General features: G+C 41.6%; 3 protein-coding genes and 1 long non-coding RNA gene across 6 annotated transcripts in view; all 4 read left to right on the top strand.

The window, feature by feature from the left end:
- Positions 1-30,412: 30,412 nt before the first annotated feature.
- Positions 30,413-52,549, top strand: LOC128439844 (uncharacterized). Of its 2 annotated transcripts, none has more exons than XR_008338453.1 (3): positions 30,413-30,553; positions 39,027-39,102; positions 51,252-52,549. It is a non-coding gene; the product is annotated as an uncharacterized LOC128439844 (long non-coding RNA). The 2 variants fall into 2 exon arrangements; XR_008338454.1 differs by lacking the exon at positions 30,413-30,553 and adding an exon at positions 34,655-34,782.
- foxl2a (forkhead box L2a) lies at positions 40,601-42,744 on the top strand. Its single transcript, XM_053422309.1, has one exon. The coding sequence runs from the start codon at positions 40,990-40,992 to the stop codon at positions 41,908-41,910; it is 921 nt and encodes a 306-aa protein (XP_053278284.1). The 5' UTR covers positions 40,601-40,989; the 3' UTR covers positions 41,911-42,744.
- A 1,687-nt stretch (positions 52,550-54,236) lies between the features above and the next one.
- On the top strand, positions 54,237-106,227 carry pik3cb (phosphatidylinositol-4,5-bisphosphate 3-kinase, catalytic subunit beta). Of its 2 annotated transcripts, XM_053422310.1 has the most exons (24): positions 54,237-54,510; positions 64,949-65,028; positions 79,487-79,682; positions 82,677-82,905; positions 84,969-85,198; positions 87,866-88,045; positions 88,564-88,731; positions 92,320-92,409; positions 93,196-93,450; positions 93,572-93,668; positions 93,806-93,936; positions 94,321-94,371; positions 95,277-95,465; positions 96,039-96,160; positions 96,428-96,571; positions 96,721-96,820; positions 98,227-98,423; positions 98,842-98,951; positions 99,133-99,211; positions 100,720-100,887; positions 100,985-101,108; positions 101,196-101,341; positions 103,090-103,222; positions 104,540-106,227. In XM_053422310.1, the coding sequence occupies exons 3-24, from the start codon at positions 79,524-79,526 to the stop codon at positions 104,675-104,677; spliced, it is 3,240 nt and encodes a 1,079-aa protein (XP_053278285.1). In that variant the 5' UTR covers positions 54,237-54,510; positions 64,949-65,028; positions 79,487-79,523; the 3' UTR covers positions 104,678-106,227. The 2 variants fall into 2 exon arrangements, with proteins under 2 accessions (XP_053278285.1, XP_053278286.1); XM_053422311.1 differs by lacking the exons at positions 54,237-54,510; positions 64,949-65,028 and adding an exon at positions 69,177-69,270.
- A 7,793-nt stretch (positions 106,228-114,020) lies between these two features.
- Positions 114,021-122,733, top strand: part of LOC128439741 (period circadian protein homolog 2-like) — a 15,883-nt gene continuing 7,170 nt past the window's right edge. The window contains 10 exon segments of the mRNA XM_053422130.1: positions 114,021-114,136; positions 117,305-117,875; positions 118,918-119,010; positions 119,173-119,327; positions 119,613-119,734; positions 119,892-120,093; positions 120,988-121,039; positions 121,432-121,574; positions 122,300-122,378; positions 122,478-122,608. Coding sequence (XP_053278105.1) covers positions 117,421-117,875; positions 118,918-119,010; positions 119,173-119,327; positions 119,613-119,734; positions 119,892-120,093; positions 120,988-121,039; positions 121,432-121,574; positions 122,300-122,378; positions 122,478-122,608 — 1,432 coding nt within the window. The 5' untranslated portion in view covers positions 114,021-114,136; positions 117,305-117,420.

The following is a 122,733-nucleotide window of genomic DNA, read 5'->3' on the forward strand; positions in this document are numbered from 1 at the left end:
AGCAATAGCCTCTGTGCCCACACTGTTGAGACAGCCCCGACAAGCCCACACTCACTGAGAAAGATAAACCTCTACAGATGAGAGTCAAAACAAACACATAGACAATAACGGGTAGGCGCTGACTCATGAAAAGTGCTCAGTTTGAAGTATTTGACTGCATAAAAAATCTCATATACCCTGGCTGTACCAAAATGTACAATATATACATGTTTAATTGTATCAAGATGAGTATCAATGTATTCTATTGTGGTGGTACTGAACTTCTGCTTGATAATCGAATCAGGACGAATACTTATGGACTTGCAAACCTGCCATATGGGTTTGTTTGCTCTCAGGTAGACAGTGAAGTCATTTCTAATTGTGTTGCACTGTTTGTCACCAGTCTGCCTCATTTCTGTCTGGAGAGATAAAGAACAGGATTTGGGCATTTTCCCTGCCACAGCTCCTCACCACCACCCAACCGCCTCCCTCCTCCATATCCCACCCTGGTATTTGGGAGCCTCTCACGAATACCAGCATGGACGAGCATGTCCTACCACTGAACCCCGACCCACCTCCCTGGTAACGCACAAGCACACACACATTCATGCACCCGCCCTTATCGCCAGCATTGTGCTGCCGAGTTGTTCGCTTCCTGCTTAGCTCTCACACACACACACACACACACACACACACACACACACACATATTTACTTGCAAACCATCGCACACACACTGCCTCAACGCATTCTTCGACTTTCACACAAACAGCAGCATCATCGCAGTACCAACCTTATTTCACCTGCTGAGATTCAATCTCACATAACTTCAAGTGCAGCCACACACTGTGACACACAAACTTCAGACATAGGCATACACTGCAGTAAGTAATGGTGTGTGTGTGTGTGTGTGTGTGTGTGTGTGTGTGTGTGTGTGTGTGTGTGTGTGTGTGTGCGTGTGTGCGTGCGTGTGTGCGTGCGTGTGTCCTGTCTGAGATTTGCTGGAGATGCCTATCTGGACCCTACAGGATGATTTAAGCAGACAGCAGATGGGAAGAGAGGACAGGGAGATAGAAAGATAGAGTAGTGAGTCAGAGAGGGAGGTGGGCTGAGGGGGTCTGCTTCCAAATATACCTGTAATGTTGATGTCCTCACACTGTCACACACACACACACACACACACACAAGCACACACACAAACTGCCTGGATTGACACATTTGTGTACTATTATGTCTTTGTCTGTCCTGAGGAGTAACTGCTGTTAATGTTGATGATTCCCTGCCACTGCTGTTAAAGAGCAATGGTTGCCTGTTTATTTTGAAGTTTGTTATTATTGAACGTAGCACGTCTCCAAACTGTGCCACACTCGACACTGCACTCACGTTGACCGTGGAGCCAATAAGATGAATGGCTCTCGAGATATGAGTGCCACATATAGACGGACAGAGATTCCTGGAATTATTAGAAGATAGTAATACCTGCCTAAATAGACATGAAGATGGATTGTCTCCTAATTAAGAGACTAATCACAACCATGGTCAAGCTTCTGCTGCAACAACATTTTTTCTATTGGATTTGGAAACACAATAAATCAATCTCTGCCATACGCTTTAGATTATGCACTTATCACTAAAATGAATAATGCCTAGTATGTCTAGTTTGTTTAATTTCAAGTTTAATTAAAAACTTTAAAAGTGACAAGTTGTGATTTTATGCAGGGCTCTTCTTCGATTGGATCAGTGGCAGCCATCATTTCATCCAAGTCTTGGCCAGAAAGTTGGTTCTCAATCTGTTAACTTAAATGATGATGTGATATGAGGTGTCACAGTAATATGCAGTTAACCACAGAATGTAGGCTTATCTCAATGCCCCAGTTAGTCACACAACAAGGAGTCAAACATTTCTACATAATCTGATCTGTTTCCACATGTCACTTGTCTTCCCAAAGTAACCAGACATATCACTGCTCTCCAGATAATGACATCTCCAGTTTATTGTGGTTTGGTTTTTGCTCTTTTTTCTAAATTTTTTGTTTTTTTACACACTCAACATTTTTACTGGTGTATTTTCTACAAATAGGTTATGAAATCCTAATGCACTGCAGAGTGTCTGTTCTGCCAAGTGGCCGACAGCAGCGTTGGGTGAACACCAGAGTTGAGTACGGCCTAAAAGAAACAAGTAGCCAAAAGAAACAAGTCACTCTGCCCTGTCTCAAATTGTGTATATAGACAGTCTGACACACCGTTGCTTCAGCATTTCACAAAAAGAATTGAAATATTGAATTACGGTTTCCTACCTCCACTAACAAGACTATATTTGGTCAAGGTGACTCTGTCCACTGAAATCGAAACAATTCATCTTTGAGTCCAAGTGACAACTGGTCAAAAGTGTTAAAGGCCCCATATCTTACACCTTTCTGGGATTTAATTTCAGGTATGAAGATGATATATCAGGGGTTTAAAGACAAAAAAACTGCTGCAATGTATATCTCCATGTCCTCTCTTCTGCCTCTCTGGAGCTGCAGACAGTTTTCGCCTGCCTCTTGAGCCCCGTCTCTGATTGGCTGACTGCACTTTGAGTGACACATGACCAGGCCTATCACCGGTCTCATTCTGGGGCATCGACTATCTTTGGAAAACACAGTTGAAAGTCCCGTTATGTTTGCAGCTATAGAAAAGACCAGCCACATATATATTCACAGTCGGTTACAGCAGGATGTTTCTGAACAGTAAGTTACACCGCTCAGTATAGAGTAACGTAGACCTTACTCTATACTGAGCACAGCGACACGGCACGTCAGAAGAAATAAAGTGTAGACGCTGGGCTCGAACAGTAACGTTCTCAGGAGGAATGAGCACGGACACATTCTCTCCCTTGCATCCCTCCACGCTGAAGTGTTTCTTCAGTGTTTTTGTTGTGGTTAGCCTGTGGTAGCGAACAAGCTGCTAGCTCAGTAACAAGTCTGCTTGGTGTCACGTTCAGTGTGGTGGGGTGATGGTGGTGGTGGAGGTGACAGGGAGAGGGGGTGGTGGGTCCGGAGGCTGGACTGGTAACGGCTTGGTGGGGCTGAGAGACGAGTGCGAACCCATATGACTCATACGGTGGAGGAAGTACGAAATGAGACGTTTCGATAACATATTTCTTATAAAGCAGTGGTTCTCAAAGTGGGGGGCGCGGACACTCTCCAGGGGGGGAGCAATGTCACAGACAGAAAAAAAAAAAGACCAACGACCTGTCGCTGGTTAGTGAAGGCTCCCTCAGTGGTGAAATGCTAGGGGCTTGACTGACACAAACAAATCAAATACTGTTTCGTTCCTGATCCACCTATCAAAAGAGGGGTGTTATCATTTGAACGCGGGTTGCACGTACGCTTCCGAGTATAAAAGTAACTGCAGGCATGGTCAGCGCTCACCCTCACTGAGATGAACCCTGCAGAGTTTGTGCGATTGCTCTTGTTTCCTCTATCATTCAGATAGTCATTGCTTTATAAACAGTCTTTTGAAAGACTCAGTCCTTCCTTAGTAATACCTTCCTGCACTTGCAGCAGGCCTATTCGTAGCCTAATCTAAGGAGGGATTTGCTCCACAGTCTTTTTAGAAAGCTCATAGCCCCAAGAGCTAGCCTTCTAGCTAGGTAACTTCTTCCAACTGCAGCTAGCCCTTTTCTCCTTATCACCTACCTTTACATCTTCAATCCTCCACCGTGTTGCAACAAATAAAACACCAGCACTTGAATACTATTCTGTGCAGTCCCTGTCTACATTGTGTACTGTTCGTTTTGTTTGAAACCATTGCCTAGCACAGCCTTATTCATTATTCGTGTGCAAGTCGCTCCCAGCCACACATACAAACACACTCATACGACCACGACGTTGCAATTAGAACTTTATTAACATGACACACACTGTATCAGCAAACAAACACAACTATGGACAAGTTTCCGATTCGTAAAAGTCAGGCAACCGATGCGCCAGTTGCGAAGCAGCCAAAGCTTTGCAAATATGACGAGAGCTATTTGCAGTTTGGTTTCACCGTCACTGGCACGACTGAGCAACGTCCTCAGTGTGTTTTGTGTGCCGAGGGGCTGGCAAATGACAGCATGACGCCATGCAAATTAAAAAGGCACCTCGACAACGAACACCCTGTGGACTTCTTTAAAAGGTAAACGTGATGGCCTCCAGCAACAACAATTCACCATCTCCAAGCATAGCACTGTCTCCAAACTATCTTTCTATCTATATTGAGTTTGAGAACCCCTGTTATAAACTGTTTTCATACTTTTAGGGTGTTCACAAATGACCCAACATATTTTTGAGGCCACCTTGACCTTTGACCTTTTACCACTGTAATCTAATCAGTTGAACTGTGAAAACAAGTAAACAATTGTGGAAAGGATTCCACATGGCATAAGATAAAGCATTCACGCAACGTTTTGTTTTCTGAGGTCACAGTGACCTTGACCTTGGACCTGAAAATTATAATCAGGTCAGCCCCCAAATGAATATTTATGTCCGATGTAATGAAATAACATAAGGTCACCATGACCTTGACCTTTGATCACCAAAATCGAATCATTTCATCTTTAATATAAATTGAACAATTGTATTTAATACAACCAAATTCCCTACATGTGATCTGGAGAGTGGACATACTTAGGTTTGGACAACCTGAAAACATAACGCCTGTGGCCACTGACTGTCACCGGAGTGGAGGCGTAGAAAGTGAGATGCCTCAGGGTCTAATAGAATGATGCACTGACTCATTGATGTTTAGAGACCAGTCCAACAGAAAGTTTATAAGCATACTCAGTTAGAAACATTTCCCCCTTGCTTTCAGTCATTGTGCTAAGCTAAGCTAATTTGTCGCCCTGCTGGAGCTAGTGAGAGTATTTTCCAAAAAGTCAATCTATTCCTTTAATACTGTCAAACTGTGTAATACCATTTCAGGGGTATTTAGATCGACAAAGCTTATCTCAGTGTGTTAATTAATCACACACAAATAAAAAATGATTTAATTTGTTCATCCTCTCTATGCATTGATGTGTGATGGTAGCTTTTCACTGTTTAATGATTAAATAAACTGTTAAAAGTGAAATACTTTGTGATGCAAAATTTAGAAGAACAAACAGCGAATTTTCTCCAGAGAATCCTCCCTCCTCCCTCTCTCTCTTACACACACACACACACACACACACACACTACAATTAGCCGAGGCCTTGCCCGGAGGCGGTGAGTCTTGGTAATAAGTGCTTGTTGATGTTTTCCAAATCTCGCTAATAGAAAGAATAAACATGGCCTAACCTTTTAATTGAGTGATGACATGACAATGATGGAGAGATTGTTAAGCACTCGGTGTGGAGCCAGAGAGGAGTGTCCTTGTGTTCCCTTCTTTAATTTCACCCCTCCATCCCCCACCATCCATCTGCCCAGTTCCTGTTTGTCTTAATTAGCACTGCTCACAGCGTCACGATGACTCAGGAGACTGGATTGTTTTATTCCTCCACTCCGTCAGCATGTCTCCCTGTCACTGCAGGGTTCAAGTACTGGAAATGCATCAAGTGACCTTTGGGTAAGGTGTTAGGCTTTGCTGTTAGCATGGAGCAGTGGTTACCGTTTATATATCAACAGCACATGAGTAACAGATAAGCCTCTCTGTCACACACTCCTGTCCCTATTTCTTCTGTAGCAACCTTAACTTTGACTGCTTTATTTTCCTTCTAGAAGAGGGATTGAAGTACCACTACCTGACATTAATGTGGTTTCACTAAAACTATGGTCTCATTACTGGAAACTATACCCGGAAATGTGCTAAATATACTTCGGCCTGAGCCAATTTCTCAATGAAACACATGACAAAGACCTAGTTTGATGATGTCATGAAGCAACAAGGGATCATGGGAGAAAATCTACCTGACCCTCACGGATGAGGTAAAGTATTAAACTTGTATTCATGTTGTGCAGTAAAGAGCAATGAATAATCATGAACCATTAGGATTGACTGATACAAACAGTCGTACATCGATTGCCCCTGAAATTAAAGCAGAGACGGCCAAAGCCAGGGGTAAAGTGGATCTGGGGCAATTAAAAGGCGACCAAAGGGAAACGTCCTGTTAACTTGACAAAAATTTGGATTGCTCAAAATATGTAGCAAAGGTCTATATTATACTTTTTGATACATCTTGTGAATATACAGATGAAGTTAGCTTCAGGATAGCTGTATACTGTTGCTCCATCTAGAACCTACTTCCAGGTGATTCTGCAACAAACGGCAAAAATAATCGTTTATGAACAATGAGTTCATAGTGAAACTTTTACCCGTATCAGGCTCCTGTTGACAGTCTGGGGTTCAGTCAGGGGCTGAAACAGGAACTTCGGCTGATCCACAGATGTTTAACAGTTTCAGGTCCTCCTCTTTTTCTGAGCCTTCAGCCAAAACAAGCAATTAGAGGAACAATTTGTCACTTAACATTAAGAACTTTCTCAGTTAAAAACCTGAAGGTATTATATGCACAGAATTTGTACAGAGACTCCCAAGAATGTTAAGTTAATGTTGGTGATGTGGAGCCACTTATATCTACGTAGGCATTTAATGACTTGTCTGCGTATTCATAAATCTATTCACACAAATAAGATGATAGAAGGAGCTGTAACAGAAGCTGAGGACCTTTTCCCTGACTAATCCTGCCCCCTGTTACACCACCATGGACTCTGCTGGTCACGGCGTCACTTCCAGGAGCTGTGGAACTGGACTGAGGTTCACACTCTGCACCTCTGGGATTGTCAAGCTTTATCATTCCAGTGCAGATAGGTCCTAAACCCAATAAGACATACAGGTGCCCTGAGAGTTGTCACTATCTGTACTGGTCAATTGGGAGAGGCGGAATACAAGGGTGGTCTTTTTTTAAGCGAGTGAGGTATAAACAAATCAATAGACTTTTATTTTTGAAATATCGATTTACCCTATCAAACACAGATGACAGGACCCTAGAATGATCAGCGCTGGTTCTCTCAGGCAGTGAGTCCAGAGGCATTACTGTTAACTAATTACTATTATTAGTTATAGTCGTACTGTTCTGCTACTGCAAGCTAAACAGAAAGTGCAAGTGTGAAAGGCCCATTCAGTCTGTTTACATGAAGACAATCAGGAAAAAAATGAGGTGTTTACAATTCTAATGAAAATTATTTTGTGATAAGATGCCATTTATATGCAGCCATACATACTCTAATTAAGATAAAATGTCCCTATGATGTATTTCCCTTTCTAGACTCTTTCTAACTGAATGCTCAATGGAAAAATATATGATTTAATTTTAAGCATGACTCTCTGTACCCCAGCCTTGCAAACTGTCTAGTTGGTTTCTGTACGATGCACATGGCTGACCGTAAACAGGCAGAGACCATGTGTTGCCACCGGCCGTAAAATACAACAACTAAGAGGATTAACTGTGATATAACACAGAAGAGGTGTTATGAGTTTACTTGGTTGGTGGTCATGGAAAATGTACAGCATAGTGATCATTTTTGGTCAAAACTTAAAAAGAATACAAACTAAAAACATTGTACAGAGTAACTGATACTGCCTGTCAAGCCTGAGGATCATTTTCTGAACTCCTTGTTACAGTGTAAATGCAGGCCTCTTACCAAACAGTGTTATAGCTTTATGCCTATGAGGACTTATTGTGTAACACTTGCAAACACATCTGTTTGCATTTTGTTATGTATGACTTGAAGAACGACTTTCAGCTCTTTATTTTTCAAAGCTTTCATTCTAATGCCCTCTCACTTGAATCTAGTATTTGATATACATAGATTTAGATATTTATTTTTGGTTCACACCTGTCTGCACACTGGCAAGACATGTGCCCATGCTCTGCACACATTTCAGGTTCTTACAGACATTCATTGACATTCATTGCAGTTATACTGGTGAGAGCCTGTTCCCAACATGAAGTGATAATAGTTCACTGACATAAAAAAGCTGCCTAAGAAGATCAATTGTTAATTATTAATGTTTGCATTGTTGCTCCCCTGCACATTGCTGTATTCAGGTGGCTGATCAGAGCTCTGCTCAGGTTGAAGATGGAAAGGGCTGTCCTGGCAGTAACAACAGGTCGCCAGTGGAAGGGTGTAAGTCTTCCCGTTCTGTTAACCACAAAGTACACATGCCCCCTCAGTCCTGAGGAGGGGAAAACATCTCTGTGGTGGTACCAGGAGCTAGAAGTGTAACAGAGTCATTCTTTCAGTTTATACATTTTGTCAACACAACACTATTTGCAGATGAACCTTTTCATATCTGTCAATATTCCATGTGTAGCAAAGTAACCAAGCAATGTTTTTATCATCCCTTTTTTTCTGTATCACAGTGGACTGGCAGGACACAGTGACATTACAGTGTTTGGCATTCAAGGTCAACAGAACACTTCAATTATACAGCATTGTGCTGAAATGATGTTATTAGCACAGGACTGGGCCGAAGCTTTAAACTGGACAGATTCTAAATACAGAGCCCTGGAAGCTCTTTCATCTCGTCCCTTTTGCCTGTTTCTTCCTCTTTTGTGCTTCAGAATTTCCGCCTCACCTTCACACAAGTGACAAATGGCTGGCTGCTAGAACAAGAGATTCCTTTTATGCACACATTTTTTTAACATGACTGGCATGACAACGGACAGGTGTACACCGGCTCTGTCACCCACGCACATCCAGACACTCACTCTAAGGAGCAGGGGTCTCTATCTGTCTGAGTGTGTGGGGGAGGTCCATGGCCCCCAGGGAACCAATGGCAGGTCAGCGTTGTGAGGCCAGACATGGGGTGTGGGTAGCGATGGGGGGGGGGGGGGGGGGGGGTTGTCAACCTATTAGAGAGCCACAGAGGAATTCTCTGTGAAACAGAGACTAGCTGACTGACAGAGACACCACACAGCTGCACGGCTGCAGCGCTGCAGACACCAAGCTGCACTCGCCATCTTTTTGAACTCCCTTTCTTTGTCTTCAGACCCATTTGAATGTCCTGCACTTGAATCTGAATCCAACTGAATCTATTTGTTCGAGCGGTAACTCAAGACAACAACAAACAGATGCTACTGATTTGATGCAGTACCTGCAAACAAGCAGTCTGTCCTTCAAAATTATGATGATATGAAGATTTTATTCTTGTTAGAGCCAAAGACGTGAGAGGTGTGATATAGGGGCGATTTGCACCACTCCCAATTTACACACACATACACACAAACACACACACACACACACACACCGTACACACATGCAAATCACTTGCCTTTAAGTTTTCAGGGGAAGATCTGTGTGTCTGCGTATTTATGAGAATATCATACACACCTAGTGTTTGCATTGGCCTAAGAGGTGTAGACAAATACACAAAAGAGAAGTAAAGAATCATGCACTGCGGTGTGTATGTGTGTGCGTGTGTGTGTGCGTGCGTGCGTGTGTGTGTGTGTGTGTGTGTGTGTGTGTGTGTCTATGTGAGCATGTGGATTCTCTTCCCACCAGCTAAATGATTTTCATTCTTTCAGCGTGTGAACTGAGACAAGACATTATCACACATGCCAGTCAGCGATCCAACAAGGAGAAATGCCACTGAAGAGCTGTGAGCAGCAGGCTCCTGTGGCTGCAGTGTTTTGTTTCCTCTTTATCTGATGAGTGTTGCATATGTTTCGCTCGCAATTCATTTCACTCACTCAAATGGCATGACACCAGAGTGAAGCCAAAACTCCTGCTATACTTATGCTATCTTTATTTTCATGACCATATAAACCACACACACACTCACACACACACATGCAGACATACACAAAACACAACCCCAAGCATACATGTGTGGTTTTGCAGTGCGGTGGCTTGATTGGCAGGAGGTAGAAAGGAGAGGAAGTGAAGCTGACAGGACTCTCAGGTGGTGTTAACTCCTGAGTGACAGGGAGGCCGCGCCCTCACCGACAGGCGGTGAGAGCAGGTTAACTCTACCGTGACTGGTCTGGAGCAGTTAATTCTAATATTTAAAACTTTGATGAAGATCAAGTTTTGCTTCACCTTTAAAATCAAGCCAATTTGCGGATGACATGCAACACGGGATAACATGCAACACGGGTTGTGACAATGACCTTGACCATGAGTTTGAAGATACATTTTTGGGGCTAGAGTGTCCTAATGTGACTTCAGGATTTTATGACACATTTCATAGTTTGTCACTCTGAACTTTCCATCGTTTCCCCTTGCTTTTGTTTCAGTCTCACTTTTTTCTGTCCCCTCCCCACCCTTTACCCCTTTCTCTCCTGTTGAGTACTATCTTGCATCTGGTCCCTTCTGTCTTCTCCTGTTTCTCTAGAGTGTTTCTGCTGATCCCTGACTTTCCCTGAAGTTCCCCAGGGTGTGTGTCTGTGTGTGTGCATGTAAAGCCAGGTGTCTGCTCTTTGGGCTGTGTCTGTCAATGGTGTCGGGTTTGGGGGGGAGGGCAGAAGCGAGTGTGTGTGGGTTGGTGTGTGTCTATCTATGTGTGTGAGTAGGAGCTGCCGGGGCACTGTGACCAGGAGCATCTGGGAGAAATTCCCAACATTCTCAGGGATCTGCCTGGGATAAAAGCTCTGCAGCACCGCCGTGCACCTGGCTGAGAGAGACACAGAGATATACAGGCATGGCCCAAACCTTGACACACACACACACACACATGCATCATCCTTGCACCAATTAACCTGAAAAGCAAAACTATATCCTCAAGTACAAAGGTCAAATACAAAAGTTGAACCCGAGGACCACCCTTTCTCTTCTCTCCTGAAAAATACAATGGATCTTTCACCCTTAAACTACCAGACATGCAGCAATCTGCCGATAATCTCCTGAAATTGGGCTGGATGTGTGTATGCAAATGTTTCGCTCCGTTTCTCCTGCCAGTGCCCTAGTAAAAACTCAATAATATGGTCAATATCAATAATATCCAAGTGAGCTAATGTGAGAAAATAGAAGGAGATATCATGAGGATTCACCACGGGGTGTGATGATACGTTTCTTACACGTGACAGATAAAAACTGAAATAACAAAATGAATGTATCTCATGATGAAAAGTAAGAGGAGCCACACATGTAGAAGACATCGACGAAGATGTTTTGAGCTTTTGGTGATGAGGGCTGATCTGCTTTGACCAAAAACGTGGAAAGGCAAACTCCCATTGTGGGTCAAACCCTAATGATTCAATCCCTCGTCTTGACACATTTGAGTATTTATAATCTTCATCTTCTTCCGCTCTGCAGGACTGCCAGTCAAGATGAGAGCATGAAATGAGTGTGAGAGCGAGTGAAAGTGTGCTGCTGGAGCTGTTTGTTGGATCAGAGGCCCTTGACAGTCTGTCATCTGTCAGCACCGGCAATCAAGAGCAGTGAGAAAACAAGCACAGACACAGAGGGACTGGATGTGAGGAAGAGGGATTTGTTATAGGAGACAAAACTCTGGTTAAACATTAACATGGGGATGTAAGATATGGGTACTTACAGTGCAAACACACAGCTAATCTGCACTGTAAACCGGACTTCTTTAAACTGTATGTATATGTATGGATTATTTGACTGTTTTGCTTTTAAATTGTTTTGGTAAAATTGTAATATTAGTGGCTGAATGTATCTAGGTGCATTTACTTGCATATTGTACTAATCTTGTGTGTAGTTTTTCGGACTTTTTTACCTTTTAACTCTATTTTTCTAAGTTTTAACTGAGTATACTGTTTATTTATTTATTGTCAGCTGCTCTTAATAATTAATATATTAGTAATAATGTAAAATGTGTTACAATAATGTACTCTTCTCTGCATAATGTGTGCTTTTATGTGTGTGTCCTTTAACTTAAGTATGCGCAGGGTCTACGAGTAATGTGTATTTTTACAGTAGTGTTACTCCTTTACTTTCAGGCTCCCTTCACACCTACCTTGTTTGGTATGGACCTTCGGACTTGTCAGTTTATTCCAGACCAAACTCGGTGTGTTAGGTGCCTCGGAACACAGTCTAGAAGAGGTGTTCTATGTCCGGATCAAACCAAACATGGTTTGGATCATTTGCAATGTGAAGACATTTCTTTGGATAGTTCAGACGCTCTGCAGAGTTGAGACCACATTGAAAAGTGGAAGAAAAGCAGAAGCAGCTCGCAACATTGGTTGGTGATGCTGGTAATATTATCATAATGAAATTACTGCGACAAAGAAAATAATGAACCAATGAACATCGCTCACATCTACAAAGCAATCAATGTCAAATGTAGGTGGACGTACAGTAGCACATGCGGGTGATGAGGACAGGACGTGCATATATCACAGGAAAGTTTTGTGCACAACCAAATAACCAGATCCAAGTAAACAAAGTAGTGAACCTTAGTTTGGACAACAGCTCAACATTTTGTACAATAAACATTTCAGAGCAAACTTTTTTATCAAGAATTAAATGAGTGGAATAATATCGGGCTTGTATGTGTCCGATGAATATGAAGCTAGCCGGTGCCCTTTAGTTTTTCAGTACTCCTGCCACCTGTCAGAAATTCTAATTCAGTTGTTTTTTTAATATTCTGTGCTAGGTGCTGCTAATTTCATAATGGTAATTTTAGCATCACTGTTAATTCCATAATTGATTTACAGATGGACAAAAGACACAACAGATGCTGTAGTTTGTCCTCTTTATGACAATCTAATGTGCGTAACATTCCTCCAAGTTGTAATGGATAAAATGATACATATGGATTTTACTCTAAAAGGCTTCCTCTTTATACCAGACTGTGTTTCCCAGCTCAGTTTGTTCTTTGATACAGAGCAAGTGTTTACATGTACTTCCCTCCCCTCCTCTTCTTTTGTTATTCCGCCCTTCCCCACTCCCTTTGCACTCCCCACCCTGTCTTCCATGTGTATGTATGTCTCAACACATGCTTCTTTATGTATGTGTGTGTACAGGCAGGTGTGTTCTCTTGCATGTGTGTGCGTGTGTGTGTGTGTGTGTGGCTGCTGGAATGTTGACCCACACAGAAAGAGGGTGAAAGACTTCCCAGACATCAAAGGGCAGGTAGCTGACAAGGAGAAGAGGGGGCGATAAGTCCAGTTAGATGACAATAGACCCCGACGCACACCTGGACTGTATGGAAAGGCAGCGACGTGGAGAGAACTGCACACATGTATACACACACACAGACACACACACACACACACATGTGGCACACTTGCCGCTCAACACTTCCTCATTCATTTCCCTCTCCAGTTATGCTTCAAACACACACACATCCTCTTAAACGCCTTCAAGCACTTAGCTTGGTTACCATGCATGTCTCCGTAACGTTTATACGCTCCTCTCAGCCTCCTTGCAATCCACCCACACAGCCCCCCCCCCCCCCGCCCAATCCTCATCCCTGACCTCTGTACCCGCAGGTGTTGTGGTCTTTGTCCTTGGACATGTGTGAGCAGCTTGGTGTTGTGACGAGCCCTCAGACCCTCAACCACCCCAACGTCTCTTCTCTCAGGTGCAGCAGGCTCTCAGGTGAGCTTGTGCGGGGGGGAGGGGGGGGTGAAGATCAAGTATGAACTTCACACCTCACAAGTCAAAGCATTTAACTCGAACTCACTTTGTATCTAGTTTCTTTTGTTTTTCAGTTGGGTAATTGAATTAAGATGAAACACTTTGTCTCTACATCCACAGTGATATTTTGAATTCTATGTATAAATTCAAAGACCTTTACACATGACATAGGAAAATCCACTTATTATTTACTTCATCTAACCATCATATAACACATCAGTTTAATATGGTACCAGCTATTTTCCCAAAAAAAGAAAAAAGCCTCTATTTGAATATTTATAATAGATCATATAATTGATTTATAATAATTGTACATGAAAGGAATCACCCATTGGCAGGAGGCTCAGAGATGTTTCACGAGTGCAGCTCCCTTGTTCCCTAGACAACACACAGACAAAGTTAGCAGCTAGCTGGTAGGCATGGTAACGCATCTATCAGACCAAAACCCAGTTCAAAGGAAAGGTAAATGTTGGACTTACACACATGTTGTTGCCAGAAACAGGACTGCAAATTAATAACACTAGTTTGTCAATGTTGCTTGTTTCTGCTACCTTATGGTGTGTTAAACAAATTAAGCCTCATTTTATAAGCTGCACTCCCAGTGAGGTCGAAGGTAATGTGTAAATGTGTTCCATTAAGAATATCTAAATGTGTGTTTATGATGTGGTCGGGTTGGGGGTGGGGGGTTGCATTTAAACTTTAATACTTGACTAAAATGTATACGTATGTATACGTATGCACAGTAGACACTGTATCATTTTAACAAGGGGGGCTTTAGTTTGATAGAAGGTCGCCTCAGGGTTTTTTTTCCGGGGCCCTTAAAGCACTCCTAAAGGCCGGCGCATGCTTCTGCGTTTTCACGGGCCTGCAAGCGCAAGAGCCCTTCCGGGCCCCTTACGTGCTTATGTATCTCTTCTTACGTGCTTACGTGCGTCGCCCAATTTTTCTAACTATACGGCAAAGCGACGCAAGCCTCACGCAGCCCGCAAGGCTTGTGATTGGTCTGCTTACTACATCCCGTCCGGATTCTAGTTTCCGGTTTCATGCCCCATAATACCGGCAGAAACAACGGAAGATTTAGAAGAACGAATATGGACCAAATAGAAGAGCGTTTGGCAGAAGAGATCCGGTAGTATGATCACTTGTATAACCCGTCACTGACTGGCGGATTTGTCCGCCAGGAAAAGGCTATGAGGAGCCGCAGTGGCGATGTAAATAAACAATCGACGAAGAAGAAAGAAGGCGTCTCTAAGGTCGTCTTCGACAAAAAACATTACTCCGCCTAGTGTTCTGGCGGGGAATTGCTTTGTAAGAGGCGCAACGCTTGGGGAAGCATGAATGACAAAGAGTCCTGCGACACAGCTGCGTGAAAAGCCGCCGACGCAGTTGCAGAAGCATGCGCCGGCCTTAAATCTTAATCAGAGGTAAATCAACATTGTGACTCCGAAACTTGAAGTTACCTTGCTAAACACAAGTCTATCTTCATCGTGCAGCCTCTAGATGCAAAACAATCACAAAACCAAAACAATGAGCTCAGGGAATCCAGCAATAGAGTTGTTTGTCTGTCTTTCTTTCTGTTTTTCTGTCAGCAGGATTACAGAACTGATATCCATGAAATGAGTGACCCTCTAGTTCTATGGGTTTGTTGCTTCAATCAACAACTTTAACAATGCCTATAGCAATAGATACATGTATATAGTTAGTTGACTCATAGTAAATATAAGAACATTCATCAATGTAGCTTTAACTAGATAATGAAGCGATTCTTTGTAGCAATGTATAGATAAATGTGTCTACATACATATAAGGTATACATGTTGTATACTGTGCTTAGAGTTTAAATGTCTCACCAATGTGTTCACAGTCATCTTAATTCTGGAGGGATCCTGTAAAAACTTCCTCCAAGAAATAACAAACACATTATAGATGTCAAAACACAATGTCCTTCACACACATATCATCCTGCCACTTCAGAGGAGGTGGAGAGAAATGGCCAAGGTTCTTAGCAAAATGATTTGACATTTTTCTCCCAAGAAACGTTTCTCTTTCAAGGGGTTAAGCCGGGTTCCAGTGATCTCAGAGAGGCCTACCAGTCAAAGTGGCTCAGAGTAATTTTGTTTGAGCAAAAAGTCCCCGAGCCATGACTAAACAGGTAGATATGAATAACATAAAGGGGTGATGCTCATCTCCTGCTCCACTGTGCAGTCGTCTCACTGTATGTACCGAGTAAACTCAAACCTCAAAGCTTGTGTTCTGGGCAGACGAGAAGGTGTTTTGTCTGTTAGCTAGTCCAAGGGCGATCGGGAGGAAGCGAGGGAGATAACTCAGAGAGTAGATTGGATAACAGTGACCTTCTGCAGTGTTATACCCTCCTCCTGAGTGCTAACACAAGGGTTTGAGTTGAGGTAAGAGGTGGTGAGGGGACTCTGAGTTCTTAGGAGGTCAAACAAGGAGAAGCATAATTTATTAATGAGCCTCAAACTCAAGATGTGATCATGATTGTGAAATATCTGTTTGTGTTTACGTCAATGTTTATGTTTATACGTACCACACGATTTATTGTGATTCACACGCCCACTTGGTGATCACGTGGTTGCCATGTTTATTTTAGGTGACACAGTCCCATTAACGTTAGCACCACACATGAAAGAGGGCAAAGCGGCGGGGCTGCCACCAGCCACTCAGTGCCTTTCTTATCTGACTGCACGCGAGCGAGGTGGGGTCCAATCAGAGTCACTCCTTACCCTCACTTCCTGTTTTTCCTGCCGGGATGTCCCGTCACCTTGGTGACCCAGTGGCACATGCAGCCTTTCAGTACCACCGACCCCCCCCCCCCCCTCCCCCCCTTCAAAAGAGTCAACAGGCCTCAGGAAATTGGTTTAAGGTCTCTGAGAGGGAATAAGTCCATTTCCCAGTGGGCACTCATTAGAACAATGGCCAACTGCCAAGTCCACACTGGCTGCAATGTGACGTGTTTTCCTCCTCCTTGTTGACTGAGGTTAAGGTTAGCTAACTTAAACACTTGGTTATGATCAGAGAATCAGAGAAAGATCTTATACAGTCAGGTAATTGTAGATCTGTGACAGAACACCAGCTTTAGTGTAGAGTCCTGCACTGGGTCCCCATGGGTAAACCACAGAAAAGTTGTGTAACGGCTTAAAAAATATATTCACAACATATTCAGATGAATTCACAGGAGCAGGTAAAAATTAAATAAACACCGGAGGGTACCAGGTTTTTGCAGGATAGATCAGAAACCTAAATTATGTATTTTTAACATCTAGATCAGCTCAATGAATCCTTGTCATATGCAAGGATTTGTTTTATTGTGAAAGCCTATCACACCAACTTTAACCACTTCAATTCTCCTCAGATAACCGTCACTATCGAGCTAGAAACCAAAACAGATCATATAAAAACTACTTTCAGATATGCAGTGATCCCAGTGAGGAGCTGGATGTCAGAATGCAAATATCCGAGTGAGAGCATCAGGGCCCACTCGTGAAAAGTCAGCAAAATGTCCGAAAGAGCTGATGTGGGAAAGCAGCAAGAGATTCTCCGAAGGATTCACCGTGAGCAATCGGGTGTGTTGATGATGTTTGACACGCAACAGATGCAAAATTTACCAAAACAAAAGAAACCAAATATCTCAGGATGAAAAAGCGGAGCCACACAAGTAGAAGACACAGACAACGATGTCCAGAGAGCTTTTGGTGATAAGTGAGAATGTGCTGCAAACAAAAACACAAGATCTCTGCAGCAGAATTCATGTGTTACTTCCTGCCTCTGCCTGCTGCACCACCGCCTGTCTGAATTTGGATGTGCTATTGTTGGCAGAGAATCTCCCGCTGTGTTGTTGATGTGGAGACATGAGAACAGTTTAAGACAGGTACAGCGGTGAATACGTTCCCCGGTGGCTTTGCTGCTTGTAAAAAGTGCAAAGATGGCTTTTGATAGCACCACTCGCCGGCCAAACAGAAGGATAAGGAGGCCATAATCTACTCGATAAGCTTCGCTGGACTCTGCTTCAGTGTCCTGCAGATGCACCACAGGTCCAATCACCCCCCTGACCCCCGCAAACCCTAACTTTCCATCATGAGACACTGCTGGCAACAGATACATGAGCACATATTGTCAGAACAGTGGCTTGTCTCCTCTGTCATCACATATTGTGGCCACATGCTTGGTGTCTGTTTGTTGGAATCAGGTACGATTGGCCTCACGTATATAACATCTGTCAATAGCTTGGTCTGGCAGACCTGACTGTTGATGTAGCTGGTAAAATATTAGGCTGAACTGACATGTGCCGGCCACAAGACCACAAGAGAGTCCGCGGCACATCGAGTTTCTCTGAGCTCTTTCGATCCATTAGCGCGCAATATGGAAGTTTACACAAACCGGAGAGAGATGACGATTATTTAGTTCGTACAGATTTGGACTTGTGATGAGAGATTTCTCTCCTGGGACAGCAGAACAGTTTAAAAGATGCCTTCTGCTACATGAGCGTGCATATGTGCATGTGTGTGTTCTCTGTCAGGTTTTGTTAAAGGTCAGGACAGAACCTCAGGGAGACGTCTAGGCACACGCTCCCCTCACACCCATCTGCACCCCTACACCGCTTTCCCCCTTTCATTCAGAATAGGGTTAATGAGATCTGTCACCACCTCGCCCTGCGTTTATTATGAGTGAGCTCTTTCCTGTGTCAGGTAAAAATAATCAAGCGGTTCCACGGACACATTTGGCCACAGGACTCCTCAGGGGTCCTGAGATGGCTGATCTGGTTTTATACAGCTTCTCCGAGGGGAATGTGTTGGATGGAGGGGAGAACCGAGAGGAAGTGACTTTAGCTTTTAGGTTTGGAGTCAGGAATGTTGCCATCAACTCCTCGTCATTCTCATCTTACCTGCTAACATTCACACTGAAAATACATTTGGGTATTTTTGGCTCACTTGCTTATAAAAACACAAAGTTTGGCCGCTCTAAAGAGCAGTGTGAAAAAACAGTTTCAATTATTTGAATGGCAGCAACAAAGATATGATTTTAGTTCCACAAAGCTATGCTCGTGATTAACAATCCAGCTGATGTGCGATGGTAGATACCAGATTTTTGTCTCTGTGATGCCTATACAGTGGAAATTGAATTTGTGGTTCATAGCTTGAATGATATTTCAAGATTCTGTCGAGGCTACAGTCATAACTATTTTCTCTGTGACTTCTTTAAAATAGAAGAATAATTTTTTTATGAAAATAGTTTCTGGCTAAGTCTGTTGAAGATAGTAAAGAAGACAATGTTTTTTAGAAGACAAAGTTTTTAATAGTTCTCTTATAATGCTCACCATAATAAATGCATGCAAAATGTATTGTTTTGAGGTTGTTATTGAAGATTCAGAGGTGTATATTTCAAACTATGTGCATACATTGGTGGTGAATAATATCTGTTTTTGTCATCTTTAACAACTAAACTTTCCTAAATATTTGTTGACAAGCAACATGAGCTGAACTGAGCTTGATTTGAATAAATGTTTTGCAACTATGGAAACTTAACTTTGGCGAAAAATTCAATAAAGCCGATCTTTCCTCGATGTTCTGTCTTGTTCCTCAATGGGTTAACATTTGTTCTATACTCCTGATCGACATACCTTCCCCAGCAACTTTCACTTTCCCACACTGTAAAATCCCTTCATTCCAATACAAATGACTTTGTGCCCATGTTCCATGCTGCTATTCAATCACAGATTACCAATCATTTTCTTTGCAATTCTGCCTGTCTGTATTTATGACCTGGCACATCCCGCCTCATCCTTATTAGTCCAAAGGTTTAAGATACACTCTTCAATGTAATTGTGATACATTCAGAAAATAACCCTCATTGATGAGTAGCTCAGCTGGTAAACAACATACAATCTTGTTTTTAACATTTGAAATTACTGATGTTCACCACTTTCCAAAACAAAGCCTCTCTAAAAGTATCAAATACAAATTGACAACACAAATATGCACTGTGAATGTATTTATAATGCACCTGGAACTAATGACAATACCACTCCAAACTTGGTAGTATTTATACAACATTCTTACTACAAGAGGGATTTCAGTCTTTGTCACTGATTCAGTTAGAGATTGGGTAAATATTTCACATTCCATCAAACACCATGTGCACAAAGAACTTAATTGTAAACAGATGAAAGAAAATAGAGCACAAACTGTTTTTACCACGTTGGACAGTGCATAGATTGGCTAAAGGCAATAATGGTGAACTCAAGCTTTTCATACCTGACATCAGCACGAAATGGGTCAAACAAGTTAAATCTGCATGCGTCACAAGTGGGGTCAGATGTTGGTGTGGTGTCTTTCTTTCAAACAGTCCTCTCTTGTTCTGCTTTGAATTTTACAGAAACTTTAAATTGACTCTCTTCAACTCGTTGGTGTGCTTGGGTTGGATTTCATTTCCCCTTCTATTTTTTCCAGCCCTTCAACTTTGTCTCTCTGACTTCGGGCCAAATATTCATCCTGCTGAGAAGGCAAACCTCCTTTCAACTCTCCACACTGCACCCTCTGCCACTATTTCACACCCTCAACTGGAAGCCTCATTGGCCAAACACACGTGCACACACAGAGTATCAAACACACATATACACACACACATACACACACTGAATTCAAGAATGCCCAAACTGATTATGTGATGCACCTGTCAGCAAATGTGGACACCCACAAGCATTCGCACCAGCTCACACACACACTAACACACACACGCGCGCACACACACACACACACACACACACACACACACTAGACGGGAGCTGTTTATCCCAAAGAGGGCAGAGATGTAGGACCATGTAGGCCAATGTCAGTGTCAGGAGAAGAAAAATATTTTCATTGCAAGGGTATCTGTTCGTGTCAACAATCTGATAGGGTGCTCGGCAGAGATAGGCAGTTCCCATGAGGCCTGTGGCCTCGCCAGCGGCAAGGGGGTGGAGGGGGGTGGAGAGTTGGGGTGTGGGAAGAATTCAGGGTAAGGAGCAAGGGGGAGGGGGGGGGGGGGGGTCCGTTGTTCCCAGATATCAGGAACATGGTGAGTGTCAACACCTCCTGAGGGACAGATAGAGTGAGGTCAGGACGTGACAGACGAGTGATAGCCACTATGACACAGGTGAGTCTGTGATGCAGACTATGCGGTACTGAGCACCAACATTTATATTTATAGAACCATTTTCTGTGGAATTATCGACTCTAGCTCTTTAACCTCCCTCCATAGACATACAGTTTGGGTTTATTTGCTCAGGTCTTGAGATAGACCTCTGAGAATTCTGCCATTGCCCCAAAATTACGTCTCATTAGTAAAGATGCACCAACGAAACAGAGACAGCCAGGCTTATATCACAGGGCTTACGGATTTAATTGCATAGTTGTGTCTCAAACGCAGACAAATTTCATAAATCTGGACCGCAACCATAAGGGCTTGGGTATGCACTCAAACAGCCTCAATCCTTTGTGCCATTGATTCCACAAGTTGTTTGAAACTTTCCTTTGACATTCTGCTCCATGTTGACACGATTGCATCACATTGCTGCAGATTCAAGCAATGAATCTTACATCTGACCACATCCCATAGGTTTTTTATTGGATTCAGATCTGCTGAGTTAGGAGGCCTCTTAAGTTCACTGAACTCTTTGCCGTGTCCATGATACCAGTCTGAGACGACTTTTGCTTTGTGACATGTTGTATTATCGTGACGGACGGAGACATTAGAAGATGCTAAGCTGTGACCATAAATAGATTGATCTGGTCAACAGCAATGCTCAGAGAGGCTGTGGCATTAAACCATGACTCCAAAGTGTGCCAGGAAAACGCTCTTACACCACCACATGTCATGCATTCAGCTATATTTTTCTACACACCACAGTTCTAAGGTAATCTTACACATTCAGGTCCATTTTTATATACAGTCGTATGGCTCAGACTCAGACATATAAGGTTATTTGAGTTTCTATACTTAATTTATTTAGAAAAATGGACGGAACCAGATGAAGTGTGCAACTATCCAGGAGTCCCACATTCTCAGGTTGCTACAGGTATTTTGTAATAATAAAAATGATACATTGTCAATTCAGTTTTTTAATTTTTAAGTTATTTTGACTGATTTAAAACATCAATTAATTCCTGTGGAAAGCATTTGGTCAATGTTTCTTATTTTTAAAGTCCTCTGCAAATAAAAATGACTTGACTTGTCCCTTTTAATAACTTAAACCAAATGCATTAGAACTGAAAATAAGTACAGCAAACCCACTTGAGGGCTCAATTGAATAACTGAAATAACTTACATGAACTAAGATTCTCCATCTTCCTGTTTTGATAAACAAGTCATTCTGAAGTGTTGTTTCCTGCTCCGCCGATATACTTTGTTGTTGTGCCCAGTCTGTAATTGTGTTTTGCTGTGTACTGCTATATATTTATTGTTATTCAGCATCACTATCTCATGGTGTCCTTGCTGAATGTTTCTCTTCTTTCTAAATTCTTCTGCAGTTCAACTCTGGTTATAGAGGCGATATCCCTCTTGATGTGATTGCATGTAAAAATATGTTACTGTCTACCGAAGTGAAGGACATCATAAGTTGTGCAACTGAGAGACTGTGTGTGTGTGTCTGTGTGTGTGTGTGTCTGTGTGTGTCTGTGTCTGTGTCTGTGTGTGTTTGTATGAATTAACTATGTTTTCATAACAGGCTGTAGAGCCCCCACCCAGTGTGTCAGAGGGAATACACTCTCAAAACATCCAACAAACTCTTCCCTCCATTCATCCGCACATGAAGGCCAATACAATGAAAATTGATTGGAATTGCAAATGTACCTTCTCTATCCTACTAAGTCTCAAACGCCTTTCAAACACTCCATCTTGCTGTCATAATATTGGTGTTGCATGTGTCATAACATGTAGCAGTGTATTATGCCGATTGTGTTTTTGGAAAAGAAAAAGCATAGATTACTCTGGCAATGATTCCCTCGCCATGTATGCGTCGGAAAAAACAAACAAACTCAAAGATAATCGATATTCAATGGATGTGTTTAATTCAATTAGGCCCAATTACTAGCCTACTGTAAGGTGTCAGCGATCACAATGAAATGGGTTCACAGTTATAGATAGTTACATAATATAGAGATTTCATATTTGGTTTAGGTACTTTTTGTCGTTTGTAATTGTACCAAAAACAAATAAATGAAGATGTGATAATATAACATTTGAGTTATTGTAAACGTTACTGAGTAATTGCAAAAATGGTCAAAGTAATATTAAACATGAAATTAAATTTGACTTCCTGATTTAGCCGACGCTTCTGATATGATAATCTATAGCCACCAAAATATCGTTCTAATTGATCTACTGCCTCTTTAATGCAGGATATTTGAAGTAATTCGAAGGACAGACAGTAGCAGCAGGCCAAGGCTTTACACTTAAAGAACATTTGGAGAACAGTCAGTTCCTCTGTGACCTGATGTTGGGGACAGTCTCAGTCACACCACGGCTACGCAGAACATGCCGACAGGACCAGCGGTGGCCTTCACTGATGGATGTTTAGCTTTAACTCGGGAACAATAACATCTCTGGGAAATGTTTTTGGATTTTTTCAATAAATAACAAAAATGAACAAGGGCTTGAATCTAGACTTTCATTTAATGTTGCAACATGTACACTATACGATTAAGAACAGTATGTATGTAATAGTAAAGGGCCCAGAAACGTTTTACTCAACAGGGACAACTGTGGCCACCAGCGACAACTACAGGACAGTTGGAAATACTAAGATTTCGGCTGCATGGACATTTTTTGGGTCTATAGGACCTTTACAGGGACATTAGGTACCAGAGTCTACTTACAGGGACATCAATCAACCCCCAAAAAGTCCCTGCTTTGGGGCAACCCTGAACATGCCTGGTTGGTCGAGTTCTCCAGCATTTTATTTCAGTTGGCCAACAGCATTGGTTCAATATATATGTTCCCTTCCTTTATCTTTACCCCAACCCTAAGCTCCAAGTACTTTTGGTCAAGACGCGGCTTAATAATAGAATTAAAGAAGAGTCAGTACCTCCATATGTTTATGTTAACAGACGAGTCATAATGACAGTTCATGGAGAACTGTTTACAGCCCATAACAGTGAATATCCATCCACCTAACCAATATTAGTTACCTGTTTAAAGGTATCTATGCCGATGGAGGGTAGGGTGAAGTGTTTGAGTCCACGAAGCACTTCTGAAGTCTCAAGGGTGAACAGTTTTGGAGCCAAATCCAACACAATTGAAGTAAATGGTGACTGATTCTTCAAATGTAAAAAAAAAGATTTTTCATTTTTGGGTGAACTATCCCTTTAATATTGAATAACATCAGACAAAGTTAGCAAGTGTATCCCAATTAATGGTAGTGTTCACTAAGTCCACATTATGAGCTCCATGTATGTATAAGTGTTGTGTCTATATATTGCTCTACCGAGCAAAGTGGCCACATAATAAAGCATCTAAAACATGAATTATCAGTTATACAGCACTATCTGTATCTGTTTCAATTTATAAAGTTTTTGCTGCGTAGTCATCATAAACTTCTATCAGGTGCATGGAGGCAAAATCCCAACTGAGCAGCAGTGCATGTTATTGTCTGGGAATTCAGCTTCTTATTCATAAGGGAAAATATGCAGGAGCAACTACTTCCCGAACTGGATAGCGCTACGACATAGTACTTCAGGTGCTGGTTCCCAAAAACGATAATTCTAACTGTGTGTGACATTGAACGGCTTTAATGAACCCAAATGGCCTACAGCAGCTGCAGAGGGGGACTGATGTATACGTTTCACAAAAGGGTTTAGAGTGGGACTCATTTTTCTTCTGAAGGTTTTCAAAGTTGAATGAATAGGAGCGGAGGCAGACGTTCTGTGTCACTGAGGCTTTTGTGCACTCACACAGTGAGTCCGACTACTCCAACACCCAGTTTCCTTCCACAGAAACTCCTTGATAAGGCCTCTGTGCTCATGTCAAAGTGTGCCTGCTTGTCTGTTATTGTAAGTGGACATGCTTCCATGAGTGCATGTGGACAAAAGTGCATGTTATAAGAATGTGTGTATTGATTTCATCTTGCATGGGTCTCGTTTTTCATACGGTAATACATTTAGAAATAAGGGAGAGGTGAGAAAAGAGGAAATGGTTTCTAATAAAATTAAAAAAATTGTAGTATGTCGGTGACTATCTGTGCATGGATAGTTTCACGTGGCCGAGACCTTTTTCTTTGGCTCCCTTTTCTTTTTTTCTCATGATATTTTGAACTGCACCATGCAGGAGGGGGGGGTGTATCAAGGGGAAGAAAAGAAAGAGACTGACAAAGAGGAAAAGAAAGGAAGGGTAAAGGAGAGGTTAGCTGGGAGGCAGATATAGGAAAGAGGAAGTTCATCCACCTGTGTCTGATTTACAGCAGTCGAATATAATCTCCCTGACCAGGGAGAGATACAGCTCTTTTTTCAGATCGATATGCTCAAACAGAACTACATAGGATGGGGTCTGGTCTTGATATCCGACTACAGATATGAGACAAAGGAGGTAATAGTATTGCAATATGTGGGGGAAAAAGCATGTGCGGCTTTGACATGTAGAGATCAAAGACGTAAGAATTCAGATGTTTGAGATTTGTTTTGTTTATTCAAAAGATAAAATCTATTGAGGGATAATGTACGTGATTTTTTTTTTTAACTGATATCACACAATGTGCCTAAGGCCTACAAATTCTAACATTGACAATATGAACTAGTTAAAGTCTAAAATAAACGAAGGAATTAGTCATTTAATGTTATTTGGAAAGAATTCTTAAATGCATTTTTTTAAACTGAGGCTTCACATAGAATGTGTCAAATACAGCAGAAACAGAAACTGCACACTATATATTCACAGCTTTCTCCCTTTTATTACTAACGTGTGGAACAACATCAATAACACTATTACACATTAGTCCTTCTCTAGGGGAATAATGATTGTTTTCCTTTATTCAGCACCTATCCCACTGGTCGACACGCACACAAGTGCCTGCCATTGTTTAACCTAGAATTATTTAGTGGCATCATCTCTCATATTTAAAAAGAAATAGGCTTCTATCTCGAAGGTATAAATATACATAAATACACACACATATAAAAAAATGATATAACAAATAACTTAACAAATAACATTATACAAAAGACAGAATAACCATATTTAGAAATACTGCAAATTGTAATTGATGGGCGATAGTGACTGCAAGGGTGATGAAAAAAACAATAAAATGCATATTTGAAACATATCATAAAAATTTTGAAAATCTACATCGGCTGCAATTATCTTACTTTCCCTCGACACTTCACCAAGTTACATTGAGAACTCCAATGGCCGAGCACACACTTCTACCAAGGGCTAAAAGTCCCCTTAGATTAATTCAAGCCACACCAAATATTGCACATGCATATATATCAGTTCACTCATTATGACAGATTTTTTTTTTTAAAGATCAATTAATTATTCCCTAGGAAAATCCTTACGAAACAATTTACAGAGGAACTCTAAATTAACCACAACATCACATTTATCAGTAATAAATGAATAATAAATGCATTTGGCTGCAATTCCCTAACTTTCAGCTATTATTGAAATGGAGAAAAATAACAATAAAAGCAATGCTTATATAAATATCCCATATTACAACTTTTTGCAAAACAAATGATAAACCATTTTTCCAGCTGGCCTCCTTCCTCCAGCAGCCATCTGTATTCACGGAAGAGCTAATCAACAATTAGCGATAAGCTATGTCGTGCCATCGTCGTAACCCCCCCACAGGAACACTTCCTGGCGGCCGGGGCTCCGCTGACTGACACCCTCCGGTTCTTTCACTGCGACAGATCCCACTCAAAGTATCTGATTAAGCAAATATGGCCACTTATTACGTCATCCGCACGCTCGTGGGCTCCTCTTCCCTCGCACTTTTCTCTAATCATGGGTGAGAGAGCTCGGCTCCTCAGAACAAAGGCCAGTGTTTGTTTTTTTGCAGGCTTTTTATTTCAGGCGTGTTCCTCCATGTGCGTGTGCTGGGGCCTTTGATGTACAGCACACCAACGCTCCCCTCCGCCGCCCCACTTACTGAATGAACCGGGCCGCGCCGGCAAAAGTGTGCTGTTAGGAGGGAAGAAGGGAGGAAGACAAGGGAGAGAAGTATTTTCTTTCCTTCTCAATCACTAGAAAAACCTTTCACAATTGAACGTCTCACCGAGAGGCCTTTCATTTAGCACGGCTCTGATCTGAGCGCCGTGTAATCAGCTGATGTGACGATGAACTTTTCAACTTTAGCACACAGAGCGGGCCTGATGTGGGCCATTGCTGAGTTTAGCTCAGACTTGTCAGACCTGAAATGACAATCTTTTTTTCCCACTGTACTCGCTGAAGCTTTGTTGAACCTGTTTGACTCATGGTTTCATGGTGTTATTATTGGTATTATTTCTATCAGTGCCATTGCAAATTATGCTCGGACTTCATTGAAAGATAAAAGGGACGGCCCCATCACTACAAGCTCCAGACAATCAGACAGATGATGAAGAGACAGAAGCCGATAAGGTGGTGTGACATGAGTCCGTCCACACACACACACACACACACACACACACACACACATACACACACACACACACACACATATACACACACACACACCGTCTCCATCGTCTGCTGGTTATTACGCTTGGGTTCACGCAGAGAATGCCTGTGTCTGTGTGTGTGTGTGTGTGTGTGTGTGTGTGTGTGTGTGTGTGTGTGTGTGTGCAAAACAAATGGAACAAGTGTGTGTGTGCGTGTGCGTGTGTGTGTTTGCGAAAATGTGGAGAAGGTGTGAAAAGTCTGACTTCCAATTCACCTCCCTCTGCATAGGGGTTAATTCTTCCGTTCCATCCGGCTTACTTGAGATTTAAGAAAAGGGGGTCTGAAGTGGCAACAGATGCATGTGTGTGTGTGTGTGTGTGTGTGTGTGTGTGTGTGTGTATGTATTAGATACATGTGTCTTATTTGAGATCAAGCCATCAACCCTCACCTGAAGTCTGTGTAATTATTTAATCTTTTTCTGGGGGAGAATAATAATTTCTGCGTGCAGCTTGTTGGGTCCCATTGAACAGGTGAGACCGGTTTTAAAATAACACATCAAACAAACAGAACAGACTTTTATCAGGCGGGGGTCAGTCAGTCAGTCAGTTAGTTAGTCAGTTAATCAGTCAGTAAGTAAAGGTCTTTGTAAAGCTGTTTATTCTCTGCACCAAGCCACAAGGGGGCAATGTTTGTAGGTCAAACGTGTGAGACATTATCATGAGCTGTGTCTTATATCACATACTCCTAAGAACCTCGAATGTTCACACTTGAAATGTGACCTTAAAAAAAAAGCTCTTTGGTGTGCACTATTGTCCCACAATGCACACAAGAATTAGACGAGTGGTGAGACAGTTACGGGAAGATTAGATTTTTTTAATAACTTTAGAAACTTGAAATAGAAAAATGTGAAAAACTACTACATTCTCATTTTCTGAAGTTAAACTAGAAATGTACGGGAACTGCACTCACCAAAACCATCCACTTTTCATAAACTATGATATGGATAATGCCTTATTGGTTGAATCCTATTTTTTTTTTCAAGAGGTTTCTATAATTTTCTTTTCCTGCGATGGAACATTTCATCCTTGAGATTTTGTAAAGAAAAGTTTGATGAAAAATCTCCTCTGTGTGTAGAAGCAGGGTGGGATTTGGACACTAGACAGATTTAGGCTGCATATAGACTGACTGAGTGTAGCAATATCCATCTCTTTTCCAGAGTAGAATATATTCAAAAAACTCTTTAAAATCAGTGTGTATTGGAAGGCTTGGTAATATTCTATTCTATTTTCTACTATGTTCAGGGCAACATAGAAACCGCTTCTTCGCTCCAACGTGTTCAAGTTTAATGAGACTCACAACACTCACTCTATGAGGCATATGCCCCCCCCCACAAATAAAAATAAGGACATTTTGAAAAATGTCACATATTTTCCCTCTATTAGGTCCGACTTTACAGAAATAATAGGAAGAGGAAGTTCATCCACAAAAAATAATTCTGACGAATATATGATATATGAAGCTGTAACACAGTTTTGTTAACGTGTCTGAACTAAACACGCCAGACAAAGATGAAGGGGGCTCTGGTTCTATCAGCCTTTGGGGATATTTACAGTATCATGTCTCCATGTGCTCATTTGAGATGTGCTATTCTTACATCTGATAGAAGTCTCTCTTCTACCTGCAGTCTGACTTCAGACAGCAAACTCCCTGTGCCCCCCCACCTCCCCACCCCCCGCTGGTAGCCTGCTCTGGTAATACCATACATGCCCTGCAAAGGCTCATAATTGCCAACCGCTATTAGATGGCCAAACAGGATTAATTCTTCAAAAGAAACATTAGCTGCCTTTAGGAAGGTGTGTGAGGGATTGGGGCTTGCTCCTCCAGCTCCCCCCCCCCCCCCCCCCCTAATCTGGCAGGAGACCCCCACAGTCGCAGTCCTCCACCTGGCTCCCATTACTCTTCCAAAAATCCCTAATCCCTCCGTTTGTTTTCCCGGATAGAGACTAAAAGAATGGAGGAGGAGGAAAGGGAAGGCAGGATTTGGGGTCATGGGTGATGGTGATAATAGTGATTTGACAGCCGTTTGCCAGCGCTGATTTACAGCTGCTAAATCATCTTTGTTTTCATCCAATTTAATAAATGAATATGTTCGTCATCAGTTTTGACCCATTTAAAAGAACAGAAATGCTTTTCTCTGTTTCTCTTTCTGTGTGTGTGTGCGTGTGTGTGTGTGTGTGTGTGTGTGCAAGTGTGTGCACGTGTGCAATTGTGCACGTGTGCTCCTCAGCGGCCTCCGCTCTTTAATGAAAGTATTGTTTGTGTTTCTCCTGATTGGGAACACATTGGGCCTGGGTCGGGCCCTGCCGGGGCTGGGGTCCGGGGTCTGGGGCAGACCGGGGGTCCTGTTCTCCGGGGGTCTCTCCTCTGGTCCTTCCTCTCCTCTCCTCAGAAGTCCCGTCTGCTCGGGGGGCCACGAGGGGCGGCGGGGTCACCCCTGAGAAGTGTCCCACCGCGGGATGACCCCGCGCTGCCTCTATCAGGGGGTAACCTTAGTCCCCTCCTAACAGAATACACACACACACACACACACCCTTACAAGCCAGTCATCGAACAGCCACACAGGGTGATGAAATACACGTGTGCGCACAAAAATCACAAACCCAGCTATTGTTCTCTTTGTAGCAGACTGCGACACACATACACATTTACACCCTTTCGCTCACCCAGTCCCGGGCAACACACACCCACACATTACCAACGACACCATCATGCAGGTTGAGCCCAACTCTGCCTGTGTGGCTCCAGCTTTGTTGTCTTGACGACGCCCCGTGTTTAAGATCTCCACATCTGATAATGTTAACAGGATCAAATTCAAGCTGTACATGAGGCATAAGGACAGAGAGCAAGAGGGAAGAAAAGATGGAGGAACATTGCCAAACTGATCAGAATTAAGCAGGGGGAGAGTAAATAATAAAGGATAGGAAGAGAAATAATGGGAAACTGAAGTTGGAGATGAAGAAAGAAACCACAGCCCACCACACCCCCCCACAGCCCGACCAACAAACACATGGACGGAATATTAGCTCATGGAGTTAACAGGCAGCAGCAGCCCTCTGACGTGAGCTCATGTGTTTGGACAGATCTGCTGAAGGTTTAAGACCAGTACCAAAGCCTTATCTGATTCAGAGATAAAGTCTCACACTAAGAATGAGAGGAAAAAACACACACTCGCACACACAGACACACACACACACACACACAACACACATCGAGTCAGCCAGTGTGAATGAGCAGTCAGAGGGGAGCAGAGGAGAGAAACATGGCTCATGTACAAAAGTTGAGAGAGACGGAGGAAGAGGAGGAGAGAGGCCGGCTCTGGATGGAGACTCAAAGAGTGTAAGTGGGTCCCTGGAGACTCCCCACAGCCGACACTGGGTGTGTGTGTGATGATGTCAGTGTGAATCACAAAGGTGCTGATGGATATGAGAACAAAAGTCATCCCAGTATGTGTGTGCACCAGAGTGTGTGTTTGTAATTTAAAGTCACCAAATTTTATGAATGATTCTGAGTGTTCAGCACATGATTGAATACATGCAAATAGTTTTTTATTCCTCTATATACCCCACTGGGATTTCTGAATGTGAAGAGTTTGAAGTGTTTTAAGATGTAACATTTTATTTGTGTTTTATTCTTTTATTAATGTGAAACAAATGAATCTGCTTCCGATGCATTCTGCCTCTTAGCGGTTACTTCAGCTACTTTCAGTGTTTAAATGTGAGCTGACACTTCCACTGCTTTAACGCGCTTACATCACCGAGTGTATAATGAGAGCTTTCGGAGATTACACGTCCACCAACGCTCCTGGCTCCATTTGTCACATTATTATCGCCTCAGTTCTCAGCTCCTCTGCACTGACACTTAAATGAACAGTTGAGCTTCGTTCAGTATTCGCACGGACACTTCAACTGCTTTCAGTGTTTCCATTTCAACTGCCATCTCGACTTCTCTCGTGTATTCTGTTTCAGTTGCCACAAAGGTTTTTTTCAGTTTGGAGTACCCTCGGTTGAGACGCCAGCTCTGTTCGGTGTTTACATGAGCACTGTAACTTCCACCGCTCTCAGCACTTCCAGTCCCTTCTTTGACTGCTTTCGTTGTTTTGTTTAAAATACTTCAATTGCAAATATTCACTTGCAGTCGCAGACATTTTCTTCAGACATTTACTTTTCTGTTTTACATGGGTCGTATCCCATGTGTACAATGTTGTTTGCATTTTGACGTTTTGTCTTTGGGCATTTACAGAGTTGTTTTGGAAGAATATAACATGCAACCACTTGTGTTTCGAGAAATTGAAACATTTTGCCAGTTGTTTTGCCAAAGTTGTTTACAACAATGGATTTGAAAAACACAAACAGTACAATATGGAATTCTGTGCCTGTTTCATTTGGCAGCTGCAGTTTCTACTGGCATTTCATCGTGAAGATGGTTTCTTGAATTGACATGTCATATAATTATAGCAGCTCATTATTTCATTGGCTTTACCACTTGCACCGCTCCCTTCGACGTCTCAAGTCAATTGCGTTTGACTTTATGCACATCTGCATGTTCCATTACATCTGCAGAAGCAAACATCAGAATCCGATCGGAACGGCCCGGGCTTGCCAAGGCTTTGGTGCCCAGCGTGATGTTGCTTCCTGCAGGAAGAGGGAGAACAGAGGAGAAGCAAAACAGGACATCTTCAGATCTGTCAGGGGAGCAGCCCCGCTCTCCTCCTCTCTGCCCTCAGGGGGAAAAGCACCAAAGGAAGAACTCTCTCCCTCCTTTTATCCCCCCTTTTCTGACCTCGCCCTGCTCTGCCCTCACTGGGACGTGTTCTCCCTTCGAATACTCCTCTTTTCCTCTGTGACTCTGGAGCAGGCGCTGATGGAGGCCACCTTGTGTGATGTCTGATTCTGACAGCCACCACAGACAAACTGCAATTACACATCACATTAGAATAGTTATTAGTTTAAAACAGGGATCAATTAAAAACAAGAATCATGTTCTAAGCTTTAATGAATTGCACTTTTTCTCTTCACAAAAATGAAATACAACGGCATCACATTAGGACAAAACACAGGCCAACTTACTGTATATGATTGAAATAAAAAAGGAAGCCTCAATCATGTGCCAGTAGTTATGATCAAGGTACATTTTATATATAGTTTATTAAATAAATTTGCATAAATTACGATATATTTAAAAAATTTGTTATAAATGTTTCTCTAAAATATTTAATAAATGTGAGGATGGTGAATTACATTAAAATTAGAAAACAATTTTACAATCTACTTTTATCCACATGTTCCTACTGTTTATTTCATAAATAAGAATATGAATTAGAATATATGTTTAGTTATTCCTTTTATGAACTAAGAAAAATGTACTTAACAAACTGACCCATGCACAACTGAAATATACTACAAGACAAATATGGATTACAATAATGGCGCTGTGCATATCAATCTGTCAAACAATCCTGCATGACTGTTTATTTCTTATAATAGAAAAAACTGTACTGATAACATACATTAAATGTTTTCGTAAAGACATAGTTAAAGGCAATGGAATGGAATTCCTGGATCTGGCCCTGAATCATCTACCAAGGCCTCATCCCTCCACCAAGTTTGATGGCAAACGTTAGATTCAACATAATTCTGCTAAATAATAAACCAACAAACAAACTACAGACATAAGTGAAAACATAACATCCTTTGTAGATTTAAATATAGGAAAACCAAACTAGGATAGAGCAATTCTCGTTTGACCCATATTTCACTTTTAATTTATTGGAATTGTAGCATTTTTTTCACAATTTCCAGCAGTAATTAGGTGATTATGATTCGTCCACGTGGAGCCAGAGGGGCTTCTGCTGTGTTCCAGTTGGAAACAGTAACTCTAAACTCTCCCCTCATCCTCTGCTCCTGGCTCGGCTAGACCCACTCTAACCATCGTCAAGGTTACCGCAGCCACTGTGTGCAGTATGTGTGTGTGTGTGTGTGTGTGTGTGTTTTTTCTAAAGTACGAGTGATTTTGTCTCTTCGAGCGTGTGTGTTCCATTTCCTGGTTTTCCTGTTTGTTATTGAGGTCATGACGGAGGCAGGAGAGCTGGAATTGGGGAGGTTTGTGTGGTGTGCAGTGTGCAAGTCGATCCAGAACAGAGTGACGCTCTGTTGGCCGAGCACAGTGTGTTTTAGTGGTGCGTGTGGTTTCGAAGTTTCATTTTCAAACTATACTCACTGGGTCTGTTTGAATTCGGCAGAGCCGGCTCCAAACATCATCTCTCAGTGTTCTCATAAAAAAGGTGACCAGAAGAAAAAATGAAAAACTCTGGCAGATTGCAGGTCACACTCCATTTTTGAAATTAAGTTGCCAAATTGTTTATCTTGCTTGTGGTGATTTACTGTAGCGAAAGTCAGAACCATATATTTTCCTGACCAACTCAAATCTAACATGATCAAATGAATGTTCCCATTGTTTCATTATGTCTGTAATACTGCGTTCTGTAGGAGTCGGTGTACATGTAGCACCACATTATGCAAGGCGGCCATCTCTTACAGCAGCTTTTCCTCCGCCAATCAAAATTAGCAGAGCATGGACCCTGAGTTATATCTTAAGCGGGGTTAGTAATCAAGAGATAGAGAGATAAAGGAGCAGCACAGGAAGTACAGGGACGGCTGATGGGAGAGACGGAGCACAACAGGTAAAAAGACCTTAAGGGCCAGCTGGTGCTCCGACTGCCTGCCTGGCTTCTCGTTGTTCTTCTTTCCATGTGGCCAAGAGATAACATCTCTTACCTTATTCACTGCAGCCCACATGCACTCCGCTCTATTGTGCGAAGGAAGACTGGCATGTTAGAGGAGGGAGGAATAACCTTGCCTGGTTGCCCTAACAACACTGTGGTTCAAAGGGAGGCTGAATGCTGTGTAAGAAAGAGAAACCAACACGGACAAATGGAGGGCTTCTTGTATTTTTGGAGAAAATGATCTGCAAGCGAGGGCCTGACCACTCCTAATCAGTTTCATCGCAAGGACAAAAACAAAACTAAGGTAATGTAAAACTAGGAGTACGCGCATGAAACAAGTTTTAAAGTGGCTATTAAAACTCACTTGTCATAGAAAAGAGCCAAATTGACAGCCAACACGCCCACCGGGTCTGATATCATTCCTCACACAGACCACCAAAGCAGGGAGTACCGCCCTTAGCACAGCACGGGCAAGAGCGTCTCTGCTGTTCTGCACCATTAACACACACTGTTCTCACATGCAGCTCAACTGTAAAGGTCACTCCATTCACCTCCGATTCCTCTCCATCTCTCAACTGCTGAATCCCCAGTCTATACAGAGGAAGTGCGTGAAGAAGGTGGTGCGAGATGTGTACACACACACAGCCACACACACAGCCATGCACACGCACACTCCCTTAAACAACTTCCCGCAGCCAGGCGGACACATGTAAGAGAAGGTGAGAGTGTGTGAGTGGCGAACGAGCCGCTGTTTGAGTGTTCTCCTCCACCGTTCCTTGTCAGGCCCACACTTTGATCTGTCTTCAGGGTGTCAGCTGGCAGCCATGTTTGTTTGCCCTGCGAGGTAGGCTACCTGTGTAATTACCTCTAACGAAGTGACTTGTTTTGATTTGGGCTGAAATCTAATCCCCGGCCCGGGATGAAGACGTGGAAATGGGTTTGAGGTTACTTGGGGATTGTGAAGTGTGACTTTGTGGCCGTGGACTATAGTCGAGCTGTTTCAGAGGGTGGGGAGGTTCGGCGGGTGACTTTTGTGGAAGTTTATATTGTATATTGTGAGGAGGAACACTTGTAGTGTTGAGTTTGTGGAGCTTTATCACCGGTTTACCTTCTTTTTCTCTTTTCCCCTCATCTTTCTCGTTTGCCGCTCTCCCTTAGCTTGAACATACAGTGCACGCGTGTGTCTGCTCCTGTGAATCATTTACGCCCTGGCAGCAGTACAAAAAAGAAAAAACCTCAAAGAGAATGTTGTTGGCAGGAGGTTGCAGCGCCTCACCTCTCAGTAAATGTTCACAAGAACACAATGTGGCTGTCCTCTGCTCTGCCCTTCATTTGCACCTCTCCCCTTACCTCTATCTTTACGTTGACTTGTGCTTTTCAGTCGTTCTGTAAACTACATTTATCTCATCCATACACTCCTTCCAATAATTCTTCTTCTTCTTCTTCTTCTACATTTAACATCTCGTTCTGGAATTAACCAGCATATCCACATTTCCATTAAGCAATAATTATGCCCAATAAGACTTAAATGTGTGTTTTTGTGCAAAAAATCTGTGATAAAACCTGCCAACAAAGTGAAATATGCAAGTTCTTTTACTGTTTGAATTCGTCAGAAGTGAACAAGAGTTTCCTGTGAGAATATTTGAACAACTTCAGAAACTTGATTTGGAGACTCTTTGCTTTTCGCTGGATTACGTCCATGTCACAGGACTTACTGTGGAAGGCCATAGAGCTTCCCATTGGCTTCCTGCAGCCGATAAGAAATGTAAACATGCGGGGTCACCAGAAACACACATCACCATCCACAGGGCAGCTAATGAAGGAGTGATGTATAGGAGCAGATCTGGAGTGGATGTGCACTCTCACTCAATGATCTGAGTGTGTGCCGGAGAGGCGATTGACTGTACAAGTGTACAAGTGTCCCTCATACACCGCCCGCTGAACATGTGCCCCTTAAAAACACGTTTTTTTCCTCTTGTGGCAGCACATGCATGTAAACACACACCTCAAAAGTGAGACCATGTGTGCATATGTGTTTACATCTGTGTGTACCCCCGCCTCCCCATCCTCATCCCTGTGCGAGCCTTAATCCATGCGGGTGCAGGGATGTAAAGGAGATGAGGGGGGGGGGGAATCTGGTGGTCAGTGTTTATTTGCTCTATCTCTCTCTCTTCTTTCGGAGAGGAACAAGAGCCAAGTTGGAGACGCTGCATGAGGGCTGAGGGTAAATCCTCCTTCTTCCTCCTCTTCACCCATTCCTTCCACAACCCTCCACCCTCCCCTCATCTCCCATCACTGCCCCGCACCTCATAAGGATTCCATTGAGGAGAGGCAACGTCTTGTTGGGGTTTAATAGTGCAGGCAAGAAGGATGCAAACGAACCAGAGAGCGACCCAGTTAGATCAAACTGGGACCACCAGTGAAAGATGTGTGTCCCTGCCTGCCGCCTGTCATGCAGACAGACCACAGGGCCCTACTCTAGATAAAATACTTTGTGATGGTTGTGATTGACAGACATTAAATAAGACATAACGTCTCATTTTTATATTCATGGTGACCAAATAGACATTATAGTGAAAAAAATATTATAAAAGAGCATCAGGTTTATAAATGTCTTAAGCAGAGTTTGTAACTCTACGGTTAATTCAAGCCATTCAAAGGCATGTGCTCATTTTAGCCATACAAAATTCATTCAGTATCTCAAGAAAGTTCCACTTCATTATCCACAATAATAATTCACAAATCCTTCATGTCAGTGGAACCTCTTCCCATCTATATAATTTCAAATGATACATTGTCCAATGGAAACCAGGACAAAAGAGAAAATGGATTTAAGTGTATCTCTGTGTTATCTTTACACAGCAGTGGTTCTTTGCTAATATAAACCAATAAAACTATAAAACTCATCAGACAAAGAAAGCAGGAAAGCAACGGAAAAATTTGGCAATAAAATACTACAATGTTCTTTATGGATTATTGCAGTTGAATAAAACATACTAGTTATATTGGCTATTAACTACTATACAGTGATAAACCTTTTTTCAATTATATAATTATTATTATTATTATTTACATATAATACTGCTTTTTTGTATACAGTGCTACAGTGCTAATAGTAGTGATAATTATATACCACATGTAAAAACCTTTTGACATAGTAATAACAAATAATAGCAATAAGTCAAATTGAGTTTCCACTGTGCCTGGTCCTTTATGGTCAGATGCTGACTGAAGCCCGGGTGGTTGCTCTCCGGTCCCGACTGACCCGGTGGATCCGTCCGCCGCATTCCACCCGCACGCGCTATCATAAACATCCTAGTCCCGGACCCCGAGAGGGCAGGAAGTGCACAAGGACAGGAATTCCACTCTTTCAAATTACATTAGGAGCCGTTACAATGATGGTCTAGAGTTTATTAGGCCCGCGGCACGCACACCACGCATTTAAAATGCACTAGTGGGCCTGTTTGTCAAATCAAAGATACAGTATTAGGGCTTTGTTATTTATATATATTTATGTTATTTATTGTAGAAAATGTTGCTATAAATCTGTGCTTTGCTGCAGACCTAACTACTGTTATCACATTGTTATTTTCTCACAGCCGTGCTCTTAATGAGGGTTTGGATGATTTGCTGCATTGTGCCCACAACTTTAAACGACTCGAATAACACACACATCAGGCCTGTGCCACGTGAACTCTGCCTTTAGGCGACATGTTACATGCAAATTAATTTCCATTCATTTCCATTATGTTTCAATAGCTGCGAGTCAGAGTGTGTGGTGAGGCTCGTCTTGATTTTCGAGTAATGTGTTTTATTTATTCGAGAGGGATCAAGCGATAACTTGAGAAAGACTTTCGGAGGATGTGTATTTATCTAAGAGGAAAACACGGACTCTTCTCCTCCTGTGATAGTAACCGGAGTGTCTCACTCTTCTCCTGCGAGCACACCAAATCTTCTTCATCATTAACAATTCGTTTTGACAGCGCTCACCACGGTGTGTATTCCCACTTATAATTAAATCAAAGTCTAATGAATAGAAAATAAAACGGAATCATGCGCTCCGAATAATCTCCTTTCTATTTACCCTGACATCTGGGCTGTGGTTATGTGGTAGAGTGTGTGTGTTTGTTTTTTAATGTTCCTCAAACGCGAAAAGTGTCAATGCAGATTGGTTAATGGTGAAAATAAAAACAAATAACAATCAAGATAAATAATATAAAGAAATAAGAAATTGCCTAAATTGTGTCAACATTTTCTTTAAGCCCATCGAATAGTATGGACCCATATCACACTGAGCAATTAAGCACATGTAGGTTGCGTAGTTTGCACTATAGCTACTATTTTTAATTGTATTATTTTTATTGATTATCTCTGTTTTATTTGCTAGTTTATGTAGTTGTTTGTTTATCGCTGATCAGAGGAAAACCGACTAGATCACGAACATTCCGGAGCGCCTCAGTGAAGCCTGTGAGCCTGCTCGGGTTTCAGCGCCATGTTTTCTTTACGGATTGTTGACGCGCTAGTTTACAGCTTTGTTGTGACGTGGAGGCGCGTGACTGCAGCGGCTGCTCCGACCCCGACACAGGTAGAACAGGAAGTAAATAATAATAACAGTTAAAAAAAAAACTGAGCGCAACAGCTTTACCAGGAGACAGTGAGCGAGAATAAACCGTTTACAATGGTGCAAAGCTAATTAAAATTCTTATAGTCACTGTAAAAATGTTCATACTTTGTAATAACCTCACACAATAAGCCACATTTAAGTTGCCACATTAAGAAGAATTCTGCTTCAACATCATAGCTAAAGAGCTCAAATGTTATTTAAAGTGATGTACGGGGATCACCAAGGGCAATAGCATCATTGCAAATACCAGCTTTTCAATGATGTCTAAATCAACTTATGTAGTTTATAGGCAATACTTTTCTTTTCTTTTTTAATTTTCACATATTTAGGATGGCTTTTCCTTTTTATTGAGTCTAATTTTATATTTATCATTTTACAAAATTAGTTTCAATTGTCAATTTGACAGGTCTTCACAGAAATGTTTGTGGGGTGACACCTCTACTTGTACTTGTACTTGATTGCAGAACCAGAGAAGAGGAGAAGACCACAGACTTTCTGTAGCACAATAAAGGAAGACTAAACAACTTCTGAAATCAAGAGGTAAAACCAAACACATACCGCTTCTAGGACAAAGAGACCCATTCTGCGGTTTTTATTTTATTTTTCGAACCACTGCTCTATATCTCTTATGATAAGTGTCGTTCATGTAAATGCGCAGTTGAGAAAAACCAAGATTAATATATAAAAAATATGACGTTTGGTGAACGGAAACCTTATTTGTAGTCACATTTTTCACTCTGTCACAAATACACCAAAATAATGCAATATATATTTTTATTATTCAGATATTTTTGGTCAAAAGCACTTTTAAATGATTTCACTTATCTGCAGACTTATAACTACCTTGTGCTGCCTGAGAGCGGAATTAATTAACACGGTGAATGATGTAATGTTTCAACCTTAATCCAAATACGTGCAGAGCAATGGCATAATGGCGTTGTTGAGATTATGTGGAAATGTTCCTCGTCTTAAACATGTGAACTGGACGTCGGAACAAGGAACAACAGTGCGCCGTGACGCTTGAAACTGCGAGGCGCTGGTAATTGCACGTTGAGGGATGGTTGGCTGTCGGCGCGGCTCAGCTGCTGCAGCGGCCATGGCTGCAGACTGCAGGCTGCAGGGTGATGACACACATGCCAATGCTGCTCCACCTGCACAGACTCCCAGAGCACGGAAATACACTCCCAGGGCAAGAAAGCCGAGGGGAGCCGCATGGGTGGCCGGAGAAATGCACACCACTCCGTGCACTTCCCTCTCAATGTGAGCTAATTAAGCCGCACTGTCCATCCAGACTTTCTTATAAGAGCTGTGGACATGCAGCCGTTTGCAAATGTGCACGTCTTTGCACCGAGGTTGGGATGTGAGAGCCTCCATCTGGCACAGCAGAGTGAGATATATTCACTTGGCTGCAGCTTGGGTTTATTGGAACAGTTGTTTGTCCAGGCTGGAATATATGCTATATTTGAAATGTGTTAACTCACTATGCCTATAATTATGATCATTCTTGAATTATTAAAAATGAACACATTTTATCAGCCATTGCTTTCTCTCTTTCTCTCTTTCTCTCTTTCTCTCTTTCTCTCTTTCTGTCTTACTCTCTTACTCTCTTTCTGTCTTTCTATCTTTCTATCTTTCTTCCTTTCTATCTTTCTTCCTTTCTTTCCTTCTTTCTATTAATTTCTCTAGTTCTTTCTCTCTTTCTTTCTCTCTTTCATTCTTTCTTTCTTTCTTTCTTTCTTTCTTTCTTTCTTTCTTTCTTTCTTTCTTTCTTTCTTTCTTTCTTTCTCTCTAATCCAAAAATAAAATAAAATAAGAAAATGTTGGATCCGTTTAATAAAATGTCTGTAATAAGTACAACATAGAACATAAAGAAAGGTATGTGTAACTAATTCTTGCTATTTTTTTTAATGGCACATTCATGAAGTTTTTTCATTATTTGTCTCTAAATGCAAAACCATGTTTACTGTTTATTCTATTTGGACCAGGCTGTGATTAAGACGCCTGAGAGGGGAAGCTGATTACTTTTTCATACAACTGTAACGACCGGAGGCGGATCTCGGATACGCACAAATCACGGAGCACTACGTCGCTCCGCAGGGAAAGCATTGGGGCAGAGGCAGCCTGTCAGTGGACCTGAGAGAGGAGGAAAGGGCTGGGCTTACTCTCTCACTAACCACAACTTGGGTCTCGACTGCATCAGAAACCAGTTTAGAAAAATCCTCGTTAAGGGGAGGAGTGGGCCTGGTGCATGATACTGAGCTGCAAAATAAAAAATTCTCTGCGCGCTCCGTGGAAGACAACCTCCAGTCCTCGGTGCGACCTGAGCTCCTGCAGCAGCAGCATCTTTACCCGCCGAGGCTGCAAAGCGCCAGTTGACGTTGTGTTTGTCGGCATCAGGACCGGACTTGTTTTGTTTTGGTGCGCGCAATGATGGCCACTTACCAGAACTCGGAAGATGACGCAATGGCCTTGATGATCCACGACACCAACGCGAGCAAGGAGAAAGAGCGGCCCAAAGAGGAACCGGTCCAGGAAAAGGTGTCGGAGAAGCCGGACCCGTCCCAGAAGCCACCGTACTCGTACGTCGCGCTCATCGCCATGGCCATCCGGGAGAGCACCGAGAAGCGCCTGACTCTGTCTGGTATCTACCAGTATATCATCAGCAAGTTCCCCTTCTATGAGAAAAATAAGAAAGGTTGGCAGAACAGTATCAGACACAACCTCAGTCTCAACGAATGCTTCATTAAGGTTCCGCGGGAGGGCGGAGGGGAGAGGAAGGGGAACTACTGGACTCTCGACCCGGCCTGCGAGGACATGTTCGAGAAGGGAAACTACAGGAGACGCCGCAGAATGAAGCGTCCGTTCAGACCTCCGCCGACGCACTTCCAGCCGGGGAAGTCGTTGTTCGGAGGGGACGGCTACGGCTACCTGTCCCCACCCAAGTACCTGCAGTCGAGCTTCATGAACAACTCCTGGTCGCTCGGCCAGCCACCCACCCCGATGTCCTACACGTCCTGTCAGATGGCCGGTGGCAACGTGAGTCCCGTGAACGTCAAGGGGCTGTCACCCCCTTCCTCGTATAACCCTTACGCCCGGGTGCAGAGCATGGCGCTGCCCAGCATGGTGAACTCTTACAACGGCATGGGTCACCATCACCACCCGGCGCATCCCCACCATGCTCAGCAGCTGAGCTCGGCCAACGCGGCGCAGCCCCCGGTCTCCTCCAGCAACGGAGCGGGCCTCCAGTTCGCCTGCTCCCGCCAGCCCGCGGAGCTGTCCATGATGCACTGCTCTTACTGGGAACACGAGACCAAACACTCGGCGTTACACACGAGGATTGATATTTAAAGTTTACCAAAAAAAGCGGTCTGCGTAACAACGAGGACACTGAGAGTGAGAGGGGATTTCCTGTGATTTCAAAACAGAACCGAGAGTATTTTTCTTTGAAGAGACCATTCTGACGAGCTGTTTGGGTCCAGCTGACATTGGCGATGAGGACGTATGCGAAACATTGATCAGATGGAAACGGGAGGTAAAGAAGTCACCTGGACACAGGTAGCACAGCCTCTGGGAGCCATTTGGGGCGCCTTACACTTGGACTGATGGTCATAACTTGTAGTCTAAATTGTGCCTGTGAAAAACTTTGACGGGTGTAGACATTGCTGACGCCGGATCAGCTGTGTGTCGAGGGCCTGTGCGTAATGATTTCCCTGCAGCCTTACGCACGGCTTATCCAAACTATTGCCAAATGAAACTTGAAAACAAGGTGCCCCAATTAAGTCAGTGCTTTAACGTGTCATTGAATCAGAGCTGTTTGGCCTTTCAGCCAACACGCACCGAGCGAGGTGAGACCCGCGTGGTGAAATTACACCTCCTGTCATGGCTGTGAATCTTGTTTAGTATAATTAAAAAAAAGGCGAAAGTGTTGTTAGAGATCCACCAGACTGCCCAAAATACAATTAGGGTTTTCCTTATTTCCTGTATGTATGATATGATTTCCAAAATGACGCCAGCCAGTGCCAGGGTTTGATCATCTTTTTAATTATTATGATTTTTTTTTTATAAATGTGATTAGCTCTATTTTTGTCTCCTTCATGTTGAGGCCATGTTTCATTTTAATAGCACTTTTCCCTCTTTTCTAGATTTGTGAATTTCTTAATAAACTTGTATTTCTTAAAGTAACACAGTGGTCATGAACTAATCTGTTTTATGCTGTAAAGGCTCTGAGAACCACTGTTGACAAACAGCAATCGGCTGTAAAAAGCATTTAAAAACCTTCATAAAAATATTGTGAAGGTCACGCAGCATAAAAACACTATTTTATTTATTAACATACATTTAAGTGAATTGGTGAAGTTTGTTTAGAGGGATATAATTATTAGCAACCACTGTGCATTGGTAGATGTTTGGCTCTGCGTTTACTCCACTGTTAACTTCGTAATATTCAAACTCAGTGACTGTTAAAATAGTTACATACAATATTTATTAGGTTGCTCGTTATTTATCTTAATTTATTTGAATTAATTAAGGCTTAACTGTTGCAACAATAGATCCGTAAAATAGAAAATTTCAGACGTGCAATAATACAAAATATTTATATAATTACTATTACTACTACTACTACTAATAATAATAATAATAATAATAATAACAATTTGGTAATATATGTCTCAACACAGTGACTGATATCTGTTGGACTAAAGTCTATTTAATAAGTTATGATCTTTGTCTTGTGGCTGTTACTGCTCAGCTGCTCTATCAAATACATATTTGCATCATTCAGATTCCCTTAGTAGACGATGTCTCCTATATTAATCGGAAAATATTCAAGGTAATTTGTATAGAATATAATTCACAAAGCCTCTCGTGTCAGTAGACAATAACAAAGCATCGAGACTGGAAGAAAGTTGTTTCATTCTTTCAACGAACTCAAAAAAATATCTGATCAAATAAAATGTTTTCCATTTTCAATATAATGTGACCTTTATGTGATAATTACTATTCACTTAAAGTAGGATATAAACGTATTTTTGTGTTTTATATTCTCACTCTAATAGGAAACCAACAGCAGCAGGAACAACACTATGTAATAGTACTTTTATTAGCCTACAATATGACAATAAATATTACAACGGTAATGATAATAATAATAATTCTGAATTTGATTGATTTGGTCTTTTCCCCTGTGCTCGTTAATGTTACCTGAGCGCTGCCAACGAGACAGGAAGACAACAGTGTTAATGCAGTTAACTCGTGCACTAAATAACAGGCCACAGGACCATGTAGGAAGTAAGGCCAACAAAGACAGGACGTGTAACCAAAATATCGGCCGCGCAAAGTCTCTTAAGACTGAAGCTGCACTCAGTGGCATCAGACGGGAAGTTGAATTCATTCATACATCGATTCATCCACTGACTCCACGCTGCGTGAGTCGATCGATATATTGGTGCCATCTGGTTTTCACTCCACGCTGCCTGGGCTATCAGAACGAAACGTGTTGAAGTATTGATGACAGGGGATCTTCTCCGCAGGATTAAAGTATAAAAGTCAGACAGACGCACAGCTCCTCCTTCTCAGCAGTGTAACGGTCTCACTGGTGAATTACGCCGAGACTTTCCAGTGGGCCTCAGAGGACCTACCCAGACACACACACGATATAAAAGAGACATGTTGGCGAGTGAGGGCGACTGGTCCCAGCCCCACATCACCATCAATATGATCACAGCCGATCGATATATCGGTGCCATCTGGTTTTCATTGTGTCCCTGCGGAAAATAAGTTGTTTTGACAACTCATAACAGCTACAGACCGAATCTTTGTTCTTAAAAACTGACCAGTGACTGACTAATGCTTTTACATTTAATGGGCCATTATAATTCAGATTTATGGAGCCACCCTTCCAACATTACGCGTGCTTGGCGCATGAGTTCACAATGAAGCCCATGTATGACTCTCTATCGCCTGGAGGTGCATTCACTCATCAATCTTGATCCACCCTCTGCTCCACTGTCAAACACACACTCATCTGTGATATCAGAAGGAAAACCCACACACGCTTTCGATGTGATTTGTGCTGCACAGGAACCAATGACCCAACAAAATAAAACACCGCATTACCCGTTGCTATACGGTAGAGGTATATTAATGACTTGATTTTCCTAAGTCAACTACTGTTATCAGTATGTGGTATCATTTAATATTATTATCGTGAGTGGATGTTGTGATTGGTGAAGGGACAAAAAAACATAATTTGGAAGGTTTCTCGATTTGTGTCAGATTTTTAAGTTAACAACTTAAACTCAAATGCTAAACTCATGAATGCAACCCGTGCAAAAGAGACAAACAAATATTTATTGTAAAGAAATTAAAAACTCTCATAAATATAAACATATAAGTAATAGCGCATTAATTAACCGTGCTTTTATTGTGAAATACAATTGGCCCACTTGTATCAAATCTAAAAACAATTTAAAAGTAGTAGCCAAAAATACATTTTTGCACAACATCCTTGCAAGCCTACACCATCGAATGGCTCTTTCAATTTTCCTTTTATCAATTTGATCAAATAAATCCTCAATTTTTCAGTCCACATAATGCAATTTATATTTCTGTGGTCAGACTGAGGCGCATGAGAGGATATTCATTTTAACCATTAAATAGAAGATGCATTGCACGATTAGGGAGAGAATGTTTTCACTTCAACATTTGAAGACAAATTCAGCATGAAACCATAACCACGCTGCCAACACGGAAAGTCCGGGTACTTCAGCTTATTCTTTTCAGAGGTAATAAAGAGGCACATTCGGTAACGAACGAACCATGAGCACGAACCAGATCTGTCCGTGGTCTTCTACAGAATGAAACTTATAAACAGAAACACAAGAGGGAAAACGCCACCAGCTCCGGGACCGATCCACAGACGGCCGAGGTCCAAGTAGGAGCAACAACACTGACATTTGGCCGTCCTGGCTCCTGTGCGCAGGGACCGTCGGGGCGAGCCTGAAATGTAGCTGTGTACATTCTCTGCTTCCTCACATTAATGTTTTGTAAACAATACGGAGATAAGGGCACGTTTGAAAGGCAAGTGTATTCTAAACACGCTTCTAAAAATAATAAATACAAGTGTTTTACAAGGAATCGTGTGTAACCAACCTTTACATAAGTGATGAGCAGGGACGGATCTAATGCATTTAAAGACCTTACTCTAATTTAAAAGTGGTCTTAGATTTTTTTGAAGGAGAAAAAAACAGATAAAACGTTTTATTACAATCTATTAATTATGAACATTTACCCGAATAACACAGCTGTTATCCTGGGTACCTTGATGGTGGCATTTTGAATTACCCCTGAGTGTTTGGAGAGTTCGACGATAGACCATTTATCAACCAAACTATTACCTGTGCAGCTCAAACAACTCTCTCTCTCTCTCTCTCTCTCTCTCTCTCTCTCTCTCTCTCTCTCTCTCTTTCTCCCTCTCTCTCACACACACGCACACACACACACACACGCACACACACACACACGCACACACACACACACACACTTTCTTCTGTCAAATTGGTGAACGTATCTGTGCGTCGTGGCAGGTGCGCATTCAGCGCACTGAGGTTGTCAGTTCAGCCGGGAACAATGGGCCTGCATACAGGATGTGACCGGTGTGACAGGGGCTGGGAGAGATAAGGCCAGCCGAGGTTCATGACTCCAACAGGCCCGCCTCACTATATTTCATGTTTTCTTTTTTTAACCTGATTATAATGTCTGCTGATCTGCCTACGCCTCGAAAAGCACTTTGTTTTGTTCATGAAACAAATACGTTTTAGAATATTTACAACTGACTGAAATAATTTACTGATCAGTCTTTTATTATACCTTTTTGCCTAGATATTTAAAAAACTTTGATTAATCTTACCTCTGCCAGGTCGTTTCACTATTATATTAGAATAATATAATAAAGTTTCATGGCTGCATGACTCAGCTGGCGCCAACATAGGCATTAGTGAGAGTAAGTCTATTCCTCAACCGAAATGAACGCGTAACCACAGAGGCATGAATAAACTGAATAAAAGGAAAAAGATCTGTAAAAACACAAATAGAAAGCCCTTATTACCATTGTATTGTACAAAACAGGCACTGTTGGTGCGTAAAAGTTAATTACAAGTTTAAAAAGTGAGTGTCTTTGCTTAAGGCTGGATCTGAATGGCCCATGTTCTTACAGCTGCAGGTGATGAATAGATGTTTATTTTAATCCTCCATTATTTCTGCGCGAGGTGAAAAGGGTTTGGCAATGCGCGCTTTTGTTTTCGTGCGTCTTTTCCGCCTATAGCGCGCACTGAATAACTACGATTGTGCCCCGTCTTTCTTCGCAGAGATGACAGATTAAAATCATCAAGACAAACGAGGTCAACTCATTCACTGTAAGAGCAACGCGCACAGAGAAGCGTATACCTGCAGTGGTTCCGGTGTATGACAGCTTGCACGCTCTACGGGGCTCCGGCGATGCGACCCTGCCGGTCAAGTCACACACAGGTTGCCGGGTTCCCAAATGCCTGCACACAATTGAATTCCTGGCATTCTCGCTCGTGTTTGAGACCGAGCAGCAGCAGTTTCCACCAAGAAGCGGCGCACATCACCCCGAGCCCATTGAAAAGGAGAGTGCGGGGTCACCACTGTTTGGTATACATCTGGTCCAAACAGGAAAATATGCAAAGATTTGATACGCAGAAAATCCGGCAATTGTTCAAATCAGTATGAGTTTTTGTCGTTCTCTCGTTGGAGCAGAGCTAGAAGTGGTATTCTGTCCCTCGACGTGTATCTGTGTTGTTTCTCAATCCAGGGCTGTTTATTTTCTCTGCGCGTCCTCTGGTGAATCTCCAATGTAAGCATCGTGTCACGGTGATCTACGTGATGATCTCTGCGGCTGCTGATTTCTATCTTAATCACGACCCCGCGAAACAATACATCACATGCAATAATTCCTTAATACGCCAAAATAATTACAATGGAGTGTGTTGATACGCTGCCCCCGTTTATACACGGGGTTTGTTAACTGGAGCTCCAGGTTCAACAAATGTCTAGAAATACCGCATCTATAAATACAGCCGAATGTCATCATCTATTCAAGGAAAAGACGGACTGTCATCTATTCACAGGGAAAAACCATCAGCCACTGACCTCCTGTTCGCCTCCACACACCAGAGGGCCACTCAAATGTCACATCACTAACCAGCCTGTCCGAATGGGGGGGTCCACAATCAGAAAAGGACGTGGCTCTCAGTTGTGTTTATGGATTAGATTTTTTTTTAAATTAAACTATTAATTTATTTTCTTATGTTTTAATTAAATAATAAATGCCCTATTTGATCCTCATCATTTGAAACTGTACAATAATTACTTTGAATAGCTTGCCTCACATCCTATGTCAACTCCTAAAGATCTGAATATATTAAGTAGGAGTTGATTTGTAAAGTTTGAATATCGTGGATAGATCACAGTGTTCGGCTCAAGACGGAAAATAGTATTGGTGCTTAAACTAGTTTACAGGAAACTGCAGCCTAACACTTATATCTTAAGTTACACTAGCATGGTGAGTGGGGGGTGACCTTTTTCAGGTTACAGCAATGGCCTCTAAAGTGCTTGTCCCTGGATCAGGTTTAAAGCAAAACCAGAAACTCATTCCGAGACATCACTTCCCAGTAATATAGCTGGTTATGTTCCAGCTGACCTGTTGGACTCTGCAGACAATAAGAAACACAATTTACCAGCATTTGTCTGATGTGACTTATTTCTGGTGGAACTGGTCGACTCACACTGTATAAGGGAAGTGCGATAAAGTGTTTCCGTCCTCTTAATTATCAGCTGCAAATGGCTTTGTCGGGATTTAAATGGCAACTCTTTTCCCATCGTGCCCTGATGGACTCTATTTTTAAACCCCTTTCCTCTCTTTGCCCCCTCCCCATCCACCCACCCCTAAACACTTCCGCAGGGCTGGCAACAAGAAGCTATTAGGATAACTCTTCTTCTGTTAACATTCCAATTAATCAAAGATGAAACCAAACTCCCACAGGGATCATTAAGGGCCAGCACCTGTTCTCCTGATACTGTAAGGCTGTGGAATAAACCGGTACCGCTCCATGTAGGGTGGGACCTCTGGGAGACATAGAATCATTGCAAATCACATATACACCAGCCAACTATCAGATAATATAGAAATGCAAGCTCATTCGGATGTACATGCCAAAAACTGAGCTTATTTCACAAGCAAAACAATTCAAAAATACCTTTTCATTTGCTCTAGCAGGAGTTCTTTACATTTCATAACATGTGCAGTGCAGCCATATTAAAATACGTGTTAAAAAACGTATTCACAAACATATACATCTTAAATTAAGTGATAAGGCAGACAGTTATTAAGCTGTTATTAAATATGACTTAAAATTATATCATTGTACTTAAAGACAACGCTTTTAAAGTTATTCTCTGCACATTGGCTATAATATACACATCAAAACAGGAAGTTGGCCTGACCGTCGCCCTGCCTCCTTGTCCACGCCAAACCCAATGCCAGGTCACATTTCACACAGTGGGATCCAATTTCAGCCATATTTCTTTTCAAGTAATTACATAGCTCTTGGCAAGGCCTCACAATTAAGCAAATGATTATATTTTGATATCCATAATTATACGCATTCACATAAGGTATCCTTTCAAGTGAAATGTGCTTTTTATTACACGGCTATCACCCGTGATGAGATTATGCACAGTGTGGGTTTGGATCAAGTTAGAGTACATTTAATCGAATAAGAGCAGCAGTAATGGAAGCATGCTGGACCCAGGATTACACTGCATGGCCTGCTTCCCTTTGAGCTCAGCTTATGTTTAGCAAATTTCAGACAATGAGAATGTTATGAGGGGGGAACTCTGCGGCCCTTGACCCCTGCCCACCAGCAGGTCAAGCATATGACACATTAGATTGCTTCCATATCATGGGGTGCACCGCACATACTTATAGCCTGAGGAGACTGTTTAAATGTTCATATCTTTGACAAAACTTGTTATAATTGATAGTGATCACGGTGTGATTTTGGTCGTCCTGTAGAACTTCTATGGGGGCCGGCTGCAAACATGGCAGTGTAACCAGGAAATGTGGCAGAGATGACACTGAATACCATCATTCAGCTTTCATTGAAAACAGTCCCATCGGGAATATTGTCTGCAGAAGTCACTAAATGTGTTCAGTCTGACAGAGGAAATGTTGTTTCTGCCTTGAGACCTGTTCACAGTTAAGAAAGCCTGTGCTTTGTGGACCTTGGCTGCTCCCATGTGGCGTGACAAAGACTAGCAGTTGTAAGTATGTCCTTACTGTCGAAGATAGCCTACCATTAAAACTATTCTACATCACATTAAACTCCAACAGCAAAATAAAATGTTTTCATTTTTTCGTTTTCAAATTATATCTTTTGTGCTGGAAATGATGTGGTATTTTCTAAAAGAAACAGATGAGTTGGGCGTATGTCGTGATAAATACTAACCCTAACCCTAATGTACCAACAATAGATATAGATGCATAACAATGACCAGAATCATTTGTTTCTATGAAGGTAAGATGGACCGTGACCAGTTTATTTTATCATGTGTAGATTTCAATAATAAGGAATTATCATTATTATAGAGAAATGACATTGTATCTTGTGTCAGGGTGAGCGACTGACATAAAACCATTCATCTCCGACAACCATACAACCACAAGCTGACTCATAACTTGAAGATATTTCTCTTGGTGTATTAATCACCTGCACGGTTTCATCTTAACCATGGCCAAAACAAATAATGAGACTAGATACAGTAAAAACATAGTGTGTAAATTGGTGTCATACAAAGAGAAGAAGCCCTTATAAGGGGAGATGCTATGACACGTCACATGAATATATAATTTTGTTATATTAATAATTTAATTTATATAGAAATGATCTAAACAAGGTTACGAAGTCCTTCACAAAATCCATGGCAAAAAATTATTGAATAAAAATAAAAGGTTATTCAATTCCGTTCAATTTTAAGCAACAAATTATAACAAGGCTTTCAAATGTAAAGAGAAACCAAACAGTTCCCACAATGGGTAAGCACTTTAGCAACTTTGGCTTAAGTCGATTAATCAAAGGTGGAAATCAGAGTAAAATTTAAATGACTGAATTCCATGTTTCAGGACGTTGTTTTTATGACACCTGAATACAAATGAGCCATTGTCCTAACACAATGCCAATGCCACAATATCACTGTGACTGTCAGGTCCTCTGGTCGATTTTGGTCTCAATACTCTGGGAGAAGTTTAGATAATCTTTGCATGGTTAGACAAATATTATTTTTTTTTAAATACAAAACGTTCTTATCCAGGTCGTCTCACAGGGAACAAGATTAGCAAATTACCCAAAATACTATTTAAAATAGAAACGCATTTTTTATAAGTATTTATTAATTTATTTAGAATCTTACTATCATTATTATTATTTTATTATTATTATTATTATTAGTAGTAGTAGTAGAAGTAGTAGTAGTAGTATTAGTAATCGTAGTAGTGATAGTAGTATTAGTAGTAGTAGTAGTAGTAGTAGTAGTAGTAGTAGTAGCAGTTCCAACAACAGCTACGCTGATGACACCCAATAATCTTCTCTTATCCCCAATCTGAAACACAGGTAGCAACACGGATCTCGGCCTGTCTGACTGACATCTCTCAGTGGATATCCTGAAAATCCACCTAGGACAGAACTACGTTTCCTTCCAAGGAAAGGCTCATCCACCCATGACCTGACTATTATCTTTGAAATCTCTGTAATAGCCCTCATCCAGACTGATATAGGAACCTGGGTGTGACACTCAACAGTCAACTCTCCCTGACTACTGCAACAACCCGTTCCTGTAGATACATGCTGCACAACATCAGGAGAATACGTCCTCTTCTCACTCAGAAGGCAGTGCAGGTTCTGGTCCAGACTCTGGTCATCTCCCACCTAGACTATTCTAACTCCCTCCTGGAAGGAAGCAAATTGTACTTAGTTGATTTTTGTTGTTCGGAGTTTGTACCCTCATTGTTGAATGCACTTATTGTAAGTCAATTTGGATAAAAGCGTCAGCTAAATGATATGTCGTGTAACGTAATGGTATGGTAGGAGTAGCAGTAGAAGAAGCAGTAGTTGTAGTAGTAGTTGTAGTATTCTTGTATTTATTTTATATAATACAATTATACTAAAAGGATTGGACATAGTTTTTAACGGATGTACCAGTGTGTAGTCTACTAGTTGCATAGTGTGATTCCTACACATCGGTATGAGTCAGGAAACGGGCAGGAAACATCACTGCGGACCCATCACACCCTGGACACAACTACTTCCAACTCCTCCCCTCTGGTGGGCGCTACAGAGCACTGAAGGCCCAAACTACCAGACACCACAAACAGCTTCTTAACCCTGGCCGTCACTCTGATGAACACTTAATCAGGCAGGGTCAGGAACAATCCGTGTGCAATAGCAACATTATATTCTAAATTATATATTTAAACATATTCCATCTACCTCATGTATATAGAGTATCCTGTGACCATTTTCCCCAAATTTATTCTAGCATCTCTGCACTCTGCATCATTACACTATTTCTCCATTTCATTGTCATTGTTGTTGTGTTTCATATTCATATATACGGTACATACTTTTGTAAATATATTTATATGCATACTTGTACATTGTCATTCAATGTCAAATTGTCAAATTCCTTGCATGTGTTCGCATACATGGTCAATGTAGCTGATTCTGATGAATGCATTTGTTAAGATGAATAAGTAGTAACACTATTTGATCGCCAGGGGTCAGCAACGCTTATCATTTAAAACTAGACGCCTATTACACAACAGTACATTTCATAAAGATAAGACAATCAAAGATGGCTATGCTTCATAAGGACGTCTCATCTTTGTGATGAAAGGCTACATAGAGGATTAAAACGGGATAATGATATATATATATATATATATATATATATATATATTCATGTATAAGTCGTCGGTCATTTTACATGATACAGCAGTATTTCCTTGAAAGATGGTAGAATATGTTTTTCTCCGGGTATAGTCATTTCCCAGAGATTCGGTGATGTTGTTTGAAAACTCGCCTTTAACAACCCGTGAGGTGCAAATCAGCTTCTGAAGAACACAACAGGGATAGAACGTGGAGCCTTCACAATAAAAGCTGCACTCGTTTTCAGTTGTCAATTTACGCAAAATGTTATATATTCTGGTCAAAGTGATTTGTTTGACCAGTTAAACGCTCATAAAAGACACAAGAGGCAACAAAACACATCATTCAATGCATTCACCTGTTCCTAAAAATGTTTTTTCACTATAACCAACCACCTCCCATATACATTCAGTGAAGTAGGTTATGTATTTATCTTGTACAACCATATACAGTAGGATTTATGTGGATTGCAGCACGTATCACTCTTTAGAAATACTGTCAGAAAAAAATATATTTATTGCAGCATGGATGGTTAAAGGCCTTTTATACATACTATTTTGAGATTCTGGTGTCTAGATTATTATTTTGGATCTCAGGGCTGCATGTGTTACGACCTCCAAGGAAGTGTTGCTTTGTTTGTTTGTCTGATTGCATGGATTACACAAAAACTACTCCACCAGTTTTCATGAGTTTTTTGTAGATGGGTGATCCAAGGAAGAATAATTAAGTTTTGGTGCGGATCCAAATCAAGGGGCGAATCTAGGATATATATGTTTTTACTTTCTTTATTATTATGTATCGGATTTTTCAACATTTCCCTGTAAAAAAGGGAACTGCTATTTATGAGTGTGTGCAAGTTGGTGCAGATTCATTTGAGGTGAATTGTTGGAGCTTGGTGGAGATATGCAACATGCCCATCTTAGCTTCTATGCTTGTTTTTATTTTCTGAAAAGCAGTACAATTGGACAGTGAGACAGTTACCGAATTTTAAAAAAGTGTACTGATGACAATATCCATTTAAATCGGTTTTTTTCTGACCTCCTAACAGTGTTATATTGATTGGGTTAATGATTCGACTGGGTCAAACAGGAGGGAACAAATCACAGCCATTCTCGCCTCTCTTAACTGGTTGCCTATCAGCTACAGGATTGATTTTATGTTCGTGCACAAGGCATTAAATGGTCTCATCCCATCCTGCATCTCAGAGCTCCTGTACCAGACTGTAAGAACATGGACATCATCTGACCAGAGACTGCTGTCTGTCCCAAGATCGAGGACTATATGTTTTGGGGACAGGACCTTCTCCATCGCTGCTCTATATCTCTCAAACTCTCTCCGTCCCATCATCCGATTCCCCCCCTTGATAGAGTTTCTCAAAAGATATCTAAAAACACATTTTTATTCATTAGCCTTTCATTGTGCTTAAATTGCTCTGTTGTTGTTTTTCGTGTTATTGCTGTTATTAATGTTGGTTGTATATAATAATAATAACTATCTTTGAATCAACATCATTTAAAATGTTGTCATTAAACAAAAAAAAGCTGCAGATTGAATCTCACACATGCTCATTTGTGATTCTCAGGGGGCTTTTATTTTGAACAGGGCAGGCGGATGTTCTGTTGCAGACTTGCCGGTGGTGACGGAGGGAGAATCCAGCGGAGGAGCAGCGGCTGCAGCAGCAGCGGTGTCATCGGCGGCGGCGGCGGAGGAGGAGGAGGAGGAGGAGGCTCAGCTCCTGAAACAAACAGGAAGCAGCACCGCTCTTCTCCACCTGTGAGCTGTGTCCTGAGCACACACACCGAGGCAGAGCCCAGCTGAGGCTCCTCACACACACACACACACACACACACAACGGGCACACACCAGAAGACCTGTGACTGTAACTTCCAGCTGCCTCTTCTCCTGGCGCCTCCTTCACCGACCTCCCACCGGAGAGAGACTCAAGGTAAGTCCGCGGTCTTTCAACCTTTCACCTGGCCGGTCCCGCAACAAACTGCTTTAAAAAAAATCCTCTTATTTAATGTCTCGTCCCTCGGGATGGCCATAAAGAACGCGGAACCTTTCTCCTGAGAAAACATCTTAAAAACTTCTGGCAATCCAAAGCATCCGCGTGTCATTCAACCAGTAAAGTAGTTCCCCAGCCAGCCTCGATTCCGATAAGAAGAAACATGGCTTGATTGTTTTACAGTTTATTGCGTTTAAGCTAAAACAAAGGTTACCGTTGGTGGGGGGCGACAGTGACCGCAGTTTCTACATTTTAAGGGCACTTTTCTGAACATTAAGTGTTTGTCCTGGGTTCAAACGGAACCTGAACACATCATGAGATTCTGTAGTTGTGTTAACGATTCAGTGTTTGTTGGATTCAGCCCCAAAGCGAGACAACAACAAAGTCATTTGTTTTCTCAACAGAATGTGGCATTCCTCTCTGATTACAGCTCAGCCCCGTTGTTTAGTTTTTTCCCTACATTTTCTTATTCTGACAACAGGGAGAGAAGCTGATTTAACCCTTTCGACTTGCACTTATTTGTAGTTTTGATTACACAGCAATGCAAAATTTTGTATTTTTTACATTGAATGTCTTGTAAAAAGTTGACAGCACCTACTCTCTCATTTTGGCATAGAGATCCTCTTGATCTTTTTCACTGACCGTTGATCCCTGGTTCCCACTGGTACACACACACAACACACACACACACACAAACTGTGTCTCTTTTATTGTTGAGAAATAGACAGACAACGGTGCCAGAGAAAAAAAAGAGGATGTGAAACTTTGGAGGTGATTCATGTTCTTAGCTTTTCTGTCCTAATCATATCCTTAAGGTTTTATTTCAATGCAGAAATGTCGGAGGCTCAGTAGAGTGGAGCTGTTTGGTTTCATGCTCTCCCTGATGCAGTGGAACCCAATTGCATATTGATGAAGTCTTTTTAAATCAACAACTAATCCCTAATTTGTTTGGGCACAATATCTGTCAGGATCCATCATGCTGAACGTTAATGTGCTAAGTGAGCTTGAAACCATACATACCTGTATGATGCAGCTTTGACTACAGGTGTGTGTGCAACATATTTTACATTTGTAGAATTTACAAAAAATAGAAACTCCTTCTGGCATTTCAACTATGAGCAGACTCTCAGTTTTATGCGTAGAAGATTTAATCACAGTGTCAGATTACATAAACAGCAGCATTACAGAGGATTTCATCCTATCGCCCACTCCTGTGTTATAGCCTTGGGCCAAATGGTCAAAGGAGTATTTTCTGTCATGTGACATTCAAGCTGACATTTCTCTTTTCCCTTAAACATTAGATAATTGTTCAGTTTTTTTTAAATTTCCCAGAGATTTGTCATTAAAAGAATCTCAATGACGTTCAGACACATTTCTACTGTGCTTCCTCTCACAGTTAATGATTACTTTAATCTTTGCAGAGAATCTTAGAGCCACCCATTACTCATGTTACAGATTCACATGTTACAAATGAGAATAGTCATTTATCAAGAGAATAAACCAATATTCGCTACTATTTTAGTTTTGCATGGTGTCACCAACGGTCCTGGAAGCCCTGCGCTGGGTGAGGTGTGCTGTCAGCCCTCCTCTGAGGTACCATTAGAAAACACTGATAAGGCTAACTGACGTCACTTTGCAGACATCCGCCAACAATACAGCCTTTTATTCCAAAGCCCTGGTCTCTACTGAGAAGCTGGGCACAAATGAAAGCAAGTTCTGACCAAGTGCTCCCCCTAAAACAAAAGGGGACAAAAAGGTTTTGCAGCATTGGTGACGTCCATGTCCTACATCACGAACATGTTTTTTGGTGATGTAATTTCCTGCGAGGGGCTTCTTAGAAGTGGTTTAAAATTCAGTTACCTGACTGTTGTAGGGTGTTTGGGGCTGAGGGGGGGCAGAGAAATTTGGATATCTTCAGCTGGAGTAAAGTGCTGCGTGGTGAAACTCTGAAGTTAGGATAAGAGCAAGGAGCCATGTAGCTAACACAGCCAGCTTTACTTTACACGCTGGCAGCATGTTTGGTGTCACATATGAAAAGAATAACACAATTTATTGGTGTAGCATTTTGCAGCGTGCTCAATCATATCAAGTCTTGGAGTGAAACCTATCAAAACATCGAGGTGTAACTGCATATTGCGGCGTGGTTAAACCAAACATACAGCACTGTCATTACGTATTTGGACAGTGATATTTTTTCATTGTTTTGGCTTCGTTCCACCATTTTGGAGTTCAAATCACCAGCAGGCTGACTTTCAACATAGACAGTGTTTCCTTCCATACTGGGTGAAGAGTGTGGGAAAAGCTCTTAGACACGGCTACATTATGATAAACAGCAATATTACGACTATTTACCTTATTCTGAATAAGAAATTATTTTGATGATGTGAATTTGCATGACTTGCTAATTTAATAATCCATTGGTATCCCTGTTCGATGTTGACCAGTAAAGTCTGATTATGACACATGTCAACACTCCCATTTAAGACGCATAAATACTCTACATCTCTTAATTTGATTATTGCTTTTTAACTTGCACCCAGTCCGGCTCTCCAATCAGGACCATCGATCGGGACTGCATTCACTGTGTTGAAAGCAGATCAGCACATCACTCAGGGCAGCTGACCTCACCAGCCTCCTTGGTCTGTGGATTCATTGAACATATTGTTAATCCTTTTGAGATAACTTCGTTGAGTGGGACAAGTTTAGTTTTAGCAAGTGATTCCACTCTCACACCTTTTAGATCGATTTCTGCATAGACGACACTGCACGTGTAAAGATTTGAAGAAAAATATATGTGCAAAAAGATTAAATGAAACTTAGATGAGTTTCATTTTGAAGCTTTACAATGGATAACAACTGTCTCACTGATTTCCGGCTGTGCTTGAATACTGAGATTGATCCAACTGAAGCACGAGATGTAAAGCTGTGTTTTTCATATAAGATGCCATTGCCAACATATTCCTTTCAAGAGAGCCCCTCTCCTACCGAGATTTGTATTGTCTGAGTACCTGTTTGGACTGAACTACCCGGAGTGTGCTGCTACTGTCACCATCCCAACCATCTTCCTCCTCTCACTCTCTCACCCGCCCTCTGTCTCCCTCCACTCTCACTCATTCACGCCTCTTCACCGCTCCTCATTAAAGGGAAAAGCTTGTGTAACATCCTCTCAAATTGTCTTTTTCTTTCTTTTTCATGTGTGTGTAAGTACAAGCTGGCTTTCACAATGTCTGCTAGCTTGCACAATCACTCTTATCTTTTCCAAGCCCCAAAGTCTCATCCTCTATGGCCGACCGAGCAAAATGGTGTGTTCCGTATTCACTTTAACTAAGTGCAAATTGCGCCTTACTACCTTTTTTATAACACCAACATAAAATGCAATTTGCTATGGCAAGAAATGTCTGTGCCTGTGGAAGCAGAGCAGCCTTTTGGAATTCTCCACTTTGCTGCTCAGCATGCCGCGACCTGCCAAGGAATGCAGGGAAGACACAGTGGGGGATACATGAGAGATGGATCTAAAATGACATGTGCTTTACAGAGAGGGATTTAAAGAAGTCTACAAATGAATTAAAAAGCTCCCTAAATTCATTTGCGGCACACAATTGGAGCAGGAACACAATGAAATAAGTCAAATAGACCCAATACAGATTAGAAACCTATTTAATCACATTTACTCTAAAGTTTAAGTGCCGCAGCAAACCTTGGGCTTGACAGCATCCTTTAGCTCACCTTCCATTCACATGAGTGAATCTTCTCCTTGTACCTGCAAACACACCCTCACCTTCTTAAGTTAGACAAATTGTGTTACCAGAACTGAGAGTTCCCACTGAAACCCTATTGATCTGGTTAATGACATCTTTGATGAAACATGTTAGTTAGTTACTGTGGCTATGTTGACATGCAATATTGTTGACAAAAAAGTGAGACTAAAAGAGTAAATTTCACATTTCTTTCCCTGTACTTGAATTGTCTTTCTGGGGGTTGTGCAGACCAGCAGTGCATGAAAAGACTGTAAATTAGTTTGTATTTTACTCCTGAGAACACACTCACTGTCATAGCCCTGCTGAGTCAAAAACCATAATAATGTGGGTGGATGGATCCCCTGCAGCTCACGTCTCACACTGTCTTCGGTCGAAATACTGAGCCCTGAATTGACCCTGATGGTTGTAACATCAGTGTTAGGGAATGGGTGAATGGCTTCTAGTGTAAAGCAGTCGGAGAAGTCTATTGGACTAGAAAAGCACGATATAAACGCAGCCCATATTTACTATCCACTTTCCATTTTTGTGTTGGACGACCTCCCCTCGAATGAAAAGGAATAACTACAGTATGTTTACCATAGCTGCACATATTATAACCTAAAGCCGTAGATGATCATTTAACATTGAAGAAGGAGGCCAGTTAGATTCGTTCAGCAGACCCACCTGCTGCTTGCTGCAGCTCTCTGTCATCTGGCTGTTCAGGTGGCTTTGTGCAGCTTCCCTTTTACTCCCTGAGCTGCTCTGAATCCTTCTCCATTGACTAAACATCTCATATCTTTTTCAATGGAATTCTCCAACAGATTTGTGATGCGCAGCCATCTTGTTGTCAGGGCAGAGCATTTGGTGAAGTCATGACCTGACAGCTACAGGATTTGGATCTTTCCTCAGCTACTGAATGCTTCTTCTGAGAGTGTCTTGCCTTTGTAATTGTGTTTTATTCCAGGATGGAGTTGCACATTTTACAATGGTTTCATGTTTAGTGAGGCCATTTGCACTCGCTAGAGTTGATAAGCGATGACAATAATTATTGCTTTGTAATTGTATTCAGTAGCACTATCACAAAAGTCCAGTACATATTGATATAATGCTTGTGTATCTTGTCATGGGCCTGAGTGAAGGAGGAGGATAACAAAGGCCATTTGGGCTAATTGGAGTCGAATTTGAATGTCTGGCTTAGGGACACTTGGGCGACACCACAGGAGCAGTATGGAGACATTTTTATGGAGACAATTTTTTCCTCGGTTATTTTTCACGTTTGAAGAATTGGTCACCATTTACTTCAATTGTATTGGATTTGGCTAGATAATAAGGGACTATTGATTTTTAGATGAACTATCCCTTTCAAACGCCATCGCAGGCCAGTAAAGTTAACAAAGTTCAGACTGGTCTGTGCAACCGCCTCTGGCTAACAAATAAACAAAGTTGTACTCACTCCTTCATTTAGATTTGTAAAATATCAAATAAAAAACAAACATTACATGAAACCAAAGCCTCTGTGGTACGTCACCTGTGACTGCCATGGTGGTTTAGCGTCTCCATGCTGGGACAACGCTTTGATATGGTAACTGCGGCAGCCTCAGATACATAGATAGTGTTGGGTTATGCTACATACCCTTGAGGCTCCGGCCTCCACTCTGCAACCTGAGAAGACAAAACCTCAGCTTCATGTCTCTAAGGCAACACTTCCTCCAAGTACAGGCCCCTGTCGGCTACTGCTGATGCCACACAGACATATCGCGTCACACAAATGTCTCTTTATTACTCTCTCTCACCTCTGTTTGCCCTTGCTCATGTTTGCGACATATGACTGATCTCAGCCAGCCTAGTCATGGGGACTGTCTGTGGTGCAATTACTGTGTGACAGTTTAGTCTCGTGGTTGTCCTGGCGCGTATGTGTGTGTTGTGCCGGTTTGTCTTCTGAGTGATCCGAGCTATTCTCCGGTCTGAGATGGACCTTTGCTCAGTCAGGCAGCTGGAAGGTAACTGATTTACAGTGTCTGAGGGGAACTTTTGAGAATACACCCACACACACACTCACACTCCATCCGCCCACCTAAGTGCAGCCTCACGCTAGTGGCTATAAATAGAGATAGAAACAAGTAGTGAAAGAGAGGGGGAACAAGATGAAGGAGTGTGTTACGGTCATGGGTTGACACGTACACGACACTCACCTACAGTGGTTGAAAGACTTGATATTCTTCATCAACCTCTAAATTTTACAATGTAATGACGGTAGGCACATTTGTGGGTGTGTTTCACAAGCTCCACTGTGATGGAGGGTCATAAACATCACACTGTGTTAATGAGCGGGTGTGTATTGTTTTTAGAAATGGACTGACAGCGCTCTTTTGTTTACGGTGAGGCACCGATGACGTATGGTCCAATGTAATAGCCCTTCAGACCGCTCTTGGTTTGGGAGTGCGTGGAACGTGTGTTCTGGTGCATTCCTCCCGCATTCCTTTTGCATGGTTTGAGGGCATTAACTAAATCGCCTTTACTGGATGGGATTTACCCCCTCCCCACACACACATTTTTCCAGGGCATAGCATAATTTTTCAAGTTGATGTCTCACTTTTCTTGGCAGCCTATACTTTAAACTACTTATTTATGCCAAAATGGTATAGGAATCAATCAGGACATAGTTGAGATAAGTTATTTATCACAGTGAAAGTGTTTTTCCGTTGTTTAACTCCAGGGTTTAGTAATTACAGGCCCAGAAAGGAAAAATTGTATTGTTAGTACAGGGAGTGCCCTCCAGGAGATTCGGTTTATTATGCAACGCTCCAGGGCCTGAAAAACTACCTGTTTACAAAAGGAACTTTCACTGGACTGTGAGGCCTGAAGGTCAGAATGAACTTAAGGATGTTTGTATTAAGATATTTGAGAACAGTAAGGAAATTAGTATATTCTTCCCAGTGATTGACACACATGACCCATGCAATAAAAACTAGTTTGTATTTGGGTGTGGGTGTGTGTGAGTAATTTCACGTGAGGGGATTTGCCCCAAGGTAAACGAGAGTGAGAGACTTCGCTGGTGATGAAGCCCACAGTTTTAGGATTGTGCATTCCTCTCATTCTTCTAACAGAGGATGGGTGGAGGAGAGGAAGGGTGTGTTTGTGTGTGAGTGTGTAAAGACAGATATGAAAGTCGAAAAATACAATCATAAGATTGTCAGCTATTTTAGGGGAGGATCTGAAGTAGAGAAAATCCCATAACCTGAGTTGTTATGTTTGTTTCTAGGTCTTCAGGTCTACATACAACTCATAGCGAACTCATTACCTCAGGTACAGTTTCTTCAAATTTAACACAAACCTTCACTTTGGATCAAGGACAAAGTGGTTTAAATTAAGTGGTCAAGGATCACTGACCTTTCTGTACATGCTTTTGGCCATAATTTAAAGCTTCTAAATAATCAAATCCCACCTTCATACCTGTTCATTAAAATTCGTCTGAGTCATTGCTACATAATATCACATTAGTCGGGACAGACATGGATGTAAACCGCAACTTGACTGGTTGCAGAGGTGTATAACCATGTGTGTTTGTGTGGCTAGTCCTTCAGAACAGAGCAGCGTGTATGTGCAGGTGCCTGGTCCCTTTTGTGTCAGAACAATAGAAACGCATAACTCTTGAAACCAACGTCACTAACCACTAATGTGTGCATTATACTGGAAACTGTAATCCCGCAGAAATGACTTCAGTTTAGTGAATGGCTGAAGTTGCTTTAACAACAACGTATGGCAAAGTAACTAAATTCATTAAACTCACAAATCTGGTTTTGTCACAAAATGATTCAAACAGTAGGAGTCATCAACGCCTCCGAACTGTCACTTAATGCCGTGTCAGTAAATTATATTTCATTATAGATTTACAGTTTCATAGTTTTAAAGGTTTTTAAAATGCGAATCGGTAAGATCTCTGTCGAATTGTAGCTTTAACTTTTTACTGCTATACTTTTTTTCATTTGTTAACCTACCATAGTTATGTCAAAAATAATGGAGCATAACAAACGAGAATCGCCCACTGAGAGCGCATAAACCGCCAAGGCCCAGCAGTCCTCTTAAATTCAATCAAGCTGCACCAACACTCATCAGTCCTCTGAACATGCAAATCAGTGAAAAACGCACTTCTAATTTCTCAATGTTGGAGAAAGTTTAACAATTCTTAGATCAGCCCCCTTTTGTCCAGATGCCCAAAAACATTTAAAGGGTTCTGTTTTTGCCCATAGGGTATCCTTTCCAAAGTTTCAAGGAAATCTGCTCAGTAGTTTTTTGCGTAATCCTGTTTACAGAATAACGGCAGTGAAAACTTTATTGGCCAAGGCAATACACTGATGATTTAAATTGGTGTCGGCTGATCAATGCAGAAATGCTTTGAGTGTTACGTCTAAAGTCCTTTAGGAATGTTATTGTATTATACATATTGAAGTCAGCAGTGTCCCCAGCAACTTCAGAGTTTTTTGTCATATTGAATCAGAGTCTTTCTTTCCAATGTTTCTTCTGGGCAAAAAAAAAAAAAAGTATTTATAGTTAAATTAAGGCTGAAAGAAAATAATTCGTTGAAATGTGGAGAGTCCTGTTCCTGAATGGCACAAAAGTGATGTTGAGCAATAAGCCTGATTATACAATGGTACTGACTCTTTGGCCATGTTTTTTACGATCTGTGATTAAACAGATTATTTTCAGCTTCAACCCAAAAACAAACTGAAAAAGCCGTTGACGTTACTCTGGAGTTTTTTTTTCTTTCCAGAGAACGGAGGCAAAGCTAATTTTGGGGTTGGCCCCCGAGCAAAAACGTCATCACTTAACCACTCCATACTGAACCCTCTGTCTGTCTTCCTCTCTCAATTTCTCCTAACATCACTGTTACAACCACACAAACACACTCTGGTGTGGATCATGTGACGCCTTAAGCAAAATTCAGTCAGGGAGTTCAAACATTGACTGTCTCTGGCCTATGAGTTTATCATTGTTATCAACAGCTCACTTCCTGGAGCGAGTGTGTGGAGACAACCATATCATATTTTTCTTTTGAAGCCCAGCGTCTCACCTGTTCCTATGAATGAATCCATGACCCTGCTGAAAATGTAATGTAAAGTAATGATTGCTTCTGTGCTTTAAGCATCTATGACTCAAACCACAGTTGTTTTTGTGAACCTCTGTGTGTCCAACCCTGGTAAACAAGATAGACAATCTTAACCACTGAGGGCAAAAACAGGAAGTGCACTGGCCTCAGAGTTTGTGTGGTGTCATCAGTGTGCATGGTGACGGTGTGTGTTTTTGCCAGCAGTATTCTGTATTTTTTTTGAATAACGCAAAGTCCCCTTGTTGGACTCCATAGTTTAGCTCTTTGAACTGTCGGCAGATGGTCATGGCAGGGAAGCTGCCTTGGGCTCTTGATCTGCACATACAGATATGATGCCCTTTGCTTCCTGTTTACTCTTGATGTTTCAAGCTGGCACACAGTGTTTCAGTGTGTTTCTCTTTTATACACTTTCATTGACTCAGGCAGTCAAACTTGCACTATGTAATTAATGCCTGCTTTAGATTTTTTTTTGGGGGGGGAGCTTCTTAACACTGACGCTTGAATTTCATTGCAAAGACAATCATTTTGATTATCTATCAGAAAATGTAAGTGATCCCCACCGGCAAATTAGTTATTAGGAATTGCATAACATACATAAGGAATATAAATTCAAATGTGTGAAATGCCTCTTTAAAGTTAGCATAAAGCAGGTCCAGGGTCCAGTCGTCCTTGTTGCAGTCCACAAACTCAGCGTGGAGATAGATGGAGATGATACTGCAAGAAAGGCCGGCTCGGGCCTCAGTTAGCATCTTAATCCAATACCACAACTTCAAAGTATATTATTTTCACCCAGATAAAAATAACAGAGACAAACATGGCAGATCAGCACAAAGGTGAGCACAAAGTTCAGTCACTTAGTAAACAACTGTGTAAGACATTTGCCCCTCTGATAATGGTGTTGTACTCTACAGTCCAGTCTATGGGACATCTCTATCATCAGTATCTGCATTGGCAAGATGACTAAAAATGGAAAGGATGAATCACACACTGAATCAATTGTTTGTTCACTCATAGTGTTGCTTTCTGCTGGGGTTTTGTTGTGTTTCCAAAAGCGATTTACAGTGTATTCTTGTTCGGGCAAACTGCCTTGTCAGTATTTTCTAATATTGTCTCTGCTGTGACCTTGAGTGAAAGGGAAGTGATTAGGTATCATAGAAAGGAGAAGTGAGTGGTAAGGACAGTCGGAGGGGTCACAGGGGGCACTGGGAGCGCTCTGTGCTTTCTGTTGTCTTATCTCAGATGCCGGTGAAGCCGGGGCCCCTTTGAGTGTGTGTGTGAGGTTACGTCAGGTGACACAGTATTGCAGACAAAGACTCACTTACAGAGCAATTCACATCTGGTGAAACAATTCACTTTTGCCACATTTGACATCTGTTTACTTTCTCCCAAACTTAATGAGTAACTTTCTAATCTACTTCTTACATACAGTATGAACACGCACATGCTTATTTAACAGCTCCCAGACATCTACTGCCTTGTGGTTCTTTCCCTCCTCCCCTTAACTGTCAGTATGTTCTGTCCTTTTGTCCATCAGATGCAGTGTCCCAGAAGCAATCCACACACCCCCAGTGAGGAGCAGAGGCACAGGAAATAAGAGACTTTAGGAAAGAGCAGGTAAAACCTCAATGCTACTGTCTGTGTGCATGTGTATGTGAGTACTTGTTTTTGTATCCTCATTAGGACATTTTCCAGGTGTAAGGTATGAATTGGTCATGGTTAAGGTTAGAGATGAGATATTAGTTTGGCCGTTCACAATGAATGGAAGTCAATGCAAAGTCCTGACAAGTATACTGTAGCTGTGCCTGCGTGTCAACTTTTTTGGTGTTATGTGTGTATTTATTTCTGTGTGTATGCTGGATTAAATTATCGTCATAATTATCTTGACATACTCTTACCTGTGATGCCGCAGTGCATGTGTGTGTTGCTCCGTGATCGTGGGACGAATGGATCACTGACTTCACTGGAATCTGAGTAGGCCTCGTCCTGACAGGCGGGGAATGTGTTGAAGTCAGCCAACATGCTTCATTTTCACGTCAGAGCTCATTTGCTGGGTTTTCTTTTTTTTGTCAATAATACAACAGCTCTGTGTTGAAAGGAAAAGCTGCTTCCTTATGTGTCACTTGTAGTTGTCTTGGTTCAAGTCTAAACTTGTCAGTTGTGCACCCTGTGCCACCTTCAGCTAACTTTGGACTCTTAAGGCAAGAGTTATTGGAGGAAATAATAATATATATATATATATATTTATCAGCTATATGCACTTATTGGCAAGTCACTTCTGTTCATTGTTTTTGTCTAATGATGTCCAATAGCAAAGCTCATAATGAAGTGGGCACTGAGGATCTGTAAAGATGTCCTTTTCCCTTGCTGTGTGATCGCTGATCAGCAACCCCCTTTTTTAGAACAGATAATCCAAGCACTGAACTGCGGCACACTCAGTACTACTGACCCAGTTTTTCGAAATGCAGTAAATTAGTCTACAGCTTATTTAGTGAAGAGAAGCTTGTTCGTTACAGTTTGTCTTTTTTTGCTCTGTCCTGAGTCCTTGTGTTAAACTGAAATAAGCCTGATGATCATTACATTTTCTCATCTTTTTTTTTAAATAAACTGAATACAATAATTATACTGTTTTTAATTAATGTGGATGTTAGGAAACTGTTATGACAATTTCCCCCTAGTTTTTGGCAGTTATGAAGAAAATAATTAAATGATTAATCAATACTGGAAATAGTGGAGGTGTAATGATTTTCCAATCCATGGTTCGGTTCAGGTCTTAATTTGTATGACTCACAGCTCAGTTCATAACTTTTTTTGTGGCGTTGGCAGGGAATAATGAAAATACTCCCACACTGCTGGTTTGCATGTGCCCAGTGGAGTCTGCAATTTTCTAGGTTTATTATACATGCTGAAACTTACCAAACTTACTGTAGGGGTGATCACTCATTGTTGGACCAAAATTGACACATGACAAACATGCAGTTGGAAGACAAATAGTTATGTGTAATTTTTACAAAATTATTCACAAAATGTGCATCTTTTGTTAGGTATGTTCATATACCATTTTCCCATCCCGATACCTGGAGTTTAAGTATCGGCGGATATCGAGATCCCATCCCTTACCAGTGCACAAAATGAACTTATAAAATCTGGCCAATTGTAAACTACCAGAGATAACTTCTGTTTTGCAGCTCACCAGTGGTAGTACAGCTGCTTTGGAACAGCGAAGAAGAAGTGATTTGCAGGAAAAGAAAATTGCAGTTTTCTCTGGATGAAGTGGTATCAGATATTGGCGTTGTTAAATCTCTCGCTCACCTTATACTTTGGACCATATATAATCTGGTAGAGCAGGTTGGCTTAAAGGGTTCAGGCTCTGCTCTGCTGCTCCTCTTCACCGTGATGGCATGTACCCCAGCTGCAAAAGCTGGCGGAGTAAACACTGTCTTAAAATCCTTCCTCCTCCTCCTCCTCCACCTCCTCACATTTTCTAAATGTGGTAGAACGGGTGCAGCTTTGACATCTATCAGCATAATAACCATGTTTCCTGCCATCAATCAGCGCCGGTGGCCAATAAATACCCACCAATAATCCGTGCAGATGCCTTTCACCTGTGTATACCCTCCTCCGCCCGCAACTCAAACGTGGAAAAATGGAAATGGAAGAATGATCCCATTACTCATGCTGCGTTCTGGCTCAATCATGATCTTCCTACAGTCACAGCCGTGATGTTTTCATCATCGGCAAAGTCATCACATAGCTGCTTGTCATAGTCATAGGACAAATGAGTAATGGTTACTTTGTTTTTTGTTTTCCTCCAGAAATGACCTCCTGATCATTTCTTTCTTGCGTTAACTATCAACACCAAGCACTTTTCTGAAACCCTTTCACTCAAACAATCCTAGGAAGCCCTGCCCTTCAATTCTCAGGGGTAAGTTTGCTTGGGTGGCATTATCCTTATGGCAGTGACCCTGCCACCCAAGTGATCACAGAGGTTGTTTATAATTAGACTAGCCAAGCTGGACAATAGCACATGCACTGTTAAAGCTAACTAATTATAGATGGAGGATAATGAAAGGCAGTTTACATCCATGTATTATATTTCCTGCCTGCAAAAACAACAGATGTATTAGTCTGTCTGTATGTTTATTTGATTCTTATGCCTGACAACACTGGCTTGTGTGTCTGTGTGTGTGCTATATTAACAGGAATGGATGTTGTGGCAAGGCAGTGTGCATAGTCGAGACAGACAGACAGACAGGAGGAAAGATGGAGGGACATTAGAACCGCAGCTAAGTGTTCCAAGCAACCAAGTCACCTCTATAGCGAGATTACAGCCGGAGCCAAGAAATAAACTAATTTCTAGGCTTGTGCGACTGTTAGTACGTGTCATTTGGTGCCAATGTGTGGCCCCTTTGTTTTTGGGAGAGATAAATGGTGGTGTGGCAAGATACTGGGAGGCAAAAGAGAGAAAAATCAGCAGTGTGTGTCGGAGCTGCCCTGGCTATATTCACGACAGCTCTGTGTTATTGATGTCTGTTTCTTTCCAGTTTTGCAATACTATCAGTGGCTGCACTCCTCTGGATGCCGTGTGTCTGTGCTTGTCAGGCAAGTTTATCTCTCTATCGAAATCTATTATCAAACTTCCCTCATATGAAGAACATCATTACAGAAAAGAACCGTGCATCTGACAGTGACCTCAAACAACCTCTCAGCTCTGTTCTTGGCTGTAATGGGTTTTTCTAAGCACGAGTATTCATAATGGACTCTGTGGTTAAAATAAAGCCAAAGTTGCCTTAGTACATCTATTTATGATGGAAAGAGCAGAACTAATTTGTTGAGGGATTTTCAAAATGTGAAATATAATTTGCAAGGGGTGTGGGGAGGGAGAGACGTCAGATTTAAGAAAAGAGCCCGACCTAGTTATCACTACCCTATAAAAATCTGCCGATACATATAGGGATCTGTGTCTTTGTATGCCAATATGAATAATGTTATTATCAGAATAAACAACGCAGGAGATGTGGTTATTTATGTATTTAAAAAAATGTGTAATCAAGTTTAAGTTATAATGTTTGTTGTTCTGCCCATTGATGTACTTTACTCTAAATATCATTGAGGGTTGACCCTCGTTTAAAAATACAACGAGTAGAATTACAGAGACAGAAAAGAGGAGAAAACTGTAACAACACAGGGGCAAACTAATAAACAATTATAACTAAGGTTAATAAATGCCATTAAAAAATATTTGGATTATGACCATTGAAACTTTGACCTTAAGAAAAAAAGAAAGTTGACTGTCTAATTATAGCCGTTTATTGTTTCCTCTTAGTCAGAGTTTCCTAGGAGAGATCCACTGTCCTTTTTCTTTTTTAAGAAGCTCTGTCAAATGGAACAAAGGCTAATCATTATGTCATCCTCATAAAGCCGCTGCTAGTGCGCCATCCTACTATACGTCAAAACAGGAAGAACCATACCGGCCACTTCCACTACTCAGCCTGCGTATCATCTGCTGTCACTGGATGCTGAGGCAAAGGAGGAGGTCGGAAGGAAACAGTCCTTTTAGTATTCAAATTAGATCCGATGCATTGTTGTGTTTTTATAGAGGAGAAGAAGAAGATAGAAGAAATTGTCTTGGATTCATTGTCTAGAGTCAATGAGACAAAGAAGAAGAGTAGTCTGTGGGTGGATATGCTTGCATCGAATTTCTTTATTTCCTGTTTCACAGAATCAGATTGGCAATGCAAACTTAGCACATGCGTAGGCTTCCTTGTGTTTGTTGCGTGGGTGTATCGGCGCTTGCTTTGAATAATGATATGTGGTCGTGGTTAGAGTTTGCATATAGCCTTGAGCTTTTCAGCAAAGGTAAGGTCAGCTATGTTTGTGTGTTAAGGATGTCTCACTGCTCGCATGTGTAGCTGTCCTATATTTGACTATAGTATTGATTATTAATGGAGTGGTGCTCCGACTAAAGAAAGCAGCATATTTACACGCTCTTAGCTCCTGAACCTTGTGACCTGTGTGTTGGTGTTTACTAAAATGCAGTAAAAATGTGAGTGCAATTGTTTATGTGGGGGGGGTGCGCTCTGTTTGACTAGCCATGTGACCCCATTGCCCCCCTCCATCCCCTGTGTTTTTGTGTTTTTGTGTTTTTGTGTGTGTGTGTGTGTGTGTGTGTGTGTGTGTGTGTGTGTGTGTGTGTGTGTGTGTGTGTGTGTGTGTGTGTGTGTGTGTGTGTGTGTGTGTGTGTGTGTGTGTGTGTGTGTGTGTGTGTGTGTGCGTTAGAGAGAGCTGTTTCAGGGAGGGAGGGGCGGGTTTGGTTGTGAGGGTTGATGGGGGCAAGGACAGCACAAGGGCAGTGTTTGTGCAGGGCACGGGACTGTCCTCACTGGCACACACACACACACATGCAAGCATAGACGGGCTGGAAAAAACAGAGGCTTATTGTGGACACTGGGCCCAGTTGTGCCCTCTCACTACAGTCACACATTGTATCACACGTTGCCTTTCCAACTCTGTCTTCCTATTACCTCTCTTTTTGGCTCTTTGTTGATCACTCGTTCCTCTGTTTCCCCTCCTCTTCTGATGTGACCTGACACTCATACCTCCCCTGTAGTACTATATCATCTGTGTCACATTTTCTTCCCCCGTTCTCTTTTCTTTAATGCTGTAAATATCTTCCTATCAGACATCCAGCCCGTCTTCATGACTGATTCCCTCTCCAGTCATTTAACCCCTCCTCCCTTCAACCCCCGTTTTCCTTCTCATCTCTGAGGGAGGTGTGAAAAGTCTGAGAGTTTAGTCATGCATAGACAACCCCACTACACCAACCCATGTTTTGTTTCTTGCTGTATCAGCTCCTATGCAAAATATATTTGGTTTAGATTGGGCTTTTTATTCCCTTTAATGCTAAATGGCTTTGTATTTATATAGCGCTTTTCTAGTCTTTATGACCACTCAAAGTGCTTTACAGTACAGTTCTACATTCACCCATTCACACACACATTCATAAAGTGCATCGCAGCACTTAGTTATTCTATGGGGGGCCATTCGGGGTTCAGCATCTTGCCCAAGGACACTTCGGCATGCAGACGGGTCAGACTGGGGATTGAACTGCCGACCTTCAGGTTGGAGGACGACCACTCTACCCCTCAGCCACAGCCGCCCACTTTAGTTTAATTATTTTTGGATTCAACAATTGACAATTTCCTTTTACCCCGCCTCATTAGAAACACACTTTCACCTATGCAAAATGTGTTTTTATTTGGGATTTTTGTATATGTTGCTGATTATTTCTAAAACATTTGCACAGCCTTTTACTTTAACCTTTACTTCTCTCCCATAAATGTGAACTGCTCTTCTTGCCCGTTATGTGTGTTTTAAACTACTGGATGCCTAAATTTCCTTTGGGATTGATAAAATATCCATTAATCATCTATATCTATCATCTCTGTGTGTGCAGCCTGTGTGCTTTGCCTGACTCGTTCTGTGTCTGTGGTGAATCAGACTCTGTGGGAAAATCACACTTCTGCTGCACTACATCTGATTTCCCCCACCACTACCAACACCACATCCTCCTCCTCAAACACAGACAGAGATGAAAGCTAATAAGATGAACTGATAGTCTGCATTAAAGAACTGTACTATCTGCATCACAATTGACAAACATAAATTATAAACCTCTCTCAACAGGGTGTTTATACTTTCCTTATGCGACTAGTTTTACCTGCCCTTTGTATCTTACTGTAATTTTCACCACTCTACGTCTTCCTCAAGGGAAAGCACACACTTTGTCTTCGTTGAATTACATTCCCAGTATGATCTCTTGCAACCACGAGGCACACTTTGTCAGTTATTAGCCTGATAACAGTTAAATAATGGCTCACAGGTACATTTTCTCTTGGATTTGTTTGTGAGTTCTGATGTATAAAGACATAATTCTGTTATTTCACTTCCCTCCATTGTTGGAATTGAAGTTTACAAAATAACAAAAACATTTGTTAGTTTAGCTCTAAACTTCTTTAACTTTTCAAAAAGCACTGACTGAACATTATAACACTCATGAAGGGAGGGTTTGTTTTGGGACTGTTTTATTAGACTACATTAGTTTTAGCTAGTTGTAATAAATAAATAAACCGACAGTGTATAACATGATTGCAGATTTTATCTATATGACCCGCCTCTAGTGGAGACGACTGTGACACTTCTCTCTTATTACCACCCACACTGGCTCGAGCCGTCATGTGCTCATGCATGAAACAGCTCAGTGTGGACAGTGTGTTCTAGGCACGTTCAAACGGATACTGCCTGAAAGTGGAACTTGTGAGATCATGTTTTCGACATGGGAAGATGATTATGTAATATCCTTGGGTTCAATTGGTTTAACCCGAGAGAAGGGAGTTGCAAGACAACTGATATAGTCAAATGAATGCTGTCTTGTTCTCTTTGAAAGTGGTGAATGATAGCGTTTTCTGTATTTCAATGGGTTTTGAAAGGACTTCTGCAAACATGTTCTCCCCGCACCCCAGTTTGTGATGTGACGTCAGTTCAGGTTTTTTCCATCGGCTATTAGAGGCATAAATACCACTGAGAAAAAAACAGACCGGGCTTCAAGCCATTGAGGTTTGGGAAGAGCAACAAATGCATATTTATATTTTACCTTCCTTTGTTTGCCCCCAGGTTCACAATTTTTTCCGTTATTAGTACACAATCCTAATACTTGCAAATGCACTGCATGTTTGCCTTGATTGTCATCTAGAACAGACTCATTCACTCCAATCAGCAAGTGTCAGTAGGGAAGGATGTGTATTGAGACACAGTCTGTGTGCCATAAGTGAGTATCTTTGGAGGGATTATTCATTTCTCCAATCTAACGTGATCTTTTCCTGTTCCTCTTACTCTCCTTACCCGCCTTGTTGTATTTTCTAGCTCATGATATAACTATAGGTAATGGATTGGATATGATTAGTGTCACGCTGGATTAATAACCATGAGACATGTTGCTGTGATTGGAGGTGAATTATAGCCTTCACTGTAATGCAGGAAGATGTTTATTCCTGCTCAGCAAAACAAAACAACTCAGCGAAAACATCATTATGTCATAATCCATTACAGAGTATTTCCTGCTATGACAAGTCAAAATGTCTGTCCGGCAAAATGTCTGTCCACCGTGAAGTCTTTATTGTGATCTCACAGCAATGCCGTGGGAACTGACCTCATCTGACATCTATCTATTAAGAGTGAGGTTGATGGAAAAGATGTCTGATTAAGTCATACCTCTGCTGGGACTGGACGTGACTGACATACTAGAGAGATGTGGAGAAGGAGCGACTTGAGCTCAGTCAGGAGAACAAATAATATTCCTGGAGGAAAAGGACAGTTAGTTCTGAACGTTCATGAAAAGGCGCATTTAAAGGTGAAGTGAGCCTCTTGCTCCCCCATTCTTTAGTTATTCATTAAAATGTTTAATGTATCTAATATTTCCTGTTTATTCATTCAAAACCGATCAGGCTTGTTAACTGACAGTCATTAGATTAGCAGCCTGCCCATGGACTGTGCTCGGTATAGTACGACTGTTTCTGTGTTTGTGTCTGACACAGCTAGTACTGACAGGAACAGGAACTGCAGATATCTGTTTTTACCTCTGCTGAGGACATTATGTTTTAATCCTCATCTACAGACTGTACTGCTGTGTGGCCCAAGCTGTAAGGCTTGTTTTAATTTGAGGGGTCTGTTGGTCCTTGATGCACACATGCATTTTACTGTGCAATTCTAGGTTATCCTACAGTTTATCTATTTTTATTGTTGTCTCTATATTTAATGGAGATGTTTTTAACCTTTTTCAGTTAAAATAGTCAAAATATAGTTAAAAAACCTTTACCAGCAGAGATAGTCATGCGCAATTGATTCTGTTTGTTGTCTATAATGTACATAAGCAAACATTGTTGCATATATGATCCACGCAAAGACATTTTATCTTCCTCTTCTCTAGCTAAGCTTATGTTGAAGAGCACAGTAAAACTGAATCTCTTGAAGAATAAAAATAGCAGCTCAGCCTCTGATTTGGCGTTCATCAGCTTTTTTTATGAATGACTGGTCTGGACTTTTGCTCCGGTTGTTGTTAGTCACTCACTTCCTGGCTGCTGTCATTGCGTCCTGCCTGAGAAGTGGGTGTCTGCCACCGTGTCAATCGGGGTGGTTTGTGGGATGTAGCACTGTTAGCTGTGCTACGGATGTGGTTGGTTAACGCTCGCGAACCTTACAAACACAGATAGACCCACCCACACACATGCTTCCGCACGCACACACACACACACACACACACACACACACACACACACACACACACACACACAGAAGCTCCCACTCAATCGCTTTATTCACGTTTCCTCTCAGATGCTGCACGTATGCAGATAATTTTATCTTCAGGGCCTGTGAGAATTGACGGTGAGATTTAACACGGAAATTGGTTTCAAGGCACTTCCTCAATTCTATTTCCAAGAATGATGCTTCTTTTTTCCCTGAAGGATACAGCTTAAAGAGGATGATTTCATTTATAACATCCGATGGAACTGATCGCTGTGGAGGAATGGAGGCACTGACGTAATAAATAGTTGTATGATGCTGGAAATGATAGGAAAATCATTGGGAGGACAAACATTCATACAGCTCTTCTACACGTGGTGCTTTTCCCATCACACATTACTTTGACACTGTCAGCACAGTCGTCAGGCACCACTTTGGGTTCAGTAACTTGACAGGGGCATTTCAGAAAGTAGACAGGACGTGCTGGCGATCGAACCACTGAAACTCTTTTTGGTGGATGACCCTCTGTATCTACTGAGTCACAACCACTGTAACACCTGAATGTGTCTACTGTCTACATCCACACCTAAATATAGTAAGTGTTAGTCCTGCTCAATTTGTGACTCACACACAGCTGACTGTTTATCCACAAACTGGCTAGAAAAACAGCTTTTCTGTGAACCCACAGGCCAGTACACTTTAATATTTTAACACATGAAGTGTATTGTGCACTAAGCTACACGGACGTTTCACTATCTACCACATACAGTTTACACTGCTCTGTGGGAGTTACTCGGGCTCATCTGAAATATGCGTTGTTGTTATTTTTTATTTAGTAATCACTGGTTTCAGAGCATGTCGTTTATGAATGGTCTTCTGTTTCTGGGTTGAAGTTCATGATGTGTTCAGCTTTAGTGTATTATGGCTTGGTAAGCTCTGTGTTTCGGTCTGTGCCCTTTGTGGTTAGAGGCTGAAAGTGAACCAACACTCAAAGATATTCAATTTCCTCAGTCCGGCAGACGAAGCATCTGCTGTATGCACTTCTACATACTCATTTACAGGATTACTGTGGTTGTAGTGGAGAGGTAAAGAGGTCTTAGATCCTCTTTGTCAACTTTATTTGTAGAGCAGTGGGGGGGGAAATGTGTCACAGGACTCTTAATCACCAGACACACACACACACTCTCTCACACACACACACACACACACACACACACACACACACACACACACACACACACACACACACACACACACACACACACACACACACCATTTATGTTAACTGTTCTTTTTCAATCAGTCACACACAGACACGTGGACACACACTCCATTGTGGAGAGCCTCACAGGCTCTTACTGTCAGACAGAGGGAGCTTTAGAAAGAGAGTGCTGAGTAACACTAGTGTTTAAATAACCACCAATGCATCTGGGCATGAAAGCCCTCACAGCATGTCACTGTCATCGTTTCAGAGGAACTTCTCCCATTACAAGCAGCTATTTGCTTCATACTGTATTATCTGAGATAATACAGTCGATTTTTCATGGCTGGTTTGATCACAGTGGACCTCTAAGCTGGAGGTTGTTATTATTTTCAGTTTCTGACAGTCAATGGCAGTCTCATAAAATCCACCCAGCTTGTCTGTGTTGTGCGTCCCTCTGATCAGCTCTCCTTTTGATCCAGACACACCCTTTTTCTGCTGCATTTGCACACATTTGATCAGACATCCAGATTAAAAGATTGTAAATAATGATAGTTCCTCTTTTGATTCCAGGCAGCTGTATTTGAGTTTGTTAAAGGAAACAAGCACAAGCAAAGTTTAGATAGTGGTGAATCTCCTGCACTGAAATAAGTTGTGTTTGTGACTGTTACATAAATGCAAGATCTGCCTTGACAGAGGACATATAACTTGGATCATAGCTTTGCACCTTAAGCTGTGGAACGAAGGCTACATAGTTACACATTGTTTACTAATGCGACAGATCCCTTCAGGCTCTTCTGTTTGTTGTCACATGAAACTCTCTCTTTCTCCCTGATCTGGCACACCCTCTCGCTCTCCTCCAATCCTTCCGCTGAAACTCGACCTCACAGCAGACCCTTTGGCTGTCTGCCACCAAATCCTCAATAACCTTGCTCACCTGTGTATGTGTGTGTGTGTGTGTACGTGTAAGTGAGACAAAGAGGTAGAGAGGCCCAGTGTGTCGGCATCACAGCAGGGTGAGACCATAGGGGTGAGACACTATCCAACCTGTCCTGTGTGAAAACACGTTCTTGAAGCCTATAATTATTGAGACAAGGGTTTAAATGCATACTTGTGCATGCACAAGAACTTGTTCATTCATCCCTGACCACCCGGTGTTGTCAGTGCATCAGACAGACATGCTGGGTGTCATGTTACCTTTTCATGTGCGTAACTGTGCACCTTTTGTGATTTTATGAAAACTCTTCATTGTCTGCACTTTTAACTGTCGATCTGAATGGCTACTTGTGTGCACTTTTCCTGATTCCGCCCAGACATGTGTGTGTCAGTGTTTAGAGCATTGTCCTGTATCTTTTATTGTTTACTTGTTTGTGTATCTGTCAGCAGGATCACACCAAAACTACTGAACTGATTTTCAGTACGCTTGTGGGAGGGAAGGAGTATGGGCCAGGGAAGAGTCCATCGATTTTTGTGTCGATCCAGTTAAAGGGACAGACCCAGGAATCTTTCAATCATTTCCTGAAAAGTTTTTAAACAACAACATCTTTATCATTAATGCACACATCTCTGACCAAAACAAAGCAACTCTGGCCTCCCTTCTTCTTCTCAAGGAGTTGGCTATAGATTGTAGCCCCGCGGCAATGGCCCCTAAAACAACCAGAAGCACAACTAAATAAGTATCATAGCCTGTGTGTGAGATGCTTCACTTTAATTAATCAACTTCTCTTTTGGGGCTGTGCACTGCATATTGAAGCGCCGTAGATTTGTGCGTGAATGGCCATAGAGACGACACTGTAAAGAGCTCTGAGTGCTATATAAATACAGTCCATTTACCATTCATACTCTTGGTGGGCCTGCATGGCAGCTAGTTATCTGTGCTAGCATTGTTAGCACAGGTTTAACAGCACTGTCATGGGCAGGTGTCTACAGTCTTTGTGGGCTCTGACAGATGAGGAAAGGGGGAGAAAATGAGTGTGTCCGTCCAGGTGTTGTATTTACATCATTGCTGATCAGAGCTGGAGCCATCATACATTTATGAAGTGTTCAAAGGGAGGGATGCATTTATTGTTTTGTGCTCAGAGTTGTACAGTCTGGTTCAATGTATCAGATTACTTCCTTTTCCCTTTATTATTTCAATTATTTAAAGATAGACAGACGTGTCCAATTTTTGTTTGGGCTCAGTGAAGGTACATCAGCTGTTTTAGTTTAAAATATAAACATTCCTATATCTAAATTTGTGCGTTTAAATGCTATTTTCACATGCAGTAACTCCACAGTCCCCATTAAGAGAAGCTCAGACTGCAATCTACAGTTCGAACAACACCCGGAAACACACAGCATTGTTTTCCATTTGCATGGCTGATAATGTTAAGTGACTGAGATTGTGGCTCCAAATGCACCGCAGATATGCGTCCATCCTTAGGCACGTGGCATAACGGAGGCTCATCTGCTGGTAGCTGGAGCACTTAGCTTGGAGAGGAAAGACCATTAGAGGCATCAGGCCCGTCTTTTTTAATGGGCTGATCAGGACGAAATGGAGATGGACATTTGGCCTGGTGGAAGAGTTAATGGTCTAGTCCACTTGAGAACAAGGTAATGAGAAAAAGGCAGGTGGAAGTGGTGTGACTGTGCATCTGTGGTTGAGGAACGGGTCCTAATGGAAACCAGGCTGTGGGCTGTTTTACACCAACCACCACCAGCTGATAAGCCACTTACTGCAGCTCTGTGGAATTCCCTGCACTCAACATGCAGCCTGCATGTGTTTATGTGTGTTTTCTTGTTGTCTGGCTTGTATCTACTATAGTATGGAGTGGATGTTTGCAGTGTGACATAACAATGCGCTGATATGTATTGATTTGGGCCTACTGCATTTCTCATTGGCCTTTTCCAGCCTGTGTTTTTGAACGCACACAGAGAAACTGCATGAGTCAGGCAGGTGGCTTTCTTCCCTGGTCCTTTTTTAATAAATTACCTTGGTAGTGCTCTGTGTTGTGCTGTGTGTGTGTGTGTGTGTTTATGGACGACATGACTGGATCATATGTATTTATGTGAACGTTCATGCCTACATATTCATCAAGTGTGATACATATACTTCCTTCTCTGTGTGTGTTTGGTGCCAGGGAGGAGCAGATTGTCAGATGAGGGGAGGGCAGGCTGACCTTTTGTTCTATTTGCTTAGTGGGCATTCCTCTTAGCACTGGCCCTCATCCAAGTAAAAGCCAGTGGCCTTCCACAGTACAGCGCTGCCCCCATAGGGACACAGTGAGACTTTTTACACGGTGCTGAGAGTTGCTGTGGCCGGTCAGAAAACGTTTAAACGACTTGTTGGTTCGTCACATCGTCTAAAGCTAACTAACTTGACAACAGGCCTAAATTAAACTTGTCTGCTGTCAGTTTGTGTCTGTCCGCACACCGTTGTCGGTACTCCTCAACGATAGTTTGTGGGAGAAGAACCGCCAATATGTACAACCACAAGTGTTTCTTCAGCTCAAACAAATTAGACCTAGCGTTTTGACACCTTTTGACTTATCGTATTGTTAAATTAAGCTCCGGCTTCATATTTTTGAACCATGACCTTCAGGGTTTATAACAAGAAACTCATAAATGACGATAATAATAATAATAATAATTTTATTATATAGTACCTGTCAAAGCAGATTTTACAAAGTGCTTCACAAAGTGCTTGTGTGAAGTGTTTGAGTTCACAAAACAGTTTTGGAGTCTGAAGTAGATAATGATTGATTTTTCATTTTGGAATCAATGAAATCATAAATGAAATAAATCAAATTTGATTTGAATAACCCATATTCACAAATTGTCTCATACGTCTTAGAAGGGTGCAACATCCGACCCTTAACCCTCAACAAGAGAAAAGACAAACTACCCAGAAAAACACTACTGAATAAAGAAGGAGATCAGATTTAGTATCCGCAGATGAACTGTGGTGTTGTGGGAATCACAATGTTCCTCTCAACATCATGACTGTCTGCCATCCACAAAGCCAAAGTTTCACATTTCTTTATTTCTTGGAAAGAAGCCACTAAATGTTCTGCTTTTCAAACTTCTTTCTTCAAGCTACGCATCTCTTCCTCTATGATTTGATCTGTTCTTATGTTTGACGTCTTGAACTTGTGCATGTGCAGCTCTCTGCCTTGTTTAAACCAGTCTCAAATTATCCTCATGATAGCTGAACGGTGACTGGAATCCAACACCAACTTGCAAGGTTTCCAGTAAAGTGATGTCAACATGGGATTGTAACATGCTCACATGAGATGTGTTTGTTTTTATGTTCATGGAATTCACTGAATGTGAAGAAGGTGGATGACTCAAAATATAATTTCTGTTAGTTCTCTAGTTGTTTGGCCAGCTCTCTAACCTCAGTGGTCATTTCCTCCCTGTAATTAGGTTTTAAAGGCTGCTTGTCCCACGTCCGCACCCTTCAATTAACAGAATGACCTATTAAGAACTATTATATCTGCATAAATGGAGAGTAAAGTATCTAAAAATAAAGGATAAAGTAGATTAATACAATCAAGCCTGATGTTAGTTTGTCGTCTCTCTCTTCTGTCCGTCCAGGTCCTTATGGTTGAGGTGGTGTGCTGTGCCCCTTGCCATGCCTCCTGCCATGACAGACCTCCTGGACATATGGGCGGCACACTCGCCCCTGGCCGGACACCCTCCGGCCCATATCTCTGTGGACTTTCTGCTGCCCACTGGTATCTACATCCAAATGGATGTTCCACATGAGGCCACTATTCAGCACATCAAACTGGTGAGTGACATTGGATGTGTTTAGAGCATGATGGCATCCCTACAATCAGATTTCCAACTACTTAAAGAGATATGTGTCTGCTGAGCGGTCGACCCAACACATTAATTTAATTTATAAACTCAGTGTCCTGAAGCTCCATTATTGTCCTTGCATGCCTCTAGGCCTGTATAGTCACAGCCTATACAACTATAAATGATAAGTACACACACACACACACACACACACACACACACACACACACACACACACACAGTCACAGTCACACACACACACACACACACAGTCACAGTCACACACACACACACACACAGTCACACAGGTAACCACTTAGACATTATCTAATGCATGTTTTGACCGAGATGGCTTTTGAGGTAAGTCAGGTGTTTTTTGTTCATCAGCATGCAAATACCTTGTGACATCATGCATGACTGCAGCCAATAATTTGAAGTGGATGGTTTTGAGAAGTTATTAAGAGAATAACACTAAAGTGTGTGTTGGTCTGCAGGGATTTTAAAATTATCATATTACCATTGATACATGTGAATGAGAACACGGAAAATTGGAGACATCTGTATGATGCCACAGGAGATGAAATACAATATCACTGCTGCTACCTTCCCCTTACTTGAGGGCTGAACTTCATGGCGGTGCTTTTATGCCTCCTTGCCAGAGGCTTTATGTAACCGGGTACCCTTCTGTACGTCCCATTATTGTTAACTAGATATTTGTTGTTAAGAGAAGGTGGGCATTGGCACAAATGTTCACTTTCAGCTTTCAAAGGTCAAAGTCAAATGTATATTGACTGAAACTGTAATGGTTGGCGGAGGCATACAAGCGCAGGGCAGTAATTCTATGTTTTAGACTACACTGTACTGATGGCTGTTCAGGATATTCATATAGGCAAACCAACACTATACTGCATCATGTCCCAAACAGCCTCACAAATCCTGGATTCTTTATGAATCTACTCCACAAAGGAAAATATTGATGATCTTTAATTGTATTTAAAAACGTTGTGTATTTACATGGTGGCACAAACATGTTCTCCACAGGCAAACATTGCAAATAAAGCCAGAGGAGCCTGTTATGAATGGGTCTGGAAAAGGTCTCGCATTGAATCAAATCCATTCTGGCCTGTTCAGCCCTGTAACGTGACCAGAGACACAGACAGATTTCACTTTGTCAGACATGTACAAATATTTGCTATCAACAATAATGCTACTGTTGACTTTTCATGGAATGATACGATGATGAGTGAGGTTTTCCCAAGTTCACTGGACTATATGTTAACGTGGTCATTCATGCATAAGAGATGTCTGTTGGCATGGACACGTGAGCGATATTCATTGATTCCCTGAGGGAAGCACAAACAGAAGTGAGCGAGCGGGAGGGAAACAGACTCCTTTTGAGCCTTTTCTGTGAAATGAAAGCGAAGACAAATAGGAAGAGTGTTAGTTTAGCCAAAGGCTCTTTATCTGCGATCTTACAGTATAGAATAAAAAAAGCTGGCTTATGAGTGACTCAGGTTTCTTAGAAAGCAAACACTTTAGAAATGTTTTGTGAAAATGACTTATTTTCCCTTTGTATCTTTTTGGCTTGTAAACCTGTAAAAAAAATGGAAATTGAATATGTATAAAAATTACACCATGGCAATTATTCTATAAAGTAATCAATTTCCGAGAAGATTATGCAATGAATGATTAAATATTTTATGCATATCTCATGTGGTTTGCGGAGAGATGTTTTGAACATAACATGAAATCATGAGTGCTCCTAGAGAAGAAGGTATTCGTTGTGAGGGTAACTGCATCCTGTTCCAGTTTATGCTACAGCACAGCTCCATAGCCTCAGACAACAACACGCGTACAATTTGACACCCGACCCAGTGATCATGCTGTGGAGGCACAGACGCATGAATCATGCTAGGATTGGCTGCTGGACATATTATTCACATCCTGATCGGCTAACCCAGAAGCTGCATCATGTTGCTATGAGTCATGTTTGACTGTGACCATTAAGCATACAGTTTTATTAATATATTGCATTATACTACGTGTTATTCTTGTTTGTTTTAAGTAGGGTTAGCAGATAAAACAATAACAGTAATTATTGCAATATAATGTTCATCAAAAGGAAAATAAGAAAAGTTTAAATATGTATCGATAACTTCACTCATGAGATCACTCATGTGTCTTAATACTTAAAATGAATAATAATGTGAATTTATAGAGATAAATATCAATATCAACTCATTTGAAAACGTTTTATTTTAATATAGTTTTTAGCAATATCTCCCAGTCTGGGCATCTACCTTCTTCGACATACGTCTGTCTGTGGAACACATATCTCAAAGTATATCAACTCAGATCAGATTCTAGGATAACTCCTAGACTTTGACTTCTTAAGCTTTAGGAAATTACAGAGCTTTTAGTTGACAACATGGCTCTGAGGATTGTTGAGGATTGTTGAGGATAGCTGTCATAGCATAGCTGACATGCCATGTATGAAAAAATAACAGTTTTGTTTGTTTCAGTTTTGTTTATTGAAAAACAGTAACTATAAAATCTTCATTGCATGATAAACACAATGTTTTTTTTACTCCACCTAACTGTTTATAAGAACATCTAGCAAAGAAACAATAAAAAGTAACAGTATATTGTAGAACTTTTTGAGGAGGACTCACTTGTGACAAGGGGTTTGAAGTAGCTCCAGAGCATCAACACAGTCCAAACAGTGAAGCAGAGTTAAAACAGGCACTGCATTAGTCGGGATAATTATCGATATTTACAGAGTCAAGATTATTTAAAATGTTGCAGTAAGAAGTTGCTGTTCGCTTTGTTTTATTGAAGCCTTTTAAAAATCATCTTATGACTTCATACTTCGTATCACCATCCTGGCTGCTCATATTATAAGTAGGATTTATTTGATTTGGTCTAATGGAGACCTGAGGTTTTGTGGTATTGCAGTACTTAAGTTCTTCTTTTGACTCTCCAGCTATTATGGAAACAGGCTCAGACGTTGCCACTCTTCGCCGGCCTGGGCGAGATGGAGAGCCACATGTTCGAGTGTGTCAACCAGGCAGCTGTGCACGAGGAACTGGAGGACGAAACTCGCCGGCTATGCGACGTCCGCCCCTTCCTGCCGGTTCTCAAGCTGGTGACACGCAACTGCGGCCGAGCAGAGCGTCTGCTGGACTCCAAAATCGGCGTGCTCATTAGCAAAGGTGTGGCACCGTACTTCTAAGATTTTTTTCCCCTTAATTTATAGGTTTCAAATCATCATGCAAGCTCTCACATACATTACTCCCTCTTTGACTCATTCATGTACAGTCCCTCTTTGACATTCCTAATAAAGAAAAGCACTCAAGAGTAGGTAAGTGGGAATGTAACTCCTTCCTGCGCACAACGATCCTTAAGCACCTCCTCCAGGACACTAAGTAGCTCTCCTACTCAGCATATTCACCCGAGCCATCAGACCGGAAGCCCGTCTGCAGCTGGCTTCAATCAGATGTCTTCCATCACTTGTCACCTTGAATTATCTCTGCTGAAGATTCTGCCTTTTCGAGGAGCAGAGAAGATCGATCATGACCCTGATGTGAATAAACGTGTTGAAGCTCAGATCCAATGATATTTATTCATGCACAAGAGGAAAGAAAGAGTAACACAGTCAAGCTTATTAGTTAGACTCTAGTAGCTAATAGAGCTGCAACAAGATTATTCATTGAGTGGTCGATGGATAGATGATCAGCCATTTTCCCTGCTCTATTAAATACATAATTTTAGTCGTTCATTGAACATTTGCTGACTTCAGCTTCTCAAATGTGAAGATTTTGATGTTAATATGTATGCTTTTGAATTTCAATCAAATAAATATATATTAATTTAAATGATGTTGAACTTTCTACAGACACAATTATTGGCTAATGGGTAAAAAAATGATCATTCTGCTGAGAAATCAATAATGGAATTAATTGTTTGTTGTAGTCCTACCAGCGTATGTATATTTGAATGAATTGTGGTCCATGCACTCTTATAAATGTTTATTGTTTGTAGACAAGCAGATACAAAAACAATTGTAAAGCACTATTTCCTCCTGTTCACTAACACCATGTCCACACAGAAGCAAATAATTCACTTGTGTCATTGCAGTTATGTGATTGGCTTCTTGTGTTTCTGATTATAAAGCAGATAATTTGCTTATTGGATGCGGTGGTGGAATATGTGTGATGCAACCGCCATGTTTGGAGTTACAAACTTTTCTTTTCAAGATTCACAAAGTGGCTTGTGTGTCTTGCAGCACATTGACAGAGCAGCAGTATCACTCTACAATGGAGGGGTTCACAATATTGAGCTATGGGTCGCACACATTTTGGAAGCATTCAGAGCACATAATACAATCTGTGCCGTTATGCAGGAAATAGAGATGGGGCGGTGGTTGATACCTCCTCTGACAGACATGCAGAATTCTGGAGGGGCTTCGGTCACAGCAGACGTCTTCAGAGGAAGAAAGACAAAGAGGGAGGGAAGGGTCTTTGAGTTTAATTGAAAGCGACTCAGACGATATTGATATGCTTCCCTCCTGGCTCCACTTTGGTCTGACATGATCTTTAGAAAAGCTTTTGTCAGAGGAGAGTGGTGTTTCCAAAGGATCTCCACAAGCACGTCTGGATAGTCCCACACATACACACACAATTGTGCCCCCTCCCCTTCAGAAAAGTTACAAAAAACAACTTGCACACTCACACAATGCTGTTAATGTTGTCCAGAGCCCCACTTTGAAAGCTTAGGGTCATATGAGTGTTAAATGGTTTTAAATGTCAACATATTGTTTTCATTTCCAAGAGACAATTGGGCAGCAACCCTCTGATAAAAGGAAGCTTATACCTCTGGCATTTGGCACCAGTGTCAATATTAAGAGTCTATACTTTAATCCATGAGGGACTGCAAAATGTGAACCTTCAATACATTCATTACTGCGAGGCGTATATGTCTTATATCATGATTTGTAAGGGTTTAAACGTATTTTACGACAATGTTAAAGCATGTGCAGACTATGTAGTATTTTCTTACTTGCAGTGCGTTTTGAGCTTTACAAGCTTCATGAGTTCATATAAAAAAACACTGATTAATTGATTGTTTCCTAAGGCAGAATTACTGTTATTTTATATTCTCATAGAACATTATTAAAAAGCAAAGATATTGCTGTAATCTCGTCTTTCCTCTTTAATTAAATACTGATATATTTTATGGAAGTTATGTAACGGTGACCTTAACTAACCTCTACTAGGTCTCCATGAACTCGACGCTATCAACGACCAGGAGGTGAAGGACTTTCGCAGTAAGATGTTCCGCTTGAGCGAGGAGAGGATGCAGCGAGTCCAGACCATGACGAGCACAGAGTGGCTGCAGGCCTGCTTCTCCCCACAGCTGGAGCCCGCGGCCGGGACGCCCGTGACCGATGGACTCAGTGACCGCTCAACCGACCTGAAAGTCACCATCCACTTCTCTCAGTCTCAGGTGAGAGTCTGCGACACAAGTCTGAAAGATGATGACAACAGTTGCAGAGCGAGTGTATGTGTTAAGTGAAAGACATTTCCCCCGAAATAAAGTCATTAATGTAACAGACAAATGTGTCTGCAGCATTAGGTCGAGTAATTGAGTGGTCCCCATTTGACAACAGACGAGAAAGATGGAATTACATATACCCTCTTTATTTTTTATTAAATAACTGCTATTTTTTTTATTTGCTGTTATCAAAGGAAGTTACAAAAATAATATCACAATAATGTTGTCTTTGTCCTGACTCTTCACAACCAAACCAGTAAGCAATGCTGTACACATGAAGCTTTATTAGTTTGTTCTATTTTGTACCATGAAATGTATTGAGAAGGTCATCTAAAAATACCTGTCTACTGCCTGTTTGGAGAACTATGACCAAACAAGTCTTATGGGGACGCAGGAGTACATGATATTTCATACAGTTCAATTTCTTATTAAAGCTTGTTGGTATTTTCGGTAGAATGATTTTTAGAGAGGTCGTGATACTGAAACCTGGATTGGAAATGCCTCTGACACTTATGAAAATGCTGGAACTGAAAATGTCTATGAACAGATCTGATACCACGTCTTAAAAGTATATTAGTTTCACGCAGATAAAGAAATGCTATTTAATTTCCCCAGAAAACACTTCTTGCTACAAACCAGTAGATGGTCTTGTATTGCCGTTGGTAAGTACTGTTTTGGAGCAGTGAAGAAGAAGCGATGTCTGGTAGTGTAGTGTTAGCCAGAGCTAGCTAGAATGTCAACAATTTGGCAGCATTTCACACTGGAAAATCCCACAAGTATAACAACTATTGCAGCCAGTGTTGCCAGTTGCAACATCATAAGGCTTTTGAAGATGCATCACATGAAACAGCATGAGGAGTTCACCAAGGCAAGGGGAAGAGAGGATTTGTTTCTGTTCAGAGGTTCTATGGCATTCATTCTCTGTATGTATTTGTTTTTCAAATAGTTTAACCCTAGTCGGGTCCTACAACAATTATAGCAGTCATTACTTCCATGCAGGGTTAGAAGCATATAGCTGTTAGAATACATGATATTTTAGTTTTTTTAATGCACTGGAATCAATGGGATCTTGTTATCCACCAATATGCAAAGTCCAGTTATCAGGAAGGGGAAATGTTATATGAACCTCTCTTGGACGAGTTGTGCATTTTGTTAATTGTAAATATTACACATTCTTTCAACTGCATTAAAAAATATACATTTAAATGTTACATACAAACTAATTTATTAAATATATGTTTGTTACTTTAAATCATCATTATAATTACTCTCTTATTATTAGGTATAACTTTTAAAAGTGCGATGTAGCCATGCTGGTAAGATAAGAAGTCCATAGATATTGTCTGTACAACATCTGTGCATACATGATGAGCTCTGTCTAACCATGTGACTGACTGCATCACTATAGCAAACCAAACCATCTGGTTAGCGTAACAGAAGGTGAACAGGTGACTCCATCAGGGCAGCACATTTCCATAGCTCATCAGCCTGGGCTGTTCTTCTGCTCACAGTTGGCAGCTTCAAAGTCACATGACTGAGCCCGGATAGCTCATCATGTGACTAAAGCAAGTGGGTCAAAACCATCAGTGAAATTATGCCATTATCCCTGACACACACACACACACACACACACACACACACACACACACACACACAAACACACATTAGCATGAGAGCTCAAGGGACCAAAGCACTGATTAAAATGAACCTTTCTTCTTCTGTCCTCTGTACTCTCTGTCATCTTCTATTTGTTTCTTTGCTTTGTTTGAGAGATAGTAGTATTTCATCATAAAACAGATAGTCATGTCCCTCCAGACTCTTGTATGTCAGTTTTGATGAACATCATGGACACACAAACGCAAACAGACAAGAGCGGGCCATCTGTACCGCTGTGCTCAGGTGGACGTTGCCAGGAAGTCTTGTTTAGGAGGTCAGACACAATGAGGCTCATTACAGACAGGAAGTGTGGTGCTTTGGTTTATTGTTGTCAAGTGAATATGACAGGGTTTCAGTGTGAACCTTCTCACTGACATCATCAGGCCTAATCGGTGGTGTTACTCACTGCATTACAATCTGAAAATAATTTCCCCCTCAGATCAGAGACATATTGTAAAATGCTGGGTCTCTGTGTGGATAGCACACAGTTATTGGTTCTGTAGTTCCACCATATTGTAGCCATGACTTTTTTAGATGTTAATTATTAATGGATGACATTTTTATTAGACCTGCGGGAAATTAGAATTCCCTCTCAGGTATCAGGTCAGCGCTGTGCTATAAATATCATAAAGCAGTCAGTATGTGTGTGGCTTTCAGAACATTCTGCCTGGCTGTGGTTGTTCGTGAGGGAATCATATTTTACACATTTCACGCTGAACTTCATCCAGCCATGAATGTACACATATCCAAATGATTATATTTTTTACTCAGCCCTGTACATTCTCTCATTTCTTTCCCGTCTGCTTTTGTGACATATTTTAGTCATGATTTGACTAAACCACATATCTGTTAGTTATTATTTCAAAGGTTAGAGTCACATTGTAAACACAAAAATTGAAATATAAAATAAAAATGTAACCTAACTCAATCTCTCTGTCTCTGTTTTCCTTTCGTGTCTTGCAGGACTCAGCCAGCCTGAAGGTGCCATCATCCTGCACCACTACAGAGCTGATGGAGCTGGCAGTGAAGAAGTGGCTGACCACCCATGGCCCTGAGGAGGAGGCATGGAAGAGTCAGTATGTACTGAGGCTCAGCCAGTGTCAGGAGTTCCTCTGTGGAAACCACCCACTGATTCAGTACAAGGTCAGTGGCTACACAGAAGACTAGTGTCTATATATATGTATGACTATATGCGTGTGTGTGTAGTGTTACTTGTTAGATTTCAGTGTCAGTCCTGTGACGGAGAGAGCTGTTAAAACACATGTGTGTGGCCTAAGAATAATCCCACATGGAGAAGCTGACATATATCTAAATATATTGAGAATTTAATGTTAGCATACAAAAATGTCTTTGTAACCAATGAGAGTTTTAACATCGCCAAGGAGGTCATAGTTTCATCTGGATTTTTTTGTTTGTCTGTCTTTTATTTAGCAGCATTAAACAAAGACTATTAAATGGATAACCAAGAAACTTAGGATCATGTGGTGTGGGTCAGGGAAAATCCAGGACTTGTGTTCGTTGTCTTTAACATAGCAGGATTGGTCGTAGTTGACATTTAAATCAGGCATTATTCGGGGGTGAACAACATCCAGCTTTTTGCATTAGCAAAGGCTAACAGATGCACTTGGCTAAAGAGCATGCCTGTCCTGTCTTGTTCGCAGTATATCCGCACGTGCATGAAGGCCAAGGAGTCGCCCCACCTCACCCTGGTCCACACCAGCACCATCAATGCCATGTTTGACAAGGAAATCTCCACCATCGGAGCTGTGGTTAGCCGCAAGTCCTCCAACCCACCTTTACCACTACCTCCCAAGAGAAGGGTTCCCACGGTGAGTTCAGAAACATCTCATGTTTTTCTGAGAGAATCGGGGATTTACAAGTATGCAGGTCAACTGATGTGACATGTAACTGATTTGTGTCTCATTGGGCTAAATTGGTAATTCTCCTCACATCCTATTTTTAGCCTGGTCTAATTATTGTCGGTCACTCGTATATCTATCTCATGCCTGCAAATTTGAACAGGGATCACTCAATATCTGCCAGTGTTTACTGAGCTCTTTTTTTGTGTAACCAAAATAGTAAAAGCTCCACAGTTTGATGCACCTGCCGTGAATGAGGCAGCTGTGGAGGTTTACCAAGTAAACATGTACATGGGGACCTGCCACCTGTCGTTTAATGAGGCAGTGTTTCGGAAACCACCTCTTCACTGCTGCTGCCAGGTGCACGGTGAAAACACCCCTCGATGTGTGCGTCCGCATTTTAAATGTCAGGTTGACTTTCTTTGGCCTTCGTTAGCGACTCCCCTGTGGTTTTAATTGGCCGATGCAAAGTACCATGGTGATGTGTGGTTTGGCTAGTCTGAAAATATTACAGGTGGGAGCCATCATTTGAAACATTACTGCAATATATTGATAACATATGATTATAAAAGCGTTAGAACAAGTATGTCATAACTTGGTCTTACTTACCCCACATTATGCTTAGAGTGTTTGTTGGTGAATAGCAAAACTAACTTTCAATTTTACCTCACTTCCAAATTTTTTGATTAATACATATAAACTCACTGGACAATATGATGTATAGATGAACTAAGTGTTAATTGTGTTTCATAATCTATGATGACTTAAGGATTTGAAACAAATTACAAATCCACACTAAATTAGATGTAACCTACCGTCCAATAGTAGTACCCATGATTTCCTGAAAAAAATATTTTCTAGGTCGATACTAGTGATTTTTTATTATAAAGTAATCAGCTAATTATTTTCTTGATTAATCTTTCAGTTTGTCTTTGAAATTGTCCCTGGTTATGTCTCAATGTGTCATGATTTTTCAAACCAATATTCCAAAACTTCTCTATACCAGAAGACAAAGAATCATCAAAGACTGCTGTTCATACTCCAAATATGAACAACGCTTCTGCACTTCCTCCTTCTATCCAGGAATTAAGTCAAAATATGCTGGATATGAACGTTGACAAGGTTACAAGGTCCCACCGATATAAGAGCTTGACCAATCGCAAGTCAGTCTCAGCTGTCAATCATGACATTTCACCACCTTTTTAGTAACTAATTAAACTACACTTAATGAAAAAATGACCACGAAACCAGTAACATTTAAGTGTTTGGTTACCGATCGGATCATTTTTAGGATCATAGTTTCATAATGAACCAGAACATTTTACACTTCTCCAAATAACAATATATTTTAAAATTTGTTCTTTAAGCATTTTGCTAGTCAATTTATTGTAGAGCTGTCTGCGCTATTTGCCTCGTAGTCACTTGGTCTCGCCATCTCGCACACTTGTGTTATTGTCCATAAAGTTACCATCCACATAGCGACGGTAAAACTGTATTTTACACTAATATGTAAACTGCAATAAAACCCACGATCCATTCAGAGCCAAAGGGGTTGATCTGTACAGAACACGGCTCAACCGTGGTCCATTACACCACTAAGAGATTTCTACGATGACAGAAAGATCTCTTTCAGAAAGATGGATTTGACATGTACCTAAACGTGTTCAGCATGTACAACATGGAGGAGGAAGGGTTGATGAACTATAATTCAGCCAGCCACCAGGGGCGATTGAGATGTTTTGTCTTCACTTCCGGGGTACGGTTCATCTCGGCCATCTTTACATTCTCTGCTTACATTTAAGTATATTAATTTAAGAAGATGGATTCTTGAATTAATATTTGTCCAAATTTTGTTTGGGGTTTTTGCCTTTTATATAAACGTCAGTGTAGAGGGAAGCAGTAAATGTGGGGGGAGAGGGTGAAGAGAGAGGTGACGTGTCTCTGCAGATTGAACCATGGATGTCGTGATCATGTGTTATATGTTGTACCCTGTAGGCAATAACAACATGTCTGACAGTTTTAGTCTTTTCGACTGGAACCATTATCCAAACCATGTGCCCTGCAAACTCAAAGAGTCTTGTTTTCATCAACACAGAAATATCTCATTGCATGTTTTTCCTGTTTTCAACCCTCGTCTCCTCCTGGCGAGACAAATGTGACACTGTTTTTCCTCTGGTGAATAGCGCTCATGTTTACAGCTCGCTCCAAATCAAATCATCAGGGTGTCGAACTGTAAATATGGAACAAAATCATGTTTCACCAATAACGGTATAATTTCAGTGGCTTTTCTGGTCTGACTTGTCTAATAGACCTGATTAGAAGATTTTAAAGTCAGGACAGGGCCTCACTGACATCCTCTTTTGGTTTCGTTCCAAGTTTGGTGTTTAGACACAGAGATGAAAGAGCCTCTGTTGTTAGATTCACTCCTTTATAAATAGCACGAGGAGAACAGGACAACTAATTTGTTTTCCTTTTTTCAAGAAGCTCTCTAAACGTAGCTGATAGTGTATTTTCTTTTTCTTTTGCAATTTAAATTTTATTGAATTTTAGGAGAACATAAATACACAAATACACTACAAAACAAGGAAGAAATGACAATACATGTACAAACAACTTGAAATAGAGGACTAATACATACACTAGAAAAGGAAAAAATAAATAAGAGTACAAAGAGGGTTTTGTTTATTTTGTCTTGCGTTATTGCTTAGACATTTTTTTAAAGTACTTGTAACTGAAAGTGTTATTTATGAATAAACTTGTCGAGTTGAGGAAGTGGAAGGAAGCAGACTGGTCAGACAGTAAGAAGATTACTGTAAATGTTTGGTTGACTGTGACAGGAAGAAAGATTTATTTTTAACATAGGAACCTTTTACTGGATGCTGTGTTGGAGAAATGCTGACTGATAGTTGCTCTAAACAAAGCAAGAGAAGGAAAACGAGGGAAGCAAGTGTTATTGTGATGATACAGTACCTGAAGCTGTTGTGTCTGCGGACACAAAAATAGCATCATATGGAGATGCAAATTACCCACACTCGCATGAGGGTTTAAACGCAACAGCGCACACACACATCCACCACTAGAGAGAGGTGGGAGAAGTGTGTTAGTTAGTCATGTTCATAGCCTCTAGATATCACGTGATGCTGTTTGTCCTGCTGACTGCTGACGCTTGCAAATCCACTTGGCTTGACATCAGAATGACCCGCCTGACCTCCCCCACATTTGTGTGTGTGTGTGTGTGTGTGTGTGTGTGTGTGTGTGTGTGTGTGTGTGTGTGTGTGTGTGTGTGTGTGTGTGTGTGTGTGTGTGTGTGTGTGTGTGTGTGTGTGTGTGTGTGTGTGTGTGTGTGTGTGTGTGTGTGTGTGTGTGAGGACTATTTGGAACCGAGAACATTTTGGTTGGTCCTTTCTTTCTGGCCCACGTTTAATGTGTCCTCACTAAGATAGATGTACAAATGTGTGTGTGTAGCAGCAGCATGTTTTCACATGGTTGTTACACTGCATTATGCTCGTACTGCTCACTCACTGCAAGTCTCTTTCTCCTCTCACTTTCTCTCTTCAGCAAGTACAGACGTGTGTGTGGGACGTGTCGAGCCCGTTTAAGATAGTCCTTGTGAATGCCTGTAAGGTGAACGCAGAGGAGACGGCCAAGGTAAACCCGCTCTGTCCACCTCCATGAAAGAGTCATTTATGTTCCTGTTAATGCAAGCACAGTTCCCACTGACGGTAGTAACCCATGATGGAGTACAGTGAGTTAGGCAGTGTAAAAACTGTCATGAAAGATTTCAAATTATAGCTGTTTTCAGACATGAAGTCTGGAAACTGTCTGGAGAATTTGGTAAAAAAATTGTCCTGTATTTTGCCTCTCAACCTACAGGAGATAGTGAGCGTCCTCTACGTGTATGACACTTCTATAATCCTGAGAAATTGGCATTCTTCCAGTTTTGCTACCATCGCTTCCTAGAAACATCATCAATGAGCCCCTTCACACAATTTTCCTGCTGTATTCTCACATGAGCTCACTCTGACCTATGGACATTTTACCAGGGGCTGTATCCAGAGCAGCTGACTCGGACATTTACTTTCAGCCATACAGCCCCTCTGGAAAATTGAAGAGATGTACAGACTTAAGGCTTAAGGCAGCTTATTACTTTTATTATACATGCTGCTGTGACTCAAAAACAATAGCTTTAAGGCAAATTCCGAAATTTATATGTGCGTGTAAATGACTGGTTTCTTGGATTGGTCTGCTTGCTACAATGTAATCCTATGGTTCAACTGACACCCAAATTTATTTCTCAATAAACGCTTCTGTCTGAAAAAGCTGAAACAGAATAGTTTGTAAAGGAATATTCAATTTAATTCAAGATTATAAAAACAAGGATGCTATACCCTTGATGCCCTTCCACACACACACCTTCCCCTCCTCTTCACTCAGGTCCAGGTGAGGGCGGGGCTTTTCCACGGCACAGAGCTCCTGTGCAAGCCGGCGGTGAGCGGTGAGAGCAGCGGGCGCTCGGACCACATGTGGAAAGAAAGCACCCTGGAGTTTGAAATCTCCGTCTGCGATCTGCCCCGCATGACCCGCCTCTGCTTCGCCATCTATGCCGTCATGGACAAGGTCAAGAATAAGAAGTCCACCAAAAACCCTCACACTAACAAGTACCAGACCATCCGCAAGGCAGGGAAAGTGGTAAGGTCGCACTCCGACCGACAGTGTCATATGTTTCCACAAATACATCATCTTCACAGGATCATTGATTCATGATATATATATATAAAATATCCCTGTGTTCTCTCTCTCTGGCATCTAGCACTACCCTATAGCTTGGGTCAATACCATGGTGTTTGACTACAAAGGCCAACTGAAGACCGGAGATATCAACCTGCACTGCTGGTCTTCCTTTCCTGGTATAAACACACACACCCTTTATGTCATTTTATGTCCACAAATATTATAAAATCTAAATAAGTTTATCCATTGATTTGCACCCTGCTGTAAAATCGCAACAAACAAGTGTGTGTCTGTTTGTCTTTGCCTTGCCCAGATGAACTTGAAGAAATGCTGAACCCCATTGGAACCATTCAGACCAACCCGTACACTGAGAACGCCACAGCACTGTTCATCCACTTCCCAGACTACTCGTCGCACCCTATTATCTTCCCTCCCTTCGACAAGGTCCGACAGCTGTCAGTCACAGAGCTTGGTTGAGCTCCTTCTCATAGACATCATTTTTACTTGCGCTTAGACCAATGAAAAATCCCAGTAAGCTTGAATATTAAGACACGTGACCAAGTTAGTGCTATGTGATTGTACAACACTGACCATAAACAAGTGGATGGGATGTTTGGGACTTGACTGCAGTTGAAATTGTCATCATGGTGGCGTAGTGCTCCTCATAACAGTACTTAGTGATTATGATAAAGTGGTGGCTGTTTGCATGAGAGGATCAGGACCTCCTCTGCCTACTTAATGCACTCAAGCTGTCAGTGTTGTATCTGTGTGTGTGTTTGTACTGACACGGTGTTCCCCTTGCTTTTTTCCTTTCTTTTTTTTTTACAGATACTGGAAAAAGCTGCAGAGATAGTCCGAAGTAGTGACTATGCACCCATGGTGAGTGTAAGGGGATAAGCATGTGGGCCTGCCTGAACGTCTTAATGCATTGAGAGCACATACAAGTGCAGACAGGGTGAAAACATGGTGGCATATTTGTGACCGGTTGTCCTGGGACAAATAAGCCTGCACCATCATCAAACCGCCACTGCTCACACTGTGACGCGCTCATGCAAGTATAGCCTCTCAAACAAACGCAGGCTGCTAGTTTCTTAAGAAACCCCGGTGTTGTTATTTTTGGCAGGGTGTAGCAGCAAAAAACAAGTTCAGTACAAATCAAAACTGGAGGCTCTAATCAGGTTACTTGTATGTTTTCCTGTCGAACCGCCCCTCAACCTTTTAAAAAAACATACTCCTGGGTGTGTTGCAGCCTGTTATGTAATCCTGTTATGTAGAGGGCATGCCTGAACGCAGCACTTTTAATGTGAGGTGTATGTGGGAAACTAGGATTATCACTCACTTCAAGTTAGTCTAAGTGATTTGTTACTGTATGAACAGATTCACGCAGCTCTGCTAATGTTTTTCCTCTCTAAAGAAAGTTTGCATTCAAGGACATGTGAGTTTGTATTCATATCATGTTTACCTCTAATCGATAAACATAAGACTTGTTTTAAACAGAGACATCTCAGTGTCAGTCCTGTTGGTTAAAGACTTGTAGAATTTAATTCAAGATTCATTTGATTAGAAATGTCAGGACACTTTGATACACTCCTGCCATCTTGTGGTTCCTCTCAGTCACTGCTGCTACTCATCTTTGTCTTACTCACCTTCCACATTCTGTTTCCTCTTCCAATTTATCTTCCTCTGCCCTCCTATCACCTCTTCTCTCCGCCACATCTTTATACTCCCCTCCTTCTCAAACCCCACAACCAACCACTCCTCCTCCCATCATCCCTCTGTCTCAGAGTCGTGGGGGCAAGAAGTTCCACATAGAACTGAAGGAGATCATGGAGCGTGACCCGCTCTCCCAGCTGTGTGAGAACGAGAAGGATTTAATCTGGACACTACGCCATGACTGCCACGAGAATTTCCCTCAGTCGCTGCCCAAGCTGCTGCTCTCTGTCAAGTGGAGCAAACACGAGGACATGGCCCAGGTTAGCCAGTGTGTTCACTGTTTGTCCACTTAAGTGAAGTAGTGAAGTAAATCCATCTCTTTCCCATCCACACTACGGTGACACCAAGTTTCATAGTTCATAATATTACTAATTAAAAAGATGACGTTTATTTCATATATTTTTCTATAAGATTTGTTTTTATCCTTATGTGAGGCCATAAGAGTCCTAATTCCTCCATGTAATTATATACACTCTTCAAGTTGAAAGGAAAATAACTCAACGGAGTTCAAATTTGATGAATAATAAAACTACTCTCACTCAAAGTAACTAATATTAAAAATATATGTTTTAAAAAATATTTAAAAACAGCCTGGAAATAATATTGCCTGTACCAGTTTCAGTTCTACAAATTATATATTGTTTTGTATGTCACAACGTTTATTGTTGTTTTGTGCCAAATTAACATGAGGATTTTGTCGCCACTATTGAGAACAGGATGTTTATATAGCATTTAAACTTTTTATATTGATAGAAATTATTATTTAAATCAAACACCATACATTTTTTTATTATCGGCTTTAAAACTGAAGAATATCAAAACCTCTGTTTCAGCTGCAGGCACTTCTTCAGATTTGGCCCAAACTGAGTCCCAGGGACGCTCTGGAGCTTCTGGACTTTAATTACCCTGACCAGTATGTCAGAGAATATGCTGTGGGCTGTCTGCGTGATATGAGGTAAACATGTGCATCCTCATATCGATTTTATACAATACAGTGTTTTTCTTCCTCTCATATTCAAGCTCTTGCATTAAAATCGTGTGCTGCATATATCCATGAATGACTGTCAGTAGCGTGCTATGTGTTGTCTCTTCCTGAAGAGCACACAGGCACGTAATCCTTTACAATTTACCTAAAGACTTTGAAATAAAATAGAATGTTGAAGCTAGAGAGCTACCTTACACAATCAAACAGCTTCTCTGACCCTGCTCTCTGTGCCCTCAGCGAGGAGGAGCTGTCACAGTACCTCCTGCAGTTGGTGCAGGTGTTGCGTTATGAGCCTTACTATGACTGCGCCCTCACCCATTTCCTGCTGCAGCGTGCACAAGGGAACCGCAAGATCGGACACTTCCTCTTCTGGCACCTGCGGTTTGTACAGTCTCTCTCTCTCTCTCTCTCTCTCTCTCTCTCTCTGTCTCTCTCTCTGTCTGTCTGTGTGTGTGTGAACACGTTTGTGCATTGGAAAGTAAAAGATGCGACCTTCAGCAACAGTCGAGTCTCTCTGCTGCCCTCTACAGGTCAGAGATCCACATGCCAGCTGTTTCAATCCAGTTTGCCCTCATCCTGGAAGCCTACTGCCGAGGCAGCATCCCTCACATTGAGGTTCTAAAGAAACAGGTACATCTCACACACACATTCTCTTTTAGATTTATTCACACATGATCTCACACATGTTTCTGTATCATATCTCATTCTTTATTTCAATAGCTCCGCCTCAGACGTTGACGAAACTTGTAGCCCTCACTGTGAGGTCAGAATAACTGAGGTCTATTGTTATCTGTGTCAGGGCTTTATTTATGGTATTTTTAGCCATTCACAGGGACACCAACGCAACCCCATTGACCTCTAACCTTTAGTTTTGACGGTCACTCCTCTGGACACTTCCTCCTATTTCCTCATCAGAGCAGTAATTTATCTCTCCATTTCCTGTTTTGAAGAGCCTGCACAGTGGGTTCGGATTGCAATGCTTACATAGCACGTTTAAGGAGAATGAACTCAATAATATGGTATAAACAGGGACAATTAATTACAAAAGTGATCTAGAAGGGCGTTGAGTAGAGTTCAAACCTCCAACAAAGCCCAGCTGTCCCGTTATGGAAAGCAAATTTTAATTCACTAGATTGAAGCCAAACAAATTTCACACACTTATAACTATTAGTCCCCTAAACAAGAATCCATGAATTATATTCAGAGAAATTAAACAAAATGTAAAAGTTACTTTCTTCCCTGGCCCATACCGCATCTTTCCGACAAGTTTCATGCTAATCTGTCCAATAGTTTTTGCATAATCTTGCTAGCCAACAGACAAACAAACTGAAAACTTAAATTTATATTTTAATCAGAAATGAAAATGCACTCATTATCTACTCACCACTATGCTGATTGGGGGCTGGGTGAAGTGGTTGAGTCCACAAAACACTTCTGGAGTTTCAGGGATAAATTGTTGCAGCCAAATCCAATACAATTGGAGAATTTGTGAGACATCTTCAGAGGAAAATAAAACAACTGTAAAAAAACATAACATGGTTTATACTGCTCGTGTGGCTGCATTCAAAATCGACTCTAAACGGCATCATTTACATGTGTTTTAAGCCTAAATGTCGGCTGATATCTTCTGACGAGGTGCATTCAGGGGCCGCCAGAAATGCTAACTTTTGCTAACAGCCACTTCTGGTGGACTTTTAGGCTTAAAACACGATGGAAATACCTTGTTTCAAATCGAATTTGAATGTCTGGGCTTGCAGACACTTTGATCATACCACACCAGCAGTATGGAGGCATGTTGTGTTTTTTCTGTTGTGTTAATACGTCTAAAGATGGGTCACTATGTATTATGTCTTCAATTGTATTGGATTCGGCTGCTACACTCCAGAAGTGTTTTGTGGACTCAAACACTTCACCCACCCCTCCATCGGCATAGGGGTGAGTGAATTTCCATTTCTGGGTGAACTATCACTTTAACCTCCTTGGTGGAGGAAAATATTGTTCCAACCTTAACATGATGCATCTTTTGACTCCACCAGGTGGAAGCCCTGAGTAAACTAAAGTCAGTCAATGAGCTGATAAAGCTGGGAACCACCAAAAATGCCCGGAGTAAGACCAAGGAGGCCATGTTGACCAAGGAGGCCATGATGACTTGTCTAAGGCAGAGTGGCTACTCAGAGACTCTGTCCGACCTGCACTCGCCTCTAAACCCCAGTGTCCTGCTGTCTGGCATCAAGTAAGACAACTCTGATATTGCTGAGTATGAGAGTTAAATGTCCTGAACACAGTAATGCAGATATTTTGCTGATCTTTGGCCATTTTGGCCATCATCATTTTCTGCATCTACATGTTAAACAGAGCCTTTTGGAAATAATGACATCACAGCTTACTTCTCTCATGTCCACTGTTGACGAAACAGATGCAGATTAGCTATACTCAAAGACATTAGAAAAGCCAACTATTGCTTTGGTTTTGAATTACTACTGTCGAAGGAAATTAATCTCACTTTTGTTCAATTTAGGTCATGTGGACAGAGATTTTTTTTTTATTGGAGGGAAAAACATCCATTTTAAGAATATCAGCGGTAGTGTGGACAAGGCTTTGTTCACATGTACTTTGCTTCATTCCCTGTCCCTATTTAACTCTTTCATCAGCGTGGAGAGGTGTCGGTACATGGACTCTAAGATGAAGCCGCTCTGGCTTGTTTACAACAACAAGCTGATGGGGGGAGACACCCTGGGAATCATCTTCAAGAACGGAGACGGTAGGGGGATCATAGAGGGGGGGACGGAGGAAGCTTTGGGAAGGAAGATACAAAGAAGAAGTGGGAGGAGGAGGGCAAACTATACTCTGGGGTCATGATCTGAAATCACTTACCATCTTCTGAGTAAATGTTTCCCTTTAAAATTAACAACTTTTATTCCACACTCACTTTCCTTTCGCAGACCTAAGGCAGGACATGTTGACTCTCCAGATTCTGAGGCTGATGGATTTGCTGTGGAAGGAGGCAAATCTGGACCTCAGGTGAGTTCTTGTGCTTAAGTGTGTGTTTAACAGACAGACCTTGTCGAGCTGTTTGTTCCTGCTCTCTGTAGGGAAGGGGAAGCTCTGGTGGGGTGCAGCAAAGGGGGGGGAGACACTTAATTACCCCATGCTAGTTGGACCTCTAACCCTTTTTACACCCAAGATGTCCACACACACACACACACAATATCTGCCTTACATCCTAATCAGATCCACACGTTTGGAAACCCTTTTTCTCTCTTCGTCATACACTGACACATCTGGAGCTGAGCACTTCAGGGTCTGTTTTGACAGTTGAGCTCTAGAACTGTGTTTCAGGTTACAGGGACATGGGTTCAGAGCTTGAACGCAGTGAGGGGACATTAAGATTATGACAAATCACTATGGTGCGGTGGATGCAGGTTTGTTCGGTGATGTCTTGCTGATGTATTTTACCTCCCGAACCTAAGCTTTGTTGTCCACCTGCAGTCGTTTTAGTTGTTTAGCTACTTGGAAATCAGCGCCCACATCAAGCTGAGTCAAAAATGGCTTAAAGGCATTTGGTTTCCATTAAACATGTGTCAGACTGCAAATGAAATCTAGAAATTACTTTGAACCTTTCTGAGGAAATTTAATCCAGGTCACGCAATCTCGCAGCCTGCTGAATGAACAGCTGGTGCCATCTTGTGGAGACAAAAGTGAAAGCAAGTCAGTTGAAGTGAGCAAAGCAGAAAATGTTATATGTTCTGTAGATCATGTGTTTCTCCAGTAATAAATTGTGTTTCAGCCGCTGGCATGGCAACATGATTGCAATTATCGGCTCTATCATCTTAAAGGTTCAGTGTGTAGAATTTAGTGACATCTAGTGGTGTAGTTGCACATTGCAGCCGAATGCCCCTTTCCCTCCCCTTCCAAACATTGAAGAGAACCTGCGGTAGCCTTCAGATGTCATAAAAACTCAAAAGGTGTTTTGTCCAGTTTGGACTGCAGTAAAAAAAAATTGCAGCCTCCGTAGAGAGGACCAACTCCTAATGTTAATATAAAGTATTTAAATAAAAAAGGCTCATTCTAAGGTAAAGAAAATTACAATTTGTACCATTTAGATGTTCACACAACATTTCTGTCAATAGATCCCTTTCAGCTAAATCTTTCACACTGAACCTTTACATTTTCATTATCAGAATAATGAGAAGGAACAGATTTCCCTTTATCAGCTGATAATTTTTTGTCCCTGATAATTATCGTTCATCCCTAACTTCAATGGCTTTGGGTTTTCATTCAGTTGTTGTTTGTCACCATTACATTTAATAGTTATAACCATAAATACAGTTTATGCAGTGTTTCAGGTGTTAACAAAATTGCATTTGCAATAAATTTGTGATTTGATTTGCCTTTATTGACCAGGCTGTATACATATTTTCCTCAGGAAATGTCAGCAGTAGAAACTGCAGCAATAATTGTGAAACATGACTTGAAGAAGTAACGATGTATTTATGTGCTCTTTGCTTCTTTTCCCTGTGCATATGTAGAATTGTACCGTACGGTTGCCTAGCGACAGGTGATCGGGCAGGGCTGATCGAGGTCGTTTCTTCAGCGGACACCATCGCCAACATCCAGCTGACCAGCAGCAACGTGGCAGCGGCGGCTGCCTTCAACAAGGACGCTCTGCTCAACTGGCTCAAGGAGAGAAACTCTGGGTAAGATGCTGATGACTGAAGCTCTTAGGAACTGCACTGACTGAAGTCTCTGAAAACCTGCTCATGTGTATCCAACATGTATGTTGTGTATCAACAGTGATGCTCTGGAACGGGCCATTGAGGAGTTCACTCTGTCCTGTGCAGGCTACTGTGTAGCCACCTATGTTCTGGGCATCGGAGACCGTCACAGTGACAACATCATGGTCCGCAGCACTGGACAGGTCAGACATTTATCTGTGTAAACGATACAGGTTCTGTTGGTTTTCCAGCTTCCACAGTGTTCACTGATGGGCTCTTTTGTCTGTCAGCTCTTCCACATAGACTTCGGCCACATCCTGGGCAACTTCAAGTCCAAGTTTGGCATCAAGAGGGAGCGCGTACCATTCATCCTCACACACGACTTCATCCACGTCATACAGCAGGGGAAGACGGGATACACAGAAAAGTTTGCCAGGTTTGTTTCACTGTGTCTGTCTTTTTAATGTTCAGCCTCTGCCAAAGACTAATGCAGTAAATCCTACTTTCAGTGTAGGTTTCAGTGTGTGTTGAAACCGTGTTAAAGAAGTGCTCATTCAACCGTAGGATCATTGGTGGTGGAACGGCGGAACGGCTTTGCATTATTTTGACAGCTGTTGATAACTTGTGTAATATTTTGTCTACTCTTTCAAATCAATGAGGACGGTCTTTGTGCTGTCGAGAACATGGTAACCAGGACAAGAATGGAGCTCATGTCATACGAGTAGAGGTCGTTTATCTGTGCGAGCATATTGTGATGTTTATTTCCACTTCAGGTTTAGTGTAAAAACCCTAGATGGAACTTGATGTGGTGTAGTAATAGATCACAGAGTCACAGGAGACACAGGTGCAGGTCTCTACATCATGGCAACAACATTTACAGAATCCATTTATGTTTGTCAATGTTTGCTTTTACTGAGCGGCACTACAGAGCTTTTCATTTTTGTCTTGGAGTTAGGTGAAAACATTTTGCTGATTGTATAACAGACCTGAAATAGCCGACATCCAATGTATGAAAAAATAACACTAGTTTAGTGAATCATTTCTATTTATATATAAACCTCATGTGAACGGTAATAAAGCAAATTCAGTTTCATTGAATATGAAATCTTTAGTGCAGATAAACCAGGATGAATGGAACTCTGCATCACTGACTGTTTGTCTATTAACACTTATCAACACAGGACAAGAGAACAGCCCATTCCAACCTGATAAGATTTAGAATCGCCACTGCTTCATTGACATAAAAAAAGGCTAAATTGATCTCAGTGCAGCACCCTCTTTCACCAGCAGGTGGCAGAGGAAGCTCAGGCACTGATGAACACTGTATTTAAGAAGAGAAATAAGCTGCAGTATACTTAAAAGAGGGAACGCTTCACACACAGGGGTCAGTTGTTTTAGCATTTAAAGTTTAGAGTTGGTAGTTTAGAGTTCGTAAAAAAAATTTGGGGAGGTAAATCACATAAGTTCAACCCTCAACGTGTGTCTCCGCTGCTGAGGTATCATATAACAACATACAGCTGGAGCGCACACTGTTTATCAAGTAGGCAAATCCTTTGGGGAAAGTTGAGATAACTGCAATAATGTGTGTTGTAATGACCTACATCCATAAAGGTATCACAGGAGCGTAAACATGTGGAGGCAGGTCCCGCACAGCATCAGTACTTTCTGGAGTTAATCTAAATAATCTCACCGATGTCTTGTATAGAAGTTCAGAGCCACTGTAAACATTACCCAGGCTGTGTCATACTGAACTGGAGGAGATTTGGTGATGGCTTAAGAACTTCTTTAAGTCATTACCTTTGTAATCACATTGACTTAATGGATTATGTATAATCATCACGCTGCTCCTTTGACATTTAAACTGCCAAGTGGTCCCAACACCTCAGAACCTTCACAGCATGGTTTCTGGAGGCTTTCTGTCTTACTGATATCCTGTGAGTGAGAGCGAGAAAATAATCTATACTCAGAATTGTTTATGTGTAAGAGAAGCAGTGTTGGTGAGTTACTGTTTCAGCAAATGTGGTATATGTGGGTTCAGTAAATGGTACATTGTGCACCAGGCAGTAAACACGTACACAAAGGGTTTTGATGGAAGTGGAAATACGGTATGTGTATATATGTTTATTATCTGTGAATGTCAAAACTAACTAATGGTGTGTGTGTGTTTCTGTTTCTGTTCTGCAGTTTCCGTCAGTACTGTGAGGAGGCCTATCTAATCTTGAGGAAGAACGGGAACCTCTTCATCACTCTGTTTGCACTCATGTTGACTGCTGGACTGCCTGAGCTCACCTCAGTCAAAGACATCCAGTACTTAAAGGTACAGCACACATATGGACTCACACACACACACACACACACACACACACACACACACACCAGTATCATACTTGTAAAACTTGCTGGTCAATCAGACTGGGAGAAGCTGCCTCTTATAGATCCGGATGTTTTCACTAGAGTTAGACTTAACCTCAGATTGTTTAAATCAACAGCCAACCTTATCAAGACCTTTTACTGTGTGTGTTTCTCTTTTGGGTAAATAGTAAATGCTCTGTATTTATATAGCAGCTTTTCTAGTGTTGATGAGCATTCAAAGCAGTTTACAGAAATGTTTTGCCACTCACCCATTCACACACACATTCATTCAGTGCATATATGTGCAACCATTTCTCTGTCACACATCAATCACAGCCTTCAGGGGCATTAATGTTTCCCAAGCACACTTGAAAGAGTCGGGATCAGACCACAGCCCTTCTGGCTGGTGGACAACCCATGTCTTGCAACTCCAGAAGTTGCTTGAAAATCATCACATTTCTAAGTTTTCTTCACTATTAAATAAATCCAGATAGAGATGTCTGTACATCTGTGGCTCCACCTCAAACAAAAAGTGTTTAGAATCCATTCAACGCTCCTTTATTTGCCAAGAAACTGCTCAAATTTGATCCTACAGCAAACGCCGATTCACATAGCTTCCATAACTACAGTTTATATCCTGTTAACAAGAACCAGGACTACACAACCTTCCCAATTTGACCAGTCAAATAGTTCATCATCAATCTAAGTCACACATACATGTCACTATGTGTTTTAACCAGGCAAACTCATAGCAAATCAATTGACATAATTGTCTATGTTTGATGAGTAACTTCTCTGACCATACCAGTTTTCATCCCTGAGCAGTGATCTATTTATTTATATATATTTGCAAATATGTACCAATTAAAACACTTATTTTTACACATTAAACAGTGAAGAAAAGATGTGCATTTATGTTTATATACGTTTTATTCTATTAATTATGGATAAACTCTAAAATCAATTACATTTCTTTGTCACAAGGGTTTGATAAATGCATCTTAGGAATTTTTGCTAATGTATATCAGCTGATTTATTAGTATTGGAAATTGTTTACGCCCTAATATCAGCATCAGCCTCCAAAACTCTATATAAGTCAGACTCTTTAATACATGTATGTATATATAAGAGATTATATAACTCGTTGCCACAATTATCATCATGCTGTTTGAGAGTTGCTATATAAATATCCATATGAAAAAAAAATATTATGAACTTCCTCATGACTTCTCCATCCTCCTGACTGATCCTCTCCTCTCTCCTACAATTCCTCTCTCCTCAGGATTCACTGGCTCTAGGTAAAACAGACGATGAGGCACTGAAGCAGTTTCGCCAGAAGTTTGACGAGGCCCTGAGAGAGAGCTGGACAACCAAAGTCAACTGGATGGCCCACAACGTGGCGAAAGACAACCGGTCCTAGAGCAGCTATGGCCCCTGAAAGTGCCGGGGCTCTGGGGCCAAGAGGACTCAGTGAAGACACAGTGTCTGAGTGTGGGGGAGAGGAAATGTGACAGAGGGGACAGTGGCACATCCACCTATATTTAAAGAAGGGAATCTAGCAGAGTATCCCAAACATGAGCAGATCAGCCCCATGTACCGTACATGCAGGGTAAACCTCCTCTCCCAGACTGCACATACCCTCAATCTCTGTACCCCCCTCACCTGGAATCACTCACACCGGCCTGGTGCCTCCGGAAAAATCCAAATTCATGGTCTCGTGACATTTCTGTGGAATCATGGTGGGTAACGTCGCTGCTCATTTTGCACAGGGACAACAGCTGATGGAGCACACAGCCAAAGGAAGGGAACTGAAGCACCCACTCTGCCCACACTAAACCTGAACCAGTCCCTACGCAGCGGGCTGGCGATAAAAAAACCATTTCGGAGCGGCCGAATTTTTGTGAAACTTTGGTGGCGGATTTGAGACTCTGCATGCATGGACTCTGAATGGGCCCCTGGACTGCATCAAGTATAGCAGAGATGTCAAAAGTCCCAAAAAATCAACACAACAACCCCACGTCTTAAAAAGAATGTGCCCAACGCCCACAGGAAGTGCATCTTAACAGTTTCGCTGTCTCAAACTGTGCCTCAAAACTGCGGGACGATTGTATTTTCTTTATGAATTTTTTGTTTCTTTTGCCATTTAAGAATATCACCAGACTTCTATACGCCAGACTATTTTAGAAGCCCACAAAAATAAAACGTGTGAGGGAAATAATGATTATAAAAGAGAAGGATTTATTAGAGAAAAAGACGCCCTTGAGCCTTTTGGTCCACTGAACACTGGAATGTTTTTAGAAAGACGTATATTTCGGTTGTATTTTAAGTATCTTTTATTTTGAAATGACAATTTGTATTGTTTATTTCAAATGTCTTCATATGAGAGCATTATTGGACAAAGCGTGATCCCCTGTGAGTTGTCGCTGCCCCGCTCGACAAAAAGTGTATAAGTATGTCAGCCTTTTAAAGCGCCCGCCCAAACCATGACGAATAAACTTACTGAGAAATAACTGATGCTTTTAACGTGGTAGGACCAAACAAAAAAGAAAATGCATTTGTATTGTTTATACTATGTTTTTAATGATCTGCTTCAGAATTGAATGTGCAAATCTGTGGCGCTCTCTTTTTAAGTGTATTTGTTTTTATACGAGCAGGTGTAGGCGGGGGGGGGGGGGGGGGGTCTCAGTAGGGACGTTACACTGCAATGCAAAACTACTTCCCCGTTCCGACGTACGGTGTTTGATTTTCGTGCAATATCCGAGTATATGAACCATATCCTATTATATAAAACCTCGGGCGCAGACCTGAGCCTGTACTGGTTTTGTCTGTTGGCTTATGTGTGATGCCGTTGTGTTTCGCACCACTAGCCTTCAAATGTCTCAGACACTGGATATTGTCAAATATACAGGCTTTTATTGTTTTGCTGGTTTTTGTTTTCATAGGAGTTTTATTAAAGTTATTTTCCACTTGGCTGCTGTTCTGCCTGTGCTCTATTTATTGCCAGAGATGTGGGCTGTGTGACCTCCCTCCACTCAGGGCAGCTTCATAGATTGTGTCTCTGATTTGAGCACTGTGATGAATAGTGATTGCTTCCTGAGCAGAAGAACATTCAGACCTATTTTTGCAATGCTTGCACCACAGGAACACGGGAACGTTGTACCTGTTCATGTCGTCCTTGAGGAAACCAGCTGAGTGTTAACTTTAAATCCTTTTTTTCTGTGAATTTGAACAATGGTAACGCTTAGAGCATCAAATTGCACATTCAAGGCGGTTTTTCCCAACATGGAGTCTCAGAGGTTGATACTACACAAGTGCTTAAGGATGGAATCGTGAGGTAACACAAGGTTACATCTGATTTCAGTGTCAAACAACCTTCTGTTCAGTTGTTTCAGGCTGCAAAGTCCTAGTTAGAGTCAGTGGCTCAGTTACAGGACACTCATTTCTACAGAGAAAACTTTGTGATCATGTTAAATTTAGGCAAGGGCATAAGATATAGTTTCTCACCGTGACTGGGGGAGCTCCGGTCTCCAAAATCATTACTCTCCAAGAGACCAGAAAACCTGCAAAGTCAATTTAGGACATGTTTCTACAGGATCGTCTCCTCCCATGCCACACAGTCTTGAGGAATATGCTTTCTGTGTTGCATGTATGGACTGTAGCCCTCCATTAACTATACCACTTACCGTGAGGGTAATGGGGTCCTGCAGCCAATCCCAGATGACATTGAACAAGTTACAGACAAAACAAACATTCACTCTGGTATCCACACGTACTGTCAATTTAGAGTCTCTAATGAACCTAATCCCAGTCTGAGGGAGGAAGACTGAGTACCTGGGGAAAACCCACACAGACACGAGGGGAACGTGCAAACAGGGAAGTATTGAAAGTAAAAGTAATCATAACTTTTGCCACTGCGAGTGTCTTAGTACTAATTAATTAATATCACATTACTTAATTATTATGATTACTTTGACATTTTTACAGAATGATGTGGCATTAGGCCATTTTCGATTTCATGTTGGGGGACCTAAATCTGTTTACAAAGTGAAACTACAAGAAATTGACTTACTTCCTCATGTCCCCAAATCCTATAAAAAAAATTCTTTAAGGTTTTAAAGATTTTTAAGGGTTAAGGGTAAGGTTTAGGTAAGGTTAACATTATGTTTAGATTAGGGTGAAGGTGAAGATTAAAGATAGGTTAGTCATCCTTGCCTGTGGTGAGCTCCTATCTCAGGTCCAGATGAAAGGATATTGAGGTGGTCCCACACCTTTGTGTGCAGGCTGGTAATCATCTGAAGTGGGTTTTTACTGCTGTTTGTATGATTCATGAAATGTGTTTCTTTTCACAGTCCCTGCTCAGTGTGAATCACTTGCTGTTGTTGGCTGTGGTTATGTAACACAGAAATCTGGGAGGAGCGGGGTTCATATGGAGCACACACAGTGGCAGTTATCCTCAGTTGAACACGTAAGCAGGAGATAGATGATGTCACAGTGAAAACTCCTCTGGAATCAAAGAATGAATGTGAGAGCAGTGGAGAAAATGGTTACAATGACGTGTGAGTATGAAAACACTGGTTCCTCCCATTCCTCTCAAAATAGACTCAGTTCTTCTTTGCATCAAATCCACAAGTTGTAGAAAATCTTTCTTTGAGATTCTGCTCAATGATGACATGATTGCATCACATCATTACTCCAGCTTTGGCAGCTGCACATTCTGCTCCACCACATCCCAGAGGTGCTGTATTGGATTCAGATCTGATGAGGAGGAGGCTGCTGAAGATCACTGAACTTGTAGCAGACTGCTTCTGCTCCCACTCTGCTTAGTGTTGTGATGTTAGACACACACCAGTGTTGTGGATTTATTCTTTTACAAGAAAAGAAATAAAAGTAGTCGTACACTTCCAGCTGAATCATTTGTGCTTCTCACTGATATAATATATATATATATAACAGCCAGGTGAAACAGCCAGTTATGCAACAGAAAACTAGGATAGGAACCTTTTTACAACCGCATCTTAAGGAAGTTTACAAAAATAATAAAATAAAGATATTTGCTCAACTACAAAATCGAAAACTACAAGATATTTTTTTACCTCCACCAAGAAGGTTTGTATTGCCCTCAGCAGGAACCCGTTCACTTTGGAGCGGATTCCATCCAAATAATTTAACATTTCATATATGAATATTTAGGTAACTGGTATCAATTGAGTGTGTGCATTTTGGTGCAGCTTGATTGGATTTAAGGGTAATAGTGGGCCTTGGTGGGGATGTACACTCTTCGGCGTGCCATTAGTCGGCATGGAGCATTATTCTGCTGGAGGTAGAAGAAGTTAAACTGTGGCTTTAAAGTGATGAACATGGTTATGAGCAGGAGACAGCAACAACAGAAAGGTCAGAACCCCCTTACGAGGACCCGTGCCACAATAGAGCAACTTTCTTTAAAATATGCAGGGCCGGCCCTGGCAATGTTGGCGCCCTAGACGAGATTTCAAATTGGCGCCCCCCCAACATACACACGCAAAGTGTCATGCATCCCGTTCAGTTCTTTTTTTTAAATCCATTCTCACATTTCGTAATCCATAATTGGCCTCCAGAAAGTTAGTACATATGCACAGACAAGTGATAGGAATCCAAAGCTGTTTTTCAAGACATAGCACACCTACACTTTGACAAGTGCATGTTTTATGAAAACTATTTCAGATAATTGAATGTCTACTGATGCATGTTGAAATGATTTAATTCTTTGGGTTTTTAAGCTATTAGGATTAAGGTGTAAACAGAGACAGTTTCTCTGTTTGAGAAGGAAATTCTCTTCTTCTAATATTAATGGTTTATCTAAATTCTTCTAATAGACCTGTAGTTTATCTACTTGACGGTTAGTTATGTACGAGGTAGGTCTTTTAAAAGCTCATGTGTTTTGAATACACAAGTATCCACCATTGCTACAACTGTGTACATATCATTCATATTGTTTTTCTGTACAACTTTGAGGGAGGTTTTCTCCCGTTAGTACAAAACTTTTATGTCGCTTGTACTGTATGCAGTGTAATTAATTTTCACCCTGACACAGTATGCTTGGTTGCACACAGAGTACCGAAGGAGATGTGTTGGTAGTAACATGTAAACCAGGATGCTGTGCTCTCAACGCATACTGCATGTGACTATGCAGTATTCTTTCATTAGCAAAGCTCATTCAGGACAACAGCTGGAGTGCAGCTGCTTGGTCACAGCCATGGAAAACTAAGTAATGATACTGATGTGTTATGTATTCTCATTTCTCAGGTTCGTGCTGCAGAAAGACGGCAATATAGTATGTTGGGCATGGACTGCCTGATATCCCCCTGTAGTGTCCATGTTTAATTCATTTTCATGCCAGTGTTTTGTGTCAAAATGCTAAAAGTGTATTTGGAAATACAGATGGGACACGTACTTGAATTTCAGGGACGCAGGTTGAGTAAAACTTAAGGAGGACTAATTTGTGTCGGTTTTGAATTCTCTTGCATTTTCATTAAGCCCAGTTCTTATATCCCTTTGTGTGTTGTAGTAGAAAAATTATCTAAACATAGTTGACAAACTATTTTGTATTCGGATAGTAAGTTTCTGCAGCCTTGTAAGAGACATTTATGACTTGTTTTTACATACACAAAATGTTTAAGAGTTGAGCTGTTTTATGGTCGGAACTGTTTATGACGTGAATAAGGTGAGACCATTTGTGACTTAATTACCCATCAAAGGAAGTAGTGGCATGTCTTCTTATCACCTAAGGAAACACATGTGAATCAGCTGCTAATGTTTAGATTCCTCTCCTTCCCCCACCATGGAACCTGTCTGGATTGGTTCAGAGGGACAGCCCTCAGTCCTCCTATATAAGATCCGTGTTTTTGACTGTTCTGCATCCTCACTCTGAGACCCTGGTGGTTTCCCTGTGTTGATCCTTTCTGCAGAAAGCCCCTTATTAAATACACGTAGATAACTTTGTTGTTTCCAGCCTCTTGTATCTCCAGATTTCCATCACAGTGTCTAACTGAACAGAGCTTTATTAGTAACTGAAGAGATGGAGTAACCTTCATCGTATGAGAGGAAAAATCCAGTAGGTTGTCCTGCTGCTAACAGTGAAATGAAACTCTCTTCTTTTTTTTCTGTTCATGCTGAAATAAAGTGGATTCACTTGGTCTGATGTTTTCGATCATATCTTTATAAAACACTTCATTAGCTTCACACATCAAAACCCTGTGGGGGGGGGGGAGGTTTTTTGAGAGAAGATTCCAGATTCATTTACCTGACTGGCACTCAGTAGAGCTCAACAGAGCCATATAGGTTCATCTCTGATCCATGCAGCTTCCTTCTACCAAGTTGTGTAGTTATTGGTCCAGTAGTTTATTACATAAACCTGTTGACTGACAAATCAGAGATGAAAACATAAACTCCTTAGCAGAGGTAATAAAACCTCCACACATTTATCAAGGAAATGTCACTAACATTAATAATAATTAGAAACACAACAGGAAATTAAAAGTAGAAAGAAATGTTTCTAGAATATCCAAATAGTTGACGGGTAATTTTCTGTTGCTCGACTTATCAATTCATTTATTAAAAGCTAATTTTCCCCTGCTACTTAGTCTATAGGGTTTTTATATTGTGTTTTATTTACATTGTATATATTGGTTTATTTTTGTTGTGCACTGGTTGCTGGTTGTACATCAAATTTCACTTGAAGGATAATAAAGATGTTCTTTTATGGACAACTTTAGTTGATCACAAGCTGCACAAACCAAACAAGAGCAGCAGAGGAACCCAGCAGCCAGCAGGGGGCAGCCTCAGGACATCACATGGAAACAAGCAACAGTTAACAACAATCTAACAATAGGTTTTTAAAGCATGTTAAATCATCCAGTATCTAAAATCCAAAAATTTAAAAGTAAGGCTGTCAAATATATGTAGTAGAATAGAAAATATTTTCACTGAAGCAGCATAGAATGACAGGGACACACACACACAATTTGTCCATGCTCTTAGAGCAATGTGCAAAAACTGCTGGCGCAGGATGTGCGCCGAAGGAGATGTGCGCCGCAGGATGTGAGCTGGGCTCTGCTCTCAAAACAGACTAGATTTCTCTCACTTAACAAGAAAAAAAAAAGAAAAAAAAAGCAAATGGGTTGATTAGACTTCATGCAAATAGTAATAACACTTTGTATACAGTTCATTTAAAGCTGATATGGAATACTGAAAAAAAATTGCAACAACTGTTCTTGTAAATGTTGATTAAAGTTGTCGTTATTACTTTGCCTGCCTCACTTTTTCATTGCCTAACCATAACATTTACTCTTAACTGTAGAAGCTTATCAAATTAATATGAGTAGAATTGAGTTCAGCTTATTGGTCCGGCCCTCCACAACTGTCCATGTTTCTCATATGGCCCCTCGGGAATATTAATTGCCAACCCCTGATTTAGAGCATCGGACCGATTCCCTCACATCAGTGGATCCTTGCCTCCACTCTGGGATATTATTTGGAAAGTTTCTTTATTTCTTGTAAGTGATGTCCTGTGCGCTCTGCGCGCTGTGACATCTGCGCGCACTGGGTCGCTCTGTGCGCCTGATGGCTCAGTCACGTTCACTGCAGTGAATTATTGATACACGCACAGTGTTAGAAGATATGATTAAAACCTGTTAATGACTCAGCTCCGTAACTCCGCGGTTAAATCTAATCTGAACGTAATTTGCTGTCAGTTGTTTCATATATTTTTTAATAAAAAGGCTCGTGTGGAACAGATATGTTGCGCAAGCAAAACTGAGCTGTTGGTTTTAATGTAAATGATGTAGTGGATCAATAATCTGGCTTCAGTTCACCACATCACGTCTGCGTCGCCACTTTCCCGTCTCCAAAACGTTTGTACGCATGGGTCAGAGTTTGCGTGAAAATACGCAAATTCTCCCGTCAAGTTTGTTTTTATAAATCCCAACGTTTGCGTGAGAAGTGGCATACGCACGTTTCAGGCCCCGTTTTGTGCGTACGCAACAGTTATAAATCCGGGGCTTTACAGGCAAAGTTGTTCACATCATGATTCACTATTGTTGAGTGGATTCCACCCACCTGCAGAGTGCCTCAGCTTGCTGTCACCACCAGAAAATGAAATGTGCTTGATTAAAAGAGAGGGCAGTGAAGGAGGAGGGGTTGACGATTCTTGAATCAATGTCACTGTCAGGGCCACCTATACGCCCACACAGCAAGTGTCCACCTCTACCCTGGGAGGTTTGCGTCATAGGAAGCGTCAGGAAAACACAAAGGAATCACGCCAGGATAGCTGAGGGCAAAAATAGCTCCTCATTAACCCTAGAACACTAACGTCGGGTGTTCTAGGGTTTCTTTACGACTCTAATTTTTCAATAATTTAGAGCCTTTTTATAGGGTCCCCCATGATACCTTTTTTTCGTTTTATTAGATGTTATATCGGGGGAAATAAAAGAAGAGTACTTCAAATTGCATTGTATTGTTGTGCATTAATATATATTTTGATGAGAAGTATTTTTTTATCGGGTATATTATATCGGGTAAAATGTACCCGACGTTAGTGATGGTGTAACTAATTCTAGGTCAGTGTTGATTGATTGATTATTGTTCTAGGGTTAAGGATCAAGCTGTAGGTGTGAGATCATAGGACTCATGCAGTGCTGCCTATGTGAGTGATGGAGTGAGAGTGGATGTAAGAGGCTTGGTTGGCGGGTGGTCAGTGAGGCAGACAGCAGGCTGTGTTGACTGGAGAGCCACCTCAGGAGGTGGAGGAGGAGGAGGAGGAGGAGGAGGTGGTGGCGCAGTCCAGATTCCTGCACCGAGCTCTTCTGCAGAGGGACGGTCTTGGCTCGAGCAGGGGCGAAGATGGTTTTGTGGAAGAAAAAAAATTTGTGAAATCTGCTGTCTCTCCATGACGTGCAAGGTCATTCACAGGCTGATGAACAGAGTCTTCAGTCGTTTATCAAATACCCTCATCATCCTCACATGTGTCGCCCGATGACGCAAGATAGATAGAGGGACAGGTTACAGCATCGCTTGTGTTTGTAAAATCCTCTTTTTAATGTCTCTAAATCAGCGGTGACTGTATCATTTATCTATTTTCTCTTGAATAGCGAATCCAAGAGAAGTTCCATGTGTTCTTCTTCCCGGAGAAAAGGGGAAGCAAGCGGAGCATGTGACCATGGAGAGAACCCGCCTGCTCATTCATACTCTCCCTCTGCAGCTGTGCAGCAGTCATGTATGTTAGAACTGACATATGTGTAATACATGTCTCTACGGGACCCTCCTTAACTTGCTGGGTCGACTTCTTCTTTCTACAGCAGTAAATGTTTGCATCGCGTTCATGAGAGCTGATTAGAATCCGACGCTTTTATAAGTAATGCCGATCATGGCTGTCGATCCCTGGTCGTCTCATGTCTGCAACCTTCTGTTTTTCCTCATTTATGTAATTTCAACACTAGACACGTTGTTTTGGATTCGCAATAATTCACAGTCTCGCGGCACCATTCACATAACATGGGGTTCCACGTGCAGCCACTGCCTTGTTTATGTAAAGCGACGGACGGGGCTCCGGACCAATGAACGAGCGCCGCCGCGATGCCGTCAAGTTCGCCATGGAGACCCTCAGCTAGCGGCCAATCGGCTGGCGCCGGGGAAGGAGCCCGAATTGAGGTCGCGAGGCGAGCTCTGTGATTGGCCGGCGGGGCAGAGCCGGAGGGAGGCGGGGCGGGTCCTGAGACCACTGTGTCAGCGCGGCTCCCATCGAGGGACAGTTCATGTGAAACCGAGCGCTTCACCCGTCGAACCGCTTCACGCTTACCGGACACCGAGCTCCACCGGAGAGACGACCCTCACCTCCGCAGCGCAGGTGGGTGCGTCTTATCTTCCAGCCGCTGGTTCGAGCGAAACAAGGCAACAAGTTGCATAGCTGAAGCCTGCGCATACGACGGCTGTCTTTTTCTGCTTATCTTTCTAAATAATGTCTCCTTCACCGTTTCTCTCCCCACCTGTGTGAGGACAATGTCCCCGAGTGCTGCGGCTCCTCCGCGGGGAACATGTCGCCGGTTCGTGGCGGGTCTCCTCGGCGCTTCATCCTCTTATACAGAACTGTGTCAGTGTACCGTGCGGCGGATGCAGGTCAACCTGTGTGCGGTTTCTGGATAGCAGGTCAATGGCAGCTCGATGTGTGATGGAAGTAATGTTCCCATTAACACAAATTGTTGCGTTTAACTGAATTAGACACATTTTAGACAAATGTCATTCAGCGGATATTAAGTGTCCGAATCGGTTGATAGGTGTTATTTCTAGCTCCGCGCAGTAAGTTGCGTCCTGCTCTCACACACATACACACACACACACACACACACACACACACACACACACACTCTCACTAACCTGTGGATTCTAGGTCGACGCATTAATCCAGTGTTTTGATGTTAAATAACTGATCTGTATGTCGCTGCTGGAGCTTCATTAGATAACCACTGGGAGACTTGATGCTGGTTTTGACCCCTTTATTTGCACATTTATATGACAACATTACAAATAATAACATATTGAGAGGTGTAGTGTAATGGCAACTACTGACATGTGTGTCACTTTCATTTCAAAGCGACTTAAAAAAAGTACTTTCAACATCTATGAGGGGGAGTTGAGGGGTTCAGACTGAGGATCGAACCGGCGACCCTGTGGTTGGACAAGCCGCTCTACCCCTAGCCACTCTCAATACGCAAACACTCGTGTAGACTTGACATGAGGGAATCTTGTGTAATTTCAGTGTCAGATTTCAATGCTCCTCTCATTCGCTGGTTCCAGGTGAAAACGTGTGGTTTTATGAAACAAGGCTGCCACTGCTCCATCTCCATGTGGGTGGAGCAGCAGCGGCTGCATAAGACCTCAGATCTGTGCTAGTGTGTTGGTAGTATAAGCGCGTAAGCTGGATTTCTTTTTCATTATGTCACTCTGCTGTTCTGCTTCTGAGGGTTGCATGCTGGCGTTGCCCGCAATAATGTTTTGCTTGTGCTGATAGTGAGCCCGAATGGAATGGAACAGATCAATATTCTGGCTGCTTGCATAAGTTTTGAGGTCACAGCTCTTTAACTAAAATGATGCCAACACGAAAACAAACCTCTCCATTTTTCGCCCTTGTTATATTTTAAGTGGCAGCGTTTCCTGTTTACCTAGTTTTATAATATTTTGAAGCATTTATGGTTGGCTTTTCAAGGCTTCATCCCCCTGCTGCATAGACTCCACACTGTTTCATGTAAACTGACTGAGTAATAAGTATCTTGGACTTGTATATTGTTATTGTTAATAATAATGTGATTTGAGTGATATGCTCTCTATCATGAAGTTAGACTTCATATTTTCGTTGCTTTTTGTTTTGCCCTATTTCTAAATGATGCCTGTATGTCTGATCAAATCAAATGATATAACATGCTCTCAACGATAACGACCCTTGATTGGCTGACATCATGGTAACCTGTTGTTGGTCCTGGTTGGCCCCTTGCAGCAGCCAATAGAAAGTCGACTTCGAGAACTTGGCTCCAGCTTCTGCTAAATTCCAGAGTGGGTCATTTTCTAAGGTGGCAGCGGATGAGTTGTGTCTGGAAAGTCTGCTGGTCCTTTTATTTGTGGCTCTTTAAAGGAGCCAGAAGCGTATATTAAATATAGAGAAGTTATGTAAAGCAGCTATGTAAAGAGTGCAGAATAGACATGTTACTGAATGTACACACTTATAAAAGGAGCTGCAACCAAGAACGGTGAAATATTTTAGATTCGGCTCCCGTCCCTGTTGCCAGGGTTTCTGGTCAGGGCTGAAATGGATATAATTCGCCAGTTTAAAGTTGTAGGGCACTTAAGTTTTTCCAGCTGTTCTTTAAATTAACATAATTCAATGTCTCGGTATGTCTAAAATTTCACACTCGAACAAATAAAAATATTGGCAGATGTCAAAAAAAGGGATCAGAAACAAAATTGAATATCAATATTCAATATCTCTTATTTAAAGAATGACTTCTTTCTCATTATGTTGCCTCCCTAATTTTTCTGACATCAACACACAGTCATGAAAAGAAGCTGCCTGGAAAAACTGTTGAACATCGCTCTATGCACGAAGATGCTAAGGAACACTGCACTGTTGTGTGTGAGCTTTCCAGCAATTATACCAAACCTTTCGTTGTAATTTTAGTTTAAAATCATCTTCAAAGAGTTATGTGATGCTTGGGCCCAGAGGGGGGGTCACCTTGTGCTCAGTGGACCGCTGCAGTTTAAGTAAAGAGGTGTAAACTATGGTGTACATAGGCTGAACTACCTTTGTTTACTGTGGACCTACTTTGCTTTCCTCTTGTGTTTTTATCAGGCTAATTTATTGCACAGATGTTACCAGTGAAATTCAGTTGTCAGGCTTTGTGTAAGTTGGTGTATTGGGATTTTTAATACATAACACGACAAACAATTATCTCCTGGCACGCATGATAATATTGTAACTTGTGATGCAGAGGCAGAGCTGTCTTTTTGTTTCTATTAGTTCATTAGCGATGAGAGGGAGCGGCATCGGCTGCAGGGAAAAGGGACGGCTTGAATAGCACAAATGATTTCAAGCATTTTGTCTTTCCAGCATTCATATGAGTCATGATTGAAAGTCAATGGTTTTGTTTGTGAGCTATTTCCACTTCCGCAGACCTTGTGAAAAAGAGAAATTTAACTGGATCAAACTGTTCCAGGGCTTGAATCCACACAGAAAGGGCAAACTGCTGCCTTTTTAACTGTGCTGTTACTGTGTGTGTATGTGTGTGCAACAACAAGAGCGCTTTATCTGCACTGCTTCATGTCTGTCTTCAAAAAAAGGCTGACATCAAAGGCTGCACTGACTGAGTGTGGTCAAACTGCATACTTGATGATTTAATTTAATGCCCATTGATTGGGTCTAACTTTAGAACCAACTCTTAATCTTCCATTTACAGAAGTCCACTTTATTGTTAACAGTTTGTCAAAGTAATATTTCCCCTGTGTCTGTTTTATTTTCCTCCTTCAGACTGCATCTAACCTTCAGAGGCATCAAGTCTTTCTACGTCCCAGTGCCACACTCTTCGTAGCATTTCCAGGTTGAAGGTGACCTGATCGCCACTCATTTGCCCATTGCTCCATCCCATGTCTGAGGACAGGGATCCAAAGCACTACCTGTACTCAACCCTGGACAGTCTTAAGCGGAACCGGGAAAGGGTCAGCTTTCGCATGGAGGAAGAATCAGGCTCTCCCTGCGGCTCCATTAGCCAACTTCACCATATGGCCAACAGTTACAACGAGGGTTGTGGGCGGCGGGATGGGGTCCAGCTGGAACCACAGCTGGGTTTGGCCTCCGAGGGGAGCGACAGCAGCCATGAACACCCGGCCTCGGCAGGCTCCCCTCATGACGATAGGAAGCGGGCGCGCCCGACCTTACACGAAGATGTAGAGATGGGTGGCAGCGGCTCAAGTGGGAGCGGGACAGAATCCCACGGTAACGAATCGCACGGCAATGATTCCCATGGCAATGAATCTGTGGGCAGCTCCAGTGGCAATGGCAAGGACTCGGCCCTCCATGAGTCGTCAGCAAGCAACAAGAGGTGAGGACACATCTTGTAGTAAGTGAAGTACTTATCCATCACAAAGGGGGAGCGGACAATCTCCGTCACTGAAGTAGGGTTCATTAAATGTAATTGAAGGCCCCATTTTTTCGAAGTTATGTTTGTCTGAGTCACTGTTGTTATGCAGTTACAGCGACTGTCAGAATGAGAGGAGCAGTGGGAGTTGTATTCCTCAGTACGAGACAAAAACATTACTCTTGGCCCAGTTTCATGTAGAGTGAATTGTAATCACATTCCAAAGTGAAAACAAAGATATTTACTGATATATCAACAGATACTCAAATAAAACCTTGTGTAGATGATGATAGAATGATTTTGAAACAAATTCTGTTTTTAATAAGTTTTTAACCCAAAGCAATTCAGAGATATCAGGCTTTAAATAGCATGTCCCCATGTTATCAGTTTGAATAATGTTTTCACCCCTTTTGTTTGAACAAAACAGCACAATTACTTTTACATAACCAAGTACTAATGTTATCTCAACCAAAGTACAATCCAGTATGATGTAGACAAAAATGAAGCTCAAATATCAATATAGAATCAATACTTCATTGAAACCACAAACAAGGAATTTAAGAACTATTTTATGATGTTCTGTTATGTTGTGAGTATATTTAATTGCTTGATTACAAAATTTGTATCAGACAATCGATGACCTGCCCTGCATCATCAATAGCTATATGTATGAAACGTGTTTCAAACAAAATCAGCAGTTAAAAACACATTTATTTATTTCCTTAGCCGTCGTCCTTGTTCCAGATTTCATATACTGGAAAAAAGAGTTGGGCCCAGTTATTTATTCCATGTTAGCTACTCTCAATATTTGTGTGGACTAATTCATTCAGAGAATACAGATGGTATTTTTATAGCACACTCTATAACACCAGGTCCCTGACTCACTTGATATGTGTAGTCTAATGTGTTGTTTTTCTGGAAATCTAGCTGTTCTTTCATAATGCTCTGTTGAAGGGTCACTCTGTACCCCGTCTTACATAACATGACCTCTTGTTTCTGGTTCCAGCTCCAACTCTCACAGCCCGTCGCCGCCTAGCAGCTCCAACGCCTTCAGTCTGTTGAGCTCCGAGCAGGACAACCCGTCAACCAGCGGCTGCAGGTTTGTACACCTCTCACATTGCCCCGACCTCAGCGTACACGCACAATTAGCATACCCCATATATTAGCTACCCCTCCTCCTCATCACACTCTAGAGTGTGAAAGTGCTAATGAGACCTTGTCATTTTGATACACGTGTATCTGTCTCATGTACGCCCTGCAGCAGCGAACAGTCGGCCAAGGCTAAGACTCAGAAGGAGCTTTTCAAGACCCTCAAGGCGCTAAAGATGCACTTGCAATCGGAGAAAAGGAGCAAGGGCAAGTCCAGCACCATCAACACGCTCAAGTATGCACTGCGATGTGTCAAACAGGTGAAAGGTAAGAGATACCTCTCTTTTCATGCACATGATCGCACACTTATTCACATGATCAGTGTTGGTGATGATTGACGAATGCACTATTATGATCCTTTTCTTTAGTTTAATAAATATTTTTGAGGGATTTTGACCAATCAAGGGGCATCCATTCAGAATCATGTTCCCCGATTTCTGAATGTGGATGTAGCATTAAAGTCTTGTATAGTATTGAGATGCAAGCATCTTACTCGCCACATACAATGTGAATTGATTTTTGCATTGATCCATGTCTACTTTTGTTTTGCAGCCAATGAGGAATACTACCAGATGCTGATGATCAACGACAGCCAGCCATCAGGGTTTGATGTATCATCCTACACCATTGAGGAAATCAACCGCATCACATCTGAATACACCATGAAAAACAATGTAAGTAGCTCTAATCTCCAGTTGAGGGCAATGCAAAAATTGGCTTATAATATAAAGTAATTATTTACTTGATCCAAACAGAATAGTTATCTGGGTCATCCTGAAATGAAAAGACACTTAACAGATTGGTTTTGATTCCGACTTTTTTCCCCTGTAGGATATATTTGCAGTTGCCGTCTCACTCATCACAGGAAAGATTGTTTACATCTCAGACCAGGCGGCATCCATTTTGAACTGCAAGCGGGAACGCTTCAACAATGCCAAGTTTGTGGAGTTCCTAACGCCACAGGACGTCAGCGTGTTCTACAGCTTCACCACGCCCTATCGGTTGCCCTCTTGGAGTATGTGCACTGGAACAGGTACCAGACTCAAAACTAAATTCATATAACTTAACCTAAGTTCTTTTCACAGACTAAGTGACAAACTGGAGCAACACAGTACCAGACGTTGTGAATGTAGCTATTAGATTTCCATCTCCCTCGAGGGACACGTGTAACACCCACAACACCTCAATATACACGGGTGCTATTTTTCCTCATGTAACCCCCCCCCCCCCCCCCCCCCACCCACCCCCCCCCCACCCCACCCTCATGCACACACATGCTCATACACGCATATCACATATTTCATTAACATGCCTAATCGCATATTATCGACCTCACACCTTCTCAAACACCTGCCACATATTTGGTAAGGGCTTTATTTGGTACATGTGCGTAAATCAAATGCAAACCAGCCCATAAGCTGTGAGATAACTCAGATTGTGAAAAGCAACATAGAAAACTGCCAGTAAACTGAACACGCTGATATCTTCCCGCCACACCAATTGACTAGTAGTGATAAGTGTACTATATTCAAGCTGTAATATTCACGTATTTACAGTCTAGAGTGAATTTAGAAAGGGACTCCATACTTCCTGGAATTCATTGTTTGAATCCTCAAGTGAATATTGATAGATTCTTTTTCAAGTTTTAAGCTGGACATGACATCAGTCACTCTTCCTTTTAATGCTCTTTTAATAATTTAATAATTAACAAGACTTAACCACTTGTGCTATAGTTGATTGTGTCATCTCACTTTAACAGCAATTGTCTAAGTGATTACTCAGCAGCTTCCTGTTTAAATAGAAAGTTATTTATAGTGCTTTCTCCCTAGTGGTCTTCAAGCTTGAGTGGCATAACTGTGTGGAGTATGAGTTCATCCATGCATTGGGTGATGCACTCATCCCACTTTGTCCCCTGTCCCTTATTTAGAGTCGTCTCCCACGGAGTGCATGCAGGAGAAGTCCTTCTTCTGCCGCATCAGGTCAGTAACAGCAGCTTCTCTGATCCAAAGTTTCCTCTGAGTCGTAGCAGGAGGTCAGTGAGCAGGGAGGAAGTCAGCAGCTGTGAGCTTTTGAACTGGAGCTAAAATGTAAAAATAAACAGCTTGAATGTACAATTTTTCGGCAGGATCCATCGTAATCATATACTTGATCTATGACTATAATATATATTTTAATAAGAGTTAAAGAGCAACTGAAACTAGAATTAATTTAAGAACGACTTACTAAGCTTACTTTAATAAATGTTATTCTTATTTTTTCTCTATCCGCTCTTTGAAGCAACAAAGTTAAATTGTCAGTTTTTAGGCAGACTGGTACAAATCTGGACGAATAGTGAATTGTTTTATAATACTGTGGGTGTTATGTGTTTCAGTGGAGGTAAGGAGCGTGAAGGGGATCTTCAGTATTATCCATTCCGTATGACTCCCTACCTCATGAAAGTCCAGGATGCTGAGCTGGCTGAGGAACAGTTCTGCTGCCTCCTGCTGGCTGAAAGGGTGCACTCTGGATATGAAGGCGAGTCCCACAACCACAAACACATGCTGTCACGCACATATGGATTGGACATTTTGACATGCACTAATAATGATGTCTCATGTAATACATATTATGGCACATTACTAAATTTGCTGTGTCGCTGGTGTGTGACAAACAAGTCATCTACTGAAAATACAAAACTGGACTCAATGGCTGTGTTTACCTCTAAAAACAATAATAGGAATAACCTGGAAACACTGCATAATTCAGAATGGTGCTACAAATTATTCATGAGAAACAAATCATGGTGGGCAAAGACATTTTTGATTTGATATTGAGTATTTGCAGCAATATTGTATCAAAGTAATATGATACTAAGTTCTAATAATGAATTTTAATCTTGGGATCAAATTATGAATAAATCACACCGCTCATTTCAATAGAAACATATTTAGTGTAAATTTTTCAAATGAGCTACTTTGATTATAATAATGGGTTGATGTTGCACATTTCTATTCAATTTTGCCCCCTTTGGTAATGAGTTTGATATACAGACCGATGATAGTAAAGCTAATCTTGATTTACGTGCCATTAAAAGTTCAGTCAAAACAAAAATACATATAATTAAATCAAGCATGCCTTTTGTAATCCCCATTCCCAATCCAGCCTCTCCTGCATGACAACACAGAGTAATGCGGTTTAGGGAAAATAATTTCATTCGAAAATGTGTGAATGAATAATAATAACTCTCTTTCTCTCGACAGCTCCCAGAATCCCCCCTGACAAGCGCATCTTCACCACCACACACACGCCTAACTGTGTGTTCCAGGATGTGGATGAGAGGTCAGTGGATTGAACGTGCTATAATTCTACAGAAGTACTGTACTGCTATACTGTCATGTCTTGTGTGAGCTAAGGGCAGTTTCCTACTTTGTCAGAAAGAGTAATTATGGTTGTTTCTCCTTCAGGCTGTTCTCTGCTGGGTTACCTCCCTCAGGACCTGATCGGGACCTCTCTGCTGCTCAATCTGCACCCTAGTGATCGACCCTTAATGCTGGCTGTTCACCGCAAGAGTAAGAACCTCTTTCATTCACTTGATCTTCTCATTAGAGTCTGTTTTCTAAAGTTCAGTTCAGTAGTTATTTAAATGATTTGACACCTGACATATTTTGGCAAGTAAAAAACTGCTTGGTTTATG

The sequence above is a fragment of the Pleuronectes platessa genome, chromosome 5, assembly GCF_947347685.1.
Source record: "Pleuronectes platessa chromosome 5, fPlePla1.1, whole genome shotgun sequence".
In the NCBI taxonomy this organism is placed as follows: Eukaryota; Metazoa; Chordata; class Actinopteri; order Pleuronectiformes; family Pleuronectidae; genus Pleuronectes; species Pleuronectes platessa.

Bases quoted from the DNA above. Each gene is read 5' to 3' on its own strand.
- foxl2a (XM_053422309.1), top strand. From the start codon at position 40,990: ATGATGGCCACTTACCAGAACTCGGAAGATGACGCAATGGCCTTGATG.
- pik3cb (XM_053422310.1), top strand. From the start codon at position 79,524: ATGCCTCCTGCCATGACAGACCTCCTGGACATATGGGCGGCACACTCG. The intron at 92,410-93,195 runs GTAAACCCGCTC...CTCTTCACTCAG, and splicing joins ACGCAGAGGAGACGGCCAAG to GTCCAGGTGAGGGCGGGGCT. The intron at 93,937-94,320 runs GTCCGACAGCTG...TTTTTTTTACAG, and splicing joins TCTTCCCTCCCTTCGACAAG to ATACTGGAAAAAGCTGCAGA.